This window comes from Phodopus roborovskii, unplaced genomic scaffold, assembly GCF_943737965.1.
Source record: "Phodopus roborovskii unplaced genomic scaffold, PHOROB, whole genome shotgun sequence".
Classification (NCBI taxonomy): Eukaryota; Metazoa; Chordata; class Mammalia; order Rodentia; family Cricetidae; genus Phodopus; species Phodopus roborovskii.
In genome coordinates, this window is record NW_026126408.1 from 4,816,574 (window position 1) to 4,937,002 (window position 120,429).

General features: G+C 41.6%; 1 protein-coding gene across 2 annotated transcripts; it reads left to right on the plus strand.

The window, feature by feature from the left end:
* The first annotated feature begins 16,751 nt into the window (after window positions 1–16,751).
* On the plus strand, window positions 16,752–116,937 carry Vsnl1 (visinin like 1). 2 transcript variants are annotated; one of them, XM_051181648.1, is made up of 4 exons: window positions 16,752–17,058; window positions 67,174–67,340; window positions 111,087–111,302; window positions 115,660–116,937. In XM_051181648.1, exons 2-4 carry the CDS (start codon window positions 67,179–67,181, stop codon window positions 115,855–115,857), a joined length of 576 nt encoding a protein of 191 aa, XP_051037605.1. In that variant the 5' UTR covers window positions 16,752–17,058; window positions 67,174–67,178; the 3' UTR covers window positions 115,858–116,937. The 2 variants fall into 2 exon arrangements, with proteins under 2 accessions (XP_051037605.1, XP_051037606.1); XM_051181649.1 differs by lacking the exon at window positions 16,752–17,058 and adding an exon at window positions 17,494–17,512.
* The last annotated feature ends 3,492 nt before the right edge of the window (window positions 116,938–120,429 follow it).

Genomic DNA, 120,429 nt, shown 5'->3' on the forward strand with positions numbered 1-120,429 from the left:
TCTTCAAAACGTTTATTTATACACATTGTGTTAAGAAAATGTAATTATTGTTAAGTGAGCATAAACCTCAATCCTCTTGATGATTGTTTCAATGATAGTATACTATATTTTCCTTTTAAAATAAATGCATGAGCACCAGTAATGTACCACAGGAAACTATTTCAGAACTCTCAGGATAGGTATAAAAATATGTAATCAGTACACTGCTTTCAGCAATAAAATATTCATCTACTTCAAGTCTTACAAATGCTTACAGATATATTGTCATTCCCATTCTAGAAGTCTGACTTTAATGTATAAATTCTTTCAGAGACATGTTTACTTAAAGTTGTAAAAAATGCCTTAAACAGAGCCGGCCATTGGTAGCACACGCTTTTAATCCCAGCACTCGAGGGGTGGGGGGGGCAGAGGCAGGTGGATCTCTGTGAGTTCGAGACCAGCCTGGTCCACAGAGTGAGTTCCAAGACAGGCTCCAAAACAAAACAGAGAAACTGTCTCGAAAAACAAAAACAAAACAAAAACTGCCTTAAACAGAAGCACCTCAACAACAAGCTAAGAATGTGATAGTGGTACAAATTACACATCAGTGTGTTCTCAGTGTGCAGCTTCTGTATGTCTTAAGTAGCCTTTTTATCCCAGAGTTCTGGGAATCTGAATTCCAACCTAGGGCAGTCCATTCTATGCTTGAAATCAGCCCTTAGGGGTGGCTTGCATAGCTAACATGGATAGAATGGGTACAAAACTATGCTACTAGGAGCAAGTATTTTTGTTGTTGTTTTGTTTTGTTTTTCTTTTACTGTGAATGCCATACTTTTATGATGTCTAAGCTGAACTTGGTGTTTTATATTTGTCTTTATCTTGCTAGATTTTACAAGAACACACTCTTCCCTGAGCCGTCTGTCACACCATTATTTAACAACTGCGCATTTTTAAGGACCAGAAGTCAAAAACATAAGCAATATAATAAATTGCTTTAGAACTACATCTAAGTATATAGAAATGTGTAATAATGCTCCCCACCTCTCCACCTCTCTCTCTCTCTCTACACACACACACACACACACACACACACACACATCTCCTGCAGAAATACACAGCAATCGAGACCAAAATAAATGTGTTTTGTTGCAGTCACTATTTAAAATTACACTAATGACCATTGTCATTTACAAATAATGTCTATTCAAGTTACTTACTATTTATATATTTTTCTCCTTTAAGTTTAACTGCTACCCCAAAAAGAAACAGGATGCAAGAAGTACAGAAGGTTATATCTTCAACCTATAGCTGAGGTCGTCTCAAATGTCATGCCTCTCTGTGTCATTTTACCTGACTGTCCTTTGAAAGTACTTGCCTGTTTTGATAACAGTAAACTAAGATTCCAGGGCACCCTTGTCTGCTTCCTTCCAGCCGGGTGTATTATTGGAGTTCAGATCTGAATTGAACAAGTGAAATGACTGAATTCATGAGATAAGCCCCATAATGGAACTTTGCCACTGAGTGCCTGTCAGAACTGTTAAGAGTTCCTTCTATTTGTTGGAATGCCAATGTTTAATGTCAATGTCCCCAGCGTGGCTTGCCACAGCTACAGTGAATACTTACATTATCTTCTTCTACTGCATGTTTTTTGGTTGGTGATGGTGGTGATGGTGGTGGTGGTGGTGTGTGTGTGTGTGTGTGTGTGTGTGTGTGTGTGTGTGTGTGTGTGGTGTGTGTGTGTGTGTGTGTGTGTGTGTGTGTGTGTGTGTGTGTGTGTATGTGTGTGTATTTTAAACCACTTATCAAAAAATGCTTGTTTTCTTGTTACCATGCTATTCCATCCATGGTCTCAATTGCCCTTCTCTCCCAACCTGGCAAATGCCTAGCATCCTTAAAGGGTCCTCCTAGTCAAAAGTATTCAAAAGTTACAGGAAAGTGTCTCAACATCATCCCAGCTGTATTCAATCCTTGGGCAGATGACCTGGATGAAAAGCATTGGGGCTGGGAGGGGGGGAGGGGAGAGTGAAGTCTTATACTATGTATATCTTCACATACAGTGGCCTTTCTTTCAGCAGAGCAATAGTAGTGTATGGTGTATCATTGAAAATGAAACAATGTATCTGCAAATCATTTAAACCAGAAGCCATCTCCTCCTCTTCCATTTTTAGTACTTTATTGGCTGTCCACTCTCCAACTAGAAACTCTTAGTGTTAGTCTTCTGCTTTTTTTACTGTCGTTTCCTAGCACTCGACAACTTGATTCTATGCAAAATGCAACCCTGAAATTAAGCCCCCTGATTTATTCATAATGTTTATCTTTATTCCATCACCCCTATAGTAAGCATCCTTTTATTAGTCTCTCTTCAATTGCTTAACACTATTACTTATACATCATTTTCTTAATAAAATGTAAATCATTCTGTTATTTCTTTGTTAGAACTTAATTGGATGCTTTGAAATGATACACAAATTCTAAATTGTGTTTATCCATAGTTTAGCTCTATCCTACTTACATTTTTGTCAACTTGACACAAAACTGGACATATGTAGTAAGAAAGACTCCTGACTGAGGAACTGTCTCCATCAGACTGTTTTGTAGGAGGACAGTTTCTTGATGATTAATGTAGGAGGGCTCAGACAACTATGAGTAATGGGCCTGGGTTGTATAAGATAACAAATTAAGGAAGTCAGGAAGGTCAAGTCAGTACACAGAGTTCTTCCATGGCATCTGCTTCAGCTCCTATCTCCAGGGTTCCTGCCTTAGTTTCCTCTGATGATGAATGTAACAATAATGAAAAAGAGAGGGAATGGGGGATGGAACATGGATGGAGTTGGAGGAAAGGAAAGGAAAGGAAAAGAAAGGGAGAAAATAATATATTGTAATAAAATGTTAATGAAAAAAGAAAAAAATATCTCAATGAAATAAAAGCAAGAGCTCATACTTTATTAGAATTCTTGTAGTTGTAACTTCCCTTTTAGAAAATTATTGTGACCTCTACTTAGTCAACCTTTCAGAAGAAACTTTTCAAATTTTTGAAATGGCAGCATGTCTGTCACTTTTTTAATCATTCAAATTTATGCTTCCTCTTCTTGCACAGTTCTGGGTTGTTTTTGCTGAGATTTGTCAGTTTATGTTGCCTGGTTACATAACAAACACTTAAAAAAAGACAATGAAAAGTCATATAACTATCACTCATTTTGTATTTTTATGGAAATATACATATTCACATTAAATATAAAATATATAGAACATGTAAACAATAGGGAAGGCTATAATTCATTAAAGAATTACATGACTTCTGGAGTCAACCTATGTTTGATTCTACAGTCCACATTTTGGTGATGTAAGAAAACAACCCTTTCTATTTTACATGTACTTGTTTATTATATATGGTTATGAGCATACCTGTACTACCACATACATGGGGCAATCAGAGTACAACTTGCAGGAGTTGGTTCCCTCTTTCATCATATAGAATGTGGGTATGGGATTTGGGTTGTCATGATTGGCAGGAAGCAACTTTATCTGTTGAGACATTTTGTTTTAAGCTTTTCTATGCCAAAGGATCCCTGCAGGTGGAAGATACTGAGTAGAACTTCACTGAGCCATCTCCCCACACCCCATTTGATAAATACAAAGAATCAATTGCATGTTTTTGGGTTTTCTTATAGTTGTATGATTTCAGGATGGAAAAAGTTCAGATGGAGGAAGTCAAAGAGTCAAAATAATGGTCCCAATTCTATTATCCTAAACACATTGTAGCCATGTCTATCAATTAATAACTTTTTAATGGCATTCTCATCTTATCTGATGTTCTTATTTAACTCTCTTTTGATTTGTTGGATGGTTATTTTGTGCAAGAAGTTTATATGGTGTTGAAGTGAACAGTACAACATATAAATACGCATGTATGTATATATGTATGGGAGGAGAGAAAGAAAGATGAAGAGAGAGGGATGAAGGGAAAGAGAGGATAGACTGGGCCTGGGACTGGGACTGGGACTGGGACTGGAGAGATGGTTTAAGTGTCAATAGCTTGCAGCACAAGCATGAGAACCTGGCTTCAACTCTCCAGCAAGGACACAAAAAGGTAAGGTGTGGTAGCGCACACTGTGGGTAATACCAAACGCTAGGGAGGTGAAGACAAAAGATACGAGGTTCTTGTTAGCCAGGCAGGCAGGGTTGCCAATTCAGTGGGCCATAAGGAACTTTGTCTCTGAATAAATAAATAAACAAATAAGGAGAATTGTTGAGCAAGATGCCTGACATTCTTGGCGCATATGCATGCCCACACACTCACACTATACTAAATAATGTGCTTTGATGGGAGTTGTGCCTATAAAGGGGTAATGAAATTGTTCACAATTTGTTTGACAGCTGTCTGCTAACTTTATCTCGTGCCACTCCCCTCCTGCCTGTCACACTTTGCAACACAGAGGTCCTTCAAATCCCCAACCACAGCTGGGTTTTGTTTAGTTTTTCCATTTAGAAGACATCATGGGGCACCAGAGTTTTGCACTAAGCATGGTTTTAGATGACAGCGGTTCAAATTAAGATATGACTTTTCTTCCAGAACTTAAAGCATTGGGAGGAGGGGACGTGCATACAGCCCATGTCAGTGAAAGGGTAAGTACCATAGTAAGGGACATGCAGGCAATAAAGAAAGGGTTAGACCAGTCTGAAGTCTCCTCAGACTACAGAAGCAATGAGTACCCAAACATTTTTACAAGATATTTTCATCAATTCATCCATCCATTCATTCATTCATCCATCCACTCCATTTCCTAAGTTTACTGTGTCTATCTCTTCACCAATCAACTATTCATGCATATCCCCAAAGCCATTCAAATATCCGACACTATATAATAATCAGTTGTGTACACTCTACTCCTTCTTATTCTTCAATCTTCTTGAGGTTTAGCACAGGTAATGTCTTTGCCTTTGGATATCCAGCACTGAGCACAAGGGCATTGTTTTAATGATTGGCTTAAACATTCATCTAATAGGTAATATGTGAAATAAATAAGATTGAAATACTATGAAACTTTCAAATTTTTATCTTAAAGTATGAAAATGGGTGTGTGGCAAGGAGTTTTTAATTCAACCAGCATGCAGGTTTTCACTATGACCTGCATCCAAACACTCCTAAAACACAAGACTGGGTGACAATTTCACGTAAAGAATAAGATGGAAAACCATTTAAACTTTTACAGAAACCTTAGAATCAACGAAGAAGCAAATGGAGAAAAATGAAGCCTAGCATTAGTACACACTCATGTACATACAGACGTGCATACACAAGCATGTACATGCACAACTACTTAAAGAAGGATATCAGTATATTTCTTGGCTTTCGAATGGCTGCTCTGGTTGCCAGAAGATAATTTCTATGTCTATAGCCAACAGTGAAAACTGTTGTCCCATCAACTAAACCTAGAAATTCCCTCTGTCAAATCCAAGTTCCTTTTTTTTTTTTCTCAGTCAATCAATTTACAGAGGAATTAACTCAAACACTAAGCCACATTCTGCTTAAAGTATTTCTAAATATATCCCATTATATCCTGTACCACCTGTGTTGCCTAATGAGAAATATAATCACCTAAGAAAAGATGTGAGATTTTCCCTACAGATGCTTATTATAATATCACACTGTAGTCCATAAAGAAATAACCTTTACAAACTTTATGAACAATATATACAATTATAACATTAAATAATAAAAAATCTAAAATAAAGTTGTCTTAATTTTTATCTCCAAGTAAGGAAAAGGACAATTTTTCTTTAATGTTTTGGAAGTAAGATTATGCACTAATCTTATCTATACCAATTATAAAACAGAAGCATGCTTAATTTGTAAGAATAGTATTTTTAATATTTTTATTTATGTATATATGTATGTGTGTATGCAGTGACTACATATGAGAACTTTCAGAGGCCAGAAGAAGGCATCAGATCTCCTCTAGCCTGAGTTACAGGCAGTTGAAAGCCTTCCTCTGGAAGGGCAGTGAGTGCTTTTAAGCCCTGAGCCATCTCTCCAGGCCCAGAATTGTATTTTAAATAGTCAAAATTAAGGTAGGTATGTGGCTGGGTGGTAGAAAGCTTGCCTGGCATGCATGCAGGCTTGAGTTCAACCCCATGTATCCTGTAAAAAAGCAGAATTCCAGTGGATTAATTCACCTGGATAATAAAAACAGAAAAATAATTTACTGAGCATGAGAACTAAGAAAAAATGATTTAACCCAACAATCACGGAGGTCTATCTTGAAACAAACCCTGGAAATTTAAAAAATTGAATATAAATTCAAACAGAATTCTAAATTTTGGTTTAATTGACAACTCTATATATTGTGAGTCCATTGAAAGCGGAGGGGAGGAGGGGGATGTTATTCTAGAAGAGCCAAAGAAGACATAATATGTAATTAGGACCTTGAAGAATGAGTTAGCGTTTGCTATAGGAGTTTAACAATCTGGTATACTCCAACTTTCTCTGTGGAAATATCTGCTAATCCATTTGGGAACTTGCTCACTTGGGATACAAATTTGAGTGGAATTCTAAATACTGCTGAAAAGGACTGGATTTTCATTTTGCTGTAGAGATAGTCTGAGACAGCAGTGATTTCCTGGAAGACCCGTGCCCTACTCAGCCTCATCTAAATGCCAAGTTCTCCTCTGATTTACACACAGGAAATAATGACATCACTGATCATCATAGCATGTCACTCCCCATAGACAGTACCATCAAACCCACAAGAGTACAGCCCTCCTCTGAGGGAAGTTTGACACAGATCTGAGGATTTTCATCCTTAGTCCCTTTCCACTCATCACACTACTGAATCAAATACACCAACAAGGGGCTGGGAGAATGGTGAAGTGATTGCCCCACAAACAGCTCAGAGCCCTGGCACCCATGTATAAAGGCAGGCAAGGCAATGGCCAACATCGGGGGCAGGGAGTGACAACTGACTGGTCCCAGAAGCTCTATGTCCAGTCCAGCTAGTCAGTCAGTGAGTGCCAGATTCAGTGAGAGACTCTAAAAAAATAAGACAGTCATGGAGGAAGACATTCAACATGGATCTCTGGCCTCTCCACACACCTATGTACACACACGTACAAATGCACCTGTGGGCAAAAGGGCACACAACAAATGAACAAGTCCATACACTACACAATAAACAAACAAAAATAAAAAAATATAAAGTTTCAAAACAAAACAAAAAAACAGGCCAGCGAGTAATAAAGCAATCTTCACTATGGGAAAAACCAAAGTGAAACATCCAGAGAAAGAATCTAAAAGCACACTATCCTAGAACACCCTGCACCATCACTGTGTCTAGATTCCTGAACATCCTGGAATAAAGCTTTCCCAAACACTTACCTCTGCACTGAGAACGAGAAGTCCATGTGACAGAAGCAGAATATAGGGACTGAGTTCTTTCCTCTAGACTGAGGTGAACTGTTAGCACAGCTTTTAGGGCAAATGACCACAAGCAGGAATACCATCATTAATAACTCATTCTCTTAGATTTATATCTTTATCACCTTAAGTAACAGGAAAAAGAGCATTTAGACATCATTAGAAGGGTCTGTTTTTACATATTAAATACTCATATTAGATAGAGGCTTATAGACCAAGAAGTGATATTGAGCTTTTTTGAATTGCCCTTAATCCATCAGATTTCAATTTTATGTAAGCTTTAGGATTTGAACTCAGTTCTTTACTCTTGCCTGACATACATTTTTACCTACTGGACCATCTCCCAGTCTCTCTTTATTTAAAAATGTGCTTCTTCTGTTTTCTAAAATCAATACCATGGTTTGGGGGGGCTCCAATTGGACGATGGCACTTCACTCTGTCTTCTCCTGTGTGTATAAACAAGCATCAAATTCTGTAGACTCTACCTTGACTGGCAGCACTCAGTACTATATCTGTGTACTTTGTTTGATAAACCCATAATCTGACAAAGTTGTAAACATTTTTCTTAAATTTCTGCTGTAACTAATGCTCCAATAAACAAATAACATGATTTTTTTTTTTTTAGTGGTTAAAAAAAAATTTTTTTTTCTTAACAGTTCCCTTCACCTCCAAGTAAACCTGGTGGTTGAAAAAAGTTAAAAAAAAAAAAAAAAAAAAAAAAACAGAAAAAATGGAACGCAGAAATCCAATTTTGTCTTCTAATAAAAATCATACAAGGAATTTTATTTATGTAAGATATTTAAGCTATTTTTCTATTATTATAAAGACACACCATGACCAAGGCAGCAACTTATAGAAGAAACAGTTTATTGGAGAATTACAGTTCCAAATAGTAAGCCCATGATCATCATGGTGGGAAGCATGGCAGCAGGCAGGCAGGCAGGCAGGCAGGCAGGCAGGCGGGCATGAGACTGGATCAATGCCAGAGAGATTACATCTGATCCACAAACAGGAGGTGAAACGCGAGAATGAACTACAAATGGTATAAGCTTTTGAAACCTCAAAGTCCATTCCCAATGGCACAGCTCCTCCAACAAGACACCTCCTAATCCTTTGCAAGCTGTTCTACCAACTGCCAAATAAGCATTCAAATATATCACTGTATGGGAACCATTCTCACTCAAACCACCACATCATATAAATCTGTCCTTGCTTTAAACGATAATATTCTACTATTTTTATTTTAGTCTTGTGTCATTAAAATGTAAAATGTAACAAACTAGACTGAAATGACAATGTGAATGGCATGACTTCCTCAGAAGTTGAACTTTGAAGAATTTACCAGTACATGCCTCCTTAGCCCAGTAGGCAGTGCATCAGTCTCATAATCTGAAGAATTTACCAGTGAAATACTTCCATATATATATACATACATGTATATATGCATAAACACACACATATATATATACATATATGTACATATACATGTATATATTTTTTTGTTTTTCAAGACAGAGTCTCTCTGTGTAGCCCTAGCTGTACTAGAACTCACTCTAACACCAGGCAAGCCTCAAACTCACAGATGTTCACCTGCCTCTGCCTCCCTGAATGCTGGGATTAAAGGCATGCACTACCATCATACGGCCCCTTTTCCTATATTTTAAGCAACTTCTATAAAAGAATATTCCCACATACTTCAGAGTCCTGAAGCAACGTGTAAAAGTTTTTTAAAAGCTCTTCAATACGTGATTTGTATTTACAATTCAAATTTTCCATGGGATTCAGTGACAAATGCTTAATGAAATGTTCAACACCTTTTGTCTGTATGTTTTTAGTGTGTTCTTGTAACCTAACCAAAGAAAACAATTAGAGCCAAATAATTTTTATTTTGTCTTTTGGAAGTGTAGGTAACAATAATTCATCTTCTTCCTACATTTTAATATACTACCATAACAAGTTTTTTTTTTCTGTCCCACTGGCCAGCTCCCAAACAATGACATGGAGATTACTTATTAATTATAAAAACACAATTTATACCTTAAGCTTGTTCCTAACTAGTCCTTATACTTAATCTACTTATAGTAATCTACGTTACATCATGTGGCATTACCCCTTTTCCATCTTGCACCTCCTACTCTCTCTCTCTCTCTCTCTGTGTGTCTCCTGGTGTCCCTTCCTTTCTTATTCCCATACCACTCTTTGCTTCTGGAAGTCCCACCCAACCTCTTCCTGCCTAGCTATTGGCCATTACACTCTTTATTAAACTAATCAGAAGGTACCTTGCAAAAACACATCTTCACAGTAAATATAAATATTCTGCAACAAACTACTGCATACTCTAACAATTCCAAACAAGACCTTGGACCTGGGAAAGAAGGAAACTAGAGGAACATTCTGCATCCTCAGAAAAGTAACTGAAAACTATGAATTACATTACTGAGTTGCACCTACTTCAACAACATTATAGGAGTATAACCTTTAGAAAAGTGCTGTTGTATGGTGCATCTTTGGAATTACAAAAATGAAGATGCTGATAATATGCTTGGTAACCAAACAGAGGATTTTGAAGTCATGTAAAAGTTATAAAATTTCTTTTATGGAATTTTCATACATGTATATAATGTGTTTTTGACAACTGAATGCACACCTGCAATGTATGTATCCAATGCAACATCCTTCTCATGTTGAACCCCTTATTATTTCCAACAGTTTACCCTCCTATTTTTGTGTCTTCTTTTTAAATTGTTAACTACTGAGTTTGGGAGCAGGTTTGGAGGGTAGGGGAATATTTATCAGAGTTTGGGAAACTTACCATTGGTTATAGCATGGAGGAAAATGACTTTTATTCCCTGCAGTGACCCATTCATCAATAGCTCCCCCAAACAAGAGTGGAACATCTTGAATTCTTTTTCCAGCTACGATGGCATCTTGACAAGCCCCATCTTGTGCAAGTCTCATGCATGTAACTACAGCTTCTGTGTGTTTATGATTGCATTATCCAAATCACTTCCAGAATACATCATTTCACAATGTTCCTCCACATCCTCAGGCCCTTACATTCTTCCTTTCACTTCTTCCGTAATGCTCCTTGGGCCTTCAAGAGGGTGATATATATCTTTCCTCTAGGGGTAAGTACTCAACAGTTATTATTAGCATTTGGCCACTCTAAGCCTGCATTAACTACCACTCACTGCAAAATGAGCTAATCTCATTGAGACCAAGAGCAGCACTCTCTATGACTATAAACATGAACATTTAGAAGGCACATTTACAACATGTCCACTTAGCAAAACAGCTATAAGTAGGTTCTCTCATAAGTCCTGTAACCTTCCCAACCATATGGGTTTGCTTGCTTGTTTGTTTGTTTGTTTCCGGGTATACAATACCAGGCATGAGTTCCCTCCTACAGCATAGACCTCATGTCCAAGCAAAAGTGTCTGGTTGCACCCATATACCTACCAGTCATGACACTATCACACTAATAGACCTATCTTGCCTGGAAGGTTAGTATTGTAGCACACAGTGTCCCTAGCTGAATAACAACAAGAATGACTTTTCTCTCTCAGCAGCTTGACTAGCATCTTCTCACACTATAAGTACTAGCCAAACAGAAAAGAGCTTCCAGCTCAATCCCAGTTTGAGTTTTCTGGGTCAGACAACCAAAGTACACAGGCAGTATCAGTAAGTCTTCCAATGGTAACACTCATTCCTAATGCCCACAAAAAAAAGAAAGAAAAAAGAAAAGAAAGAAAATTAAGAATCAACTTGTCAGTGAATGATTTTAAATTTTTTGAATGTGGATTCTGCACATGATTCATACTCAACTCAAAGGAGAGCAATTTAACCAAGACACTCATGCAATGGCTATTACGCTTCTTCACATTAGAGTTAAGGATTTTAAATACAGTAGAAAGGACAGTTGTATAACAATGTAGCACATTCATTTTGCTTTCTAGATTGCAAAGTGGACAACCTAAGCTTTTCCTTAACAATTACTAAATGGGTTATCATTACATAGTAGCCTATCTTTAAGGAGAACTGCACAATTTCTATTTTCTATATATACTTCGTTGACCTTCAGAGTAGCCTCAGGAAGTATCAGCTACATACTATGAGAAGGAAGATTTTTCTGTTAAGGGATGCTATCTCAGTTGAACTTGAAGGATTAATGGGCCTCTTAAAGGTCACTCAAAGTAAAAGAGTTTTCCAGAAGAAAGAGTTCCTGCAAAAGGAGACAGGGGTAGGATATTATCATGGGCTTAGACACCCACAAGAGCCACAGTGTAACAAGGTATAGGGAGCCAAGAAGACACAGCAGGAAGGGATTTGTATGGGTCAGAGGTCACCAGAAAATATTCTTGTATTTTGTGCTAAGAAGGTTTTTCTTGTTGTTGTTTGTTTGTTTCATTTGTTTTGTTTTGATTTGATTTGATTAAAAGAAGACACTATCTAATTGTTTTAGTTAAGAGTGATGAGATTTTTGTGTTTGCAATAACTGTGAGAATTACTGGCCCAAATGCCTGAGTTTGATTTCTCAGCACCCACATAAAAATAGCCAAGTACAGAGAACGGCCTGTCTGTACCCTCAAGGCTGAGGGGCTAGAGACAGAAAGATCCTGGATGCTCATTAGCCATCCAGTCCAGTCAATTAGTGAACTGTTTCAGTGAATAACCCTATCTCAAAATAAAGTAAGGTGGGGTGAATGAATGAGTGGGTGAGTGAATGAATGAATGAGGTCAATACTGACTAAGAAAGATACCCAAAGCAGACTCCTGACCACATGCATGTACACATGTGGATATACATCCACCCACCAACAAACATACATAAAACTACATACCAAAAGGGGGTGGGGAAAACTAAGATGATGGTGAGAGGTTGAACAACACAGTGATGTGAAGGACTTGAGTCAGAAGATGGATTCACAGGCTGTAAGTAATGATTTGATAAAGAAAAGTGTAGGGATATTGATTTAAAGGACTGGCTTGATATTGAGCACCATCAAAACCCTTAGAAGCAGGAGAGGAACAGCAATTCTGAGAGACAGAATTATTTGGAGATGCTTGAGGAGTTGGTAAGAAATTCCTATGGAGATGTTTTGTAGTCAATTTTAAAGAAAACTGGAGGATAAGAGAAAAACCAGGTTTCAAGAACACCAGTGGCCATTCTTTCTTGAGCATCTCCTCCTTAGGAATGGCAAAATAATCTGACTTAACACTGTTGAGAATATAAAGGTCCAGTTCAAATGTAGAGGAGATAACAGGATACAAAATTATTTTCTTGTTTCTTTTTTTAACTTTTCGAGACAATATGTCACTATGTGGCATCTCTTGCTCCTCTAGGCATACTTTCTCATGTGCTATGTTCATAAGCTTGCATTCCCCCTCCTACCTGTCTTGATATTATCTATTTCTAAGGTTCTAAGAAATGTCCAGGATTCAGTCTGGACATTCCATGGGGCTTTAAAGACACACCTTGTTAGTTCTCCAAAAGTCCAAGGAGACTGCTTTCCATGCCTTGAGATTATATTGCAAACAGTCAGATATGGCCATGGCTTATGAAACTCAATCAAGGATGGACTGGGAGAGGATTAACAAGATCCTCCTTAACATAAGAATTTCAGGGCTAGAGAGATGGCTCAGTGGTTGAGAGCAAAGACTACTCTCCCTGAGGACCAGAGTTTGATTCCTAGCATCAGTGTCTGGCAGTGCACAGCCCCGTAACTGCAGCTGAAGGAGATCATATGCCCTCTTCTGACCTCCTCAGGTAGATGAATAGGGCACACACACACACACAAAATCTTAAAAAATATTAACATTTCAGGGGTAAGAGGCTCAGGATCTCCTTCCAACTGCATGGGATTCCATGCTTTTTTCCCATATACTTTACAAAAAACAAAACAAAAAAAAAAATGGAAGTACAAAAGCATAGTTTATCAGAAACACTCTAGCACTCTAGTATAGTCCTATTAAAGGATTAACTTCCTACTGACTTTAGGTTTATTTGTGTATTTTTAAATACGTGAATACTTGGAATTAAAACATCAAGATGAAATGACTAAAAAGTAATGCCCTTAGATTTCACGATAAAGAAGGCACTATACATGTGAAATAAAACTATAACTATTTGTCATCAATTTAGGTGAATTTTTACCCACTGATTAAATTAAATTGCATATCTGTCCCTTTTCATGTCCTTGCAATGCCTTTTGCTTTATCTTCCAGTTTTCAGAATACCCTCATATCTTATGTCCCATTTCTGTTAGTTTATATATTTTCTACACAAGCATTTCAAGTGAACAACATCACTTCTGCTTCTCCAGCCGATATTACACACATTCACTAGCAACCCTGTGCTATCCTTAAAGCTGCTAGGAATAGTAAATAGAGTTATGTATATTTATAAGCAATTCTTGGTTTTATTTGGTTTGTTTAATCTGGAAAGAAATGAGGTAGAAGTTTCATTCTAGAGTCTTATGTAGAGAATATTATTTGTCAAGATATAGTAGCTCAGCCTGCAATCTTGATATTTGGATGGCTTAATCAGGAGAACAGTTCCAAATTTAAGACAAGCCATGGGCTACAAAGTCTCTTCCAGCCTCCCTAGTCTACACAATAAAACCAAAAAAGAAATTAATTCTATATATAAATGTTGTTAGAAAGTTACGTTTTAGTTCTACAGTAGAAATAAACAGTATCTAGGTTGAATATGCCCATGAATTAACTTGAGTCAGTTGTTTTACATTGTGTATATACACACCCATGTAATAGCATCATTTTGTACCTCATAAATACAATATTTTTATAATTTGTTAATATGAAGTACAATTTTTAATACTATAATCTGCAAGGAGAAAAGGAAAAATGACTCTTCAATTGACTCTGATCATTTGAGTGCTCTGAAGAAATCCATTCCTCACTAAGCATCTTCCAGACTAGCCTCCCTTATACTCACCCAGCCCAAAACTCATCCCAATTATTCAATGTGTAAAAGCTGCCAATTAGTTTTTCAATATCAAGGTGTGCTCTTATGTCAATGGCATTCCTCAGTCAACATGATGCTGTATTCAGTCCTATATTTCTATGCATATAGCATCTCTTGGCTGCATATCTCTGTTCTGGTTCATGGTAACTAGGCACACCTGTATTTGCATGGGGGAAGAGAGCAGCTGCAGACTTCCTCCCATTGTAGGATGCCTGGATATTCCTATCTCTAACATTCTACAATCCCGAGAACGGACCATCTTTCCTACTCTACAGGCTTGTTTTCCAGCTGTAACTCAATAAAAATCATTTAATTAAAAAAAGCAACAAATTAGAAGTATAAATGAATGTACCATCATAACCGAAAACCAAATTAAGATGTCATATTTTGAAAGCCACACAACGCTGGGGAATAAATGGAATTGTTTCCGTGGGAGGGGGGGCAATTGCATGCCTTCTTGGAAGAAGCTACCAAAGTCAAATCTAACAGCTCCATTTAAAGTATACGTGTGCACCCCCCCCCAACATAAGAACAAATTAAATTATCTAAAAAATTAATATTGTCACCAGTGGGTCCCCTCGGGGGGGCTCAATAACCAGGTTGGTCGGGTTAAAACAAAACTATTCGAATCATGAACCCTTCGGTTAATATAGACTGCAGTGCCTTGGCTGTTCTCCAGGGAGACATCAGATGGCCTCCGTGGGGGGAAACCGAAAAAAGATGGGGGATTATTCTGAATACTCTCAGAGGTGATCTCTAGAGCAAACAAAAACAACTTATTCAGGCCTGGACTTTAGTCCCTGGTTCATCCGGAGAAACCGAAAGAACCCGCCCAACTCGCGGGGATGTCCTGCTGCCCAGTGCGCACTGCGGCCTGGGAGCGCGGGGAGGGCGCCCGCCAGATGGGCTTGGTGCTCGGCTGCCGCAGAACGCCTGGTCCACGGGGCTCCGGGCTCCGGGTTTCCACTGTCACCCGCACCTGGGGGAGAAGAGCCACCAGCGCTGTCATGGGAGTCCCGAAGGTGCAGGTGCGCTGTCTTCCTGTGGAGTCTTTCTGGGGAGTCTGTCACTGAAAGAGCATTCGTGAGCTCTGGACGGGCGAGGTTAAATTTGAACCAGTTTGGTGTTATGGTCTGAGACCCTCACCGACATGATCCATCCACTGATGATTCTCTCCTTTCTGCTTCTACAAAAGCGTTCCAAGTCGGTCTCCCAATTTGAAGCCAGCTGCCTCCTGGCAACCAGTTTAGAGCAGGTTGGCCACCAGGGGCGCTCTAGGTATTGCAGTTTCCTTGAACTCATTAAGGTGTGTAAAGACCCTGGCAAAAATCAGAGCTCCCGGATAAAGAGCACTGACTTCCATTAGGCTGCCAAGACTTCTTTCCCTTGAAAATGAAGTTCCCACCTAAATGAAACTCCGGGGGGGGGGGGGGAAGAGGGGGTAGTAAACGCCATCAACCTCGGAAACACAGGGCAGTGCCCGCTAGTGGGTACTTCAAAGAAAAACCGAGAGTGAAACAGTAAGTGGGAAAAGCCATCAGTTGAGAGCATTTGAGAATTCTTCCTTGCTTTCCAGGTAGGGAAGCCACCAGCATTTACGGGGCGCTCCTCTTTGCCAAGTTTTCTAGGCTTTGGCAGGCCAATGGGCAGCGGGGCAGAGCTGGCAAACATAAACCATTGGGGGAGGACCTGATGGATGAGGAAGATGAAAACCCAAACCTTCAATCTAGATTATTGACTGCTTTTCCTAACCCTTGCTCAGTACAAAGCATATTCAGTACATGTTTATTATGTGTACATAAATGACACCTTTTAACACTCACTAATAGTCACCAAGGTTCAGAAGCCTCGAGCCAGCTCTCTTTAACACACATTGCTCCCACGAGGGCCAGCCACCAGACACTTGGTTCCACTTCTAACACCAGACCCTCTGGGAAAATGCCCCCAGGGCAAAATGGAAATCGCAGCCATTCTCTCAGTGATGCATGGACAGGGGTTTAGCTGGAATCGATCTTCTGAGGTTTCTGCAGCTCCCTTCACCTTACAGTCTGACAGGAGATTTGGGCCAGACTAAAACTGAGAGTAGAGCGGCGGGAAAAACATGTCCACGTGTTCTTGTCTTCGGAATCTCAGGGCGTGGTGAATGAATACCTTCAGCCCTGCCTCCTGCCTGTCCGACTGCAGGGTCTGGGGTTAGCTGGGCTCCTTTTCCCTATCTCCTTTCGAGTGTCTGCTAAAATCCGGAGCCTTGGAATACACCAGCAAAAACTCCAAGCCCTGCATATGAGCATGCGCCATCGCCAAGCGGCTTTTGGTCACAACTCTCCAGGCTGGGCTGCAGAGCAGAGGGAGGAGGGAGGAGAGAAAGGAGAGGGGGCGGGGCGGTGAGCAGCGAGGTGGAGGCTCGCGCGCTTGCGCACGCAGCTCCAGGGACCCTTGGTTTTTCTATGGGATTCCCAATCTGCAGCAGAGATTCACCCGAGAGTGTTGCAGCGGCAGCTGGCTTTGCAAGGCGCGATCCAAGAGGGATTTAAGCAGCCCGGAGCTCCTAAAAGAGGAGCAAGAGAGAGCCACTCACAGAGACGGCTCAGCCCTTAGCCCGAATTAAATACATAGATTTTTGAAAGAACTGTTGAGTTTTATTATTTTCGTTAAGTGACGGTGCACAGCGCTATAAACTGTAAGTGAAAAATACAGTCTTCATTGCATTTTCTTTTGCATGTGTAGCGCAGCCAGTTGTCAGGCGATGGTTTGGCTATTGTCATATATTTTGCTTTGCATAGATGCGTCTAAATGCATGGTGACAATAGCTTTGGCTAGCGTTAGCGATTGGAATGTGTTGCTGGTTCATGGGGTACCTTTTGGGATACTGTGGTGGGGGAAGGAGGAGTGTTTATATGCGGCGTGTTTGGGGGACTTAGGCTAGATTTAAGACAGGTGAGATTGGGTGCTTTTTTTAGTATAGGACTACAAATAGGTGGATTTCCTTTGACAGATTTAAGTATCTTATTAAAAGATTGTGAAGTTTCCCAGTTGCTGATAAAACTATTGAGCGGTTACAGTTAAGTACCAACCTGTCTGTCATACGTGGGATTGATGCACCATTTTTTTTCCACGGTGGAGGAGCACAAAAGGTATTTGCTAAGTAAAACTGAGTGGACGAGGCTAGTGTGGGTATCACCTTTGGTTGCTAAGCAGGATGCTAGCATTTAAAATCCAAGGAGTTGGACGCACAAGTATATTGCTTAGTACTCGGGAAATGTTATATTCTTTTGGCTTGTATTTTTTTTTTTCCTGTCGCAATGATGATTGTCAAGAAAAGGAAAGCATACTTGATTTTGAGCAGAGTCAAGAGTGTCTGTATGGGGACCCTGACTAGCTAGCTACCTGACTCTGCATTCCGCATTCTGCTTTCCGGAATGCAGGGCTGAGAACTGCACCCCCTGGCATATTGCATTTGGTAATGTTGCCTTAAAGGAGAAAAGGTCGTTCTGTGTTTTGACTTAAATTGGGTTGTTACTAGCCCGGAAAGTGGAAGAGGGGTCTTCACAAGGTCAAAGCCTATTTAAGGAAAACAGAATACCAAAGAATATCCTCCAGGGTGTGAGAATGTGTATGCAGAGGGGTAGAGAGGCAGGGGGTGCCTTCCACAGGCTAGGAAAGAGAGAGAGCTCATCTCCTCAAGAATTGGTACCCAGTGAGATGCCAGAGTGGGAATCCATTTTTCCGGAGTTGTCCTCCTGTCCATATTTTGGAGACTAAAATGAGATGGAATTGTGGGTGAGTGTGGGAAACACAAAGTATACACTGTCCGTGTGTGCCGCTTCCCTCTTGAAGGCACGAGAAGCCAGGGAGTTTTATTTCTACATATTTTTCTTCTTAATTTAAAGGAATTTTAGGCTGAGACAAATTTTAAATGAAACTTGTGCAAACTCATTTTACCTCGTCGTCATGTAAACTGTCTCCATTTGTGTGTGGCATGGGGGTGGGGTCTACATCATTGTAGACTTTACTCACCAGTGCGCTCTCCTCAAGATGTGAGAGCTAAATATCCCCCAGAAAATGCTGCAATGAAGCAGGTTGGCAGAGTGGGATGAGGCAGACAAGAGAAGAGAGGTTGGTGTGCACTGGATTCCCACAGAAAAGTCTATTTGATCTCTGGGATGAAAAATAAAATTCCCCTAAATGGGGGGGGGGGCATTGTAGGCATCTCTCGATGGTTTGATCGGTCCAGCTATTTTCAGCCCCTCAAAGGAATATGTGATTATTTCGGTTCATAAAATTGGCAATAGAAAATTCTAGAATAGACTCTCCTTGGGAATCCAAAGTAGACACCACACAGCTACCCCTCTTCCTTCCTTCCTCCAGGGCAGAAAGAGTGATCATCGTCACATTTGAGCCATACTTCTTGCCATGGTTGAGAGTTGGCATCAGTTCAATGACCTGTGTATGTGTTGCTCTGCATTGAAGAATAGGTGGCAGAGGAAATGAAGGGGTCACATATGAAAGATGGCTGATGCTGGGTCTCAGATTCCCTGGCCCCCAGGTTGACAGGTAGAGAGGCTCAAATCAGTCAGAGTCATTTATATGGAATCTATTTCAAACCTCTGGTTTGACAGACAAGAAAATGAGGCCCAGGGCCATGCAACTAGATAAAGCCGATTAACTTCCAGTCTATAGGACAATTATAAAGTCATGTTGCATGCAAATAGTCTCTTTTCCTCTGCAGTGTACAGCTACAATGCTGCAGTCTTGATATATATATATATATATATATATATATATATATATATATATATTCTCATATGGTGTGAAGTGGTCTTGCAAGGGGAGGTGGGGCTTTTACACTTTTTCTCCTTTGCATCTTTCCCATTGCCCCTCAGCTGTAATAAACCCACCTCATTGGGTTGTCTTTTTTATTTATTTAATTTTTAGTGTGCTATCTTTGGTGTCCTGTGCATCTTGGTCAGTTTCTTTAAGATCTTTGGTGTTTCTGGGAAGCATCAGCAAAGAGAGGCAAGGGTAGCTCCTGTATGAGACCTGCCTAGGATGGATCCATTTCTCCTGGCTTTGCTCCCAGAATCCTCAGGGGCTCCCGACTTCAGAGATACTGCAGGTGTCATCCCCACCCCTCTGCCAGTATAGCCTCTTCCCAGACTGCTGCAGCTGTGAGGCTGAGGATGGAGTATAGCAAAGAAACTGCAGGGTAAATACACAATGGACTATGCCAAGTCCCCTTGCTCCTGGAAGGCAGAAGCCAAATCAGAGATGTGCATTTCCAGGCTATGTGAAAATCCTCCAGCGGAAGTCACCTGGGGTTGAAGGAGGATGCTGCTGGGAGAAGGCTTGGTGGGTTTAACCTGAGTGGGTTTAGAGAGGAGGGTGGGGAGACTTCTTAACCCCTTTGGAGCTTTTCAAGAATGCACACAGCTTTTCATTTGGATGGTATTTTCCCCTTTGCCTTTGGGGAGCTTTCTTCACTCAATAACCAACCTAGAGCCATCAAGCACATTTACAGCCACTCCATTGCTAGCCCCCTACAACCTTTTCTTTTCCTTATCCTTTGCTTTCTTCATTTCTACCCAGTTTTCCCATTTTTCTCCTCTTCTCCCATAAAATATTTCCAGAGTGCTTACACACAGTTCCATGCCTTTTAAAGATAATCTTGGCCCTCCTGTTCTTTCTCCAAAAATATAATCTTCCAGACACTCGGGAAGACAGCTACAACCAGCACAAATGTCCCAGGAGGCAATGCCAGCTTTTTCTAGCCCCTAAATAATGATGCATGGGGGTAGGGCTGAGACAGGTGGAGAGAAGCTGGAAGAAGTCTTTGTTGATGGTGCTTTTCCATTCACAAAAGGAGCTCAACAGTCTAAGATGTTGCTGAACCTGAGGTAGCAAGGGTTCCCAGCATATGCACCAATCAAACAACATAATTACTCCCTTCCTTCCAGGTAAACATTTTCTAAAAAGGGATGAGCTCCATTTTGGATATAGTTTGTTCATTTTTTTAAAAAAATGTTATTGATGAATTAGATGTTATGTTGGAATTCTGTCCCAGCTGTTCTGAATACCAGGTTGCCTTTGTGGTGGCCCAGAGGCTTGTGGCTGCTAAAGGTCTTGCTTTGGTGGATTATACAGGAAATATGTTCTATAACTGAAAAAATGTCTGAGAATGTTAACAGCCTTTCTGTACAAGAGCGCCTGTATGGAATAGCATGGTCCAGAGGGTTGTGTTTAGTTGAATGCATACAAACATGGACTCTGAGCATTTCAGAGAGACTCCCAAAGGAGAGCTGCAGAATGGCACAGAGCATCAATGTCAATAGCAAGCGTGTGATGTCTTATTGCTGAACCCAGTGTGTTAATGTCATTCCAAGAGGTCATTTTCATTGCAACCAATTCAATCAAATCAATCAAATTTGTGATTATCTGGGAATGTAAGACAATTGCTTTTATAGAAGAAATCAGGTTTGGAGGGGGCTCAGAAAAGGTTCAGTTGGTGAAGTGTTAGCATGCAAGCATGAGGTCCTTCATTCAGTCCCTAGCATCCACAAGAAGCGGGGTATAATGGTGCCTGCTTTTAATCCCAGCCCTGGGCTGGCTGAAACAGGCCAATCCTTAGGACTCATTTACTAGCCCACCTGGCCTAGTCAGGGAGCTCCAGGTCCCAGTGAGAGACTGTCACAAAAACAAAACAAATCAACAACAATTAAAAACCAAGGTGGATTGAGCTTGATTTATGGCTTCCACACTTGTGAGCACAAACACGAATACTCACATGCACATTCATACACACAAAGAAGGAAATACATCCAGCAAACATAAGGTTGAAATAAGACACTATCTCAGTTATATGTAATAGGTAGAAACATTAATGCTCCTGAAAAGCAAAAAACTGTGAATAATAAAGAATGATTGTCATTACTACCTCCCATATAGTTATCTAGTCCATTTCTTTTGATATAAATAATGTAGATGGTATTTAAGGAAAATTATAACCTTGAAGACATTGGGAATGGTATGAAATCACAGGTCTTAATGAGTTCTTTAGTATTTCCACAGTGTCTACATATATTTCCCAGCAGAAACTCTAATATTTGTCTGTTAAATATTTGCATGTAACATTCAGCTACAGCAAGTAAAACATTTCTGTGATGATCACATGCACAATTAACTTTGTTTTAAATATCTTTTGGGGAACCAAGGCGATGACACAGTTGATAGAGTCCCAGATGCAGAGGCATCAGACTGAGCTGGGTCCTTGCCACCCACATAGAAGCCAGGGTCAGTGGTGCATCTGAAACCCAAGCACTGATGAAGGCAGAAACAGGCAGACCTCCTGAGCTGATTAGCCAGCCAACTGAGTCTGTAAACTCTAGGATCAGTGAAAAATCTTGTCTCAAAAAACAAGATACAAAGCAATAGAAGACATCCAAAGTTAACCCCTGATATCCACACATACACATGCACCAGAACACATATGCCCGCCCTTGTGTGCACACATACAAACATGCACAAACATCACACACACACACACACACACACAATTGAATATAATTTTACTAAAATTAAATGCTATATACTAAAGAATATTTTACAATTTACATTTAGAAAATATATAAAAGAATTACATCAGTTACTTTAAAAGTAGAATGCTGCAATAGAGATATCACTCAGTCATTAAAGGCTAAGCTCACAACATTAAAGACAAGAATGTCATTTTCTTTTTTAATTATTTTAATTTTATTTTATTTATTGATCCCAGTTCCCTTCCTCTCTCTTTCTCTCTCTCCCACCCTCCCATGTCCCCCAACCACCCTCCCCTCCCATCCCACCCCCACTCTACATGTAGGGTGATGCCTTCCAGGAGGGGAAGAATGTCATTTTCAATACACTCTTTTATTTCATTTTATTTCCCTTTTATTGAAAATTGAGTTTGTTTGTTTTCTCACATAGCATATCCTGATTACAGTTCCCCTCCCTCCACCCTTCCTAATTCCTCTCCCCCCTCTTCCCATCTGGATCCATCCCCTTTCTGTCTCTCATTAGAAAACAAACAGGTTTCTAAGGGATAATAATAAAATAAAATATAATAAGATAAAAATAAAAGTGCTTATTTGTTAATAAGCAGAAAGATGAATTACATTGTCTATATACAAGAATCATTATTGACAAGTCAAAAAAGAAATACAAATGTAGACCAAAACAGCTATGCACTATGTTTATTTAGATCGTGGTTTTTGGAGCTTAAAAATTACATTAATGTGTTCCCATTGTGAAGGGGTCATAACATTGCATTTCCCATTTATGGTTTGCTTCTGATGGTTGGCTTTCCTAAGTGAACCAAATTAGTTTGAGCTGCTCCTGGTCCAACCATTGAGAAATTTACTAAGTGAAGGATCTTGGGGATACATTGAGAACAACTTAATGAATGAGACAAAAATGGACCAGCAAATTACTGAAGAGTCCTCAAGGAGATTTGATGCTTTGATAATAAGGGGCCTGTGAGTACATCACACAGATGCTCTATGTCCATTAGCTACCTTAGAGCAGAAGAGCCAAGTCTGGTAAGTGTCTTTTTTCTAAATGTTTTCTCTACCTTGCTCAATGCTGACCTGACATCGATGACCTGAAACATCAACTATTTACTTCTGAGATATATATACATATATTCATTCCTGGCATTATTCCCAATGACTTGTATGATAATGTCTGGGTGAACATTTTATACCCTTTTGTACAAATTACAATTAAGATCTGGAGTGCTCTCATCCACCAAGGGCTCTTGATCTCTCAAGATACATAATACAATAATGGCACCCCTTTTTTAAAAAAGAAATTGAATCTATTAATTGAAAATATTTCATTTTTAAATAGTGCTCATAAAATACAGAACCAACAGATCAGTTGAATGAATTACCAATTATTTTAGACTTACAGACAGAATTTTATTTTTCTCCATTATTACTCATAGAAGTAACTTTCTAAGAACAGAAACTATAAATATACTCTTCTTTCCTATCTTTGCATTTACTTAATATCTCTTAAGGCCCTGAAAGTCCCAAAACTTCTGAAGAGCTGTGTATAAACATATTTTTTTGCAAATTGGTAATGTATTTGTTGAATATATTTTAAAGCATAAGTAAGCATTCATCAAGGTAAATAATAAGACCCTAATGTTCTATTGTTTTGTATTTTAGAATGGTTGTTGAAGTTGATGGTTCCTTAAACAGTGGGCTCTGAATTACAGCATTCTCTGGGGTTTTATATTTTGCATTGGTTGTATTAATTTGTTGCATTCACATGTTTGTTTCTGATTTCTTGAGAGCCAGTATTTAAATTACAAGTCAAATATTTCACTAGAGACTCACCAAGTAGTATCAATAGTGTTAAAATGGTCATTCATATAATATTTTATTTGCAAGTATCAGCTGGTGTTGTTCACATCTGACTCTCCAGTGGGAGCTCTTGCTTCCTGAGATTCTTTGCTTAGGTTTTTGAGTTCATGAAAAACTCTTAATAATGTTTATTCTAAAATTTCAAATGTTCTTATAATTGTTACATGAAGTATTTGATGTTATGTTTTCTTGCTCATGTAGGAAGTTATATAGGAAGTTAAAATATGAAATAAATTTAATTTACAGATAGAAGACTGTTAGTTTCCCTTTTAATGATCATAAAAATATTCATTTCTCCAAGTGAGATGAGAAACATCCTTTTTATCATCTGTCAGTTTAGGTAGTGTTGGGGAAACTCATCGCAAAGATTTCACTTGGCTTAAAGAAAATGACAAGAAATGTATTCAAGGGTATTCAGGAGGGCATGGTAGCCCAGGCATGTAATCTTAATCTCAACAACTTGAGGAAATGAGGAAGGTTTCAAGTCCAAAGCTTGGAGCTGGCTCAGGAAAATTCCTGGGGCATGAGCAGGAGAACCTGGACTCTTTTCCCAGCATCCATGTAAAAAGCTGGGCATGCATTCCCCATAGAGGGATACTCTCTCAGCCTAGACACATGGGGGAGGGCCTAGGCCCTGTCCCAAATGATGTGACAGACTTTGACAATCCCCAAGGGAAAGCCTCACCCTTTCTATGGAGCAGAAGAGGGATGGGATGGACATCGGTGGGGGGCATGAGAGGATGGGAGGGGAAGGGAACTGGGATTAATATATAAAATAAGGTTGTTTCTAATTTAAATTTTTAAAAAAGTGGGGGGGGGAAGCTGGGTATGATGGATCCCTGGCACTTGATAGCTAGCCAATCCAGCTGACCTCTAAGTTCAGTGAACTGGAAAAAGGCACATTACTGAAAATATGGAAAAAAAAATGATAGATATCCTTGCCACCATCCTTTTCATCAGGAATCAATACTACTTTGGTCACTGAGTTGTAGCATCAAATAAAATGTTGTGACAACTCTCAAGAAATTATGCCTAATAGAGAAGCCTGATTGCAATTCAGCAAGTGGGGTGAATAACATGCTATTTCATGGTCCAGAAATAATGGAATACACCTGTAACCCCAATGTGTAAGAGGTGGAGGTAAGAGGCTCAGCAACTCAAGGCCAACCTGAGTGATAAGACATTCTGCCTTTAAAAGAAATAAATAAAAACTTGAGGCCAGCCTGGTCTACAGAGCAAGTGCCAGGATAGGCTCTAACAGTACTACAGAGAAACCCTGTCTCAAAAAACAAAAAAATAAAAGCAAATGTGGTTTTGATGTAAAGAAGGGGAATTTCGGGATGGAATAAATGCTTGGAGACCTCAGTCTCTTCATTTCTCTCCCCGCCCCCCTTCAGATGTGCCCTTTTTGTTGTCTCCTCATCCCTCCATCCATCCCTCCACCGTATAATATCTACGTGTAATTGAGAACTGCAAAGGGCTGTTTTTTCCTAACTGAGCACATCTGGAGCTCACCTGTGGATTATTACAGTGTATGTAAATAATATGTAAATAATATGTCCTCCCTTCCTGCCCTACAGCCCAGCAATGAATTTAGTAAGAGCCACTCAAGATCCCTGCCTTGTTAATGGGGTAAATGTTTCTCTTCCTTGCTGCTGTCCCTCACTACCTTCCAAAACACACCCTCCTCCCTTTACTCCAACTCACCCCATGACTAATCTTTCAACCTTTGTTTGTGGGAGGAGTCTGTTAGAATCTACTCTTTCATTCTTTTCTCACAGAGCTTTTACAGTTAAATAAACCATTTCAACAGCTCTTTCCTATTGAATAAAAAACTTGTTTTCATTTTTCTACGTACACACATGCACGTACACACACACACTCATACCATGATCGTACTGTTTTTAACATTCTAAGAGCTGTTTTCTCTTTCTAATTCTTCCTCCATTTACTGGGGGATTTAAGTACCTATCTAGTCTTCGTGTATAAAGAACATCTTTTGCTCTCTTTGAAGTTGACAAATGTTGGTACTACATTTTGAGGCTTCCATACATAACAAGAGGAATCCCAGCTGACTCTCAGAATGGAGTAGGATTTTGGTTCCAATCTTTTGTGCTGATTTTCTTAGTTGTAGAAAGAGAGTGACAGAGTAATGTATTACCTTACAGGGGTGGTGAGGGCCATCCTACATGTACATGTAGCAGCTGAAATAGTTTGGTGCCCAGTTAATAAGCCCTCCCCATGCAGACCTCCTCCTTTTCTCGTGCCCATCCCTCTCCCTCCTGCCAGCCTTCTCAGTCTGAATTTCACTATTTCTTCCACTCTAGCATAGATGTGTTCTGCTGCATTTTTTCTCAAGTACGTTTGTCCCAGTGAACCAGGCTTGTAGTAGAATTATAGTTAATACTCATGTCTGCCAGGTAGCATTGTGGATGCAACCTTAGGAAGGCTGTGCTAACCAAATCAGTGACTTAGCTTAGAGCTGTATTACTGCATCTATTTAAAAAAGAACAAAAAAAAAAAAACTCTATATCATTGACTTAAGATATACTTCCTACTAAAGAATCCAAAACATCAGGTGGCTAACCTTCAACTGATGGCCAGTCCTCTCCCACTCCAGTGAGTCAATGGTGTGTTTCACAGTGCCAAGGGTCAGCCATCAAAACCATCAAAACTTAATCACCCTTCCATCCTTTCCTTTTCTTTCCTTCACATTTTCTTCCAAGGGGCCTCTCACACCTATAACCCATTCGAGGAAGCACCATACTTCATCTCTTATGCCAGCTCTGTCACTGTCATTTGCATATGCTTTGCCCATCAAGGAAATGTCTATCAAATAACGACAAGAAAATGGCAGAAAGGGAGGCCTTCAATCTGTACATACAGATATACAACATATACATATATATACATGATACATTCTCAGTTTCTTCAGTGTACTGTAATAAAATGTTTACTAACCTTTTAAGCAAAATGTTTTGGAGAAGGGGCTGTAGAGATTTCTCAGCTGTTAAGACAGCTTACTGCCCTTACAGAAGACTCCAGTTTACTTCATATGGTGCCTCCTAATTGTCCACGGCAACTCCATTTCCAAGAGATCTGATGCCATCTTCTGACCCTATTGGGCACTAGGCATTTACATGATGCACATACACACATTCTAGGCCAACACATTACACACATAAGATAAAAATCAATAAATCTTAAAGACCACTGTAGAGCAACTGATTTATAACAACTGAGTATTCATAGAGATAGCACTAAGATGGTTCCCTGTTTTGCATAGTTGAAAGGGGTGATGAAAAATTCATAGTAAAGACATGATAGACTTTATTTCTTAAAGATACATTTACAAAACTCAGATAGTTTTCCTCAAAGATATCTGTGGAAATATTTCTGGTGGGGAAATTACCTGCTGCATCCATCTCCACCCACAGTTCAAATTTTCATAGTAATAATCAGTATATTTGGTCCTGTGGTCAAGGCTACTGTGTGTATTTAAGCTTGAGTTAACTATATTTCAAAGGGACCTTGTGTGAAAATGTGCTTATTAGCATTTTGTTTTGTTTCAGAAGAACTCAGTCAGGGAACCGTCTTTAACGAGACCAGAAGGTGAACTATGGGGTGAGGATTGCATGGAGGCCAGGACTAATTACAGGACTAATTAGATATGTGTTTTGGATGTCAAAGCTATACTCGGCATCATGGGGAGCAGCCTTGGAGAAATGACTTCACTTCTCTGAGTTTTAATATCCTTCAGTGAAACTTTGACCTGGCCTGTTTAATTAGGGGCTGGGGGAGATTGAAGCATCTGTGAACACACTCCATACACTATTACTTAGCTTTAGAATTTTAGTTCAACATCAGTTTTTTAAAAAGGTAACTCAAGAATCAAGATGCTGATCTTGGGGAAAATTGTATGAGAAGAATCTATCTGCTAAAATCTGTCCTCCTTCTTTCCTTTCCAGCCCCAACTGCAGGCCCATAGGTAGAATGTAAATGTCACATAGCTTCAATTAGGCCTTCCTGATTTTTTTATAGGATTTTGAATAAAACAATCTGCAGAACAGGCCTGATGCCTTTGGTCCCAGTGCTCAAATCCAGAGTTCAAGGCCAGCCAGGTCCACAGAAGGAGTTCCAGGACAGCTAGGGCTATAAAGAGAAACCTTGTCAGGAGAGATTGGGGGAGGGAAATAAAAAAAAAAAGAAAGAAAGAAATCTGCTCCAAGAATCTGATGCCCTCTTCTGACGTTCACAGGGACCAGGCACACACATGACAAACAGACATACACAAAAACAAAATGTCCATACAATTTAAAAAAAAAAATACAAATTAAGAACTCAATAATCTGAAGCGTAAAGATTAACTCACCAAATGTTTGAGAAGTGTTTACATCATCTCTATGAGATTTCCTATACTCATTTCCCAGTAGAATGAGTATCTCTACTTACAGAGAAGCCTTTATGGGAAGAAAGACCCAAAGGCTGGTTCCGGCAGGGACCATTTGGAAGTAGGATTTTTAACCAACCAGGGTATGAGGCTGATAAATATAACTGGTCTTTCTTCTCTCGAATTGCACATAAGTATATAACCCTAAACCACACGAGGACAGCACAGCTGGTAGGAGAAACACAAGCCCTATAAGTGCCCATGCCTACAGAGAATCTGTCTGACTGTCAGCCTCCTCATACAGACCAGTCAGTACAAGTTTCCTGTGAAGGCAGTGGAAGTAGCTGTTCCTGAGCCCTATTTACAGCACCAATCATCAAATTGGGATCCTTTCTTAAAAAGCCTAATCTAGGCTTCCTCACCAAAACTGTCTCTGTCAACTCTTGGCAGATCTGGGAACATATTACAGTCACTGTGTTCACAGCTAATCTCCTGCAAAATTTGAGGATACTAGAGAAAAGAAACTATATATGACCTGGCTTATTTGGATGACACGTCACTAGAGACCAGGAGAATAGGAGTAATTAGTAAGGTGATTTTGCATCGCCCAACATTCAGGTCTTTGCCATCCTTCAGACATCTCAGAATAGTAAGAAAAGGCCTGGACCTGACTCCCAGAATACTGAGATGTCCAGGATGATATGACACTACTCTCACAAGATCTTGCCTATTTCCTGTGTCATCCTCTTCCCTCACCACCTGTCCAGAGCAGATGAGAGAAGAAAGCAAGGCCCAGTACTGTTTCTTCTTCATGACTACATCAAAATTGTCTGAGAGACAGGACGTGGTGGTGTATACCTGGAAAGCTAGCAGTCAGGAGTCAGAGTCAGGAAGACTCTGTTGAAAGCCAGCTTCATCTACATAGTGAGTTCTAGGCCACCTGAGACCACAGAATGAGACCCTGATGCAGAAAACCAAAAACAAATAAAATTGTGCTAAAAAGAGAGAGAGAAAGAGAGAGAGAGAGAGAGAGAGAGAGAGAGAGAGAGAGAGAAACCAAACTGCGTACAAAGTACAAATGTATGTGTAGAGGATGCTAAGGCTTTTTATTTCTAAAATAACCATTTTTCTGATACCCAAAAGTAACCTGAAAATACATAAATCAGGGGCCAAGGAGATGGCTGGTGGATAAAGGCATGCAGTGCCTAGCCTGGCAACCTAAGCTCAATCCCCAGGGTCCCCCACCCCCACCCCGCCAACATATATACCAAAATTATTGTAATAAAACTATTTTAAATAGAGACCATTCCAAGATACTATGCCAAGATAGGAAAGGGGAACAGAATAAACCTATGAGACAAACCTATTCAGTTAAACTGGATTTGGCTTTAAGGAATAAGACAAGATGGTATGACTCTTAAAACAAGAATATGTGGCCAGAATCGCTGTGTGGATCTTATAAAGACTGTGATATGCACTAGCAGGGGAAATCATTAGGGGAAAGAGACCTGGACCTGATGTCACCCAGAACATAGGGGAACTGGGAAAATTGATTCTCTTCCAAGGAGGTGTTGGTAGAAGACAGCACACATAGGAGGTTTCTGTCATGCATCTTGGCTGTGAGCCATGCCTAGGTCCATGTGACTGTTGGAAGCTTTCCTGGGGCCATATTTGTAGAGAAATAGAAGTCATCTGTACCTTGTAATAATAACAGTCAGCTGTCCTGTAGCCATTTTAGTGTGTGCAAGGAACCATGCTGGACATTTTTGCACATGGTGTCCTTGATTTCACATCACAGGTCTATTAGGTAAGCACTTTCAGGAAAGTCATTCTATGACTGAGAAAGTGGGTCTCAGAAGGGGGAAAAAAGTTGCCCGGGTTCACAAAGTTACTCAGTGGGAAGTCTTATTCAAACTGAAGGCCCCGCTCTCAGCCCCCAACCACATTACAGGAATATTCATTTTCTAATTATGTGGAAAGCATACATGGTAGAGAGAATATTAGCAGTTGCTATGTGCCCATTAACTGGCTCTAAGGACCATTATCAAAGATACTTGGTTTATCTTCTAGTACTAACCATCCCTTCCAATGGATTGGTTTCAATACATTAAGATATGCTATCATTCCATATATGGATATATAAACGAATACCTTTATGGTCTCTTTAAAACATATCAACAGCACTACCAACACAACAAGAAAATAATGCCTAATATCTTCAAATATCCATTTGCTTGAATCTGGTGCTGATGAGTCTTCATTGTCACATTGACTCTGTTTAGAAACACCTAGAAGATGCATCTCTGGGCATGTCCGTGAAGTCACTCCAGACAAGTTAACCTAAGAAGACCCTTCATGAATGTAGACAGCAGCATCTTAGTAAACCAGGTCCCACACTCAACACAAAGAGAATAGAGAAGTCCTACCATGAATGTGGATATCAGCATCCCAGGAAACCAGGTCCCATACGCAACACAAAGAAAATAGGGAAGACATACCATGAATGTAGATTTCAGCACCCCAAAGAAACCAGGTCCCATACTCAACACAGAGAAAATATGGAAGACACACCAGCATCCCAGGAAATTGGGTGCCACACTCAACACAAAGAGAATAAAGGCAAGAAATCTGACAAACATCAGCATTCTTCTCTCCCCATTTCCCATCTGTGACACGGTATTGCCAACCACCTGGAATTTCTACCACCATGCTTTCCCTGCCTTGATGTACTGCCTATACCTTCATCAAATTGTTTTCATGATGTATTTTGTCACACACACACACACACACACACACACACACACAAATGATAAAAGCTATTAATACAAATCTCCTAAGTACCCATATGATTTATTTGAATCATAATCCAAATAAAGTCACCATGTCCTGGGTAGTGAACAATTTTATCCAAAGCAGAACTGCTTCTCCACACAGAAAAATACAGTATAAGTCAGAGTTCTGGCTGTCTGTAAGGCCAGGTCACACTAAACAAGATATGTAAACCTTGGAATACAATAATTACACCCTGAAATTAATAGCAAGGACTACTGCCATGTATTTGGAAGTACTTAGATGAATCTCTGGCATGTATGAGGTTTTCATTGAATTCTGATTTCCTTTCTGAAGAGGAAAAGGAAAAAAATGTAAGAGTAGTCCAAGCAGCTTGAAAAACTTCTTGGAGTGCTTTGGCTACTGATCCTTGGACAGCATTCTGGGTTTGTTTCTGGACCACAGTTGTGCCAATGTGGCTAATGACTAATGGCTTTCAATCTTCCCCAGCAAGGCATTTCAAACTCTGCATCATTTCTCATACAAAGAGGAAGCCTGCGACTTTAAAGTGATCTCAAATTCAGAAAGATTGCAATATGTAAAATCTGTTTAACGTCATACCAATGAAATCTTTAAAATTAGCATGTATCGTTATATGTCATATCAGGGGCTACAATTATGTCTGAAGGGTAAATGAAAACTAAACTAGCAGGGCTATATTAGTTACTTTGGTGTTGTTGTAATAAAACACTGGGACCAAAGGCAACTTAAAGAAGTTGCCCCAGCAGAGGCAGGTAGATCTCTGTGAGTTTGGGACCAGCCTGGTCTACAGAGTGATTTCCAGGACAGGCTCCAAAGCAACAGAGAAACCCTGTCTCGAAAAACAAAATCAACAACAAAAAAGGAGGGTTTTTTTTTTTTTTTTTTTTTTTTTTTTGCCTTACAGTTACAGGGGTAGAGTCCAGGACAGCAAGGAGGAGATGTGGCAGCAGGAAGCTGAGGGGTCACAGCTTTAAGCACAAACTCAAGGCAGAGAGTGATCTGAGAGTGGGACAGGGCTTTACACTCTCACTTCCTCCAGCAAAACTGCACCTCCCCATAACCTCCTCAAACAATGCCACCAACTGGAGACCAAGAGCTCAAATGCCTAAGCCTAAGGGGAGTATCTCTCATTCAAACAAGAGCCAGTCTGATTCACGAGTAAGCTGGCTTTTTATTTTACAAATTTAGGCAAAGCCATTCATTCCCCAATGGTTCAGTTTAATGTATAAAATAGAAGTTCTGAGTAAGGAAATTTCAGGGAACAGATATCAGTACAATGGGGAAGAAAGTTTAAGTATACGTTGGAATCAAGTTTAAGTTGACTCTATCACTTAAGGTGTTTGTAGCCTTGTGCAAAATAACTTCATCTTTCTGAACACCAATATTCACATTTGCTAAATGTAACTTATCTCATAAGACTGATGTTAAAATAGGAATAATAAGCATTATATGCAGAAACCTAACTCTCTTTGGTACTTAATAGTGATTATTATATCATTGGTTGTCCTTAGTAAAATTAGTATTGGGTACTTGCAATTTTTAAAACATTTTTACTTATTCTTTGAGAATTTTATGCAATACACGTTCATTATATTCTTTCCCTTCTTCCAACTTCTCCCAAATCCTCCCCAACTTACCTATTTTGTGTCCTTTCTCAAAAAAAAAAAAAAACTAGCAAGCAAAAACCAAACAAACAATAACAGATACACCAACACAAAACCACCATGGGGTCCAATTTGTGTTGGTCAACTATTCCTGGGGCCTGAGCTCTAACATAGTTAATATAATAGTGTCACTCCTTTGAAGAAAATGGACTTTTCCTCTCCTAGCAGCTACCACTTTCAAGTAGCTTCTTGGCTAGAAGCAGGACTTCATGTCCTCTTTCCTTCCTACATGCCGAAATTTTGTCTGACTTAAGCACAGTCCAGTCTTATACATGGTGTCACAGTCTCTGAGTTTGCATATTGTCTGACATGTTGTGTCTGGAAAACACTCTTTCCTTGAAGTCATACCTCTGACTTTTAAAATCATTCCCTCCATCTTCCATGTAGATCCCTGAGGCTTGAGAAGAAGGGTGTGCTAAAGACATCTCATCAAGAGCAGGGCACTGCCAAAGTTTCTTGTTCAGTACACTTTGTCCAAACTTGGGGCTCTGGGATAATTACCATCTACTGCAAGAAGAAAGTTCTCTGATGAGGGTTGAGCTTCACAAGTAGTCTTTGAGTTACAGAGCAGACCCAACCTTTGACTTCCTCAGAGATCTGTATCTATATGGTCCTTGGGGGGGATGCCCATATAATTTAAGACAGATTCCTCTCTTTTATGCTTTATAACTTAAATAAATTTATGGCATGTTTCCTTAGAAATAAGCCTTATTGCAAACAAACCAGGAAAAAAAAAAAACCTAAGTAGAAATCTTTCCAGATACAGTGGGTAACAAGATTTGGTAGTCCCAAGTGGCTCTTCCTGAATGGGAACTTTGCACACTCATACAGCAAATGTCCTGTGCTTTTACTGTCTTCCAGGAATTGAGTTGAACCCAAACATACAAATATACTCAGGATAAAGCAGTGGTCCTAACATGATGGCACATTCCCATAAACTTGCGAGATGGGGACAGAAGGATAAGTAGTTCAAAGCCAGCCTTGGCTACATGAGAACCTTTCCTAAAAATAAATAAACAAAGTGACAAATGACTATTTTCAAGAAAGCAAAGGAAGTAGATGTGATACTAAAGTGGTGTTATTCTGACCCAACAGAGTGTCTGCCTGTTTCTCTCCATTTGAAAAATGTACATCAGCCAGCAGCACATAGCCGTAATCCCAAAACTGGACAGGCTGGAAGAGAACTGCCATGAGTTCTAGGCTAGCCTGAGCTACACAGAGAGTTCCAGTGTTACATAGCAAGACCCTGTATGTAAATAAGTAAACAAACAAATGAACAATGCATCTTGATTTTTAAGTGGCTCCTGGTCAATGAGCTTAATATCCTAAAGAGTAACTCCTGGAAACTGACTTAGTTTTCATTTTAATTTTTTGGTTATTTCATTTTTATTTCCTTACTTATACATTCATTTATTTATTTGATACAGGATCCTATTCTACTGCCTAAGTTGGCCTCCACTGCACAATTCTGTCTCAGTGTCCTCATTGTTGAGATTATAGGTTTTTATCAACATAACTTGCTTTCAATTGTAGTTTCACATCATCCTTCTGCTTTGCAGTATTTATATTAATTTTATAATTTTATACCAGGTATTTTAATATATTCATACCCCATCCACAGTTATGTAGGGTGGGAGACTGAGCCAGAAAAACAAATCCAGCTTTTATGACCTATTTTTGCATCTGGTATTATAGAACCATGTTTATCAAATAAGCAACCTTTTATAGGTAATATAACAAAAGAAATCAAATTATAAATCATCAGTTTACCAGTTCAGAAATCTATTAAACTATGAAAAGCAGTTGACTTCTAGACTTTACAAGAGAAAGCAAATTCTGATTGTGAATGACAAAGACTGAAGTTAAAAAACCCCAATGTCTCAGTTTCATATTTTTTAGTTGTGAGCCTAGCCTTTAATGGCTGAGCCACAAAAAAAAGAGAGAGATGTCATAATAGAGGGAGCCATTATAGGTTTGAAGAGAAAACTGGCTCTAGAAAAATGTAAAGAGACTTACAAGGATGACCCCAACTAACAATCTGAGCAACAACAGAGAGGCTACCTTAAATGCCCTTCCCTGATAATGAGATTATATGCTATCATATATGCCCTTTTATGCCATCATAGAGCCCTCATCTGGTAGCTTATGGAAACAGAAGCAGACCCCCACAGCTAAACACTAAGCAGAACTCCTGGAATCCAGTTGCACAGAGGGAAGAGTGATAAGAAAAGGGGTCAAGACCAGGCTATAAAAATCCACAGAGACAGCTAACCTGAACAAGGGGGAACTAATAGACCCCCAAACTGATAGCTGGGAAACCAACATTGTACCAACTCAGACCCTCTGAACAGGTCTCAGAAGGCCTGAGCAGTCTAAGGGACCTCTGATAGTGGAACCAAGATGTATCCCTAGTACACAAAAGGACTTTGGGAGCACATTCCCCATGGAGGGATACTCCCTTAGCCTAGAGGCCTAGAGCCTACTGCAAATGACTTGACAGATTTTGATGTTCCCTCCTGGAAGGCATCACCCTCCCTGTGGAATAGAGGGGGATGGGACAGGGGAGTGGTCGGGGGACATGGGAGGGAGGAAGAGGGAACTGGGATCAATATGTAAAATAAGAAAAATAATAAATAACCAATGATTAAATCTATTCTTTAACATACCTGTAAATACCATGTGGTAATCTTCGCATATGGTAATCTTACCACAGAGCTATAATAGTGATTGTTTACAGTGATGTGTAAATAAACGAACCCCCTAGGTCCTTCCAGGACTGACATATTTGAACAAAGTTCCGAAACTCGGCACTTATCTCATCAGTGGTACTCTCACTTGGGGCCTTAGTCAGTGCCTAACCAACTATAGATGCTTAATAGATACACATTGAGCCTGATGGTGGTGGCACACACCTTTAATCCCAGCACCCAGGAGGCAGAGGCAGGTGGATCTCTGTGACTTCAAGGCCAGCCTGGTCTACAAAGCGAGTTCCAGGACAGGCTCCAAAACTACACAGAGAAACCCTATCTCGAAAACCCAAAAAATTAAAAATTAAATAAATACACATTGAATGAATCATAGGATGCCAGATGGTCACAACCCCTTGTCTAAAAGATGGAATAGGGAGGTGGGAATTTCCAGCCTCTTGCAGAAGATATATCAGGAGGAAAAGAAGTATGCACCTGCTGTATTTGTCATCCAAGGTCTTCTCACAAATGCTTTCATCTTCAAAACATCCTCAGCCAGTGCCTCAAAGGAGGAGAACAAGGTAGCCATGGTGTCATGAAGCATGCCACTTCCATAAACACTCTGCACGTGTTGTCTTTTTGCCAGCAACCCCAGCAAGTGCATTAAAGTACAGATTACATCACTCTGTCTGCACAGCAACCCCATGAAATATGCCTTGTCCCTCATCTAGGTGAAGAAATTCATATGGAAACCAAGCAATTTGCATACGGTCCTGAAGCTTGCAAGTGATATCTCTAAATTGAAATCAGATCTGCTTCCTTTCAATTCACTTCCCATTGCTTTTATTTTCATATTCACCATCCTGCTTTTGTGTAAAGGGCTAGCTTTCTACTTTAGTTCTTTCAATGTTTATTGAGCATTCATCGTCTGCAGGAGACTATCCCTCATAGAAAGCAGTCTCATAAGAGGTATAAAGTGACCAAAAAAGAAACCCAGTTACAAATAGGTTAAGTGCTATGGAAGAAAATATGTGACATTATAAGAAAATGCATCAGGGAGACCTATTTGTAGGCAGCTGAAGTAAGAAATTCCAGATTCTTGGGAAATCCACTGAGATTTGGGTTTCCAACTCCACCCTCCTGGGATTGTCTAAGGCTTGTTTACAGTCTCTTGGCTTTAAGGGGAGAATTCTCCCATTTCTCTATGAGAACTGTGAGTTTCCTTTGCTATGTTCCTGGGAACAGTGGTGATGTGACTCCAGAGAGAAGCTTTGTTGGGTACCAAGTACACCCCACAATTCAACGCAGATGACAGTCCCTTTACCCTGTCCTAAAGGGCTCTATTTAGGACACACAGTGTGGCTCATACAGAATGTTCTCACCCAGCAGTTAGGGTCAGTTATACACCAGCCTATTCAATTCCGTGGAGCTTCAGTTCCAACCTACTGAGGTCTTTCTCCAGTTTGCAGTTCAGCTTTAGTTAAACTTCCTGGGTTTCTCTGTGGTGTCAACATTTTCAGACTCTCAATGTTGATGACTGATGGGAATAATACATCATAACAAATAGCAGGCACAAAACCAGAGGCTTCAAAATTAACTCCTTTTTAGCCAAGCATTGTGGTCATGCCTGTAATCCCAGCACTAAGGAGGCTGAGGCAGGAAAATAATATGAATTCAAAGCTAACCTGAACTACACAGCAAGACCTCATCTCAGGGAAAAAAACAAAAAACACATTTAATAATGGCAGTGATCGTTATATGTGTTTGAAAAAACCATGCCATATATTCTATACTGTTCAATTCTCCAAGGCCTAGTATTTTCACAACTTCACAAATCCTTAGAAATAATTCAACAGATTTTCCCACTCCCAGACTTCACCTCAACAACCCAAAAAACAAATTGTATTTTTCAGATGACTGTAAACACTTTTGTTTGAAAAAAACAGAGTTAATGTTAAAGCTGCACTATTCTTTTATTTCCTTCCTCTTCTTTTTTTTCTTTTTCCTTCTTTTATTTAAATTTGAAACAAAGTTGTTTTACAAGTCAACCTCAGTTCCCTCACCCTCCTACCCTCCCCTATTACCCCCACCAAACCCCAGCCTATACCCTTTTTGCTGTTTCCCAGGGAGGGTTAGGCCTTCCATGGGGAGTCTTCGAAGTCTGTGATATCATTTGGGGCAGGGCCTAGGCCCTTCCTCATGTGTCTAGGCTGAGAAAGTTCGCTATATGTGGAATGGGCTCACAAAGTCCATTCCTATACTAGGGATACATACTAATGCCCTACCAGAGGCCCCATAGACTGCCCAGGCCTCCTAACAATTCTTTAGAAATCAAAGCCCTGAATGTTTGCTTCCTAGTGAAGGCCTCTAGACATATAATACACTTATATAAGCAGGTATCCTTTCTTCCCCTCCTGTCTAAGTTTAGCCTTAAGTTTAGAACCAACTTCTGTAGCACTGAGTGAGTGCATTGCATTAATGTGGTTTCATATGCCTCTTGGCATTGTTCTACAAAAAGTACCAGCAAAGCCACTGGAAACAAATAGAACTCTGGGTATGTTTTGCTTGTGGGATCCAAGAAGGGTCTTTATCAGAGTGCTCCATTTCAATTTTTCTCCTGAGAACTGGGCCCTGCATCCTTTTTTTTTTTTTTTTTTTTTTTTTTTTAGGACATACTCTCAGGAGGCTGGCCTCAAACTCATTACATAAGTGAGGATGACCTTGAACTTTTGATCCTTCTGTGTTGATCCTCCCAATGCTAGGATTACAAGCATGTGCCATGTGTGATTTGTGTGCTGTGGAAGAGTGAACATGGGGCTTCATGCAGGCTACTCCATCATTTAACCAATGGAGTTGATGAATGATTCCATTTCATCTGATACTCGTTCCAAATTCTTCAAAGAGCACATCTATTTTTATCTCTTTGGAGAGTCCTTGCCACTCTCTAAGCTCCCCAGTCTCATCAATTGCCCTGGGATGGGCCATACAGGTCAGGGACCCAACCTTGATCAAATTTAAGGGCATCTCTGTGTAAAAACCACTTACCACTGCTTTCCCAGATGTGAAATATTGAGCCATTTTCATGAAAGAAGAGATGGGAAATATTAATAGCTGTTATGTTCAATGTTTGGGGAAAGGAACAATCAGGAAGGTGAGATGAAGAAGGAAGAGAACTAACTGCTTCCTAGCCAAGAATAGCTGAGGCATCACAGCCTTGTGTTGCATGATGTAGAACCTAGAGTAAAGCCAAGCGAGTTGTCAGTCATCTCCATCTAATGCAGAGGTTCTCAGCCTTCTAACACTGGGATCCTTTAATACAGTCCCTCATGTCATGGTGATCCCAACCATAAAATTATTTTCACTGCTACTTCCTAACTGTAATTTCACGACAATTGTGAATCATAATGTAAATATCTGATATGCAGGATGTCTTATATGTGAGAAGGCCATTCAAATCTCAAAAGTGTTGTATCTCACAGGTTGAGAGATGCTGTGAAATTCTAACAGAAGTCATTGAGATTTTGAGGGCCCTTCTAATGTACTTGGTCATCCAGTAGCAAAGGAAAAGCTTGACCTGCTTTGCAAGTCCATTGAAACTGAGTACTAAGCTATACCTAGCAGCACTCAATACTGAATGGATAATGGTGAGAGTGGAGATCATAGCTCAATCAATTGATCATCTTTAAGACTAAGGCAGCCTAGACAGCTCTTAAAATCTGAAAGAAACAGGCAACTGCTGAACACTTGAGAATTGTCTAACTTGCAGTCTGAGTTTGCAATCCTAAGAAGCAACAATTTCACTATAAAAGTATTGTCTGACAATAAAAAGAATGTGAAAAAAGCATTACAGTATAAAAAAATAGAAATCACAATCCTAATATTCAAGTTTATTATAAATATTTGACCAATTTCTATCTGGTCTCTAATCCATGTATCTAATTTTTCACTAGTGTAGTGCATGGTGGCTCACTTCTGTAATTCAAGTCCTCAGGAGACTGAGGATGAAGGATCTCCCTAAGTTAAGACCAGCCTGAGCTACAGAGAGAGTATCTCAAAAAACAAAACCCACAGTGGTGTTATAGATAAAATGTATATTCCTTGTTAAAAATTTGTTTACTGGGCATGGCGGTGCGTGCCTGTAATCTCATCACTTGAGAGGCTGAGAGCTGTCAAAGGTCAGCCTGAGTCACACAGAACAAACCTGTCAAGAAGCACTAGAGGTTCGACTCCTTAGCAGAGGACTTTGCAACATGTAAAAGACCCTGAGTTTGAGCCTTAGCACTGGCTGATAAAACAGTCAACTAATATAGCGTGTTTTCCTGGGTCACTTTTACTTACATTTTATTTATCACACCTGGTTAATTCAGGAAGAATCTCAGGTTTAGAAAATATATTGGGTAACACAAAATAAAAATATAAAATACAAAATTAAATTTTCTAGTGGCAAATGCCTATAATCCAGAACTTGGAAGGTGGAGGCAGGGAATTCCAGAGTTCAAAGTCATCCTTAACTACACAGCAAGTACAAGGTCAACTGAGCTACTAGAGATAATGTCTCAAAACAAAACAGAACAGAAAAAAATTTCAGTAACAACAAAAAGAAAGAAAATCAAGGTTTTCTGCTGCTTTGCTATAGCCCAAATTCCAGTTTCCTTATGTGGCCCAGCAACCTCTTTTGTGTGTCTTTCCTCAGTCTTTCCAATCCAAAAGGCACTTTCAGAGTTACAAGGAACAAAAAAAGCAATGACTAGATAGCTGGTCAAAGACCGTGAGCCCTTTGAGTAAAATAATTCTTTACCAGTAGGAAGGTCTGTATCACAACATCCTATGAGATTATTCAGAACGCCCTCTAAGAAATCATCCCATCACTTATGGGTAGGATTTTGTAAGAACAGCAACTACAGATAATTACATGTTTTATGTTTTCAGGTCAAAGGCAAGAAACCAGAAGGCTGAAAGAGGTTCCCAAACTTTATTACTTCTATCTCAGAACTTCAAAACACCCTCGTGTTTTGAGTTTGATTTGGTTATTTTCTTATGTCATTAAAAAATAATAATAAACACTTGCAAAATGTCCACATAGTGTAAGTATCAATGAGGACAAGAATCCCTATCATGAAGTGGCCCAATAGTCTACTGAAGTCAGGCAAGTAAGCATTTATTGCAATACACAAAGACTAGATTGAGAATACTAACTATAGATGCAGTTGTGATTCCAAGGAAGCACCTCTAACAGTGTGAAAAATTAATTTGAATTTCCATGTTGATTTGCTATGCCCAATTTAAATATCACAAGAATGAAATGAGGAGGAAAGTACCTGCAAGAGTAGTAGGAAGGGCATAGGGATGGGCAGTAAGAGGGGATGGTGGGTAAGAACAAAATAATGAAATGTGTTTATGAAATGCAACAGTGAAATCTGTTTCTTTGTATGCTAATTTAGAATTCAAAATTACATAAAGCAGTATGGAGATTGATTAGTCAAATGGCACAAGTGTTAGGACCTGAATTCAGATCCCCAGCTCCCAAATTTGCAACCCTATTGCTGTATCCCAGTGCAGGAGAAGTGAAGACAGGAGAATCCCTGAGGATTGTGGGCCAGCCAGTCTAGCCAATCAGTGAGCTCCATGTCTCTTGAGAAATCTTGTCTCAAAAGGATAAAGCCGAGCACAAATGAGGAACACACTCAATATTGACCTTTGGCCTCCACAAGCACATGAACTAATGTGTATACATGCACACATATTAACATGTACATTTACATGCAATGCACACACAATTATAAAATAAAACAAATGAAATCACCCAAGAATTCCTAATACACTGTGAGGGGGAGACATCTTCTAAATTTAAAATTAGCATGGTTTAAGTTAGTAAAATTCTCAGGCTTAGGGCATGGTGTTTCTTTAGTAATCTGCTATGTTAAAAGAAGTAATTGCTCTCTATGTCAAGAGCTAGAAGAAACCATGGTTATCCAAATTCAAAAATGGCTATTTGATTATTGAATTTTTAACATTGTGAAGCAATCAGAAAAGTGAGTTTGGATTTTAGAGACATGCACATTACAAAATGTGACAAAATATTTACACTTTAATTATGAAACAAATACCAAATATCCATAGAACTACTGACCAGAAATTAAAGGTGTTAGTGCTGTCTCATATTTAGGGGTTGTTTCCATTCTCTCTCTCCATCCTACCCATTAGCCTTCATGAAGAAACAATCATTTCTTTGAACTTGTTTTGCATTTCATGACATCTCTGCTTCTTACTAAATGTATATATATGTATAGTATCATTTGATTTTGTTTTGGTTTTGTATTTATTTATTTATTTTATTTGGTGTGTATGACTGCTTTGCCTATGTGTATGTAAGTATAGAATATGTGCGCCTTGTATCCCAAGGATAGCAAAAAAAGGTGTTGGATCCCTGGAACTGGAGTTAAGGGTGGCTGTGATCCACCATGTGGGTGTTGGAAATAAAAGACAGACTCTCTGCAAGAGCAACAAGTACTTAATCACTAAGCTATTTCTCTAGTCTTTTATTTTCCCATTAATGTGATTAGATCATTGCATAGGCATCATTCTCCAACTTGCTCCTCTCAAAAATAATTTTAAATCCATCTTTTTATTTATATAACATTAGTCACTCTTGTTAACTCCTAAATGCTCTATTGTTTTGTTCCATTTCAGAGTCAGTTTACATCTTGCTCACATAATTCCATTGTGTATATGTAAGGTATTTATGATGAAGTGGCATTATGAGAGTGTGAGTATCTCCTCCTGAGTTAAATATAGGAGCCCCTCAATTTATGATGGGATTAAATCCCAATAAACCTATCATAAGATGAAAATATCATAAATAAAAATAGAATTTCACACCCCTAGCCTAGCTTTATCTCACCTACCACCAGCACTCAGAATCCTTATATTAGCCTATATAGTAGGACAAAGTCAACTAATGTGAATTCTGCCTGCTTTTAAGTATGAATATTATATTTAGCCAAAGCCTGGAGTAGCACAGTCGACTAATATAGCTCTTGTCACTGTCACCACAGGTCTTACTGGGAGCTGTGGCCTTCTACGGCTGGCTAGGACCACCAGACAATATATGGAGTATTTTGCCAGCCCAGAAAAAGCTCCAATTTTAAATTTCATTTGTATGGCTTGTATTTCACTTTCTCATCATTATAGAGGTAAAACTTGGCAAACTATGCCACTGAGAGCTGAGGACATTCCTATTGCCAAACTGTTCTATCAAAAAAAAAAAATTATAGCAGTTGTTGTTCCCTCTAGTAGCACATTAGATAAATAAAACATTGGTGTCCACATGTTTAAAATAAGTTTGTCAAACTGACATATACTATATAAATATATATCTACATATATAGATATAGATATAGATATAGATATAGATATAGATATATATAGTATGTGTGTGTCTGTGTGTATGTGTATGTATATATATTCCTTTCTGGTTTGTCATTGTTTTACTTTTATTGACCATTTAAGATCATGTGAAAATGATCTAGTCATGCATTTACCTATTTTTCATTAGGACCCTCTGTATGTTCTCATCCGCTGTTTAGAATATGTAACATGTTCTGAAAACAGCTCTTGTGCTGAGCTCATTGCAGAAACATTTTCCCTGCCATTACATATGCTTATCCTCACTCATGCTAGCTTTTGTCTCAGGACCAAAGTTTTTCATTTTTATCAGTCTCTTATTATTATTTATTTGAGTTTTCATTCATGTTTTGTGATTGTTGTGAAGTAGAAACCTAGTTTTATTTCTCTAGTAGTCAGATATCACAGTTTTATTGAATACATTTTTCTTATAGGCAACCACTATCCCACAGACATTTGAAACCATTCGTTCTTTTTCCATTGTTTCATTCTTCTACTTTTTAAAGGCAGAAACTTATTAGACTAGTTACAATTTTAAATGGGAAAACCATTAATACCAAGGATTGACTGTGTCTAGCATTAGAATTTTTATAGAATGAGTACTTACAGCTTTATAGAATCTTAGAGCTGTCTCACAGCTGTAAATGAAACATACAGATATATAATCTAGTGAGATGGGATATAAAAGGGCATGAGCATCTCCTATTTCAACCTCTCTGCTTGGCTTGCTACTTATGTTACCTCTAATTTTACAAAATTCAAAAGCAATATTATCACAACTTCATGGGTGAAAATAAATAAATAAATAAAATTAAGTCTTAGAAAGACAAATTAATTGTCCAAAATGGCAAAACTAATTACTCAAAATGAGCCAATGATTTTTCCATTATTCAAAATTGGATGATTAAAAATTCTATCCCAAACCAGTCTGATGTAATTGAGAAAGAAATGATTCATAATCTAAAAATACCCAGAGCAACAAAAGCCTTTGTCTTAGCAATGGATTGGGTCAAAATAACCACTCCATTTTATTATCTGAGCCAGTATTTTCTCCAGCCTTAAGACAATAGATAATTATCTAAACACCATCTTAGCCTCTAATCTTGTTTAAGACTGTTTATTTCAATTCTCCTTGAATTTGATATGAATTAGAACCCAAAATGCATACCCCTTTGAGTCATGAGCAAGCAAGGTATCTGTGAGAACTTGAAGTTGTTCTTTCTGTCAATCAGTTTGAGACAACCTCTTTGATTTGATATATGAGATGAACACATTCCATAGTAACTATCACAGTAGGAAGTTGGTATTTTTAAACTATAGAAAGGTAAGCCATTCATTTAATCTGTTTGGTAGCAAGAACTGATTTAGATATAAACAGAGGTGACCAAAACAATCTCCCAGAGGAGATTGCATTTTGGCAAAAACAAAGTGAGGAAAGTCATATAAATTAATAAAAACATTAGATAGGATGAGATAGTTTTGTGTACTATGAATAATATAAACTAGGCGGTGGTAATGCATGCCTGTAATCCTGACAATCGAGAGGCAGAGGCAGGCAGATCTCTGAGTTTGTGGTTGCCCTGGCCTCAGAAAAATTCCAAGACAGCCAGGACTACACAGAGAAACCCTGTCTCGAAAAACTATTAAAAAAATAAAAGAATATATGGAAATGTAATCCAATGGTACCTATGAGCATAAGAGGACATATTTATGTGGTCAGAGAGACCTGAGAAGTGACATTCAAGTGTGGCCCTGGGTGGTGAGAAGCCACCCACGCATGCTGACAGAAAAAGCAAAGGCCCTCATGTAAGAATGATTTCTCTATGCCAAAGACTGTCACGAAGTCAGCATGGCTACAGCATAGTCATCAAGGGATAAGTATGACTAACCCTTGGGGATGGCAAGTGGATGAATATGCAGAGACTTTCTTAGGATAGTCCTCAGAAAATCCTGTTATGCTAGAGTAAGTGCTATTAATTCTTCCACTCTCAAAATACGCATTTTGGGTAGTAAGATACAAGATGTCACTATGCAAACATAGTAAGTGGCCAAATTACTTAGATATAGATGGTAAATGAGTAAAAATTTTAGATGTCAGGTCAATTAATTAACACCATAGAGGGTGTGCTGGCTAGTCTTGTGTCAACTTGACACAAAAACTAGAGTCATCTGAGAGAAGGGAACCTCAGTTGAGAAAATGCAGGCAAAAGATCAGGTTGTAGGCAAGCATGCATGCCATTTTCTTAATTAGTAATTGATGGTAGAGAGCCCAGCCCACTGTGAGTGGTTCCATCCTGGGCTGGTGGTCCTGGGTTCTATAAGAAAGTAGGCTTAACAACCTATGAGGAGCAAGCCAGTAAGCAGCGCCCTTCCATGGCCTCTGCATCAGCTCCTGCCTCCAGGTTCCTGTTTGAGCTTCTATCCTGACTTACTTTGATGACGAACAGCAAGATGGAAGTGTGAGCCAAATAAACCCTTTCCTCTGCAACTTGCTTTTTGGTCATGGTGATTCATTACAGCAATAGAAGCCCTAACTAAGAGAATAAGAGGCAAATTTGTTCCTCTCACTCCATAGCCAATTCCCATTTTAGTCTGAGCTGGAGCCAGTTTGCTCCTGGCTCATGCTACAGGATAGATGAGATATGTAGATAGGAGTTTAGAGGCTGTGGAGAGTATCCAGTGGAAGGGCTTAGGCATTTATCTAGTTGTTGGAACAGCCCAGAATACTTGCACTGAATAAAACAATGTACACTAAGGAGAACAGAAGAGCAGGTACTCTAGTTGTGGGAGGGTTTTGATCTATGCCATTCATTATTTGGTATCCATTCGCCTTACTTCATGTTTCATCTTCACAGCCACTTTTAGCAAGAGGAAGTGAAAGCTAAGAAAGCTCCCATAGCTTAGTTGATGTTGCACAGAGAGCAGAACTTAATGCTGCTCTAACTGATTGCCCTTTCCATTAGGTTATCCTGCCCACCTTAAGGTCGCCAGTTGTATTTTCTTTCTCTCTGATCATGCCTCAACAGACCACAATATACCTCATTGTAGCTGTGCTCTCTGCCTAACCACCCCTGCTCATCCATCACAGAGATGTTTCTTGTGTTAAGCCATTGTGAATTCCAACAAATTTGGTTGATTGACTTCTCTGCCAGGCTGTAGCAACTACAAATCTCTGTTGCGATGGTCTGTTCATTCATCTCCCCGTCCATGTACCTATTCAACTGATATTGAACAACATAGACATAATACCCATCCTTGGGGTAAGAAGAGGTTAAAAAATGAACTAGTGAAATCCTATAAAATCAAGAAATGTCAACTCCAGCCAGGGAAGCAGATCTGTGCCTTGTTCAGCCATCATCAGGGAGGCTTCCTTCTGGAGCAGATGGGAACAGATACAGAGGGAATCATAGCCAGGCATTATATAAAAAGAGAGAGACCTTGGAACACCCGGCCCTAAAAAGATGTTACTGTCCCTCCCCTCAGAGCTCAGGGAACCCTGTGGAAGAGAAGGCAGAAAGAGTCTAAGAGCATTAGGGGATGAAGAGCATCAAAGAATCAAGGCCTCCTAAAGACACTCACAGAGATTGAGGCGTGCCCTCTTGAACAGATCTGCACCAGATGGGGTCCAAGAGCTGAAAGGAGAAGTAGACACATGCTCCCATCCCTAATTTGGAAGCAATCTCTAATTGATAAACACTTGTAAATGAAAATTTAGTTTAATCCAAGTGGGGAACCACTCTTAAGGGTGGGCACATGCACAGCAGCGGAAAGCAACAGGGAAAGATTTCAGCTGCATCTTTGTCTCCTTGTCTCATAATGTCATTCAGGGAGTTTTTAGTTTTTATTCTCTCTCTCTCTCTCTCTCTCTCTCTCTCTCTCTCTCTCTCTCTCTCTCTCTTTCTCTCTCTCTCTCTCTCTCTCTCTCTGTCTCTCTGTCTCTCTCTCTCCCCCAGTGAATTTTTTGTGTATATATTGCAGCTTCCAGTTTAGTACTTTTGTGGGATTCCTGAGTTTGTGAACAACTCAGTCTGTGCATCTATACCTATTTCTTATGCCTTTTCTTGAGCTCCTTTCCTTCTGTTTGTTTTGTCTGTTTTGTCCTATTCGGTACTGGGCTTTGTTTTAGCATATCTTTATATTATATATTATTTATTATATTATCCCTTAGAAGCCTGTTTATTTTCTAATGAGTGACAGAAAAGGGATAGATCCAGATAGGTGAGAATGGGGAGGAAGTGGGAGGAGTAAAAGAAAAGGAAACTATAATCAAGATATATTACGAGGGAAAAAAAAAACTATACTCAATAAAAGAAAAAAAGAAAATTTGTGACAGATTAAAAAATAAACATCTTTGCCTTTATTTTTATTTTACCTTTTTGTCTACTATACTAACAGAGGCCTGATCAAATATTAATATAATTTTTTCAAAGTGCCAAGACAGTGTAAACATCTAGGATGAGGACTTCGGGGTAGTAAAAGATGAGGCTAGGGGAAAAAATGGGCATCATAGCAACTCCTGTGGGTGTCACAAAGGAGCCATCAAATGCCTGAAATGATTGGATGTTTTTTTCTAGCCAGGTCTCCATGGTAGCAAGGTCAAGACCTGAGGAGGAATCTGAGAAGGAAAGAAGACTAATTGGGTAGTAGTCACAAAAGATGGTGTCTGAAATGAGGTAGAGTCAAAGAGATAGAGGACACAGGTTGATGAATTCATTTCCAACTAATTAGGACACAAAGGATGAGTGGCTCCTCAGTTCCTATCCAAGGTTGCAAACTCATGACTCTCCCCCATTTTTAAGACATACTGTTCCCTGTCTACTACACCTTCCTGGCCTGATGTGACTGGGCAAAATAAGTAAGCTCGTATCTTCTGGTGCCTATTTGTTCTGTTGACAGGCTGAATAGGGCTGCATGTGACCAGATCCTGGGATTGGGAACCATGATTTGCCACAGATGTTTCCTGAGTGCTTAAAAAGCACTGGCTTCCTCTCTAGCCTATTTTCTCATGTGGAAAAGGAAAGAATTGGCCTCCACTGGGATCTTTAGATTTCCTCTCACTTAAGGAATCCTAAGATTCTGCTTTTGGCTGCTAGGTGTTGCAGTGTAGTTCTCAAAAGGCAAGCATGCCATCTTGACAAGCTGCTTAACATGACACCAACAAAGCTGCCCACTTGGGTTTGACTTCTGTTTATTTTCCTCTTCCTATTCCTAATGTATTTGATAGTTCTACCTGACTTAGACTTTTTAAACTTGTCCTGCCACATAATCCATTCCCACAGAGTGTTAGTCAACCCTATCCTATTCCTCTTTTGGTTGACTAGAAAATGGAAGATAGATAGATGATAGATAGGTGGATGGACAGATGGATGGATGGATGAATGGATCGATGGACAGATGATGGATGGATGGATAGATAAATTATAGATAATAGATGATAGATAGATATATAGATCATCAAAAGACATATACATATGTATATATATGCATATATATATATATATATGATACATGATCAGTAGATTTCTGTGGGTAAGTCATCAGAGTTCAGTTAATAAAATTTCCTTCTGCCCCTAAGAACAATTATACAAAATCTAGAACTTTCGGTCCTCCCGGCCATGTGAAAACATCTTCCGAACTGCCATGTTCTTCCATGAAGCACAGTTCCCTGACCAGGGATGCAGAGGAGACTGCCATCTGATACTTAAAACTCCTTCCTTGAATCACACATTTTATTCTTATCTTCATTTCTCTTGTTCAAATTTAAACTAATTTCCTAGCTGAAAATTCTTTGGACACATTTACACTAGTCCTTTCAAAAGAGCAACCAAATATAGGCCATCAAATTTTATGAGCATAATCATCCATCATTTATCGACAGGATTACAACCTGAGAAATGCATCCTTAGGCAATTTCATCACTGGGCAAGGATCCTAGAGTGCAGTTATACAATCAGACATGATACAGGCCAATGACTCAACTTGACCTCTTGGTACAACTAAGAAACACAATAACTGAGCTAAATGAGACTATAGCACCCTAATAAAAACATATTCATTATTGTCATTGTTATTATTTCACAATTTCATTCATGAATTTGGTGTGTTTGGCTCATTTTCAAACCATTACCCTCTCTCATCCCTCTGCTATTCCTACTGATCTCTAAACTCCATGCCTTTAGTTTTTACACTCACTCAATCCAGTTAGTACTCCCCATATAATCACAGGGGAGGTGGGAAGCTGCACATCCACCAGAGTACAAGAAACCCATCATTGACTATAGCCTTGAAGAAAAAATGATTCTCCCTCTCCCAGACCCAAACAGCTGCCAATAGCCCCTCAATAAAGGGTAGGGCCAGGAGGTCAGCTATCCTTCCATGCTAGAATTGTGGCTGTTTGATCTTGACATGTAGCCACAGCTGCCATAAGTTTATGAATGAGAGAGCTATGTCATATCCAGATGACAGCATTACATAATACTCCTCCACATCCTTTGGCTCTTAGATTCTTTTGTTATCTTCTGTGATGCCCCTGATCCTTAGTGATGGTGAGGTTAATATAGATGTCCCCTTTAGGGCTGAGCATCAGTCTCTTATTCTCATGTCTTTGGCCAGTCACACACCTCTCCATTAACTGCTACCCACTACAGAAAGAAACTTCTCTGCCCACAGCAAAGAGCATACAAGTCTAAGAGTATGAGCATCCTATTTAGAAGGCAACTTGACAGCATGACCATTCAGGGAAAGTAGTTTTATTCTTTTGGTTTGTTGAAACAGGATTTCATGCAGCCAAGCTGGCCTCAGACTTGCTTTGTAGCAAAGGATGACTTTGTACTCCTAATCCTCCTTCACCTACCTCCCAAGTAGCCAGAACTGCAAGCACACACCACCACTCCTGGTTTGTGAGTGATGCTTTGAACTATGTTGTGAAATTAGATGGCTGTAATGTCACTAGACCATTGGAAAATTTCAACTCCATTATATTCATATTGGACATCATTGTTGTCCAATACGTGATTATATTACACACAGCTGTCTTTTCCTAAAGGTATTCATTTGGCAGAGCAAGGAGATGCCCTTCGTGGGATCACTTGTCAGTTATCAGGCCAATGATAGTGCCCAGGTACTCTCATGGGCCCAGGCAAAACATCTCAATCTAGTCAACTCAAAGTCTTGAAACCATGAGGAATCAAACAACTCAATAGAATACCCTTTGTCTGAGTGCTCTGAAGGTTCAGTCACTATAGGAAGTCTAGAAAATCATGGGAAGACCTTGACACCTGGAATGAAAACACCTGGTTGAGTTCTATGTGCAGTTCTGTTTCTAATTTGAAATTTTGCTTACTCTTCAAACAGCCCAAGCTTCTCAGTTTCCTAACAGAGAATATTCACTAGATTTCACAGAGAGCCTTTCAGGTTCTCTTCTTCAAATATAAGTTAATAAGACAGGCTTTACACTATGTAACACTCTTCTATTAGCACAGAGCCTTCTGTGTTACAAGAATGCATTGTCACTCTCTCTTGGAACTTGCAATTAATTTCCTTGCATATTATGTCTCTCTCCCTTGTTGAATCATTGGCTTGAACCAGAAATGAACACTTTATTCTCATTCTGTCTTCTCATACATAGCATGGTTTCTGCACATACTTCACACTTTTTACCCACCAAGAAAAAAGAGGAAAACAACTGACTGCTTTGTAGTAAATGATAATTATAGAGCACTTTAATCTTGTGTTTATCTTTTTCCACTTAGCATATCGTAAGCAATTTGCTGTGTTTCAACATTGCATTCATATTTTTATTCCATTGAGATAACATTCTGTAATTTGCCACCCATTTCCCTAATGGGGAACAGTTATAGTTCTAGCACTCTTACTATTATCAAACGAAGTTGAAATAAATATGTTCTTGTGTATAACTCCCCCCTCAGGTTATTTCTATAAGATAACTATCTCTAGAGCCTGGAGAGATAGCCCCATAGATAAAGTGCTTACTGTCTAAAGATGAGGACCTGATTTCAAATTCCTGACACTCACATCAAAGCATCACATACCTATAACACGGTGCTCAGATGGTGGGGTGAGCAGAAACAGGTGGATGCCTAGCCAAAGCAATCAAGTTCTAAGTTCAGTGAGAGATCCCCCAATCTCAAGAAACAAGGAAGATCAAGATACAGGAAAGTGCCCAGAGTCAACTTCTGGTCTCCCTACGCATGCACAAGGGCAAACATAACTACACAGATGTGCATCCATACACATGCATATATGTCACTCTACACACACACTCACACACACACACACACACACACACACACACACAAACACACACGGGATCAAAAATATTTGATGTTTATGATTTCTAGCATTTTCTAGGGGGCTGAAACAATGTACAATTTAACCATATTTCTTTATCTGCAGGAAAAAAATTTGCCATTGATATTTCATCTTTTATTTACCTTCTGCTCATGTGCTTCCTCCAGATTGCCCACTTTTCGTTTCTTTTTAAGCTTCTGTGGTCCTTACAAGACATCTATATTGCGTGTATTTCTCAAGACATCTATATTGCGTGTATTTCTCTATGCTGTTATTTACATACCCCCTCTTCTTTAGACTCATGAAACTTAGAAGTCTTATGCACTTGTGTCTATTGGTGTCAGCCTTGGTAGGTGCTATCATTGCATTTACATTGAGAAAATCCATCCAGACATTAAAAAATAAATCAAACATGCTTCTCAGTTTGCTTACTATTTGTGTTTACTCTCCTGATTTATCCATTTGCATTCAGTCATTCGTTTTCTCTGACTTGGTGGTTTCCTTAATAGTTTGTATCTGGTTTATATACAAGTATGTAAAAATAAAGCTGTGGGTGTATTTTTCAGTTTATAATAGTTTCTCTTTACTTACCTTCCTATTAAAATTTAATACTATAACTTGCAGCATTTTTATGCCAAATGTTAATGATTTTTAAATATAGAACATATAGTGTGGTTCACTCACTCTTTTCATCAAATTTGCTCTCAAAGGATGACGAGGTCACTTACAAAATGTGTTTCCTTTCCCCCCACCCTGTTCTGAAAAGCTTCCTTGATCTTATATTAAGTAATTATGCATAGCTGCATCTATTTCTAGACTCTCCATCCTGTTATGCTGATCTATATGGCTATTTTTGTGCCAGTAAGTCCTGCATTTATTCGAGAGGAGCTCATATTCCCTCTGCAGAGTCTTTGCTTCTGTAGGATGAACATTCTTGCCCTTTGAATTGCTGCTTTTGTATTTAGCATCCAAACCCCTTCCCTGTCTATTAAAGACTGGAATCGGGCAAGGAGAGATAATGGTCTGAGTCTTTGGGTGCCTTTGAAGCCATTTCACAGGGAGAAACAAGTGTGTAGAAAGGATAGCACCTAGCGGAAAAGAGCTACGAAGTATTACACTGAAATGGTAGCTTCTATTCTAGAATGTACTGTCTTGCTTCTTGCCTCCTTTAAATAGGTTACACATCTAACAGTGTCTGTTGTTACCTGGCAGACTCCAGGCCTTCTGTTTTCTTCCTATGTGACCTTTGACAGGTGAACTTCCCAGACCTTTTTTATGTCAGCTATAAAAGAAAGACACAGTGGTATCTACATCATCAAACTATTGGAAGAGGGACCAAAGAGGCAGTTCAATTGAGTCCTTGGCACACAAGTGTGAGTATCCCCAGCATCCACATAAAAAACCAAGCATGGTTCATCTGCCTGTAGTACCAGAAGCTGAAGCAGCAGAAACAGGCCCACAGACTACCCAGCCTAGTACATCAGTGAGCTCCAGGTTAAGTAAGAGAGACTTATTCCAACAATAAAGCAGCAGGGATGATTAGAGAAGACAACCAACTTCATCCTCTGGCCACTATATGTAAATGCACACATGTTCCTACCTACTGTCTTAGTTAGAATTGCTATAGCTGTGATAAAACACCATGACCAAACCAAGCTGGAGGAAAGGGTTGTTTGGCTTACACTTCCATATCTCTTTTATCATCAAAGGAAGTCAGGACAGGAATTCAAACAGGTCAGGAACCTGGAGGCAGGAGCTCATGCAGAGACCATGGAGGGATGCTGTTTATCAGATTGTTCCCCATAGCTTGTTCAGCCTGTTTCTTATAGAACCCAGGATCACCAGCCCAGGGATGGCACCACCCACCATGGGCTGGACCCTCCCCCATCAATCACTAATAAAGAAAATGTTCTACAGACCTGCCAATAGCATGATGTCATGGAGGCATTTTCTCAATTGAGGTTCCTTTCCCTCAAATGATTCTAGCTTGTTTCAACTTGACATAAAACTAGCCAGGACACCTACCCACACATATGTGCTCACACAAGCATGCAAATATATTTATACCACATGCACATGCTATTGACAAACAATCTATGAGCACACTATAAGAACTCTTTTGACAGTGTAAACTGTTGTCATTACTGCTAACACATCAGGCATACAGATTTAGTGTTTCATTCTGTAGATCAAGGTGGTTATTCACATGCACAACTTCATGCTGAATGAAAATGAGAGCAACTTGGTATCTTTCCCTGAAGCATCAGCTAACAACCGGGCCTTCTCAGTGTGACATGAGGCCTGGCTTCTCTGTGAAAAACACACAGCATGATGGAAGGCAGGCATAACCAAGAACCTGGATCCTGCAGTTTACACAGGCAAAACCCCACACTCTCAGATAAATACCTGCAAGGTTCAAATACACTCTGTGGTTGCCTTGATGGTCCCTTGTGGTTTCAGCATGGAAGAACATTAGGTTAATGAAACAAAACAACATGGTTTTATCTTAATCTGTAACAAAACAAAGTATTACTCAACATTCTGCTCTAACTGACAGTGACATGGGCCCAGAAGCATTTGTCATCCCCACAGGGTACCAAAGGAAACAGCACCTCATATCCTTCAACACCTGTTACCTGTGCTCTCAGAAGGCCCAGGGCTGAGAGGGAGGGTGCCATATTAGCAACCTGCACATAGGACTGCCAAGTCAGACACAACCGGAAGGTCTAATTTTAGCCCTCCTAGCCTTGGCATTGTCCCTTTCAGCCAAGATATTTTTGTACCGTAATATAGTACTTTGTTCCAGCCTTGCTGGATACTTCACAAAGACCCATCAAGGACAAGGTAAGCCTGATTCAGAACTGGCCACACATCAAAGACGACCAGCACCCCTCTGACAACCTTTGGGAAATACACCTGTGCATCCATCTCCTGATGCTCTAAGAGGGGGCTATAGGGTAAGTCACTCCTACCATGTGGCATCCCTTCTTTGGGTCTCCTTTACTGAACCCTCTATTGGCTGCTCAGCAACAAGCATCTTACTCCATCATGCTAGGGATGTGAAAAACACTCCCTTCCTTTGTCCCTTCCTAAAAATGTCTGTATCCCTCTATACAACTCACATATCATGGAAAATATACCCAGTTAGGAGCAAGAAACAGTTGTTCCATTTATAAACAGCATCCACAGATGGTTTCTTATAATGACCTGGCTCATTAGGGAAGGGAAAATTTTTTTATACAGAACTGTGTACATGAGGAACCTGGAGTTCAGTGAGGACTCAGGTTCAAACAAACAGAAATCTGGAAAGGTTAGGACTATGTGCTGGTTAGGGTTTTGTCAGTTTACATAAGCGAGGATGATCTGGGTAGAAGGAACCTCAGCTGAGAAAATGACTCTACCAGATTGGTCTGTGGGAAAGTTTGTTGGAGTATTTTCTTTATTAATGTTGGATGTGGAAGGACACAGCCATTGTGAGCAGTGCAACACCTAGACATGTAGTCCTGGGCTCTATAAGAAAGCAGGCTGAGCAAGCCACAGGGAGCAAGCCAGTAAGCAGCACCCTCCATGGCCTCTCCTTCAGCTCCTGCATGTAGGTTCCTTCTTGAGTTCCTGACTTCCCTTCATGATAGACAGTGTAACATGGTATTGTCAGCCAGATGAATGGCCAGCTCTTTCTTACCATGGTTGGTTTAGGTCAGTGTTGCATCACAATAACAGAGATACAAACTAAGAAACTAATACTTGGCCCTGATGCTTCAGAGAAAGATAAGCCACACAAAGTTATCAAATCACAGAAGATCTACACACACAGTTTGGTGGGGCTCTAGAAAAACATGTCCTTAGAGTAGTGGTCCTCAACCTTCCTAATGCTGCAACCCTTTAATATAGTTTTTGCTACTGTTGTAAATTGTAGTGTAAATATCTGATATGCAGAATATCTGATTTAAGATCCCCAAAGGGGTTGCAACCCACAGGTTGAGAGCCATTGCCTTATAGTATCTGTAGGGTTTGTAGCCAACAGTTGCAGTCAAAGTTTCCCAAATGCTGGGCTTCGTTTTCAAGTAAATCATCATTTCTTGTTTCCTAGGACAAGAGCAGAAAATGTTGCCCCAGAGAAGCTATAGTTTCCAGGCCTTCTTGGTTCTGTCATTTGTCCTGCAAATAGATGCTTTTCAGTACTTTAACAGGCAACCAGAAATCTAGCCTTAGGCACCCAGATGTAGCCTGTCCCAGCCTTTGAATTTTCTAGCTAAGAATTTCAATTGCTATGAGCAGCATCTGATGGTACTTCAGCCTTTACTGTGGTATTTACCATCTCTTTCTTTCCTCATTTATTTCTTGCAGATATGTAAAACTTCAAACCTAGTGCTAATGCACTAGCCTGATAGCTCTGTCAGTCAGAGATTGTTAGTATTCAGAAATACCTGTACTGGCCTGTCCTTGGCGTTCTGACAGGATTCACCCTCAGCTGCAGCCACTAAGAGCACCACCTGGGCATATTTACTATGTTCCCTTTTAAAATGACCCTGCCTGCCTCCCATCCCTCTCTCTTTGTCTCCCTTCCTCTGTCTGTCTGTCTGTCTGTCTGTCTCTCTCTCTCTCTCTCTCTCTCTCTCTCTCTCTCTCTCTCTCTCTCTCTCTCCCCGTCTTTCTCTCCTTCTCTCTCCCACTCTTTCCTCTCTTCTCTCTTCTGCTGCTCCTGTTGCTGGAGGCTGATCTGCCCCCTTTCCTTTCCCCTTTTTATGACCTCTTTCCCTAATTTAAAAAAAGAAAGGAAGGAAGGAAGGAAGGAAGGAAGGAAAGCCCTTTTGAACCCTGTCACATGGCATGCCACTTTTCTTAAATGACAACAGAGAAGACAAAGCAAAGTTTGGGAGAGGTGACTCACCTGGCAGTCCCTGACCCAGTCAAATAAACCCTGAATCCAACATGCTTTCTCTGTATTACAGCCTATCTAGCTATTGGGAAGCTTGCATGGGATCTCCTAAGTATCACAGTACATATTCATTTCACTCAACTAACTAAGGGTGTCAGAACTGAAGGTCTGTGACTGCCAGTGAAACCTCACATAATGATGTGAATTGTTTAAAAATGGCAAGTCCTGAGAAGAAACAAGAGTGGCTCTCACCTCAAGTTTGACCAAAAACTGCTATTTGTTTGTTGAAATGGAAGTTGTATAATTTTCTTTTCTGAGTATTAATGTTATACGCACCCAGAGAGATGACAGAAAAAGTGAAATATCAGCATTGTATGGCCACCAGTCCATAATGATATAGTTCACACCGCCAGAGACACTAGGATACAAGGAGGAACCTAAGAGATTCATACAAGGTCCCTCACAGAAGGGGAAAGGAACAAGATCTCCTGAGCATATTGGGAGTGGGGGGAGGTCAGTGAGTGGAGAGGAAGTTAGGAGAAAGAGAAGGGCAGGAGAGGAGAACATGTGGGACCGGGAAGATTGAGTCGGGGGACAAATAGACAAGAGCAAAAACAGAGACATCATAATAGAGGGAGCCATTATAGGTTTGAAAAGAAAACTGACTCTAGAGAGATGTCCAGAGACCTAAAAGACGACCTACATGACTGGCCCCAACTAACAATCTGAGCAACAGTGGAAAGGTTACCTTAAATGTCCTTTCCTGATAATGAGATTGATAACTAACTTATATGCCATCATAGAGTCCTCATCTAGTGGCTGATGGAAACAAAAGCAGACACCCACAGCCAAACTCCTGGAGTCCAGAGGGAGGAGTGATAAGAAAAGGGGTCAAGACCAAGCTACAGAAACCCACAGAGACAGCTGATCTGAACAAGGGGGAGCTCATGGATTCCCAGACTGATAGCTGGGAAACCAGAATTGGACCGACAGACCCCCTGAACATTGGTCTCAGTTAGAAGGCCTGGGCAGTCTAAGGGACCTCTGACAGTGGAACCAGGATGTATCACTCTTGCACAAAAGGACTTTGGGAGCACATTCCCCATGGAGGGATACTCCCTTAACCTAGAGACAGGAGGGAGGGCCTAGACCCTACTCCAAATGATTGACAGATTTTGATGATCCCTCTTGGAAGGCCTCAACTTCCCTGAGGAGTGGGTGCAGAATGAGATGGAAGGGGAGGTCTGGGGCATGGGAGGGAGGGAGAGGGAACTGGAATCGATATATATGTATGTATGTATGTATGTATGTATGTATATATATGATTTAATGTAAATATAAATTTAATGTAAACAGAAAGTGTCCAAACTTCCTGTGTCTACAAGCTATGCAAATGTGGAAATAAAGTAAAGCAAGGTGAAACTACGCATGCTGCTTTGTGACCTGCTTTCCCAGCTCACTGGGTTATTGTCACGTCTTCTGTCCTTTGATCTTTCTTTTGGGGACATCAGATATACACTTACGTGCAACATGATCGTATAGGTCATGATGCATTCTTATCATCCTGGGTTCCATCCTGAGCTCTGCATAAGCAAGACATAGTGGTACATGCCTGAAATCCTAGCACCTAGGAGGCAGATGCAGGAGGATCCAAGTAATTCAAGGTTAGCCTCAGTTACATAGCAAGTTCAAAGTCAGCTTGGGGTACCTAACACCCTGTCTCAAAAACAAATGAAAGGAAAGAAAATGAAAGAGAGAACGAAAGATTGATTGATTGATTGATTGATTGATTGATTGATTGATTTCAGCATCCATTTCTTCCCACTAGAACATTTTACTTAGAAAAAGCCTTCTTTATATGAGAAATTGAAAATTACCTGTATTTAAGATCCAGATAGCTGGATGTGCTGGCTTACACCTCTAATGCCAGCACTTGGGACTAGAGGCAAAAGGATCACCCAGAAGTTCAAGGGCAACCTAGCCTACAGAGCGCAGTGTTTCATGGCCAAACAAATGGCTCAGAAGTTAAGGCAATTGTCACCAAGATTGACAACCTAAGTTTGATCCCAAGAACCCACATAATAGAAAGACCCAAGTTCCTTGAGAGTATACACACATACACACATACATACATACACACACGCACATGCACATGTACACACACGTGCGCATGCACACACACACACACATTAGTGCACACACACTAATAATTGTGAAAGAAAACTAAAACAAATGGCTCAGCTACATGATTTAATGTACACTTCTAGAACTGCTGTAGAGATAATATCTCAAAAGCATGGTTAGTACAAAGATCTCTCAAAAGGGGCTATACGGTGGCTTGAGGTTTGGAATGTGAGGGGGACTGAGATGTAGGACCCAGGCTCATTTGGAGAGCAATGAGAGGATAGCAACTTCAGTGCTCAGGACCCAACACCAAGACTAGGATGTGCTGGGGCCAAGGGACAGTCTACTGGTCTACTCCTTTCACCACAGCTCCCTGCTGCTCTGAGATAAGGGCCATGGTCCCTTCCCACTGGGTCTTGGCAGCACAGCCCAGAGCACAATCTGTTGGGCAGAAGGCTGGGATTATTAATGAAAGCTTTTCCTCTGTTACCTCACAGAACCAAGCAAGGCTCTGACAATGCCAAAGGAGGCCCATTTCCTTTCATAGACGCTGTTCCTCAGAAATACACAGTGGTTGGATGCACAGGGCAATGAAAAGAAGGTGCAGGTTGCAGCAAAGGGGGTGGCTGCTTGAAGCACTTCCAGAGGAAAGGTCACCAGCTATTAATCAACTCACAAGTCTGTTCAGTGGCTGAGCCAAAAACTGGATGGAAAACTCCTTTGCTCAACAGTTGACGCTTCGCCTGAGCTATGGGATCCTCAAGCGACTTTTCTCTGCCCAGTCACAAGCAAAATACTTTTAGTTGAAGGAAGCAGAATGCATTATTCTTTACATCTATGTCACTGTCCTGGTTTCATGTCTGTTGTTACAAACAACACTTAACAATTGAAATGATACACACACATGCATACATGCACACATGCAAACACACACACACACACACACACACACACACACACACACACACACCGAGTCCAACAGGCCACCATGACCTAGAAAATTCCTCATTGAGATATTCTTCCCAGGTGATTATAGGTTGTGACAAGATGGCAATTAAAGCTAATGAGAGCATTCTCTGACAGAAAACCTGTCAGGAACAACTTCAGGGAGGAAGGTTATATGTTGGCTCATAGCTCAGAGGGTATGACTAGTCCATCATGGTAAGGAAGACGTGGTGTCAGGAGTCTGTGGAATGACTTGTTAAATATGAGCAGATCAGAAAGCAGTTTGGGTCAGGACCATATCACCTTCAACACTTGCTCCCAGCAACCTGTTTCTCCTAACTATGCCTTAGTTCCTAAGATTCCACCACCACACAAAATAGTGCCACTGGCAGGAGAGTAAGTGCCCAAATGTGTTAGCCTATGGGAGATACTTAGTATTGCAACCATGGCAGAGAGTCAGCAGAAGCACCTTAGAACTCCCCTGCCCCGAGATTTGCGTACTCCTTTGTATGCAAACCAGTAAAAGCCATCTAGAGTGATTCCTGTATGCCTCTTCTCTTCTACAGAGCATCCAAGCCTGCATATTCTAGATCAGCCTGGTTTCTGGGCCTGTGTGGGGGTTGATAAAACTATTGTGGAAACACCTGCTTCTTGAAAGGTGCTGTTGGAAAGAACTGAACATGCCATCTTATTTACCCCATAACAGCCCCATGAGGAAGTACCATCATTTTCATTAGATAATGGAGGGTTCCCAGATCCCAATAAATATACATACTTATATTTATCAGAAGCTTGATTCTAACCTGAGCCTGACTCTAGAACATACTTCCTGCCCACCCCATACTCAGTCCAATTGACTGTGAGGGAGATGTTGAACCCTGGTAGAAAGGAAGAGAAACCAATAAAATAGATGGTAAAATGGAGAAGAAACATTCCCAAAGTTATAGACAGACACTGAGTATGACTTTGGTCTGAGTTATACTTCTCAGATCATTGAGAAGTGTCCACTGTGGCTTAAAAACATTAGGAAAAGATGACACATAGTCATTGATCCATAATTAAGTCCCTTTGAAGAGACTTTCACTTGGGAAATCCAGTGGTCTACTGGCAGCTCCCATCCTGGAGTCAGGAGTAGGCAGGCCATCCTCCTGAAGTCCCAAAGCCACAGCAGGTTCTCAGTCTGTATCCTACACAGGGACAGCTCAGACGGGAAGTTGGTAGACAGTGGATAAGGAAGTCCTAGTTGGCGAGGCTTTTCTTTATACCCTGACCACTTGCACAGATCCTTTCCAGCTCTGTAGGGACCTGTATCCACCTCAGTCCCCCAGGGATCACAGGCATGGGCACAGCAGCAGTGTACAAGCCTCCTGCTGAGGACAACACTGGCTTCTGTTACTAACTCCCTGTGTTTTCTGGCCTAAGTGCCCTGACCTCCCCAGGTCTCCAGCTAGAAAACAAAGCAGTTGGATGATTGATCCCTGGGGCCCATGTCTGCTTTCACCTTCATGTACACATTACACTTTTCCTGAAAAGATAGATCTCTTGTTGCTTGCCCTAACAACACCACTGCCACTGCCATCAAAGTATTTTTTTTTCCTCATTTATTATAGATCAAATAATGTCCTTTTGCTTTTCATCTTGAATCCCCGGGATGGAGCCTGAGCCCCACTACCTAATTCAAGCTTGTGGCCAGAACCTCAGCTGTCATCCCACGAGGTTCAAGTTTGTGGGGATGGCATCAGAGGACACTGTGAGAAAGGACTTCTCCCTGAAGCTGCCTTGGTTCCCAGACAGTATTGAAAGGCCAGCCTGCTACCAACACCCCGGCTGTCCCCTGAGACATACTGCTGGGGGCTTGAGTGTACTTGGCCCTTGGAGGAAGGAAAAAAAAGTGGAATAGAAATTATCTAGCTCTCAAGTAATCGTCTTTATTCAAAAGGAAACCACTATTAAATGTTCTGGGCAACTATGGTTCTTAGATTTTCACATTGAAATGGGCTTTAGAAACTAGCAAGCCAGAAGCATTTGTTTACAGGACCCTAGGGGAATGGCAATATGGGGAGGGAACGCATTTCAACCTCTTTGTACAGAGACAAACATGCTTGGCTACTACAGCCTTTTGAGCCTTTGGCTTAGGGACAACATACTTCGAGGGTCAGGGGTGGGACACCAGCTGGCTCAGTATCCCAGGGTTCTCACCACAGTTGAGCCACCAGCTGCCTCTGTGATCTAAGAGGACTGTCACTTTACTGAGTGTCAAATCCTCTAGCCTAAAACAGAAGGCTTAGACTAAGAAGTGCCTAGAGGCAGCTCTCCCAGGCTCTAGGCGTTCCTATGAATATGGTTTCTGAATTATTCATGCCAGTCCCCAGTACAAGACTCTAGGACCCACATTAGAGATACCAGGAGGGAGAGTAAGGACTCAGAGGGAACTTGGGTCATCTATATGCTGCCCTAGGTGGTCTCAGCCCTTCATGGCATGCAGTGGTACATCAAAGTTAACCAGCCATTGAACTCTTCTGGCTTGTGAGCTGCAAGGGTCCCACAAAGGTAGCCAGGGGTGATTCATGTGTCCCAGCAGATTTGGAGTTTTCCCCTTGGAATTAGTCACAAATAAAGTTGACTGACTTGCCTGATTTTATCTCTTTTTCTGTCCCCTGGCATTACAGTTTTCTCTAATGAACATCATTTGATCATATTTAAGATGTATGAAAGTCTTGTGAGCCCTTCAAGGCTGGAACTGTTTTTCCATTTATATCCCACTGTACCCAAAGCAGACTATTTCCCCCAGACTTGCTTAGGAATTCCTGTCAAATAGAGTTTCTCTGGGGGGGGAGGGGGGTCTCTGTCTGCTCCCATTTATAATACATCTCATCATCATAGCCAGGAAACTGGCATTAAATACAAGAAGAATGGAGGACTGAAAGCCACACGTGGAAGAAGGCAGGAATGAATAGGACCTTGTAGGAACAGTAATGTTTAGGCAGGCGACAATGAACAAAAGGCAATGCCAGCAAGCAACTGATGCATGAACAAGACCAGCTTCTTCCAGTTATCTCTGTGTACAGACAAGAAGCCAAGAGCTGGAGCTAAGAGCTAATTTGTCAGAGGCTGACCTGGTAATTCGACACTAGAATCAGACTGGCTCCCATCCAAGCCATCTACCACCCTAGTGAGTGTTGCGTGCCTACCAGAGGTTTGAAACCTATGCCCCAAAGTCCTTTCTTCTGCTGGGCTGGGCTGCTGTCCAAGCCTCTTTCCCATTGTACTTATGCTGCTGTGTGTCTGCACATGTGGTTTGACTGCTCCATCTCAGCCACCCAGGCTATAGATGAATCTTACTATGATTCAACCAGGCTGATTGCCAGATTACCTGGGAGGAGCTGGCTATGCAGCTCTGTATGCCTGTTGGAATTCAGTTGTCCCTGGAATGTACTTGGAAGCTGCATTTAACACAAACACACACACACATACACACACACACATTCACACACACACACACACACACACACACACACACACACACACACACACACAAACAATTATCCTGAAGGGACTGTGGAGAAAAGATGTACACAGGTGCTTTCCAGGTATGGAAAAGGCTTTCCTTCCTACAGGAACTCCCTGTCTATTCCCAATGACCCGCTCTGTTCACTCTTCTCTGGAACCTGCTACTGGATAGGGTAGGATGTAGACAGGAACTAAACAAACCTTGTGGCAGGACTACCTGTGATAATTGAAGCCTCCAGACAGGAGATGGTGGCCTGTATCAATAAGCAAAGGGGCAGGAGAGGTCTATGATCAGGCTAGGGCAAATCATTCAACTCTCTCTGACCTGCACAGCAATCTAGCAATAAAGGGAGAGTTAAGATGATCTCCTTCTGACAGCATTGTTATATGAGTCACATGAAAGCCATTTGGACAGTAAGATATATACAAGTCCCCCATCTATCAGAGTGCCATTTGCAATTAAGTGATGGGGGCTTTCTGTTCCAGAGCCCCATCCTCTCAGATCTTGTGCCCACTAAGGACGTCAACCTGATCCTTTTGCATTTAGTCTTGAGCTTGTTTCTTCCAAATCTCAGGCACCAAGGTGTTCATTTGGTCATGGGTGGGGCTGGGCTTCCCCTTATTGCCTGGAACACCAACTTGAAAGTAAAGCACAGTTGCTGTCCCCTCCCTTCTTGGGTAACAAAAATGCTCAAGTGACAACAGATTCTCAGGTAAAAAAATACAGGGTGGACGTGTGCTGACACAAGCCTGTCTGAAGTCTGTGACTTTTATAGTTAGAAAAACATGTGCAGACAGTCAGAGGACAGAGGAGCTAGGGGAGCATCAGCGATCACTTGACCAAACTCGTTCTCCTCTTAAGTGGAGAAACTGAGTGAGACGGAAAATGAATTCTCCCAAGATCACAGAGTAAGTTGGAGACAGAGGGAACATTCCTCCCCTCACTGTATGTCATGGGAACTCTGCCTGGAAAGATTATAAGTCTTGCTGTCATTTGTTCCCTTTCTGCCATTCTGGATCCATGATAAGAAAGCTTGCTTGGCTCATACCACTGTAGCCCAAGTAAGAAGTCCATGAGATGGAAGCATCAAGCCAAGTATGCCCATTCATTTAAAAACCTTGCCACACATCATCTTTCTATCAGCCCACAAGGATACTGAAGTGAAAGACATAGACTCTGCCTGTAATGTATTCAACAATAATGAATGAGAACAGACAGGTAAGACATCTTTAGCAGGGCAGGCTATTTTCCACTTAGTTAAGCAAAACGTATCTGCCATCTGTGGGCTATATCTCAGACTTAGGAGTCCATCAACCCTCTTCATATCAAGATAATGAGACTGATTTCCCTGGGAAAATGCACATCAAATATGTGAGTCTGCCTTACTACTCATTCCCTATTAGATATGGAACATCTAATAGAAATTATCAAGGAGGCAAAGACAGTCATCCCTCATCCCAGTATCTCTCTTGGTCTCTGTCTTGGTCTCTCCCTCCCTCTCTCTCACAAAAAAAGAGGAAGAAAGAAAGAAGGAAGAAAAGGAGAGAGAAAGGGAAAGAGGGAGAAGGAAAGAAGGAAGGGAGAGAGGTAGGAAAGGAGGGAGGGAGGGAGGGAGAGGAAGGAAAGAAAAAATAGGGACCATGGAAGCTGTACCAAGAGAGGCAAGAGACCTAGGATGGGGAATTGCTCCACCATGAAGGTCTCAGATGTGAACTGGAGTGAGTTAAACAGAAAGGAAGGAATTTGCTCAAACAACAAAGGTGGACATCATTCTAGGGAACTTAGAAGTCTGCAATGTGCAAGCTCTGAAACCTATAACCACTCATTATTGTTACCATATGGAGTGAAACAACAGACTGGAAGAAAGGGAGGCTACATAGCAAGCAGCAGATCATGTGTCATGCTTATGAGATGGCACCATGTTCTGAGGTTTGAGGGGGCAGACCTACTGCTAAGGTTGGTGGCTCAAAACTACTCATGCAGCTGTGCCTTGTGGGAGGTTAGGATAGAACCTGGGGAGCAAGGAAGGAGAGCCTGATGAGGCCTAGGCTGGTGGGGGTGGGGATGGCACAGAGGCACAGTCACTGAAACAGGCCATAACAGGACTTTGTACATGGTCTACCCACTCTGGGCACACCTGAGCAATAATATTGACAGTGACTGTAACCAAAAGGCATGAAGTTATGAACTAGGTTCTCCAGAATTATGACTCACAGCCCTGACAATGCCTCTTGTGTGTGACAGAGACATTCATCTTCTCCCAGCCAGTGGGAAGAGCTTAAGGCATCGCAAATGATCCATGGAGAATCTACTTTTTCTTAAACTGTAACGCTGCTAAATTTCTGCAGGTATTTGGGGAGTGGTTTCTGGTAACTCTTAACCTATTTCTTATTATTAATTACTACATATTACCAAGTGTGATTTTGGTAAATTTTTCTCTAATGAGCCAGCCAATCCAGCAATGTTTTTTTTTTTCCCTTCTTCAAAGTGAATCAGATCTATCTGACTCTCCAACTTTTGCTTCTTCTCTTCTAATCCAGAGACAATTCCATCCCCTTCTGTATCTCTGCTGATGTAGTTTAGTCTTGTAAACCCAGTTTCAAACCCCAGCTCTGCATCGGCCTGGTTGTGTGATCTTGTAGAAGTTACCACAGTGCTCTGAGTCTCAGAGAGATGTCCTGGTCCTTGTTGAAGTATGTGAAGTGCTCCATCTGGGGCAGTGATTCTTAATCTTCCTAATGCTCTAACCCTTTCATATAGTTCTTCATGTGTGCTAAACTCCAGCCATAAAACTATTTTCATTGCTACTTTGTAACTGTAACTTTGCTACTATTATGAATCATAATGTGAATGTCTATGTTTTCTGAAGGTCTTAGTGACCCCTGTGAAAGGGTCATTTGATCCCCAAGGGGATTGTGACCTACAGGCTAACAATCACTGATCTAGGGCCTTCTCCAAGCCAACATTATATATATTCAGAACTTATTACTGTGAGATGTGACTCTAATTTATAATAAAAATTGATGCCTTTCTCTCAAAAACAAGGTAACAGCCTGAAAGTTTTGGTGGCCCATCTTTTGATTCTGAGGCTAACAGTGAATTACAGTTTTCTTATACAGATTAATTAAATCTCACACCTGAGTACCCACTTGATTTCCACATCCAGCTGTGGAATGCCACAGTAACTTATAATTAAGAGACAGTTGCTAATAAAAGACTTCGAAATGAAAAGTCAGAGCAGAAGTAAACAGAAAGATTCCACAATACGGGGCAGAACTGCTGATCCCGGAGCCCCTTTGTCAAACAGAGGAGCTTGGAAAATAACTGGCCATCCTAAGGTGTCCTCAGAATGGCTCCATGTTGCTGGGGTGATGCCAGGATGGAAACTTTCCTGGAAGTAGGGAGTGAGGTTTGCTTTCATTGTAGTGAAAGACCTGTTCAATGTCGGGGCAGGTTACTAATACAGGGTGCAGGAGCAGCTTTAGGAGAAGATTAAAATAATTACAACAGCAAAGTATAAGATGACATTTTCGCCTCAGGGATGTTGCAAGTATAGACCTGGTTAAAGTGTATGGAATAACTGGTCTACTTGAGTTCATTCTTTAAAACCTAATTTACCCTGCTAGTTACATCTCAAACATCTTCTGGGACTGTTCTCCTTCTGATGTGTCCTCAGATTGTCCTGAATTTTTATTCAGTCACTCTGGGGCTTATCGGTCACAGTTTAATGATTGCATTATACTAAAACAACAACATTAAATATTAATTATCCAGCAAAGATACAACCATTTTAATTTTGAGGTTTTTTTTCATCTTTGCTTGTTTATTTCTTAATTAGGCGTCACAATAAGGCTGGATCCAGTTACATCTACTAATGTTTAAAGAAATTGAAAGAGGACAATAATTAATATTTCTATATCTAGAACACATAGCTATTTACAAATTCAGGTGACAATCTGGAGATTCTAAACTTGACCTGTCCTCCTATCTGTGCTCTGCCCTTAGCCATACAACTTATAGTTCATGTGGGAGACATGACTTCATGCACTTTTATTTTAATTTTGAATGATTAAAAATGACAGGATGAAATTTGGTTCATGAAAATTCACTAACCAATCTTTATGAGAAGTCAACACTGAAGATAGTTTTGAAGGGAATGTCTAGAAATGCCAAGAGTATGAATAAATGTGACTAATAAAAATGTTTTCATTCAATTACAAAAAAGATCCAGGACTTGGGAACCAGACCAACCAAGACACTATGAGAGATGATCAGGTTTTCCAAACTGATTTTTAAACCCTTGGTTATAAAGTCTTCCCATGGTACTTGTCCATACCTCTCCTTACATCCCTGCAAGCTAAGTGTAGAATGAGATGCTTAGGTATCATGTACTAATGAACTATAACCCACACGAGTAGACACCAGACATGAACATCAAGTACAATAGCTGTCTGGTTTTCATGGAGCCAATGCCTTGTGACAGGTGACATGACAACAGGGAGGATGAGCTGCACAGACCTCAGACTTGTCCACAGGGGTTTTCCTGTTCCAGTCTATTCTCGAATACTAAGTGGAAGGATGCAGACTCAGGGAGGCTGTGATCAGACAGGCAGAAGTGAGTTCTGGCCTCTGTGCTGACGTCATCAATGTGGTTTGTGCTTTTCTGCAGGCACAATGGGGAAACAGAATAGCAAACTGGCCCCCGAAGTCATGGAGGACCTGGTGAAGAGCACCGAGTTCAACGAGCATGAGCTCAAGCAGTGGTACAAGGGGTTCCTCAAGGACTGTCCAAGCGGGAGGCTGAATCTTGAGGAGTTCCAGCAGCTGTATGTGAAGGTACCCAAATCCCTCTGCTTCCCACCCCAACTGAGATCTAGCTGGCTAGCTTCAACACTGGTGGCTTTCCATTCTAACCTTTAAAACACTGTTTTGATGCAAAGGTGTGTGTGTGTGTGTGTGTGTGAGAGTGAGAGAGAGAGAGAGAGAGAGAGAGAGAGAGAGAGAGAGAGAGAGAGAGAGAGTTTCTACAGGTAAGTGAAACAATTTCTGAACAAGAAAAATAGTTGTTAAAATACTGGATATGTCAACAGCACCTTCTGAAAGAGCTGTAAAAAGCCTCCATGAAAGTGTCTGCTGGTGATCATACATGCATAGATAGATATGCAGATAGATATTTTTTTCTTCAGTTACAGAGAATGTACCTGTGAGCAATTTTTCACCAAGAAAGGTTCTCCTATCTTCAGTAAGAATTCAGAGTTCCAACATGGCTCATTTATAAGAAGGTGTCACATATATTGAGTCATCAATGTCTACCCCATGGACTCAATACTTTATACTGCTTAGAAGGTAATCTTCCCATAGATATTAGATATCATAAAAGTACAATTTCTGCTGCAGTGGTGCTGTTTTTGTTTGCCTGAGTCTGTGAATTACAGTGGTTCTGGCATAATCTAGGGCATTCTATCTTGTGGACAGACACTTACATAATGTTATGCTGGCGGGAGAGATACAATTTTTTTGTTTGTTTTAACCTTTTCTGACTGAAATACCAAGTAGAAAATGTCACTTTTTATTATTTTATTATAACAAATGTCAATGTAAGCTATGTGAACTATCCAGGTGCGTATCCACTGGTGGAAAGTTTGTGTAGAACTCCAAGCACCTTTATCCCTGCAGCAGAACATTTTCTGTAGCCTCTGATCCAACACTTCCCCTCTTACATGTGTTCAAGAAGGGGCACAGAGAGGAAGGAACATGCTCATAGCTGCTCTGTCCATGATGAAAAAACTGGGCAGCAACCCAAATAAATACCCATCCATGGGAACATGGAAAATGAACTGTGACATATTGACTGTTGAGATGGTTGTATTCTGGCAATGCTAAAACACAAGTCCAGGAGGAAGGTTCTAAATTAGACATAAATAAAACGAAAATGAGCTTTGCATAACTACAAGTAAAGTGCCATGAAGTGATAGGAAAAACCAAAGTGAAGGAGTGAGAATGAAGAGAGAAAGGGGCAAGGGAGGTGTGGGGATACAGCTATGTGATGAAGTGCAGACTGTGTTAAGGTCTCATCTGTATTTCAGGATGGTGAGTTTTGTGGTTGCATATTGAATTTAAAAACTGACCAGCTAGCTAACTAAACTAACAGTCAGACCTTGCATGAACTACAGATGATTGACAGGCACCCCAAGTGAAGACTGGTTGATTCAGTTCCTGTAAAACCCCAAGGGTTTATCAAATATCATATCAAGTATATGTAGAAAGGAGCACATGTTGTGTAAGCACATGTACATGGTATAAAATCGCAATGGGAGGTCTGTGAGATGGCTCAGCTACAAAAGGCAATTACCACCAAGTTCAGCTACCTGAGTTTGATCCCCAGACACCACCACCACCACCACATGATGGAATGTTGGAAAAAGAAGTCCCACAAGTCTTACCTCTACACATGTGCTGTGGTGTGTGTGTGCATGCACACACACACACACACACACACACGTGCAAAGAGAGAGAGAGTTATGGTTTCTCCTTCCATTGCTATGATAAACACTCTGACTAGAGACTTTATTTGGCTTACACGTCCTTAACATTGCATCACTGAGGGAAGCCAGGGCAGGAAATGAGGCAGAAACCATGGAGGAACAGTGCATGCAGGTCTGCTCCTTCTGGCTCATGTTCAACCAGCTTTCTTATATAACTTAGAACTAGTGGTCAGGAGTGGGACCACCCACAGTGATCTGGCCCCTCCTATGTCAATCAACAATTAAGACAGGTCCCCACAGACATTACCACAGGCCAATCTGAACTGAGAAATACCTGCACTTGGACTCCCTCTCCCAGGTAATGCTTGGTTGTGTCAAGTTGACAATAAAAACCTGGACATAAGCACACACAAATATATATACAAATATATGTGTGAGTGTGTATACATACATATATATGTAGATATATATGCATATGCATGTGTGTATATGAGTGTATAATTATATATATAATGCATACATTTTTTAAGATCACTATGGCATTCCTAAGAAGATATGACTAACTAGTCATTAGCATTTGTGTAGGAATTCTGGGATACACTCCCATTATTTAATTGCAAGCAGAAGAATTATTTAATTCTGAGCAGAAGTAGAACAGATGTGCTTCCTAGATCACCAGGTGACTCCCCTCCACCCTTGGTCTCATATTCTACCATTTCCTCACCTGGAGTTAGCCTGTGCTGGGAAGCCTTCCACTCTTATCATCCAGAGACAAATGGTCTGTGTCAGAGTCACCTTCACATCACTGAAGATCACAACCAAGAGAGCTCAGGGTGCTGCTTTCACCACTGTTGTTTAAAAATTAAGGGGCTTTTCCCTCTGAAGACAGAGGAAATGGGCTGTCATCCAAACTCTGCAGAAGGTTCACCTCCAGCTCAGCTGCATAAGCATTACATGTATGCCTTACATGTGTTTCGTGACACAGAGATACCTATGGACCAGGATTGCCTGCCACCCCCACTGTCATCCCTACCCCTCACCCTACCCCCAAATCATACCCCAGGGGTTTTGCTTCACAAATAATATTTCAAGACTTCCTAAGCTCAGTGCATATTCTAGGCAGCCTCCTATTTCAGCCTCTTAATGGTGAGACTTGAATATGCCCTCTGCTCTTGTGTCAAATAGTCAGAAAACAGACAAAGTCTTCCCCGAGTCATCCAAGGACAGAGATCAAGGGAGAGTCACAGCAGAAGTATGTAATGTACATAGGGGGGAAGGAGGGCAGCTCTGATGGGTGAGAAGGGGAGGCCCATGAGGCACTTGATGATTAATAACTTCCTATAAGTACCTTAAGAGTGCCAGTGTTCAGCAAGATGAGACTCGGTATCTTGGAGAATGGGTCCTTCCAATTGTTCTTCTCTGTGGTTAGGAGAAGAGCTGCCCTGGAGCCCATTGATAGATCACAAGTGACCAGAGCCTCTGATGAGAGCCCACTGCAGCCTCTTGCCTCTGTGCAGTCTCTATTGGTGCCTCAGCCATTACCATTCCAAAGATCATCCCAGTTGCTCTAGAACCAACTACAGTAAAGATTGAGGCAGGAGCTAAACAATGGGGAATACTCATCTGCCGGGCCAGGAGCCCCGATCCCTGTCCTCTTCTTCCTCACAACAAAAGTCTTTGCATTCCAATTGTAAAGGAGCACCTTCATTAAGTGAACACTTGACAGTGTGAAAGCAGAGGTTTATAAAAAATAAGGTAAACTTCCCAGCATCGTGAAAGGTAGGAAGCTGACAGAGGTAACTCACTGGTACTCATTGGCCAACCAGCATAGCCAAATCTGCAAGCTTTGGGTTCAGTGAGAAACCATGCCTCAAAGAAAAGGAGATGAGAGATTGAAATTGAAGACACCTGATATTGACCACTGGCCTACACATGCACATACACACTCACATGTATGCACATACTCATGAACACATACATACTGTACACACTATACACACATATACATAAACAAACAAACACCATAACTCTCCTTCAACTCTCAGTAAGTCCTCTCCATGGAAGTTGTGAAGTACTGTGGACAGAGTACATAGTGGGACAAATCTAGAGAAAGAGAGACTCATGCCCCTGAGAGGGAAAGTGGTCCTTGATTAGGTCCTTGATGTTACATGATCTTATCTCTGGCCACCTCTCTAGGGTTGTGTATGAATGGACATCTTACTACCTTGATGTAGTGATATACATTTTTGTATATGCATGCATATGTGTGTGGTGTGCTCTATATCAACCTCCTACCCCTAGCAACCTAACCCCATTCATCTGCTGGAGTGAGCTTTGTGACCCTGATCTAGATACGGTGCCTCCCAGCACTGTACTTAGTAGAAATATAGACCATAACCATGACATGTGAATCATCATAAACCCAGGCATGAGCAGGGAACCTTCCACAGAGAAGCTTCAGGAAGAATTTGCTGCTGGCTACATTGCTCCTTCTTGGGAAGCCTTGTGGTGGAGACATCCCCAAACAACTTCAGGATAGTCACCCTTGCCCAGCCGCACTTCCTGGACCACCACAGAAGGCACAAATCATCACAGTCCCAGACGAATTTGCATTCATATTTGATGATGGGACAGGAGTGGGCAGGAGAGAAGCTAATTTCACAGTGGAAGATTAACACAAGAAGGCAACAAATGCAGTGATGGGTGGAAAACTTTGCTCTTAACCTTAGAAGACAAAACATTCCTTAGGTGACAGACTGATGTTTTGTTTGGTTTTCCAAGCTCGGGACCCCTTACCTGCTACAATGTATCTCCCCTAAATTGGTAGGTACCTTGACATCTTATCTCCTAGTATACATGAATGTGACTATGTTCAGGTATAGGGTCCTTAAAGAGCTGATTATCTTAAAGCAAAGTAAACAGAGTGGACACCTGCCACCCACCAAGAATTGGATCCTTATAGAAATAACAAAAAAAAAAAGTCTGAACATAAGACTTATGGAGAGAAGACCATAAAAAGAACTACCTAGAAATCACAGAAACCTCAGAAGAGACCAACCCTGTCAATGCCTTGGCCAGGAGTTGCAGCCTCCAGAACCATATACCATAGTGTATCTCTCTTATTTAATCCATCTAGTATCTGGTACTTAATTCTGGTGGCCCTAGAAATTTAGTAAAATCTTGGTTCCTTTGCCATAGACACATGTAAACTCTGAGCCTTGTCCAACTGATGGAAGGGCACCCTGTCAGGAGTGCCTGGCTTCTTGCATGCCCAGGAATTCCTGTGTCTCTGGTCATAAACATCATAGCTGATGCTATGTTGTCTTCCCTGCCCCTAGAAGTTCTGCAGCTAGGCTGACAGGAGCTGAACTTTGTCAACAAGAACCAATCACCTGATTTTCTACCCATAAGAACTTCCACATTCCAGCAATCATGTGATTGCCAAACCAAGATCACAAAATTAAGATGGTTTGCTATTTTAATCCACTTTCAGAGAAACTGCTGCAATTTTCAAAAATAATCAGAGATGAGCAAGCAGCCATTGGAGGGAGGAAACGTCCTCTCCTGGGGTCTTTTTCCAAGATAGGTTAAGGCTATTCCTAGCTTACTGTGCCACTATGTTATCAAAACCAAGCACAAACCTAGCAGAATAATGGGAGCAGATAAAGTCCTGAGTGTGTGTTGCTGGCATGAGCAGCTGTGTCAAGGACCCTACTGACTCACAGCTATGGAAATGGCAAGGCCTTCCCCTGGTCTGAATGCAGATATTGACAGTTGTGTGAGGAGAGTATCAACCTCAGCTTCCTCTTCCCAGACGACTGTAGCCTAAGAGTGCTTTCCTACCATAACCCACTACTAAGATTATCCAACCAGCCTCCTTCTTCAGCTTCTTCAGCTATATGCAACATCTGTATATAACAAACATGTCACACCTCCATCAGGGCACATGGCCCACATGATCGCAGCTTTTGGGTGTATGTATGTGTTATTTCTTCTTTCACCCAGCTCCCGAGTCAGGTCAGTCCCAAAGCCATGAAGGTCATAGCATCAGAGTCCTGCCCTAAACAAACATTAAAACATATTTCAAATTTGACTTTCAGGATTATTGTCCTCAGGAATTGACTGGGTTGTCTTGAAGTGAGTTACAGAAGTAGTCATAGGGTTAGCTAAAATATTCTTGGCATTGAGAGACTAACAGATGTGCAATTCAATCTCAGCTGGGCTACCTTTGCCAACTCTCTGCCTCTCTGGATCTTTTTCCTTACTTATAAGTGAAAATAATAAGTTTTGCCTTGTCACCTCACTTGGCGGAGTCCTAAAGAAAAAGGAAATGAAACTGATTTACAGCCCATCATAAGCTACGTTTGCATCATGAGTGATCTACTCCTTTATTCTTGGAGAACCAAGACTGAAGTGGGTTTTATTTCATGTGCCAAGTTTGATGGCAGTACAGGGAGAGATACAGACACAGACCTAAGGCTCTATGAATGTTCAACAGAAAATCAAGCTTTAATCAAATGATGATGTCCACCGTGCATTCTAGAACTGGGTAGCAGGTTCTCAGAACACAGCCTAAGGCTGTGTGCCATCTCCACTTCCGCCTCACACACTGAGCCCTATGTCCTCCCTCCCAAGAACAAAGCCTTTCCCAGATGCCAGATGCTACAGGGAATTGGGATTGGCCTTCAAGGCATTTTTAGTGTGTGTGTATGTGTTTATGTGTGCGTGTGTACACTCGATGTTCATGTATAGAGTCATTTCTTCACACCTTTATGTAGGTTCAGGGGACCAAGCTCAGCAAGCACCTTTAACTCACTAAGCCATCTCAGAGGCCACAAGACATTTTTTAAAACCTGTTACCCATCAAACAAGTACTCAGCATCCTGATTCATATATCCCCAGCACTCCCACCCCACCCCCTTCCCCACCCCAGAAAGGAGACTCACCTGCTCATTCCCTATGGCTTGCCATTTCCCAGGGACAACTAAATAGCTAGATGTTGTTTGGCTAGGCCCCAGCCCAAGTGTCTCAGCTTAGTGTGCTATACCAGGCTTTCTTCTCAACAGGAACACTGACATTGGTGAGGCAAAGGACAGCAGTGCCCTGGCATCCAATTTGATCATTTGAATTTTGACTAAAACTTATTCACATATAGTGGAGGAGTCCCTGCCAAAACACCCATGCCCCTCCCAGTGGTCATTTCCTGAAAGCATCTATAATTTGGTGTTGAAAATGTTTCTCCATCTCTCCATCTGTGAGCAGTTTCACTGCCTGGCTTGTTGGCTCATTCATGGACTGTTTCTTTTGCACGTTCTGTGGAGTAAATACCATGTAGGTATGCATTATCTGCAGGAAGCTCCAAGCCCAAAAGAGCTGGTATGTTGGATTATTTTCACTTAGCAAAAGCATCTTAATTTGTAGCAAAATATAGCAGTGGGGTTCACCAAAACTTCTCTGAGCCAGGCATGTCCAGCCTGCAGCCCATGGGCTGCATGCATCCTGATATAGATATGCATAAATTTGGCTCAATACATTTGTAAATGATGACATCAAATTCCATGTTTGAAATTTTGAACAACTTTCTGGGCTAAAGGTGTTGGAAAATGAGTCTACTTCTGAAAAATCTATTGGCAGAATTACCCAGAGTCGTATATGAGAACAAAAGCAAATGTCACAGGGAGGGAAGATGCCTCAGTGGATATAAGCACCTGCTGCACAAGTATGAGGGTCCTGAGACTTAAACCACAAAACTACATGAAAAGTCACATGCATGTGAGCATGTGCCTACAACCCTAGTGTTGCAGAGATTCCTGACTGTTGGCCTGAATCCAAATTAAGTAAGAGACTTTGTCTCAAGGGATAAAGTGAAGAGTAATAAATAGAACACCTAACATCCTCCTTTGGTCTCCAAGTATGTACCCCTTTAGAAAAAGACACACACACACACACATATACATACACCACCCATCCATACACTTCATGCACATATACATATATAAATACCTAATAAATAAAATTATTGAATTCAAAGTACCTGAATATTTGGTAATAAATGTATTTAATAAAATAGCAAATTCTAGTTAAAAATATATTCAGGATTCTTTTTTCAATGTTTGCTCTTATGATTCTAAAGTCTACTATCTAGAATGCAAGGCACTCTTCCTGAAAGTTGTACATAATAAACAATATATATGTAGAAGCCTTTGTTTTATAGAATTGGTGTTATCTAATTGCTGCCATAACTTTTGACAAGTGCCTTTGGTTTTGGACAAGTGTCACAGCACCTGTACAAACCTAGAAGTTGATCTATATCAGTAATTCTTAAATGTCAGCACTGATCACTTGGGCTGACTATTCAATTGACAGGTGCATGGGTGTATTTCTCAGGGTTACTAACTGTCAGGTAGCTACAGTGAAGAAAATGCATTAGTAACAAATTGAGAACATGTCTAAATAACCAGGGGCTGTCCTTCAGGAGACTTCAGGAATTCTATTATCACAAAAGAACAGAGTATGTATCTCAGCACAGCCTTCATTGGATTTAAACAAATTTGAGTAGTCCCAAGAAATGCCAAGAGTTCCAAAAGATTCTTCTAACCATTGCCTGACAGAGCATTCTAGGTTCCTTGGCTATTAACTATTATTAAGAGAAAAGAAAAAAACTTTTCTAAACTAGACTTTTAGATTAACTTCAATGGCATACAAATACCAGTAGAAGTTTCTGGGCTGGGCTCTTGTAAGAAAGCTTGAAAACCTCAATTCAGATCTCTAAAACTTATATTTCAAAGCCAGTTATGACTATACGTGCCTATAACCCCAGAACTGATGTAGAGGGAGCAGACATGAGGCTCCTGCCTAGGGCTTGTTGTTCACTAGCCTAATTCCAGTTCAATGAGAGTCCCTGTCTCAAGGGAATAATAAGACTGAAAGTAATAAAAAAGAACACATTCATTATCCTCTGCTAGTCTTATTGTGCACTGTACATGGGTGTATATACCATACACATACATCATACAAACACATACACAGAGAGAGAGCACATAATTTCTAATCTGCATTTTATTTGTGTGTGTGTGTGTGTGTGTGTGTGTGTGTTCACATGTGTGAGTAAATAAACTGCCCACATTCATTCAAGACCTAGACTGAGCTGTTTCCTTAGATCCAGCTCTGTGCTGCTGCAAATGGAGAAGCAGCAAGACCTTGTTTCTGCTCCCCAGGGAGGGTTTCTTCTCCTTTCTGCTCCCCAGGGAGGGTCCGGCCTTCCATGGAAGATCTTCAAAGTCTGTCATATCATTTGCAGCAGGGCCTAGGCCCTCCCCCATGTGTCTAGGCTGAGGGAGTATCCCTCTATGTGGGATGGGCTCCCAAAGTCCATTTGTATACTAGGGATAAATACTGATCCACTACCAGAGGCCCCATAGACTGTCTGCCCAGTCCTCCCAACTAACACCCACATTCAGGGAATCTGGGTCGGTCCTATGCTAGTTTCCAAGCTACCAGACTGGGGTCCATGAGCTCCCCCTTGTTCAGGTCAGCATTTTCTATGGGTTTCTCCAGCCTGGTCTTGACCCCTTTGCTCATCACTCCTTCCTGTCTGCGACTGGATTCCAGGAGTTCAGTTCAGTGTTTAGCTGTGGGTGTCTGCTTCTGCTTCCATCAGCTACTGGATAAGGGCTCTAGGATGGCGTGTAAGATAGTCATCAATCTCATTATCAGGGAAGAGAATTTAGGTAGCCTCTCCACTATTGTTTAGATTGTTAGTTGGGGTCATCCTTGTAGATCTCTGAACATTTCCCTAGTGCCAGATTTCTCTTTAAACCTATAATGGCTCCTTCTATTATGATGTCTCTCTTCTTGCTCTCCTCTATTCTTCCCCTGACTCAATCTTCCTGCTCCCTCATGTCTTCCTCTCTCCTCCTCTTCTCCCCTTCTCTTTCTCCTAACTCCCTCCCCACCCCAATCACTCCCAATTTGCTCGGGAGATCTTGTCCATTTCCCTTTCTCAGAAGGACCATGTATGTCTCTCTTAGCTTTTCTGGCGATATGGATTGTAGGCTGGTATCCTTTGCTCTATGTCTAAAATCCATAAATGAGTGAGTACATACCGTGTTCCTCTTTTTGTGACCTCACTCAGGATGGTTTCTTCTAGTTCATTAATTTGTCTACGAATTTCAAGATTCCATTATTTTGTTGTTGTTTTGTTTTGTTTTGTTTTTTTCTGCTGAGTAGTGAAAATGTACCACATTTTCTCCATCCATTCTTCAGTTGAGGGTTATTTAGGTTGCCATACTGATTTCCAAAGTGGCTGTACAAGTTTGCACTCCCACCAGCAGTGGAGGAGAGTTGCCCTTTCTCCACATTCTCTCCAGCATAAACTGTCTTTGGTGTGGATTTTTTTGTTGTTGTTGTTGTTGTTTTGTTTTTCTGACAGGAGTAAGATGGTATCTCAATTTCCCTGATGGCTAAGGATGTTAAGCTCTTTCCTAAGTATCTTTCAGCCATTTTAGATTCCTCTATTGAGAATACTCTATTTACTTCTGTACCCCACTTTTTAATTGGATTATTTGGTGTTTTGGTAACTAGGTTCTTGAGTTCTTTGTATATTTTGCAGATCAGTCCTCTGTCAGATGTGGGGTTGGTAAAGATCTTTTCCCATTCTGTGGGCTACTGTTTTGTCTTGTTGACTGTGTCCTTTGCCTTACAGAAGCTTCTCAGTTTTAGGAGGTTCCATTTATTAATTGTTGATCTCAGTGTCTGTGCTACTGGTGTTATGTTCAGGAAGTGGTCTCCTGTACCAATTCATTCAAGGGTACCTCCCACTTTCTCTTCTAAGAAGTTCAGTGTGGCTGGATTTATATTGAGGTCTTTGATCCATTTGGACTTAAGTTTTGTACATGGAGATAGATACAGATCTATCCACAGTCTTCTACACACCATCATCCAGTTGTGCCAGAACCATTTGTTGAAGATACTTTCTTTTTTTCCATTGTATAATTTTAGCTCAGAAGGTATTTTATTAAAAGAAGTAAAGGTGACTGTTGTCTCACATATGGGGGGAGGTAAGTATGTGTGTATGTAAATGTGGGTGGTGTTTCAATGTGTTCTTGTGGGTGTGTGCACATGAGTGTGCCACACAAACATGTGCAAATGGAGGCCAGAAATCAATGTCAGATGTCTTCCTCTGACACTCCCCACCTTATTTTGTCAAGGGTCTCTCACTGAACCTGGAGCTAATCAATTCAGCTAGGAAAATGAGTTCCAGGGGTCCATCTGTCTCCACCCCTGCCAGCACTAGAGTTCCAGGCATATACTACCATATCCAGCTTTTATGTATGTGCTGAGGAGTCAAACGCAGTTCCTCATGCTTGCCCAACAGACATTTTCCTGTTTCAAACTCAGACATTTTACTGTTTCTAACCCAACCATTGTCTCTCCAATTAATTCTGAAATTATAATTGTGAGCTCCAAAAAAATTTAGGGGGGTGATCAGTTTTTAAGGAGTAAGATTCTGCTTGTTAATCAGAGGTAACTGAGAATAGAGCTTATTTTTAAAAAATTGTTGGGCAGGCCTATACAGAGATGTATTTTAATCCCTTAGGGAAACCATGTTACATAAGACATAATGTCAACTGGGCTGGTGAGGATACTGGAAGTCTTAGTGAGAAGCTTGGGATTCATTTACATGTGGAATGTTTGCCAATATGACAGATACTACACATCAACTTGAATTAATGTGGAAAACAAGAGCTAGGGTCTTAAATCTCAAAGAAAAGACAATAAGGAGAGAGTCTGGGCAAACAAGGATTTGTGTGAGTTGCCAAACACATTTCCTTACAGTGAAATTTGGAGAGTAATGAGCTGCCAGTATAGCCTGAGTTAGAGATAGCTCCCACCCCAGAGAGGCACATGTGATAACCTTCCCCTGTGTCAGGGGTGTGAAATCACTTTCTACAGCTTTCCCACCCTGGGATTTGGCTTTCCCATGATAAGGCTGATGTATTTAGAGAGCCATCAATAGTAGCTCCACCATCACATCCTAAAGGAATGCTTTTATACCATACCTCAACTTCTCTGTCTTCAGTGTAAGTGTGCAAAGAGCCCCTGCAAGTCCCTCAAGTCCACCCTTAACTCCATTTTGCAAATAGGGAGCAGGATGTGTGTGGTGGGACAGGGATATCCAGGGTAGATCCACTACACCAGTTAATATCCAAAAGGGTGTATCAGATAGTGAAAGTGTGAAGCCTGAGTCCTAAATGTTGTACATACAGCCTCCAGATGAATCACTAGATGGCTGCCATGCAACCCTTCCCCGGATGTTCATGAAGGAGACCACTATTGGTGGGCAAGGGTGTGCTGCTAGCAAGCTATGGAATCAGAGTTACAAGGCTCTTAGTATTCTAGGCTCTTGGTTTATTGAACAGAATTAGAAATCCCTGCCCACCTCCTGCAAGGAATGACTGTGACTGTGTGAAAGGAGTTTTTAGCCTCCTACTTTGTTCTAGAGCTATGGAAAGGAATACACCTCCTAGAAACAAAAATGTGAATGAAGATAATGCTGAAAGTTCAGAGAGAGAAGTTCATCATGGCTGAAGAGAAAGGATGGAGCAAGTGGTGGGAGGTGAGGCAGGGGAGACGATCCTTTGTTTCTTCCCTGGTGAGTTTCCTTCAATGTCGAGATTCTAGAACTGTTTAGACCTGTCACCACATCCCTGCTGGACAAACAATTCCTGTAGCATGGATCATTTGATATCATGGCTCTTTCCCTGTCCAATCACCCAGGAGGGCAGAGCCTGCATCTTACTCATCTCTGATTTTCTAGTATCCAACAAAAAGGCTAATTGCCTGAGAGGATGAATCGATGAATGAGTAAAAGACAGCTTGGAACTTAACTGAAATTCAATTCAAAGACTAAACAAAAGGAAAGGAAACATCTCAAAGCACATGGCTCAGTGCAGTGAACAACAGAGGCTCTGAGTGGCCCTTTCCATACAGAATGCTTAAATGAACAGAATGCAGGACCAGGAGATAGCAAAACATAACCCCATTCTCTCGGGCAAGGAGCTAGCCAATTTTCTCATGAATACATTAGACAATCCCACATCAAGGAACTTCATTAAATACTGTTTTTCCAAGATGGAAATGAAAGGGTGAAATGTAAAACTACAGATCCTCAATATGAAAAGGGTGGCTGATGAAAATTAGACTGCTTACGTTTGAGTTGATAATAAGATTTTTCAGTGGAAAATGAAAAACACTGAAGGGATTTCTCATGTAGAAGAAAGGCAAAGGAAACCATATAAGACATAGATCGACTCCCAAAATAGATAGCTTTGCCTGCTTTCTGAGTAAATTCCACAGCATAGTAAGGAAGGGCTTATTTTTATCCATGTTCTTTTAAACAATGTGACATGTCTACCAGGAGCACAATCAATGATGACATCGTGTTGTAGTTAATATGTTGTGGCTTTCACGACCCAGCCCCAGTCAAGTATCTGGCAGATTCAGAAGCCAGTGCCCGGAGACATCTTTCAAGATGACACAGCTGGGTTGCCAGGGTAACTGGCTGGATGAAGCTTTAGCTGGCTTTGGGAAAGATTACATAAGACCAGACCAACTGGGAAGAGTTAAGTTATGTCCTGGGGGTTGAAGAGCACTGGGGCTATTGCCTGTTCAGCTTCCAAGATAAGGACATGGTAGTAACATTTAAAAGGGGATGTCCTTGAACACCCACATCTGTTTTCTCAATACAGAATTCCTCAAAGCCAGATTGACAAAGTCTCTCCATAACAAGACTCTGGGTAACAGGATTGTTATAGTGTATCAGGCAAGCATGTCCACTTTCCTAGGCTCCACTCTCATCATTTACTTTTGAGATTTCAAAGACATTATACACTTCCTATTATTTTATGATATAAGTACACATTGACATGTGTTTATTATCCAGTGAGGTATTGACTCCTGGGAAGGACCAAATCACAACTGACTTTATGGAGGAGATACAAATAACTTTGGCAGCATGTAAATGATTTTATAGGCATGCATTGCACGCACGCATATATATGCATTTGAATATGTACATATACATGCATATAAATTTAATTCCTAACTTAGAGGGTTCCTAACTTAGAACCAACAGAGATTTGTGTGGTTTCAATATGACTAGAGATTTGGGTTTTTTTGCTCATGGAGATATCTAACCTGGTTAGGCAGCTCTGGTCTCCAGTCTTCTACTCCCACATACACACTCTCCAACTTGCTCTGATTCATAGGACCTCCATGACTTACTAGTGTCACAATGTGAATAGGTAGAAGGAAAACAACGGAAGTGGTAAGAGAAGGAAGGTATTTATTTAGTTATTTGAACTCCTTGGTGAATGGGTTAAAGGTCCTGATAAGACAAGAATAGACCTCCTCCTGTGTGTGCCTCATATTCACCTTGCTCTGTTGCTCAGGCCAGACGTATCTTCTATGTCTTTGCTGGAGAATGATGGGAAAGCATGCATATAAAGTATTACCCAATACATGGCCAAAATGTTCCCACTTACTATCCACTCTGTATGCTGCAGGAAGTACAGTCCACTCTAAAAGTATAAGAAACTATTGTTTTCTAACTTGACCAAGAGGATGTCTTATGAACTGTACTCTTTCCTGTCACCTTCTCCTAACCTTATTCCCTCCTTGGAAGTCTTACATGGTGTGCTGTGTAGACTTGAGTTTCCTCAGTTTAGTGTCAATGGAGTTTTTATATCTGTATGACTTGAATATCATGTATATGGAGGCACAAAGTAGCACTGGGCAAATAAAACATGGGATAAGAAGTACTTGCCAGTCTGTGGGTACTAGGTACTGAGACACATGTGCTTGCACATGTAATCTCACTGGTAGTAAAATGTGCTGAAATAAAGCAACAACTGATACAATATAACCACCTATAAAGGTAACTACCAATACAAAGTAATGACTAATGCCAAGTAATGACTAATACTGAGAATCTACTGATACAAAGTAACTACCTATATAAGGTAACTACCAATACAAAGTAAATGACTAATGCAAAATAACAACTAATACACAGTAACTGCTGATACAAAGTAACTACCTATACAAGGTAACTACCAATACAAATGACTAATGCAAAGTAAAGACTGATATAAAGTAAAGACCCGTCCAAAGTAACTACTGATACAAAGTAACAGTTTGGCCTTTGTATTCTGTGTATACATCTATCCCTTCAACCATTTTTTTTATCCATTCAGTCATTAAACATTGTTGATCATCTACTCATGAAAAGCCCCAAATTAAAAACTGGGAGTCCTGAGAGTATTATGACTCCTGCCCTTAAGAGCTCATTTAATTAAAAAAAAAAAAAGTCAAGATCAGAGAAGATGAGGACCTAAGTTCAAGCTCCAGAATCCATATAAGAAAGCTGGGAGTTACCATCTGTCTCAGTTAGAGTTTCTGTTGCTATGATGAAACTCCATGGCCAAAAAGTAAGTTATGGAGGAGAGGGCTTATTTAGCTTACACTTCTACATTGCTGTTCACAAGAACTCAAACAGGGCAGGAACCCAGAGGCAGAGGCTTTGGAGGAGTGCTGCCTACTGACTTGTTCCCCATGGCTTGTTCAGTCTGTTTTCTTATAAAACCCAGGACCACCATCCCATGGATGATACCATTCTCAACGGTCTGGGCCCTTTCCTATTGATCACTAATCAATAAAATGCCTTGCAGCTGGATCTTGTGGAGGCATTTTTCCACCTGAGGCTCCTTCCTCTCTAATGACTCTAGCTTGTGTCAACTTGACACACAAAACCAGCCAGTGAATCATTCATTCCTCAATAGATAGCCCTACACCCATGTGCATACAGACAACACTAAGTAGACTTGGTGAATCATTAAATTTAAAAAGAAGACATAGCGTTCTGAAGTTTTAGAGGGGGATTCTAAAACATATAAGACAGTCTAAAGGTAAAGATGATCAAAATATGCTGTAGACATATAGGAAAATCTGAAAGAATAAATAAGAATTTTTAAAGCATGGCATGGCAACACCAGCTTTTAATCCCGGTGCTATAGAGGCAGAAGGATCCCAGGGTTACACTGACCAACCAGCCTACTCTACTCAGTGAGCTCCAGGCCAATGAAGACCTCATCTTAAAAAATAAAGGGGTACCTCCTGAGGAATACCATTCAAACTGACATCTAGACTCAAGCATGCATATGTGCACACACACATACACACACACACACACACACACACACACACACACACACACACACACATATTCAAGCACAGAAAAACCATAGAGAAATGTCAGTGTTGACACATTGTGGTAGGTGCAGCTCATGATGCTGTGAAAATGGATGATACTTGGACAAGGTTCTAGGAAGGCTTCTCAGAAAACAAAAGGTATTTAGCTTCAACTTAACAGTGCAGCAGGTAACACTGGGGGAAAAAAAGTAAGATTTTGGACAACATGAAGAATTTGTGATCTTCCTTGTCTTTTGTTTGTTGTTGTTTAAAAAAAAAAATCTTCTTAGGCCCAGCACACAAAATCATCTTGCAAGGCAAGATCCTAGATATTTCTCAGGCCCTCTAAAAATACAACTGTAATCTAATGGAAACAAGCGCATTGGCAAGACATTCCCTTCCTGCCCATTAGTCAGCCCTTTATCATAACAGCTCTGTTGAGGACAGAAAAGGTGATGGTGGATGGGAATGTGTGAGTGACATGGGGCTTGAAGCATGTGGTGCTGCATCCAACTGCATGTCTCCAAGGAATCACCTCTGAACTCCAGCCAGGCAGAGGCCACACTTGGAGGCCCTGAACTTTGCTTTCTTTGATCCTGGGGTGCCAGAGTTGGTTTCTATTCTCAAGGCTGCTGAAGGTTTTGCTCCATAAAGCACAGTAAAATTGTTCCAGAAAAACAGAAGACATGGCCTCTGGGAGTGTCCCTTGCTCTTTATATTACCCACACCTAAGTAATTTACAACTGTCTACAGTGTAGCTCAGGGTCCAAAAGATCTGCACACCCTCTATGGCCTAGTGAAGCATCTGTATGGGTGTGCATGTGCGTGCATGCACACGCATACACAAATAAGTAAAATAAAAAGAAAGGCAAAGGAAAAAGGAAGTGACCATCTCTTGTATCCCTACTGGGTCAAGTAGTCATTCTGAGAGAAACAGACAGGATTGTTGGAGGCAGAATTGAGTGACATGAACAAGGTTCACAATACCTTTGAAGCACTTGGTGTGGCCAAGAGTGATTAGGGACCTATTCTCTACATCATTTATTTCAATTAGCCTTGTTCTCTAGGTAGTGTTATATTCATCATTTTTGCACAAGAGGCACCTGAAGCATAGAGACAGAAAGTGACATGTTTGAGGTAACAGGTGAATAGCTAAGTTGGGTACAAGTTCTGACTAGACTTCCCAGCTCCAACTTGCTATATGTCATTAAGCAAGTGTCATGAACTCTTAAATCCTGGTTACTTCACCTAGTTGATATAGATAGCACTCAGTACCTCAACCCCACAGACAGACCTATATTTTTGTTGTTGTTTTCATTTTGTTTTGAGACAGGGTTTCTCTGTGTAGCTTTGGAGCCCATCCTGGCATTCACTCTGTAGACCAGACTGGCCTTGAACTCATAGAGATCTGCCCACCTCTGCCTCCCAAGTGCTGGGATTAAAGGCATACACTACCACTGCCCAGTCAGATAGACCTATTAACTGAGGTAGAAATTAGAAACTATATAAAACAGAGAAATCAGGTAAAAAGGCTAGGATATTCTTAGAAAACATTTATCCATGAGGACATTAGGACCAAATTTAGATGGGGGCTACAGGATGGTGTTTAGAAGATGCTTGGGTAGCTGAGTGGGCTCTGAGCTGAACATCAGTGTTCTACTCTCATCTCCACAACAGATACCCATCCAACCTCAGAATGGACTCTTCTTCTTTTGGCCTAATTCCTCATTATAACAATTGGCAGGGCTACATAAACTTGAAGTGCCTTCTTGGATAAGCAATCCAGTGTCCCCTTCACACTAAACACTCTTCACTCATCACAACTACTCCATTTCCTCTCCAAGTGGGAGTTTATGCCAAATGCATAAAGATGCTTCATTCATCACCAAAGTGGGCAGCCTGTACATACCAAGTAAGCCAAGCATATACAACCTCCCCATTCCCAGATGTTCATTTACTCATCCAACAAAAATGAGTAACTTCTACAGTTTAAATGGTTATAGGCAGGTCAACTGAAAATTAGACAATAAAGTTGGGTGTAGTAGGACACACCTGAGAGGTAGAGATAGGAGGATAAGGAATTTGAGGAAAGTTCCAGCTATATAAATTCAAGAACAGCATGGAGTATATGAAATCCATCTTTAAAAAAAAAAAGGTGAGGATAAAGTTAAGGAAGGAAGGAGAGGGAGGGAAAAAAAGACAGGAAGAGAGTAAGGAGGTGAGAGAATGGAAGGAAAAGGAAAGAAAGGAAAAATTACACATCTATCTTCAAGTCTGAGGAGGGGAGAGGAAAAGGAGAGGAGGGGAGAGGAAAAGGAGAGGAGGGGAGGAAAGGAGAGAATATGAGAGAGGAGAGGAGGCAAGAGGGGAGAAAAGGGGAGGGGAAGGGAGGGGAGGAGAGGGGAGGAAAGGGAGGGGAGAGAAAGAGAAGGGAAGAGAGGACAGGAGAGGGGAGGTAAGGAGAGGGGGAGAGGAGAGGGGAGAGGAGGGAATAAGAGGGGGGGAGAGGAGAGGGGGAGAGGAGAGGAGGGAGGGGGAAGGAGAAGGGAGAAAAGGAGAGGAGAGGAGAGAAGGGGGATGTTCTTGGAAGGTATCTCATTAGAATGGGGTTCAAAGCAGTCATGCTTCATCTGGGCTCTGGCCTGGGGTGGCTTTCCACAGAGAAGCCCTCTGTAACTGTCAATGAGGGCACGAGATGAGCAGTGCTCCAATTGTGTTGACACAGTCTTGACACCTCTTAGGCAAGGCATTGACAGAAGTCACACTGTGCTGTTGTCAGGCTTCCTGGTTGGGGAAAACATTGGCTTAGCAATGTTCAGCAAATTGCATATTTAAGATGAGTCCTGTTGGCAGAACTTCCTGGCCCTTAGCACCAGGATGTGCCTAGGACATTATAATTACTACTCCATGTGAGCTTTGCCAGTTATCATTTCTCCAAAAGCTTTGGAGGCGCTTTTGCCATTGCCTAGCAGGTGGCAGGAAAGCCAGCCCAAGGAGCCCCTCATGACCAGGATGGGCCATTATCTCTGATTCTGTGCCCCTCTTTTCCTTGAAACTCAAGCCAATTCCTCCCTGTCTCAGTACTCCACTTTGACCAACCCCAGAGGGAGTATTTATCCCCTAGGATCACAGCCAGGACCCATTTCCCCTTAGCGGGAGGCAGCTGGAGGCTCCCATTTTGCAGTGCATCTTGCCCAAGAGAATTCAGATATTTGCATGCAAAATCATGGGGGAAAAAGGATGGTGATGACTGAGACTGAGTAGCCATGCAAAATGCAAACCCACATTTGGGTGAAACAGACCAGGCCTTTGGATCAGATCAAACATAATTCTCATTTTGAGTGAGGCTCTATCCCTGTTTGTAAAATGAAAATTGTATCATGAAGGGTTTGGAATTGAATTAAAGAGATGGCAAAGTGCCTGTACTAAAGAAGTCACTAATAACTCTATTTCCCCTGTTATTTTTCAATGCAAAGAGAGGTTTTTGGCTAGCACATCATCTGCTTATAGATTTATGAATAAATGGTAGCTTGATCATCCCTAAACACAGCTTCAATGATTGGACCTTCCGCTCCTCCACCCACCACCACTGCGCCCAACCCCTCTGAATCTGTGATTTCTGATTAGGTAGAGAGAGCCAATCACAAAGCACAATCACCAAGGTGATGTCATCACACAATCTTACATTTGCCAAATGTGCTCTCAAGTCTTGCTGTCCCTCTCTCTGCCTTCTCGGTGCTTCCATGCTGAGGGTTTGGTGAGAGTGAGGAGCCCTTCATTCCTCAACTTTATATACTTCTTTGTGTCTTTTCACAACACACGAAAATGACTTTTCATTTTACATGAACCCTAAATGATGATACAACCTTCCTGGGCTCACTTCCTTTCCTGAGAGGTGTCACCTCCATTCCCCTACCCTGTGCCTGTCTCCACTGCTTGACAACGAGTAACGGAAAACCCAGTAGACATTGGTTTAAATGGATGGTGTTTTTTGTTTTTTGCTTTTGTTTTTGTTTTCTCACATAAAAGGAATCCAGAGCTGGGCATTCATATAGCATTGGATCCTGACTTCAGAACACCTGAGATTTTCTGATGGATATAAGATAATTGTTGTGGTTCCAGACATCACACCACCACACAAGTCTTAGAGAGATTGGGAAATGATGCCTCTCTCTCTCTCTCTCTCTCTCTCTCTCTCTCTCTCTCTCTCTCTCTCTCTCTCTCTCTCTCACACACACACACACACACACACACACACACACAAAACCCTTTCCATAAAATTTCTCCTACCCACATACCTTCAAACTTCCCTTAATGTTTTTGGTGGTGGTGGTGGTGGTGGTTTTATTGTTTTGTTTTGTTTTGGGGGCTTTGGTTTGGTTTGGTTTGGTTTGGTTTGATTTGGTTTGGTTTGGTTTGGTTTGGTTTGGTTTTGGCTAAGGCATACACATGGAGATGGGTAAAAGCAAGGAACTGGATAGTTGTGATGAATTTTAAGTAAAATCACCAAAATTACAGTTATTTCAGTAAGGGAAAATTACAAAGGTATACAGGCAATGTGGTCTGTCTGCCAAATTGTAAGGATCCTCTTCACTGCAGTCAACCTCAACTCATCAAATGTTCTTCAGCACTGTTCCCCCAACCTTGAACTCAAGCTATTATCTTGACCTATGGCATTCTCCCTGCAGTGGTCATGTAAGGGTACAGGCACTCACATACTGTGAGCAACACACAGAACAGAGGTCAAACATGCTGTGTGTGGCTTCCTGGCTCTGGGTGGCACCACAGCTACCTCTGTGGTCCTGCTGTGCTCTCATGTTTAAGGAATGAGCCTCAGCTGGAAACTCTATGAGGGACATGTTGTAGCCCCTCCCCATCATCATAGCCACCTCCCAGGTACTCTCTTTTCCAAATACCCTGTTATGGACTGGCAGTCAATAGTGATATGAGCTGATAAGTGGATTGAGTGTGAATACACTTTCTACACAGAAAAGTGTGGTCAACACAGTTCAATGTAGACTCTGTACTGTGTGTGTGTGTGTGTGTGTGTGTGTGTGTGTGTGTGTGTGTGTGTGTCTCAACTCCCATTTCCCACAGCCCTCAAAAGGGGACTAACTAAGCACTCTTAGAAAAGTTAACTTTCATAGATAGCTTGAGAGGTTCCTTCTCCTTTGTGCTAATGGGGCTCTAAGATCCCTGCTGTCAAGTGTCAGAGTTTCAGAGCTGTGGCATTGTTCCTGAGAGCCCTGGGAGTGGAACAACCATGTGCCCTCCATTGGACAGGCATCTGGAGAGGGCTCATCACTCATTCTGCTAAGTCATTCACCTTGGTGTAGGCATGCTTCTGCAAAAGACAGGACCCTCCTTTGACACCAGTTGTCCCTTAGGGCTTAAAGGCCCTAAGCAAGGACTGGCTCTCAGAAACATTGAGAAATTGCCCTTAATCTGGTCACTCTTCAGCTCTGCCCTCACTTAGTCTAAACTGACATTCCCCTAAACTTCATCTAAGCCCTAAGATGGGCTTTGAAGTCATTCTGGCCATACCCTGTCTACCACATAAAAGGGAGGCACAAAACTTTAACAAGAGATTCTGAGTCCAAGGTTCTATCCTTGTTCTTTTTGTCAAGCCTATTTCCTGGTTTTTGCCATCCATGCAGTTAATTTTGAAAGAATTTCAACAGTAAAATTCATCATCCTTAAGTGTACAGGACCCTGCCATGCTGTGCTGCCAAATTCTGGGTTGTGAGTGCATGGCATGCACAGCAGTGAGCTGCACAGAGAAAGTAGCAAGCAGGATCAAGGATGCTGTTGCCACGGCAACCACCTTTATCCTCAGCTTGGCAGGTTGGGCATTCTGGAGTCGAGCATGACTGAATTACTGCCCCCATTGTGCAGCATTTTCTTTTTGCATCAGTTGCCTTTATCTACATGTACACATGCATGAACACACACACACACACATTTTTAGCATCTATTTCTCCAAGCAAAAATAAGCAACGTATTTCAGGCATGGCAACACCTTCCCAGATTCAGAGAGCAACTTTGATTCAGACAAGGAATATGGGCATACCGATGAGGGAAGATGAGGGGGACCAGCTGTTCTCATGGCACCTGGTAACCAGAGAAGGAGTTTGGTGGCCACTCCTGCCTTGCCCACAGATGTAATCACTTGAGTGTCACTGTTCTGATGCTGTAACAAGTAACTGTACTCTGAGAGACTTAAGATGACACAACATTAGCCTAATTCTTGCAGGGAGTGCAGAAGTCTGAGCTTATTTCCCTGAATTAGACTAGGCTGGCAACAGAGGTGTGGTCACTCTGATTATCCAGGCCATTGTCCACTTCTATACCTTTTCTACTTTTCACAGGCTTCTGACTTCACTGCCCTACCCCACCCCACATACCCTGAAAATGTAGCAGTGCAGCTTCATCAAATCTGAGTGTTTTGCTTCCTGAACTCTATCGAGCCCTGATTTTTATCCCAGCTCTATCTGGACCATTCAGAAATTGTTTTCCCATTCCTGACTCCCTTGTTTACTCTCTCTTGAGCATACCTATTACAGCATGTCAGGTAGCAGCATCACTGATTAAAGGGATTAAGATATTTGTACCTTTGTGAGAGAAGCCTTGTTCTGCATCTTACACCCAGGTTCTGTGAATGGGATCCCTATAAAACCTGCTATTGTAAGAGTAACTACAGTACTTCCTACACATTGAGTACCTAATTTGATCTAAGTGCTCTACAAGGTTTCTATGCCTATTGTTTATCTGTTGGAATCCTTTCTCAAGTTCTATTAGGATGCTATAATTTGCATATGAGGGCATTGACCATGAATCGGCAAGTGAATTGGTCCAGTGATTCTAGTTAAGGGAGTGGGAGGCAGGAATAACCCTGTATATATGTGAATGCCCTCAACTGTGTCACCCCAAGTGCTCCCAGCACTTTAAAGCAACAACTGCCTGTGAAGGGAAAAGAACAGTTGTGTGTGAGCACACTAGTTCAAAAATGTCTTGTCGAGAATTCATTTGTGCCTATCAGAATTCATTAGATGATGAATTTGCAAGTTATATCAGTTTTGTTGGCTGCAAAATTTTCCAAGTCATCCCCATTTCACTTCCCAGTGCAGCTGCTGACAGCTGCAAATAGCCATATTCCAATCTTAAGAAATAACATGAGCTCTCGGATCGCACAACACACTTCACACAGATGTGAGGATGGCTGAAAAAGAGTTAAAGAGGCTGCAGAGTTCAAGAAAGCTGAGGCAGAGTGCAGCTCCAGCAAGATGCAAAGACAGTTGCCATCGGTGGTTAGATAATAACAAACCCAGCCAGAAAACTGTGGGAGGTGAGCAGAGGCCTCTGGTCCAAGACAGAGTCACTTTAAGACAAGTTGACATGAGGCCAAACTGATGGCAATCCAGTGGGCCATGCTCGGGACCAATTGTGCTGACAATTGGAAGTACTTTGCCTGTCCATCCCATGGCACATGTGCTGGATCAGAATAGGTCAGTGGGTGTCTTGCTGCCCTAGCATTAGGTGCTCAGCCTTTTATGTGATTGAGGTTAAGTGCTGTATGCTCGGTTGGCCTAATGCATTCAGTAAATCACAGGTCTGGTTTGCCTGAACTAGTTTTGGTGTGTTCATGGCCCACATCTTTCAAATCCACTTCAGAAACATCATGAGTGAATTGCATGGGTAAAGTCACTCATCAGCCTATGCCTCATAGTTGATGTTGGTAGCTTTCTACTTACACAAACAAAATAAAAGGTCATTGTGTGTCCTCTTTGCACCCAAATGGAACAAACTGTTGCTTCGTAAAAATGACATCACCCAGAACCAGACATGACCTGAATTAACAGAATTTTTCCCATACAGTGTGGAATGGCTTAGAACAGAGCAAAGCCAGATCTACACTGTCTTTCATTCTAATGACTTGTGTCTTAGTTAGGGTTTCTATCCCTGTGATAAAACACCATGACCAAAAATCAACTTGGGGAGGAAAGGGTTCATTTGGCTCATACTTTCACATTGTAGTCCATCATTGAAGGAAGTCAGGACAGGAACTCAAACAGAGCTTGAACCCAGCTGGAGACAGGAGATGATGCAGTGGACATAGGTGCAATTTACTGGTTTGCTTCCCATGGCTTTCTCAGCCTCCTCTCTTATAAAACCCAAGACCACCAGCTCAGGGATGGCAACACACACAGTGTCCTGGGCCTCCCCCATTGAATCACTAATTAATAAAATGCCTTACATTTTGATGGACTATACAGAGGCATTTTGTGAATTGAGACTCTCTTCTTTCAGACAACTCTAGCTTATGTTGAGTTGACTAAAACCAGCCAGGACACTAGGACAACTTACAATATAGATTCGTAGGCCCAGAAATGAAATATATAATATATACATATATGTATATGTTATATACATATATATTAAAATAATACAGAGGGGCTCCTAACAAATTCAAGGGAAGAGTAGAAAGAAACCCCTGGATTAAAATTACTTGGGAAGGATAATTTAAATGGTGCATTATTTTTGAAAGAGAGCAATTTCAAACCTACCATATTTAAGTATAATAAAACTTTAGGCACATATTCATGTAATCAAATGCTAATTAGTAGAATAAGCTAGGAGGAAAATTATAATAGACTCATGTTATATAATGATGGGTCAGGAGCAATTTGATTATTGTTTTGGACAAGAATGGACCTGGTGAAGGATAACATCTTAAAATGATATCCATGTGTATGCACCACACACACACACATACACTCCAGCTTCTCTCATTTAGGCAGGAATCTCTCCATGCAATCCTGTAAAGACATCAGTGTCTAGGAAAGCTCATGATTGTTTCTAGTCTCCTGGGCATAGAGAAGACCTTAAGGCACCATGATTAGAAATGCTTCTGAATAGTGAATTCCCCCTCTCATCTGCATACTGTTACTGCATACTGTTACTGGACTTCCTTCTCCTGTCCTGGAGATCAATCCCAGAGATATCCCAAAGCAGTCAGCCTTCCCCAGGGCTCCTGATGAGTCACTACTCTAACAGGAAGGGACAAAACTCAATGATCCTGCTCACCCATGTTTCATGTACAGTAAAATAATCACTCACCACCCAAAGACAGTTTAGCACTAGAAAAATTATATTTTCTAATATAATTGTATCATTATATTAAAATAAACAGTTATATAAATAGATTCATATAAAAGCACAGTTATCATCTTAAAAAGAAAAATTATTAACCAAAGGAAAGTCTGTAATTTCAGAAAGGCTTGCTGCCTCAAACCTCCATGGGCTATCATTTACATCTCTTCAACCCAGTCTGAGGAAGGGACACTCAGAGCCTTTGGTTACTTTTAGTTAATTTTGTCACAGAAATTTTCCTGGTGCATTATGATAGGAAAGTAATGCTAGTAATAGAAAGTGAGAAGTATGTTTCCATAATCTAGAGAACATTCATGATAAATAACAGGAAAAAATAGACGGGCAGTGGTTCATTCTACATGTCTAGATGTAGTCACTGAAAATGTCTGAGACCCTTGCCTCTTTCTATACACTATAAATAGTTAGAAAACACTAGAAACAGTAATAGGGATAAAATTTTAGAATGAAAGCCTTGAGAAATAAGAGTGGAGTTATGTGGAGAAAATGCAATTGAAGACATAAAACATGAGTCACTGGATAGAAACACTGTTCCTAAGAATCAAAAGTAGATCCTCTAAAGATTTCGACTATGTTCTAGTTTGAAAGTTAAGTGTCAAGAAGTGTGCACACCACTTCTGGCTTTAGAGATGGAAGGGGAAGAGCCATAAGCCAGTGACTATCAGAAAGCCTCCAGAAGTAAGAAGAGCAATGAAATGTATTCTTCTGAAGTCACCAGGAATATGATATTGCCATGCCATGACTGACCCCCAAGAGAACATGTCACTCTTCTGACCTTCATAATTCTAAGACTGGAAGGGTTTGGTTTAAGTCAAATCTGAGATTGTAGCAGCAACAGAAAATACAATAAACAATACTCAGACCATTATTAAGTGAGATCACCTGGGTAAAATGCCTGCAAAGCAGCAGGGATGGGAGGTGAGGGATGATTGTTCTTCCTTACAACTCAATGCAGCAACCACATTACAGTGAACTTCTTTAACAGCACTGACAGCAGCTTGGTAAGGCTCCCAACACACACAGCTACTCTTAGTCATTGGTTATTAGTCCTACTCATTCAAAAAAGATCCCTCTATACCACAATTCAGAGTGTGTCTTCTCTCCCCAGCCAATTTGATTGTCTGCTAGGAGGAGGCAGGGAGTGGGCATGGGACCTATCACTGATCACTTTGCTTACAGTTCCTTCCTTTCCTACTACCAAGCTCTTTCACACACCGGGACTGGACAGATATAAAAGGGCAACCCAAGCTGCTCATCACTGAATGAAACAAGCCAGGAGGGCTCTCTGCAGTGGCTGTCCTTTCAGTTCTTTCTGCTCCTATGGGCTGGCTACATCTTCCATGGGGCTCTACCAATGAGAGGCAGGTTTATGCTGAGACAGTGGTTCAAAATCTTGTATGCAGCCAGGCAGTGGTGGTGCACGACTTTCATCCCAGCACTCGGGAGGCAGAGGCAGGCAGATCTCTGTGAGTTCGAGGCCAGCGTGATCTACAAAGTCAGTTCCAGGACAGGCTCCAAAGCTACAGAGAACTCCTGTCTCAAAAACGCAAAACAAACAAACAAAATCTTGTATACTTCTTGGGAGCTCTGGACTCACTAATATACCTCTACCCCTTAGTTGCTGCATAGGCCACCTTGCAAGTACAAGCAGAATGTTCCAACTGGTCCCTTAGGGCATAGAAACACGAGAGAATGGCTGAGATGGAGAGCTGCCTCCTCAGTACCCCATTGTCTCATATCCCTGTGTCTCTTCACCCATTCAGAAGCCCAGCAACCACTAAGCAACCTCCAATTAGGAAGAAAAAAGCTCATTCTCCTTGTGTGTAGGGGGCTACCATTCTTGCACAGACCCACCAGGTATAATACTCACTACCCATCCTCACTTACTACACTTTGCCTGCTAGAAAAGAGATAGAAGACTTTCTCTATGGACCAGAGAAAAGATGGCTGGATGCAGTACTGAGGATCCACACACGGCTTTTTTTTTTTTTTCCACTTGGTGTGATTCACTGCTCAATCCCTGAGGCCTGAAACTCTATCAGTGTTTAACAAATACATATCAAGTCAATGGGCCAGTGTCTACAAAATGTTCACTGTGAATGGTGGCTCTCTGTGAGTGATAGGATTCTGGATAATTATTCCTCGGTTGCTCTGTTTCAAACGTTGCTTTCATAAATCATAAATTTGTTTTTTCTTTATAGTCAGGGGGAAATACTAGCTACATTGAAGGAGTCTGTGTTTTTAAAAGCAGCTGCCACAAATGTCCTTCGGCAATACATCAAATGGACCATCCTTGAGAAAGAGCTATAAAAGAAGGAAATTTTGAAAACTGGCCTTAGAAATACCTCTCGGCTTAATTTAATAGTGTGTGCTGGGGCTGGGGAACGGCCACCTTCAGCTACTGAACCAGTCAGGAAATGTTAACCCAGGACTTTGCTCTAAAGCACTGATGAGACATAGGTAAATCAGGCCTGAGGGCTCTCTGAAGGCATTACAGTGAGTTGTGGGGCAGGGACACCTTACCATGGGGGACACTGGGTGCTATCCTCACTCAGAGGGGACACAACTGGTACAGCATCAAGTGGGACTGAAAGGAAAGTCTGGGGAAATAAAGCTCTCCTCCTATGTGGAGGAGAGATACAAAGAACCAGGGGAAACAGCAAGGAGTAGGGGTAGCGAGATACCTAGGGGGACCAATGTGGGGAGAACCCAGAAGGATTCCTTGCAGTTGTAAACAGTATAGGATTTAAGTGTCTGAGACTAGGTACATGCTGAAACTGGGAAGGTTCTCAAGGCCCAAGCCCAGAGGGCCTTGTGGAATTGCAACAGTGGAGTGGCTTTCCTTCTGTGGTATGGGTGATGAGGGCACCACACCCAAGAGCTTGCAGGAAGTAAGTTCACATTTGCATACACTCTGTCATTTTCTGAGCGCACAGGCCTGATTCAAGCAAGGCTCTGTGCTGGCTTCCCAGGCCTTTGCAAGAGACCAGGGGTCTAGGCAGCCACTCAGGATTCCAGGCTCCAAAGCAACTTCTGCTTGGATGAGAATTATATTACCATCCTGAAATCCTCCAGAATGTTTGAAAAAAAGAGAGTCCCCATTTTCCTTTTGAGCAGGACCCCACAAATCAGGTGTGGAGTCTTGACCAGAGTAGAGGCAGACTAGCCTGCAGTCCTCAGAGAGAGAAATTGGTATGTGTCTCCTCCCTCTCCAGCCTGTTCATTTAGAGGTCCTCTCAACACATCATCCAGCAGAAAAGCTGCAAAGCAAACACTGCATGCAAATGGGTCCAGTCAGTGAGGATGCCATGTCATGAAGCCAAGGCAGAGACTCACTGTGTTCACCTCCAAACGCTGTCGGTTCTCTTGGTCAACAAAGCAAGAAGATTCTCAGGCAGGAGCAGAGAAAGGTGTGGGATGGATATTGGCAGCCAGAAGTCTGACTGCTGTGCAAAGCCCAAAGTCATGCTTTCTATGTACCCAGTGCTGTTCATCACTCACCATTCCTCATAGACTCACTCCAACCTGCTCTGACTTACAGATAAGCCTGAGTGGGAGGAAGCACAGAATCCAACCAATCTCCACACCACACAAACAAATACACCATACAAACACACCACACACACACCTACGCACACAGGACACATACAACCACACACACACACACACACACACCAGACACATACAACCACACGCACACATACATACACACACACACAGACACAGACACACACACACACAGACACACACACACACATACACACACACACACACACACACACACACACACACACACACACACACACGGCTCTGGTCCCAGGAGGCACTTGGGCTGCAGGACAGGAAAGTATGACCCTCAAAAGACACATTCTTAGATGGTAGAGTCTGGGTTCTGGTGCTATGCCAGAAATGTCAGAGGCATGCTGGGAAAGACACACCAGAATACAGCATTCCCACAAGAAGAAAGCCTTGGGCAGCAGGGCAACCAGACGCAGGGCTGATAACAGGAAGTGGAGAAAAGCGGAATACCATAGACACCCATGACGGGATTCTACTTGGAGAGACCTGGGTTTGGGTCACTATCGAGTGACCCTCCCTCCAGCCCATCCTGGTTTTTTGATCTCAGGGCTTTGGGTCAGAAGTCCCCTTGCCTGACCCATCTGTACATCTGTCTGTCTGGTCTTTCAGCACTTGCATCTCAGATCTTCCATTTACTGTATGACCTTAGGAAATAACTTTGCTTCTCTGTTCTATGTCCTCATCTACAAGCTCTACCTTTTATGTCTGTTGTGGGACTAAATTAAAGACAAAGGGATTTAAAATGTCGTGTCAATCCACACATCCAGTCTTCAGAGACATCACGAATTATGAGGTAAACTTTACAACCAGTATCCACATGCTAAAGGCAGAACTGGGAATGGGTGGCTTTTTTTTTTTTTTTTTTAGCATCTTTGTCTTTGGCATCTTACAAATGCTTTACATAAGCTATTGCATCAACTCTCCCAGTCACCCTAGGGAATAGACTTCTTCACACAGAAAACACAGAGCTCTGCTCAGATAAATGCACCCAGAGTTGACCCCTATAGCTCACTCATAGCTCTAAAACAATCGGCTGTGTTGCTTTTTGAAGCAGGAAAAAGCAAGCATTGCTGATCTCAGGGGAGCAGGAGTCAGGATTTACTGGAGTCATGTCTCTGGAAAGTTACACAAAGCCAGGGTGATTTCAGCACTCTCCCTGATACACAGTAACTGGGGATGAGGAAACATGAAACAAAATTTTAGGAAAATGGAAGGTGTTACTCCAAGGCATCAGGTGAGTAATGGTGGGACCATGGATCCCACCAAGCCCCACACATAAGCAGAAGGTCCTGACTGCCTCTTTCTCATTGACTTAGGAGCTCTCTAGACTCCTGAATAGGCAGCCAGGGAGCTTCAGCTGGTTCTCATAGGCTCACCGCTTTCCTGCTTCATAGGAAAAGCCCAAACACTTGTGTCATGGCAATACATGTTCTTGTTCATGTATCTTGTCATAGCCTGTGTTTCTGGGACATGCTCCTTGACATTATTAGTGCTCTTGGAAAGCTTAAACAGTCGCTGATAGTTGTTAAGTCTCATGATGCTATTGAGCACTTGGAACAGTGAAAGATACCCCTGAACCCCCCCAAAAAAAATCTCATTAATAGTTTTCATGTTGATTTAGTGTTGAAATGATACTAGCTTTTGAATATGATGTGCTAAATCAAATACATTTTAAAAATATATACATTTGTACTTTTCCAGGGATATTCATGGTGCGCCTTGTATCTGGAGAGTGCTTTAGAAGTTAGAAAATATCACTGTAAACCTACACTTGCAAGGGAGCCCCTCAGGCACTCTGTTCCAGGTTCTGGTTTGTAGGCTGAGAAACTGAGGCACCGAGTGAAGAAATGTTTCTGGTATCATTCCCACTACACCCCTAACACCAGGCTCATCCCTTCACCACCTTTGGGCTTGCCTGCATCTTGCTCTCAAGTACCACTGGGCCTGCCCTTCCCTGGGGGAAGGCCTGGAGATCTCTCCTAGGAGAGGCATCTTTATTCATGAGCCTCCTGGAGGGAGCCCTGGGAGGCTGTGGGAGGCTGCTCTCCTCTTTCCCTGCAGACTCTGAGATAAATAAGGAACTGTAAGAGGAGAGCTTCCTGCTGGGAGTCAGGACAGCCAACAATAAACAAGGATGGGTGGAAGGGAGACTCCTCAGGCCTAGCCCAGCCCTCAGCCTCAGCCTCCAGCCTGCTCTCCTTCAAGTCGGGTCAGCTGAGTCACGGGACAACTATAGTCTGGGTTTCAGTTCCAACCCTGACTGTTTTGTATCCCCAGTAAGATGCCTGCCAGCCTCAGCCACCTTCTCCACTGGCCCTTCCAAGATGCCTCCCTGATTGTCCAGTGTAGCTAAGTTCCCTGCTTCAGATCCTGAAGAATGCTTAGAGAGGTCCTCAGAGCTCCATTGGCATCAAAGGCTGCAGCCGCTATTGATGCCTTCACTATGTAGAACCCAGATCCTTGTGAATTTGCACTTTCCCAAGACTCCAGGGTAGTTTAAGAAGCCCAGCTCTGCTCAGCTTGGTCCAGTTAGAGCCACTCATGGTATGGAGTTTATACTGTACCCACTGCAACAGGTGTCTGGCATAGTGTGGGATCCAAACTCTAACCACAGGCAGAGGAAGATCTTTGTTGTTGCCTTAGGTGGATGCTGTGCTTCCCTAGGTGTGGCCCACATAACAGTCCCTATAAACACATACTTAAGGGCACACATGTGCACAGATTCAATAGAGGTACACACATGCACACACACATTCTCAACCAATAAACACATTCATATAGACACACACAGGCACATACACACATTTTCACACACATACACACACATATATGCACACACACAATAAACATATACAGGCACATATGCATGCATATAAACATATACACACAAACACGTGCACATACATATATATACACATGCATACATATACACATATACATGTGTGCATACACACACACACACACACACACACACACACACCTGGATTTTCTTGAACAACTAAGCCAAGAGCTTGGGTTTTTGCCAGAGGCCACAGGAACTAAGCAATGTCTGGGCATTGACTGATCTGCAGACTCCAGCTGTCTAGGTCTCACCACAATGGATACAGATGGCTCATAATGACAGAATGGAGAATCTTCACTTGTTCTCAACTGTGTTTCCATAGTTTGATGAGAAGTGGGGAATGTCTAACCATAGGTCTAAGTTGCCTGAGTTCAGATCCTGCACTAACTAGGTATGTGACCATCAGCAAGGTACATGCCTAGTGCCTTTATTTATTGACTCATGTAATGGAATAGCAGTGGTTCCTAGATCTTCCCACCAGGTTGACAGAGAATCGTACGCATAAATAATTATTGGAAATGTGCTTAAACCATGCCCAGCGTGTAGTGCTGTGAAGTATAATTAACTCAGTGCTTTTTGTCAAGTACAATATCAAAATTTATCATTCATCCTAATGATACAGGTTTCTCATTCCAAAGGTTGGCAGGAGCACTAAGGCTCACAGAAAGGAAACTCCCTTTTCTGTATAAGAAAAACAGAGAACTAAGCTCTTTGCCCAATGTCATTCAGTCAATAAGCGACTCAGTGGGAACCAGGAGTCTGCCTCCTGTCCACTGGGCCTGCTTCTCATCACCACCCTCTGCAGAATATTCCAAAGTGGAAAAGTCCCCAGAATCTACCTGCCCACCAGAGTGCACACCTGCCCTTTGTCCAGGGGTGTGAGAGGAGCCTTGCCAAGATGTCCCTGGCACACACTCCAGGGACTTCCAAGGCTCAAACAGATAATCTCTGGTTTGATACCTCTATACCACTGAGTTGAGAATTGATAGGATTTTTCCTAGCATTATTCCCCAGGAAGAGATCAGGCAAAGATCAAAGGAAGGAAAGTGCTACATGAGGGAAGTTCTTCCTAGAACATATCCTGAGGGTACACGGATCTCAGATTTGTCTACAAGATGGCAAGCAGGTAGCAAGATCTCCAAAGTCCTGATAGGCCACCCTATTTGGTGCATTCAAGTTTTTTGTGTCTATGCACATCAGTTCTAAGGTTGCATGAGATGGCTTTTGGCTTTCCCTAAAGAAGCCCTTGTCCCATCCCCTACCCTCCCTTAACCCCACTAAAAGATCTGGTTGTTTTAAACCAACTTCCTCCTAAACCTAGCCTCTGGTCTAGCATCATACAGAAAGAAAGCAGGAGGTTTCCCAGGGAGCCTCCTTGAGTATCTGGACTGGAGAGTATTGGGACTCCCTGGTCTCCTAGAGACCAGTAGTAGGAAGAAGTATGTGGCTAAAGCTATCCTAAAGAAGAGAACTTAAATTACTCAGAACGTTTCCTGTTGCCACATCCCTGGCCTCAGCCTGATCACTGAAGCTGACCAGATCTGTCCGACCTGGGTCTATATGAGTTTGGCTGTACTAGATTTAGACATAGATGGACCAACATATACCCTACATGTGCTTCTAGAGAATACCCATAGCCCTAGACCTAGCCAGCTAAGTTTACCTTTGCCCTGCCTTGTGATACTAAGTAAGTGTATGATTGTACATGTACCTTTCCAGCCACAAAAGATCCTGACCTGGACTTTTTAAAAATATCTTTCTGCATATATTTAGTACCTAGTCAAAACCTGGAACTGACTTATCATCAAGCAAACACTATGAAGGACTCAGCAAGAGCACCATCTGATCAATCCACCAGCTTTTCACAAATGGAAGGACTGGTACCAATCCCAGGCATTCGGACTCAATTACTGTATGCTTGCACCAATCTAGCTAGCCCTACAGCCAGCTCACCCTCAACCAAGGCTTTGAAAGGACACAAACCATTTGATCAAAGACCTACATCTAGTAAACTGTGTGAGGTCCAATCCCAAATCCCTGGTCTCCAAAGCTTGTATCTGCTACTGTGGCATCCTACCCTCACTCTGTGTGTGTGTGTGTGTGTGTGTGTGTGTGTGTGTGTGTGTGTGTCTGCATCTGTATTTTGTGTCTGTGTCTGTGTCTGTATCTGGTCTCTGTGTGTCTGTGGTGTGTGTGTGTGTGTGTGTGTGTGTCTGCATCTGTATTTTGTGTCTGTGTCTGTGTCTGTATCTGGTCTCTGTGTGTCTGTGGTGTGTGTGTGTGTGTGTGTGTGTTTGTGTGAGTGTGTGTATATACATTTGGAGAGTGCCTGTGGATACACATGCATAGAGATCAGAGATCAACTTCCTAGGGTCTGTTCATCTTGATTTTTTTTTCTTGTTTGTTTAGTTGTGGATCTATTTTTTGAGACAAATTCTCTTACTTAGCCTAAAACTCACTAACTAGTCTAAACTATTGAGCCCCAGGAATTCACCTGCCTTTGATTAACACATGACACCAAACATGCAGAATTTTTTGTTTGGTTGGTTGAGTTTTTTTGTTTGTTTTGTTTTTTGTTTTGTTTTGTTTTGTTTTTTTAACATAGGTCCTGAAGTTCAAATGCAGGTTCTCATGCTTGCATAGCAATTACTTGACCAACTGGGCTGCCTCCCCACCCCACCCCCAACCTCACTTCTATATATGATGGGGTCTCTTTTATCTCTTGTTCTGTTATCAAAGCTCATCCTACACCTGCATATGCAGACTATGTGGAACTTATATCATCTGAAAGTTGAAGGCAGGGCAATAATGGTGGGCAGGCTTTAGAGGAGCATGCTAGAGTGGGTAGGATGATTCCTTCCCCATCCCCCAGAAAAAAAGAGGGCATATGTATATTCTTGCAACAGGACTGAATAATATTCAGTTATCATAATCATCCAAATTTTATAACTGGAACTTCCTTAACAATTGGCTGTCATTGCTATCATCAGTCCTATAGAACAGCTCTGCCTCCTTGGATCACAAAGTCAGTGACCCAGTGTGTAGGGTTCTGAGAGGTAGGCAGTCTCCTCAGCATCCCTGTGATGCTGTGAAGTGAGTCAAGCATGGGATAAAATGAGAATTGATCTTAAACAGAACACTTTGTTCTGGAGAGGTCAGAGGGAAAACAAATAATCAGATGACATCTGCCATGTCACCCACTTGAGAACAATGAACAAGGCCAGGCTAGTAGCCTCATTCCATCTTTCCCTGTGACAGCCACATGTTCACCGGCATCTTAAAGGGTACTCACCTACTACCTAGCTCCAAAAATCAATTAGCTTTAAGAGCAACAAAACAACCGTTTTTCTAATACACCAGATTTGCTCTAAGTGGAAATGCATGACAATTTCCAGGCTGTGACTTATTATTAACCTCCTATATTGGTTTCAAATGAGAATAAGTTGGTGGCTCATGATTATCATCAAGCAAAGTTCTGGATGAATCCTAAGCAAGATGTCACTGACACAATTTACACTGGAAATTGTATATTAAATAGGAGGAAAGAGAATTGATTTGGTCCATATAGCCAAGAGTACACTTCAGGATCCCTAACACTTACAAAAGGGACAGAGACAGAGATAAGATAGCAACAGAGAGACAGAGAGATACGGAGACAGAGATTTACATTGGAATATGGGGATGAGATATAGATTTATGGATACATAGACTTAGATATGAGTATTGGGATAAATGGATGGATAGACAGACAATTAGAAATGGATTGATGGATGATAGATAGATAGATAGATAGATAGATAGATAGATAGATAGATAGATAGATAGATGATAGATAGGATGGATGCATAGACAGACGACAGACAGATATTCACTTTCAAAGTCTGGTCATTGGCTGTTTGTTTGTTGGGGGGGGCTTGTTTAGAAGGGACTGTTGTCTGTTTAGGACACTCTCTCACAGCTCAGGTTGGCCTTCCATTGTCAATCATTCTGCCTCATTTTCTAGAGTTCCGCACACACCACTACATGGACTACCTATCCATCTGTCTGTTTCTCTCTCTGTCTACCTATTTATTTTATAATTTACTCAGAATCAGAAAAATAAATAATACATCACAACAGGAATTCTGGAACTTCTTTGACCTCTACATTCAAGGTAACAGATGTCTTGGAGGAAAGTCACACCTTGACACTCTGCCACTACAATCCTGCATCTTTTCTTCGACAGCAGGTTACATCCTTTAACCGCCCCCCAATACAACAGGCATGCATGTGGCACCTATACAATGTGTCAGACCCTACTCTGAGAGGAAGTGAAGATACAATAAAGAAGAAAACACAAGACTTTCCTTACTGTTAAGGTGATTTTGCTTTTCCCAATGTAAGAATTCTAAGGGAGAAAAACCTGGAAATGAACTTGTCTGGGTTTCTTGCCAATCAGCCTCACTGGAACTATCCACCATCCTGTTTAGGTCATGAAGTATTGTGTACTCTGACCCAAGCACCAAATGTCTCCTCTGTAGAAACTTAATTCAATGTTGGTTTTCTTCTCAAAGCTCAATGTCATTTTCGAGAACCATAGGCAAGCACGGTTATTTGCAATAATGCTGCAATGCCAGAGAGGCGCGATTATGAAAAATGGGTATTATTACAGAAAGGAAATTATTACTGGGCAGCTTGAGTCCCGAGTGACCCACTGGGGTAAAGGGGAAGAGTATGTGTTGCCCCAATCACTGTCCTGAAAGCTCAGGTGTTTGGGATGAGCCAGGGACTTCATCTACCCCTGCTGAGTTGCACTGGCAGGACAGACAGGAAGTCTCCTTTATATTCTCCAATGGTTCTCTTCAGCCTTCCTCCCTCCCTGCAGAGCTGCTCATCATAGAACCTGACACCAACAGGCCCCCATGAGTGTCTATTGAATGAACATATTAACAGGAAACTGCTTTTGGAGTCACCATCTCTAATTAAGGGGAACAGTCTCTGTCCTCTTCCCATCCACATGACAAGAGTGCTCATGCTGATCTGCAATGATTCATCCCCCATGAATCATCCCTGAAAGCAGTAATAACAATGAGGCTTGAGGCCAAATGGTAAGCCTTCCTCCTCACAGTTCACTTCAGGAGCCTTCACAACAGACTGTTCCCCCTTGAACTGACCACTGGGTGGAGTTGCAAGTGTCGCCACCTGTTGAGGCAGACTCCCTATGCTGTTGTTGATGCATTCAACAGATGCTTATTAAGCAGCTACTGTGTACCTGTCCCAGTACCAGGCACCAGAGACTAAAGTGGTGGCAAAAGTCATGTCATTCACTGTTCTATTTAGCTCACAGATGATGTAAAGCAGCAGTCCTGTGGGTAATTCACAACTGTAATAACTGTAATCAAAGACTACACAGGGTGATGTAAGTGCAGGCTGATCTGACCCAGGAGCTGAAAAGTGAACATGGGGCAGGTGGACAGATCAGCAGCAGGACAGTGCTCCATACGCAGTAGGGCTCCAGCCAGAGGACACGGCAAGAGCCTGGAACAGTTAACAGAAACACAGAGACCCTGAAATGGGACACAGAGGTGCAGACAGCAGCGAGAGGCCTGGGGGGGATCTGTGATTCACCTGGAGTTATGGGGAGAATGAACTGGAAACCTGGGAGTGGACAGACAGGATGGAGTGGAGAGCTAGCAATACACCTTGACAGTGGAATTCACAGGGCAGCCAAGGCATTGGGGTCATATCCTGGGTTAGGCTTCATGGAATTGAAAAACTGGTGGCCAAAACCAAGACTTTAAAGACACCTGTCAGCCAGAAACCTAGCACATGTACACTGAAGTCAGTTGTGACATAGCTCTTCCCTCCACACATCACATGATCATCCTACTGTCATCTTGGAGTAAAGATGCCCTGGGCCTGGCAGTCATGGAGGTAACCAGAAGAGTACATGATGGCTAGGTCTATGGCAGTGGTGATGAAGTAGAGGACAAAAAGAGGGTCCTGTGCCCCTCAGCGGGGATCCCAGCCATCACTCACTCATGTCCTCTAACCCTAAGCTGCAAGTGATCTTGTAGCATATTAGGGTATCTATAGGAAATAGTTAAAACTGCAAGGAAGACTGGGTGAGACTTTTCAGTGATGTGGTTATTTAGGGGTCTTCCATATGCTGTAACTCCTTTCCCCTGTTTTGTAAGTAAGGTGGATAAACAATCCAACTTGGTTTGTTATGGTTCCCTATCTGGCTTATACACACACACACACACACATTTATTTGTTTACATCACAGGAAATGTTAATGCAGCACACCCCAACACAGATCATGCACTCAAACAGCAGCAAGAGAGCTGCTGAACACCCCAGCCCTAGCCACCACTTATATAGTTACAGGAACAGCATTAAAGACCTATCATTAACACCTACTCACAAGGGACACAGGAGTAGGTGGCCAGCCAGACACAAGAGCCACAGCTCCTGGGGCAAGGCATTAGCACTGAGCATAGCTCCAAAACTGCTAACCTCTAAGGGCTCCTATAGGAGGTAGGCAAGCCCAACAGGCTAAGCAAGAAACAGGACAGACCAGGAAGACCCCATGAAGGAGCCTTGGATGGGATGTACAACATAGCCAAGGAGATAAGGACCCCAAAAGACAATGCCCAGGTTCTTACCGTGGGGCTGATGCAAGAGAAAAGAATGGTTTCAGTTGGTAGGTTTTGAAGCTGGGAAGGACCAGAGCTTTGATGAAGAGAGCAATAGGTCTGCACACACCTTAGTGGTGTTACCTTATGCTGATTACTCATCCTCTTAAATTTTATTCTGTTGGGTGTGGGGAGTTGTCAGGGCAGAGGGCAGATCCAAAGGGACAGGGAGATGAATGTGATTGAGTTGAAAGACACAAAGAATAAATAAAAAGAAAGTTAAAAAGAAAAATCATCATTAATAGCTTTAAAAGTATCACAGTCTTTAAAAATTCAAACACATTAAAAATTCAGTTCCTTTAGGGCTCAGTGGTTAAATGCTCTTTCAGAGGTCCTGAGTACAACTTCCAGCAACTACATGATGGCTCACAACCATCTGTGATAAGATCTGGTGCCCTCTTCTGGTATCCAAGCAGACATGCAGGCAGACAACTATATGCATAATAAATAAATCTTTTTTTTTAAAAAAAAAAAAAAAGTTTAGTTCCTTTAAAATAGCTAGTCTCTTTAAAACTCAAAACCTCTTAACTGTGGGTTCCTATGGATATCAAAACTAAGTTAAATACTTTCTTACTTCTGGACTCAATGTCCAATTATCACAGTTCACTCACCGTCTTTTGAGCTCCTCCAAAGGGCTTGGGTCCCTTCTCCAGCTCTGCCCTCTGCAGCACACACAGCTGTCTTCTGGGCTCCAGCTGACTCTGGCTCCACAGCTGCTGCTGCTCTTGGTAATCATCCCATGATACTGGCTTCTCCAAACCCCCGGGGTCTTCTGCTGTCAATAGTCTCTCCTGGGCTCTCTTCAGGGACTCCAACACTGCCACACTGTGCCACACAGCTGCTCTCCATGACTCCTTTGTGCTTTGAAAATCAGTATCACCTAAGTGACTTTTACCCTACCAAGTTCAGCTGCCAGCATGTGGTGCTTTTAACCTTCACCATGTCTGGGACATAGTTTCTGTGTGCTGACCCTGAAGAATCACTTTCCAGAAGATGTCACCTCAGTGATGCTGGTCTCTTCTTAATCAATGTTAATTTCTCAGCCTCAGCTGACCAGCAGCGAGTATCCCAGCAAAGCAAAGGTTTCACTTTACTAGTTCTGGTATCTTGTTAATAGCAACTGATTCTTTAGCCCTAGCTAATCAGAATCTTAATTCAAAACAGCAAATGGCCCAGATAGTCTTTAAACTTTCCTTTGAAACTTCACAAGGCCAGCCTCCATTGTCTGCACTTCTCTCAACGTTATCTTCCAAGCTCTTACAGACTAGCCCACTGAGATCACAACAACAAAACAAACAAACAAACAAAAAAACTCAACCAACCAAACAAACAAAAAAAAAAATCTGCATGTTTTGTGTCATGTGTTAATCAAAGGCAGGTGAATTCCTGGGGCTCAATAGTTTAGACTTGTTAGTGAATTTTAGGCTAAGTAAGAGATCCACAACTAAACAAATAAGAAAAAAAAAATCAAGATGAACAGACCCTAGGAAGTTGATCTCTGATCTCTATGCATGTGTATCCACAGGCACTCTCCAAATGTATACACACACACACACACACACACACACACACACACACACACACACACACCACAGAGACCAGATACAGACACAGACACAAATACAGACTCAGACAGACACACAGACACAGACACACACCACAGACATACAGAGACCAGATACACAGACACAAATACAGACGCAGACACAGAAAGACACACACACACACACACACACACACACACACACACACACACACACACAGAGAGAGAGTGAGGGTAGGATGCCACAGTAGCAGATACAAGCTTTGGAGACCAGGGATTTGGGATTGGACCTCACTTACGCAGTTTATTAGACCTTTGATCAAATGGTTTGTGTCCTTTTCAAAGCCTTGGTTGAGGGTGAGCTGGCTGTAGGGCTAGCTAGATTGGTACAAGCATACAGTAATTGAGTCCGAATGCCTGGGATTGGTACCAGTCCTTCCATTTGTGAAGAGGGGGGTGGAGGTTTCAAGACCTATGTAGCCCTGGCTGTCTTACAACTTTCTCTGTAGATCAGACTGGCCTCGAACTCACAGATATCTGCCTGCCTCTGCCTCCCAAATGCTGGGATAAAAGGTGTGTGCCACCACTGTTCAGCTTTTAAAATAAAATATAGTAACAAGTTTATTATAAGGACTAGATGAGGTAAGACTAGTATCTTATAGGGACATAAAGGTATAATCTCAATGTTCATTTTAAAAGTCAGTGTGGTGGTGCATGCCTGCCTGTATTCCTAGCACTTCAGAGATAGAAGCAGATGGACTAGGTGTTCAAGACCAGCCTAGGTTACAGGGAGACCCTATCTTCAAATAGTGATTAAAAAACAAAAACATTGCCAATAAAAGTTACTTCCATATCAATATTTAATACAGGATTTGAAGCAAAATAGATGGAACTGGGGGAAAGTCAAGAAGAATATGAGGGGAAAACCTATATGTTCAAGTTCTGTTCTTCCCTGAGTGAAATGGGTTTGAGGTTAAGACCCTGGCTTCCTTCTTGAAGACACTGAAGAGAGGCTTGGCTTCATTTTTCCATGACGACCCATCCAAGGTTAAATCAAGCCATCCAAGGAGGAGAGATGTCCTCCAAGCAGAAAAATTCAGGATACCATAGAAGGGGTTTTCATAGGAAATGACGGCTCTGTGTGACAGCTTTTGAGTACACAGTAAACTGAAGGCTGCTCCAGGCAGTAAAGAGGTCTTCTGCGAGGCACGTGTAACTTTTATAGTCCAAAATCCGTGATCGATTTTCCTCTCAAGAATTTCCAGTTCTAAATTAATTTTTAATAGACTGACCTACAGTGCCCAGCTATTTTTAGATAAAGCTGTCAGCTATCCCTTCACTTAAAAAATATGCTGAGAGGCATAGAAAGTGGAGATATCATACTTCCAAAATATGAAGGAAAAATAGAAAAGCACCCAGTGCTCTCTGGTGGACAAACCACCCTGAGGGGACACCAGGGGATCTTTGAGGGGTTGGCTCTGCCCTATTCCAGGGCCAGCACTACCTACAGGCAGATAGGCACACCAATAACACCAGCCTAGAAAGGGACACCCTCCACCGGTGCCCATGAGCCACAAAGAGCATGCATGTGCACTGGAATATGTCAGATATGAATTTGGTCCTTTCACATTCAGAACCTGACTTCTAGTCCTCTCATTCAATCCCCTCAGTAGCTAGAGGAGGGTGTGAATCAGAAAGAATCCTTCCAAGCAGGCCAAGAGGAAGATAGCACTTCCCTGCAGAACCTCTCTTAAGATCCCCTGAGCTCTGTTCACCACCATATTCTACCTCTTAGCATTTAAAAAGGCCATGGGCAGACTCCAAAAGATGCAGCAATGACTATGTAATGCAGGAGCACAAAGGCTTCAAGCTATTGGTTTTTGCTTCCCCGGGACCCAGGATGACATTCAAAGAAAACCTTAGAATTTTGATTTAGCTCTGAAAAGAGGAAGTTGGGAGAAATAGGATACAGTTAGGGATGTAGGAAACAAAGGGCAATACTGGTCTTCGGTACAGTATAAAGATAAGTTTGATGGCCAGGTGTAGTATTACACATTTGTAAACCCAGCACTTGAGAGACAGGTTCAAGGACAGCCTGGTCAATATAGTGAGTACCAGGCCAGCCAGGCTTGCAGAGTGAGAGAGACTGTCTCAAAAAAAAGGGCGGGGGGGGGGGCTGGTGAAAAAAAATAGCCGCAAAGTTTTCATAGTCTGAGATTATGAAAAAATTGAAACAATTGTCCTTATTTTAAGTCTCTAAATGTTGGGTTACACAATGACAGAAGTAGAAGCTGGTCTTAGTGTGGAAAAGTAACATCTACTAGACCAGCAATTCTCAAAGTTCCCGATGTGGTGTGGTGACTCCCCAACCACAAAATTATTTTCAGTGCTACTTATAATTGTAATTTTGCTACAGTTATGTAGCAATGTAATGTAAATATCTACTATTTCTGATGTCTTAGGCAGCCACTATTAAAGGGTCATCCAACCCCCATAGGGGTTGTGACCCACAGGTTGAGAACCACTGTACTAGCTGCAGCCTGCAGTGGCCTCTCTTGCCCCTGTTATTCTGTGTCCTTTTCAGGCCAAACATGTTGAGTCCTGCTATGAAAAAGGCCTATTTTATTTCTTTGGCAAATTTCCTTCTTCCTGTTTAAAAAGGAAAAAAAATCATTTTATTATTGGTCTATATGAGCTGTGTGTGATGTATGAGGTGTAAATGAATGTGGGTACACAGGTATCATAGTACATAAATGGAGGTCAGAGGACAATTTGGGGAATTAGTTCTCCCCCCCCCCCCCACACACACACACACTGTTGATCAAACAGCATGTAACTTTCCCTGCTGGGCCATGTCAGTGGAGGAAATCCATCTGCTTTCCAGTGTGCTTCTGGGTGGGCAGGGAGGAGGAGAATCCAGCAGACAAGCTTTACCCATGGCCTCAGAGACAATGACTCCAAGGGAGACAGGCAGAAGAGGGCACACCAGTGGCCATCTGAGTACTGATTGCCTATATGGTCCCTCCACTCAAGCAAAACTTAGGGCAGGAACCACAGTGACCAACCCAGGGCCCCTGCCACTGACCACTACCTACTGCATATTTATCCAGAAAAGCAAACATACCTTCCATGCATGCGGCAGTTTGTTTTGTTTCTGTTTGGAGTCTTGAGATACATGAGGCTTAGAACAGCCTGCTATATGTGGTAGGCACAGGATCCTGTCTTGGGGGCATCAGGCCCTCTGTGAGCTTACTTTAAAGATCTCAATCCTCCGGTAGACATCCTCTCCTCCTGTCCAATCTCTGTCATCCACACAGCCTGTTGCCTGCTGGCTCTGGGAAGAGAGCTCTTTATGTCTCTCACAATAGGCCCTAGTCTAATGTTCTATTTTCAATGGACTTTAAATGCCTGTTCTGCAAAGGAAAAGTCCCTGTATTTAAAACAAAAATTAAAGTTTAAAATGAAACAAAACATATGAATGAAAGAGAGAGAAAGAAAGAGAGAGAGAGTGAGAGAGAGAAAGGAAAAAGGGGGCGGAATTTCTGGGGGTGACACAATGTATCCTGGCACCAGAGACAGTGGCAGGCAGAAAATTGGTCCCTGCAGGTCCCTGCATCCTGTAGTGTAGTAAACCTAGTGGAACCTGAAAGTTTATGTTGCACCACCCCAGGTGGCCTGGTACCTGCCTCTGTCCTGTCCCCAAAGGTGAGTGACTAAAGGAATACAAAAAAGGAAGGTGCCAACTAGATATCACTTATGTGGAAGTCACATGCTACCACAGGAAATGGTCTGTGTCTGAGCGTAGGAACAAGTGAAGAGAAGGCCTGCCCTTCAGCCTCCCTTCTCTTGATGCCATCGCCCCAATGCATTCTGATGAAAAATGAGGTCAACACAGCCATGCTCAGTGGCCAGGCTACATACACTGCAGTGGGCATGGTGCGAGCCTCTGCCCTTTCTCGCCCCTGCCCCTATATCAGGGACTTCTCTGTGCCTGTACTTCCTTCCGCTCCTGATCTCTGACTTGTATGTTCTTTGCAGTTCTTTCCCTATGGGGATGCTTCCAAGTTTGCGCAGCACGCCTTCCGCACCTTCGACAAGAATGGTGATGGCACCATCGACTTCCGAGAGTTCATCTGTGCCCTGTCCATCACCTCCAGGGGCAGCTTCGAGCAGAAACTGAACTGGGCTTTCAACATGTACGACCTGGACGGTGATGGCAAGATCACCCGGGTGGAGATGCTGGAGATCATTGAGGTGGGTCTTTGAGAAGGAACATAAGGTATTGGTAGGGAGTCCCCCAGAGCCATCCTGGGCAGGTGCCCCTAGAGCTGTTTTGTCCACTCTCTGGGAGTGCCTGCTAGTTACACATCAGGTTTTGGTTTCTTCCACATGGTCCCCACTGTAGTTCAAGGGATGTCAGTCACAGAACCAGAGATGGGGCCTTCCTGTCTTCTAAAACTGATGCTTCAGCCAGCCACTCACTCAGTAAAAGGTCTAAAACCAAAAAAATAATAAAAACAATAAAATAAAAAATGGCTTTCTGGGAACATAGGATATTTATTACCAGGGATAGATTCCCCAGTTTGTATTCTCTACCCCGGAATCCAGAGATCTTTGCCAGTTGTGTTGACAGGAATCCACGATTCCTCTGCCCACTGTTCTGGTTCAATCATTACCATTCTGCTTGGGTGCTGTCTCCTGGATGTGCCAGCCTACAGTAAGATGTTTTTTCTCTTTTAGGGCCCACCACCCAGATTCCAAATGAATCACATGCGAAGTCTTATATTACTTATGAATGTCTGGCCTTAGCTTGGCTCGTTTCTAGCCCCCTTTCTTTTCTTATATTATCCCGTCTAACTTCTACTCATTAGCCTGGGTCTGGAGGTGCGTGATGGGGAACTGTATTCAACCCCCAGCTCTAGAATGCTGATGCTTGTGTTGCAGTGGTGTTTTTGCTTACCTTGCTGTTTCTATTTAATATACTGGCAGCTCAAGGGCTTGCTATATGGCAGGGACTCTTAAAAGAACCTTATCCATTTTTTTTTTCTTTTTCTCAGCTTTCTCAGTCCCTATGTGGAAATTCGGGCCTCATGGGGGGAATGCCAAAATGTACCAGGCTTTTTATTTAGGGCCACCAACCAGCTCCCAAAACATGACACATGACTGCATGCTTGGCCTAACTTAGACTTGTTTCTGGGTAGCTCTTTTAACTCTCTGACCTGTAGCCTGTTTCTCTTCATCTACCTTTTGCCTTGAGGCTTATTACCTTTCTTTCTTCTGTATCTTATTTTCACTGCTTTTCTGTGTCTGCCTGGCATCTGCCTGGCTTCTTGCCCCAAATGTGTCCCTTATTCTCTCCCCCCTTCTTCTCTCGTTCTTCCTTCCCCCCCCCCTCGGCCTAGATTTCTCCTCCCATTTATTCTGTCTGACTGCCAGCCCTGACTGTCCCTTTCTCCTGCCTAGTGATTGGCCATGCAAGTCTATTAGACCAATCAGTGTGTTAGGCAGGCAAGGTGAAACAAAGGCAATACCATCTTTACAGAATTAAACAAATGCAGCACAAACAAAAGTAGCACACATTTACACAGTTAAAATAATAATCCACAGCATAAACAAATATAACACAACATATCTTTGCACAATTAAAATAATGGTCTGAAACATAACCATACCCTCTCACACTCAGGTCTAGGTTGTCATACCTTAGTCAGTTTGACCTCTTGCTCAACTTCTCCTGACTTCTTACCTTGCTCTGAGCTCAGGTAGCCTGCAGCTGTCTTAGGGTTAATATTGCTAGGAAGAGACAGTGTTACCAAGGCAATATATAGAAGAAGCATTTAACTTGGGGGCTTGATAGCCTGCAGCTGTCTTAGGGTTAATATTGCTAGGAAGAGACAGTGTTACCAAGGCAATATATAGAAGAAGCATTTAACTTGGGGGCTTGATTATAGTTTCAGAAGGTGAATCCATGATCATCATGGCTGGAAGCAAGGCAGAAAGTGGGAAGGCATGATGTTGAAGCAGCAGTGGAGAGCTTATACTTGATCCACAGGCATGAGTGAAGGGGCCTGATTTGAAACCTCTTTCAACAAGGCCACACATCCAAATCCTTCCCAAACAGCCCACCACTAGGGACCAAATGTTCTAATATATGAGCCTACGGGAGCCATCCTCATGCAAACCACCATAGCCAGCTTCCCTGCAAGAGCAGCTCACTGATCCAAGAGACAATACTCAGAGACATAAACGGACAAGGACAAGAGAATGAGGTGGGTGCTGATAATGATGGGGGGGATCTGTAGGAGAAAAGAGGTGCTGGGGCCTCAAAAGCCCATTAAGAAACCATGTACCTAACAGAGTAATAGGGATGTGACTGACAGGTCCACACAGGGAGACAGACTAAACACATATTTCTTCATGCTAGAACATACTTTGTCCACATAGAGATTCATGGAAAATTTGCTGATGTATGCTGGGAATGGGACACATGATGTAGAGGAATTCTGTAGGCTATCCTGTAGCATGGTAAGGGTTAGCTTGAGGTTTGACATACCCTCTCTGATCTGTACTGACATAGAGTGTAGGATTTATTGGAACTTGCCTTTCCTGAGTGTCATATTCTCAGATACCATTAATGAGACCCCAGCCCTGACATATCAGACTTGCTGCTGAGGTCCACAGATGCCATCTCTTGTGTTTATATTTGCTATAATCCTGATTTTTTTTTAATATGACACTTATCTTTCTGGCTGCTTCATGTCTTTTGCCTCATGAGAAACCCTTTGATTGCATCTTTTAAAGGACAGAGGGACATTGCAGCTACAAGCTGTTTCTTTTTAAATCTGCAGGCACAAATAACAGACTGGTTTTTTTTCCCTTGAGCACATTCAGGATGTTGGGGTAACCTAGACCCTGTCTGCAAATGTAATGGAACTTCTGTAGCTTTTAAAGACCTAAAATCCTTAGAGTTGTTTCATTTTGTTAGTTTTTTTTTCATCATAGAGCAATGCAATCTAGCTGCAAAACTGAACATGACAAAATATTTTATCTAATGGACATTTTAACTTGATAAAATAAAATATAAACATACTCTCTAGTGGGTAACCCTCCCTAATAAGCATATTTAAAACATCTGCAATGAGCTGCAATTTGCAGGCTATAAATTCATCCATTGAAACTATACAATTTGATGATTTTTGGGGTGTGGAGGGTAAATTTACAGAGAAATGTAGCACTCACTCTAATGTAATTCTGAAGTATTTTTATTCCTTAATTAGACCCCTCATACTCCTGTACCTCTTGTCAACTGCTGTGCTTTGTCTCTATGGCTCTCACAATGCACATAAATGTGGTATCTTGTGCCTGGCACTGCTGGTCCGTGTTTCTGCTTTTTGAGGTTTAGAAACCAGTTTAAACCTTTACTGTAGCCCATTCCTTTTCACTGCTAGTGAGCTGTCCCACCGTACAGATCTGCCACCCCATTGACTAATCTGAGAGCACTTGTGCTGTTCCCATTTGGAGGCTATAAATGTTCATGCACACATTCTCATGAAATGTGTGCAACAATGAGCACTTACCACTCTAAGGCCCTTTTCGTGAGAGAAAACTGTGTCTGTCTAGGAAACACATGTGTTGAGAACTTATTGCAGATAATCTGTTGGCCTGGGACACTCTCCCTACTCTGCTCTTCCTCTCATGTTAATACACAGATCTTTCTAAACTAACTTCTCTGCAAGGTCAGTTTTAATGCTCTCCTCCCCTTCACAACACATTGTCCCTTGTCAGTTGGAATCATTTCATTTTTTTTTCTAAATTCCCAAACGTAGTGTGTGTTGACTGTCATCCCCACCCAAAACTCATAATGTCTGAAATGAGTACATCATTTTTCTTTCCTGATCCTCTCCCTAATCCACACCCCTTCATTTTACCACTGACCTATGTGCTTCTCCCACTCTGAAACCTGATAATCACCCCCAAATCTTCTCCATCTAATTGGCCTTGAGATTTACACATATCTGCTTATATCATTCAGTGGTTAAGATCACTGGCTGCTCTTCCAGAGGATCCAGGTTCAATTCCCAGCAACACATGGTGGCTCACAACCTTCTATAAGGAAATCTGGTACCCTCTTCTTACTGGAAGGGATGCATGACACACACTCATTCATAAATTAAAAATTTAAAAAACAAAAACCATGGAGGAGTGCTGCTCACTGCCCTGTTCCTCGTGGCTGACTCAGCCTGCTTTTTGCCCAGGGTTGGCCCTGCCCCCTGTGTGCTAGGTCCTTCTCATCAACATTAATCAAGAAAATGACATACAGGTAATCTGATGGATGCATTTCCTCATATGATGTTCCTCTTTTCAAGTAACTCTAGTTTATGTCAAGTTGACAGGACACTAGCTAGCACAATAATAAAGCACATATTATATTCCACCGGGTAGACACAGGTTGCCATGGGGACATAAAGCATGGGAAGTGACCCTCTTATGTGAAAGGGAAACTAAGTTTGGGGGGATAAACAGAATCTAATTTGGTGAAGGGAGACAGGGAGAAAGCTCCCTGGTTTCCTGGGTTTCTTGCAATGCCATATACCATGTTCTTTTCTCCAAGGCTATCTACAAAATGGTGGGCACTGTGATCATGATGAAAATGAATGAGGACGGCCTCACGCCTGAACAGCGAGTGGACAAGATTTTCAGCAAGATGGATAAGAACAAAGATGACCAGATTACATTGGATGAATTCAAAGAAGCTGCAAAAAGCGACCCTTCCATTGTATTACTTCTGCAGTGTGACATTCAGAAATGAGCTGATGTCAGTGCTATGGACTGCACAGAAGTCTTGATATCCCATTCAGTCTGCAGCTACACACACACACACACACACACACACACACACACACACACACACACATACACACACACACACTTGCTTGGACTACCTATAAATGGACTTGCTTCTTGTGTTTGAAACACTTGTGTGCATGAGAATGTCATTTGCTAATGAATTTTACAAGCATATATTATAAAACAAAACCGACAACCTGCCACAATGTGATTCGTGTAACATCATTTCATTAAAATACATCTTCCTCCAAAGCCTGGGCAGAAGCGTGCCGCAAAGAGTTCTATGATTTCTTGTACATGTTTTGCTAATGCTTGTGTCTCCTTGATTATATAATATTAGTAGCACTGAGACCCCCACGGTAATGTAACTTAATTATGGGCTGTGTCACCATTCTCCAGTAAAATAGTACTGGAAAGACACACAGGAGGAACCCTGGACTTCCTGTCTGGCCCACACACGGCTTGTATTATCAGTGAATATAAATGTACTTACTACATTTGCATGCCTTTTGGGTTTGCCTTAATTCTTACCTCATTTGTACCCTCTCAACCTGGAAAGAGCTGTTTTGGATGAATGCAGTATAAAACTTAAAAATCCTGATAAATGATAAACTCATTAAGTATATCTATCTATATATCTATAGACACAAAGGTATTATTTATTGAAAGTAAAAACATAAATGAGAATGTATTGATTTCTGCTTGATGTTTCAAAGGCTTCCAGAAAGGTGGCAATAGATGTCCCAAATACATTTCTAACATTTTATTTAGTTCCCTAATTCTGAATTTATAATTTTCAGTTTGATGCTCATAATAGTCAGGGGTCAGCTAGCAATGGCTGACTAAGTCTACCCTTAAGCACATGTCTTTGGAATTTGAAGAATGAATGAAAGGTGGGATGAGTCACTTTCCAACTTCTCATCCAGCCCCTCCCCCAAAGAGGGCAATTAATACGGCATGTAACATTTAAAGAAAACAGAAGATTTGCTCATTCTGGAAAAAAAATGCTCACTATGTAACAATAAACTTTATCTCAGTGTGACTTTGGTGCCAACAATGTATTATGTTACATTTTAGTGGGTGAGGGGGGGCCCTCCAAGGTTAGTCAGAAGGAGAAAGCAGCTACTTTCATGATGGAACACAACTGATCCTTCTGACCCTGGGGAGAAGAATTCTCATCTAGAACTCTAAATCAGGTTAGCATTTTCAGACCATGCCTGGAGTTTGGGTTTTTTTTTTTTCACACAGTGCAGCACACTTGTGTTTCCTGTGATGGGAACCTCTAGAGTTGCATTGCACACTAGCTATCAAGCCTTTTCAGGGACAACCATTGTGACCACAGAACCAAACCAAACCAATAAACCAACAAAGAACTTCTGTGGAGCCAGCATCTACTTATATCAAAGTACTTTTTATCAAGTGCCTCTTCCCCCTAACCATTTTCCTTTGTCTTAGGACCACTAAATGACACTAGAGTCCAGGATATAATGATTCCACACATCCAATTCATTTCCCAAGTAATTGTGACCAAGCAAAGCTTCCTATTTACTCATAGCGTACCAAGGCACCTAAATTCTGTCCCAAAAGAGGACACTTCCATGCATGAATAAGTCTTAATCCCTACAAATGGTAAGGGTGAGGACGAAGGATGGGCAGAGAGGTCTGTGAGATTCAGCCCCTCCCACTACTGTTTCCTCTCACTGGGAGGATAACATGGGTGAACTGGGGTGCCACATGCTTATACTAGGCTCTAGCAAACCATCCCTAACAAATCTTTGCTGACTGCCTATTACACATCCAACACTATGCTTATGTATGTGTGTGTGGAAACAGCCCATACATGCATTAATATGAAACTCCAAGATACAGAAGCAAAACAATGCAAGATAGAGGGGTGGGATATGGTGGTGAGCACACGTCCCAGGACATCTGTGATGGCTTTGTGGCATAGGTAGTGGGGTCAATCTACTGGCTTATCATTGGAGGATTAGGTAGGTAGACTATGGAAGATGCCTCAGGTTGGAGAGGAGACTGGGAATGCACAACATGGCAAACATCTTAAATGCTGAGTGGGAAGAAAAGAAAAAAACTACTACACAGTATAGTATCTATATACAAATGGAAGGCAACCTACAAAAGGACTAGTCACATTAGGTAAACATTGGGTGGTTATCATGGATAAATAAGAATCTGGGAAAATGAACAGTCTGATGGAAGTTTATTTGGGGAGAAATCACACCAGAAACAAGTGGCCACCAGCAGGTTCCCATCCCAAGGATGCTTCCAGATGCTGTCTCTGTCTCTGACCAGGAAGCAAGAGAGTGAGCTGGGGTCCAGGACCCCAGACCTAGTCCCCCCCCCCCAGGTCACGCATGTCCCACACCCCAGTAGGCATGGTCAGTGCAACAGGTGTGGGTGGGGTGGATATCTCACTGCAGGTGATAGTGGAGGTAGTTTCATTACTTTTCTCCATAATAACTCAACCCCCGAATCTAGTAATTTGAAGCAGAAGCATTTAATCGCCTCATGTGTTAAGTGTTCAGCTGGCTGACACTGACCTGGAGTCTATGGTATACTTGAATGGATGGGTATATCATATAAGCTTGATGGGGACTCCAGCCTATTGTCTACATATAAAATCTTAGCACTACCAAGACTTTAAGTAGACACATTCTTTTCAAAACTTTTTTCATATTCTGTGTTTTTCTGTGTATGATGTATATAAGTATACTCTGTATATGCCTGGTGCCCATGGGGACCAGGTGTTGAGTCCCCTGGAACTGGAGTCACAGGCAGTTGTGAGCTGTAATGGGGGCCAGGAATTGATCTCTGGCCCTAACTGCTGAGCTGACTCTCTTGCCCCAGTGTGCTGATTAACAACTTACAAAGAGGTTCACTGTGATGTGAGACTGGTATACTAACACTCCTACCACTTAAGGGTAAAGACCCAGGAAACACTTAGAAGGAAGCTTTTATTGATGGGGGAATGCCCTTTACATATGTTTCTCCTAATGGTTGATGAATAAGACACTGATTGGCCAGTAGCCAGGCAGAAAGTATAGGTAGGGCTACCAAAGGATAATTCTGGGGAGGGGAAGACAGAGAGAAGCCACCAGGGAGATACTACGTAGCTGCTGAAGGAGTAACATGCCGGATTATATGTAAGCCACAGTTTCATGACAATGCATAGTTTAATAGAAATGGGTTAGTAATTAAGAGAGAGCTAGCCAGCAAGAAGCCTAAGCCACTGACCAAATAGTTTATAATTAAGACTGTGTTTATTTGGGGGCTAAATGGGGGTGGGAAAGAAATTCCGTCTACATTTATTTGTGGAAGGGGGGAGGGCTCAAGACAGGGTTTCAAGGCATCTCTGGCTGTCCTGGAACTAGCTCTGTAAATCAGGCTGGCCTCAAACTTAAAGGTGTGTGCCACCACTGCCCAGCCAGAAGCATTTTGCCTGCAAATGTCTTAAACACACACCTTAAATCTTCCTGACATTGATGCCCTAGCAGGAAGATTGCACTGTCTGTCCTGGGATTTTTTTTTTTTTTTTCCTTTTCCAAGTTGAAAGCAAGGTGCTATTTTATTAATAGCTAACTTTCAGTACAGGGCTTAGGCCTTTGGAGCCCCTGGGACCAGTTTTTGTTCTTTTGAGGAGGCCTGACAATGTGGGATTGGGTTTTGTACTGAAGCCTTTTTCTAAATTTGAAAAGCAGTCAGTATCAGGCACAAGAATGTGTTGCAAGCTTGAATCCTTAGATCCTGCCTGCCCTTATATTGTTGCTCTCACACTTTATTACAGGCACTAGGGTGTGGCCTGAAAATATTTTTTCATAGTCTTGACATTCTAGTTTATAGTGTGCCATTTTCTGTTTCCCAGGTTACCATGCATCACTTTACTTTGCTTCCCACTCTGTAAGATGGATCCTAATCTTGGAACCACTTAGTGTTCTTCACCAAAACATCTGTAGGTCTAGTGGGTTTTTGCTGCTTCCCCAAGGCCATGTAGATTTGTGAAATTTCATATCCAGTACTATATGGATTAAGTTTTACACACTTACCTTCAAGTATGAAGATTTGTTCCCCTACCTAGAAACAAACCACTGCAAACATCAATGTCTTGAAACAGTCTCCTGTTCCTTAATTCCACACTCATTTGGTTTATTCCGGCTTGGACTCTCCGGTTGTTATGAGACACAGGAGGGTTTGAACAGCTGTGGGGTGGAAGGCACCACCCCTCCTCCATCAGTATCAGCATTTCTCCACATGAGTAATCAGATTCCTCCCAGAGTAACCTTGAGCAAAGCAGCTCACTCCCTTGTGGCCTAGAGGATCTAGGTAGGCTTGAGTATTTAGAGACCAAGGTGGGAGTTTCCTTTTTTCATTGTTTATTCTGATCTAGCCTGGGAAACTACATAATTCTACCAGATTCCATTAACTGCAAGTTATACTCTACCCAGAGCCAGGAGGGTCTCCACAAAGCAAAGTCCTAGAACACGGGAGGGATTTACTGTGGAGGCCATCTGTGGAAAAT

Bases quoted from the DNA above. Each gene is read 5' to 3' on its own strand.
- Vsnl1 (XM_051181648.1), top strand. From the start codon at position 67,179: ATGGGGAAACAGAATAGCAAACTGGCCCCCGAAGTCATGGAGGACCTG. The intron at 67,341-111,086 runs GTACCCAAATCC...TGTTCTTTGCAG, and splicing joins TCCAGCAGCTGTATGTGAAG to TTCTTTCCCTATGGGGATGC. The intron at 111,303-115,659 runs GTGGGTCTTTGA...CTTTTCTCCAAG, and splicing joins AGATGCTGGAGATCATTGAG to GCTATCTACAAAATGGTGGG.